Here is a 107,267-nt window from a genome sequence, read left to right as displayed (position 1 = left end):
TGGAACTACCATAGGCTACAGCAATTCCACTTCTGGGCATTTGCCTCAAACAGTTGAAAGCAGGAACTTGAAGACTTGTCTGGACCCCCATGACCACAGAAGTGTTATTCACAAGAACCACAGGAGGAATCATCCCAAGTGTCCACTGACCAACGAGTAGATAAACCTAATGGGGTGTATTCATCCAAGGGGATGCTATTCAGCCTTCAAAAGCAAGGAACTTCTCACAAATGTGCTATGGCATGAATGAGCCTTAAGGACATCAGGCTAGGTGAAATAAGCCAGGGCAAAAGGACAAATGATGTCTGATTCCACTCACAGGAGGGCCCAGTTACAGGGAGAACAGTGGTTGCCAAGGGCTGCGGGGAGGGGGATAGAAAGCCAGTGTTTCAAGGAGAGGGGCAGTGTTCACTTTGGGATGAGGGTGAGGGATGGTGGTTCTAGAGAGGAATGGTGGTGGATGTTACACAAAATGTGAATGTGTTTAATGCCCCAGAACCCTACACTAAAAACGTTAGAACGGTCAATTTTACAGGGTCTATTTTGTTGTTGCTGTTGTTTAGTCACTGAGTCATGTCCAACTCTTTTGCAACCCAAGGGACTGTAGCTTGCCAGACTCCTCTGTCCATGGGATTTCCCAGGCAAGAATTCTGGAGTAGGGTGCCATTTCCTTCTCCAGGGGATCTTTCTGACTCAGGGATTGGCTCCCACATGGGCAGGTGGATTCTTCACCTATAAGCCACCTGGGAAGCCCCAGTATATATTTACCGGGGTTTAAAACAAGAGGTAATAAACAGAAAGTCACAGTCAGATATCATAGCTGGGACAGGAAGCACATGACTTCTGAGAGGGGAATTCAGTCAAAAACCAGGCAACACTCGTTGAACCAGCAGCAGCCCAGGGAACAAGAGCTGCTGGAAGCTGGACCCCGGCCACCCTCTTTCCCCATCACGGCAGCACCCATTTGCTGGTACAGGTAAGGTGATGCTCCCTGCTTCCCTCTTGGCAGAGTGGAAAGGGCTTGGGATAGATTGTCAATCAACACTTGAGTTCTTGTTCTTGCCCTTCCCCAGGCTTCACCCACCCATTCCAGGCCCCCCCATGAGCACAGGGGCTGATATGCAGCAGAATTTCCTTCAACTGGTCAGTCGTTGCATGAGGAGCTCAGCCAGCCATCTCTCTGAGTCCAACAGCCTATTGCTTTGTGGTTATTTCCTGGTTTTGTCCTTTCTCTTCCTCCCCTGCTCTGTCAACCACACAACTGGCTTAGAAACCTGGGACTGTCTTCCTGCCATGGCCCACGTGGGTCCAGGTCATCTGGACTGAGCTCAGAGCTGATGCTTAGGGGACAAGTATAGTCCCCAGCCTCTTGGGGTCACATCCAAGGTTCCTGATGAATCCCATTCAATGAAGTCCTACCTGGTTAGAAGGGACTTTCCTATCCTGCGGTTCATAGTCTCAAGGAGCCTCTTCTTTCTAGATATGTGGGAATTTCTCTTTTCTCTTTGTATTCTTTTGTGAAATTTACTATGTGACACATAATGAACACATCTATGTAACATGCATATGCATTGCACGGTAAGATAAGATAATGATCAGCCCTGAACCCAACACTCAACCCAAAGACGAACTACCACTAAACTTTCCATCTACCTACTGTGCTATCACCTCCCACCCAGACATAAATAACCAGCCTCCCAAAGTCTGTTTCAATTGTTCTCTTGATTCTTTTAATTTAGTGCTTTATCACATCCATTTATTTTCATTTTATGAAATAGTTATATAACATATTCTATGTGCCAGCTACTGTTTCGAATACTTTTAAATATTGTCATATAATTAGTTTAATCCACACACCATTCCCATAAGGAACGTGCTATGGTTAATCCCATTTTACAGAAGAGAAAACTGAGGCACACAGAGATAAAGTGACTTGCTCAGGGTCACGCAGAAACCAGGTCTTCTGGTTCTTAGTACAAAAATTTCTCTAGGGCATATATCTAAGGGTGGAATTGTTGGTTATAGGATATAACGCTATTCAGCATTAGAAGATAATGCCTGATTATTTCTCAGAGAACCAAAATACACTCTCACCAGCAATAAACGAATTCCTTGACCCACAGCCTGTCCAACAATTGGTCTTGTCGACTTTTTTAACTTCTGGTAGGCTGCAGTCCATGGGGTCACTAGGAGTTGAACACGGCTCAGCGACTTCACTTTCACTTTTCACTTTTATGCACTGGAGAAGGAAATGGCAACCCACTCCAGTGTTCTTGCCTGGAGAATCCCAGGGACAGGGGAGCCTGGTGAGCTGCCGTCTATGGGGTCGCACTGAGTCGGACTCGACTGAAGCGACTTAGCAGCAGCAGCAGCAGCAATCTAGTAGATATAAAGTGGTTCCTCATTGTGGTTTTAATTTCCCTGGCTCTTATTGAATTAAAGCATCTTTTCATTAGTTGAGACATTTTGTTTTCTTTGAAATGTTCATCATGTCTTTAATATATTCAAAATGATCAGTTATTTATTCCAGCATTAGTGATCTTGAGGTTTTGCTTTAGGAATCTTTCCTTGCCCCAAGGACATAAAAATACTGTCCTATATTTTCTCATGGGCTTCCCCAGCGGCTCAGCAGTAAAGAATCTTCCTGCAATGGCAAGAGCCGCTGCAGGAGCCGAGGGTTTGACCCCTGGATCAGAAAAGTCTCCTGAAGTAGGAAATGGCAACCCACTCCAGTATTCTTGCCTGGGAAATCCCATGGACAGAGGAGCCTGGTGGTCTACAGTCCACGGGGTCACAGAGTTGGACACTGTTTAGCAACTAAACATATTTTCTTATAAAAGTTTTTCAAGTGTTCTTTTACACATGAGTCTTTAAATTAGATAGAATTGATCTCTTCATTCCACGTGAGGTAGGGATATGTTTCCCATCTTTTTCCTCCGCATAGTTAGCCACTTGATCCAGCTTCATTCACCTATATCCCTTCTCCCCCGCAGTGATCTCCAGGGCTGGTTTCGTCAGATGTGTGAGTTTCATGCGTCTATTTCTAGGTACTTTATGCTGTTCCACTGGTTAATCCGTCGACATCTATACTAATATCATATTTTATAGTAAGTCTTAAAACTAGCAGCAAATTCCCTCATTTTATTTTTCTTTAGGAGTGTCTTGGTCCTTTTGTTCTTTCCATAATAAGTTTCAGAATCATCTTTTTGTACCATGATGCCCTTATTAGGATCCATTGGAATGTCATTAAATCTATGGGAAGAGGATTGTCCTCATTATAGTATTGAACCTCTTAGTCATGAACATGGGCTGGTTCTACATTTATTTAAACTGTACTTAATGTTTTTCAATAGTGTTTTATAACTTTCTTACTATAGGTCTTATGTACATTTTGCTATCTTTTTGTTTCTGTGTATATATATATATATAATTTCTATCTTTTTGCTACTATACATAGGGTGCTTTTTAAATTACTTTTTTCCCCTGGAAACTCCATGCAGCATGCAGAACTTCCCTGACCAAGGATCAAACCTGTGGCCCCTGCAGTAAAAGTGCAGAGTCTTAACCACTGGACGATCAGGAAAGTCCTAAATTACAGTTTTGTATATTACTGTTATACACAAAAGCAATTTCTTTTTGGATATTGGTTTTTGGATATTTCTTCTGGGATATTGGATATTGGATTTTCTTGTGAAAATCTCTTATTCTGAATCATTCATCCGATTGATCATTCATTCGGATTTTCTACCTAGGCAACCACATAATATGAAAATACTGATGGTTTTACTCTTTTCCCACGCCTAGGCCTTTAATTTCTTTTTCTTGTCATACTATATTGTCTAGGACCTGTGGGAAAATGTTACATAGAAGCAGAGATAGTTGTCATCCTTTTCTGGTTCTGGATTTTAAAGGAAATGTCCTAAAATTTCCTCATCAAAGAAAATAATACATATGTAAAATAAATAATAGTACATATGAAAACTTTCTCTGATTTTCCTTTATCACATTAAGGACATTTCCATCTAGCCTGCTGAGAGCTTTTGTCATGAAAGAATGTTGAATGTCATCATTTTTTTTTCCCTAGATCTATTAAGATGATCATATGGTTTTTTCTTCTTAAAACTATAATGTAAGTTTTTAGTATGGGCTCCTTCAAAAGCAGAGCTTGCAACAAGGACTACAGTTCAGGTAGATTATTTAATTATTGAAGCCAGGAAGCAGGAAATAAGGAACAGGAAGACTGGGGCAGGGAAGGAGAGAAAGCCAATAGAAGATGCATAACTGATGCTGCAGGTGTAAGCAAAGGGAGTTCAAGTCTGTCGGGACCTCTGATAGGTCTACAGGATGCTGGCCTGATTGCCTATCCAAAGGAACGAAGCTGGAGCTGTATTTGCCACTTCTTGGCCTCTTGTTGGTTGAGGATTTCATGTTTAGGGAACTTGACACTCCTAGGCTTCTGGGAAACACTAGCCGGTAGCTAAGTGACTCTTAAAGCATTGGAGAAGCCTGAGAAAAAAAAGCAAAAAGAAGCATGGTATAAACCTGAGGTGGGACCCTGGAGCATAAGATCAGTCTAAGCTTGCAGGAAATTATCCACTGCAAATGCAGCTGATTTTAGAGAAGAGCATAAGCAACGTGACATAGAGCACCAAAGTTTACTATTACCCACAATAATAAATGACATTCATAGCTTTCTCTTCTATTGTTCGACCAACTTTTCATAGCTAAGCCTAACTTGGATATGATGTCTAATATTTTTAATACATTGCTAGGTTTGTATTTTTCTTATTTTTCATTTATATTCATGAGTGAATATAAAATATAAATATAAAAATATGTATAATATAAATATAATATATAAAGTATAATATAAATTAAAATATAATGTAAAATATAAAATTATAATTTTATAATTTAATTTTAATTTTTCTGTTTCATCCTAATTTGTCTCATTTTGGTATTTAGGTTAAACTGGCCTCATAGAAAGAGAGCATGTTCCTGCTATTTCCATTCTCAGAAAGAGCTTTTGTAAAATTAGAATTATCCCTACTTAAACCTCTGTAACACTGTCTAGATTTGATGTTTTCTTTGTGGGAAGATTTCAAATTATGAATGTACTTTTTTTAATAGTTGTGGAACTATCCAGGCTTTTTATTTCTTCTTCAATCAAGTTAGGTAAGTTCTACTTTTTCTAAGATTTGGTCTACTCGGTTTCATATTTCTTGGCATAAATGATTTATAGTCTTTTAATTTTTAACTTTATTGAAGTGTAATTGATTTACAACATTGTATTAATTAAATGTTCGATTATGGTAAAATACACATAACATAAATTTCACCACTTAACCATTTTTGAACATATATTTGGTTGTCTTATATTCACATTGTTTCACAGTGGATCTTGAAACATTTTTAGCTTGTGAAACTGAAACTCTATACCCATTAAATAAATTTTTAGATTGGCCTATAATGTACAATATTATGTAAGCTTCAGATGTTCTACACAGTGGTTTGGTATTTGCATACATTTTGAAATTATCGCCACAGTAAGTCTAGTATCCACCTCTCTCCATACAGAGTTATCAAAATATTATTTGACCATATTCCTTATGCTGTATTACATACCTGTGGTTTATTTTATAACTGGTGCTTTGTACCTCTTAATCCCATTCATCTATTTTGGAGCCCCTTAGCCTCCAGCAACCACCCATTCGTTCTCTGTATTTAGGAGCCTGGTTTTGGTTTTGTTTGTTTTGTTTTCCAGATTCCACATATACGTGAGGTCATATTTGGTAATTCTCTTTGTCTGATCCATTGTTATTCATTAGTATAACGCCCTCTAGGTCCATCTGAGTTGTTGAAAATGGCAAGATTTCATTCTTTATGGCTGAATAATATTCCGTTGTGTAGATATACAACCACATCTTTATCTATGCATCCATTGATGAACACTTAATTTGCTTCCACATGTTGGCTATCGGAAATGAGGCCACAGTGAACATTTGTGGGCACATATGTCTTCGAATTAGTGCTTTTGTTTTCTTCAGACGAATACCCAGAAGTAAAATTGCTGGATCATACGGCAGTTCTATTTTTAATTTTTTGAGGCACCTCCATACTTTTTTCCACAGCAGTTGTACCAATTTACGATCCCACCAACAGTACAAAAGTGTCCCCTTTTCTCCACACCCTTGCCAATGCTTTTCATTTGTTCTGTCTTTGATGATAACCGTTCTGACAGTGGTGGGTGATATCTCAATGTGGTTTTGATTTGCCATTTCCCTGATGATTAATGATGTTGATCATCTTTTCACATTTGCTTCATTATTCATAATAGAGAGATGTTGTATTAAAATTTCTTGCTATGATGATGGTTTTAGCTCTTTGTTGTTCCTTCAAACTAAGCGCTTACAAGTTTAGAACTCTTATAATTTCCAGATGAACTGATCCTTTAATCTAGGTACCCCTCTGTCCCTAATAAATATGTTTGTCTTAAAATTCCCTTTTGCTTGATACGAACAGACCTTTCCTGGTTTTATTTTGGTTAGCTTTGCTGGTGTATCTTTTACCATTCGACTTTCAACCATTCCACACTCTTATTCATTAGATGTGCCTCATAAAAAATGTAGATCCAAGTTTGGTGTTTAAATATTTTAAAAATGTAAGCTGAGATGAGAATTTAGGAATGATTGAGCAAATTACTCCCTATAAACCCAGCTAAAAACTGAGTTTAAAAGCCTGCATTTTCTTTCTTTTTGGCCATGCAATGCGCATATGGAATGTTAATTCCTAGGGGATCAAAGACTAGGGCTCCAAGGTTCACCCTCAGAAGCGAAGAGTCTTAACAACTGGACACCAGGGAAACCCTAAAAGGAAAATCCTAAAAGCCTGCATTTCAACAACATCCACAGTTGGCAAGAATCCTGACCCAGAAGGCTGCCCTCCAAGGCGGTGTGTTTGAGCTATTTTTCTGTTGTTGTTCTGTCTCTAAGTCATGACGACTCTTTTCAAACCCATGGACTGTAATATACCAGTCTCCTCTGTCCTCCACTATCTCCATTTAAAAAAAAAACAAAAAACAGTTTTAGGTTTACAGCAAAACTTAGAGGAAGTAGAGACTTGCCACATACCTCCTGTCCCCACACATGCACAGCCTCTCCTGTTACCAACATCCCCCAGCAGAGTGGTCCATTTCTCATAACTGATGAACCTGCATTGACACGTCATTATCACCCAAAGACCATTGTTGACATCACGGTTCAGTCTTGGTGTGTACATTCTGTGGGTTTGGGCACGTGTGTGCTGACACATATGCACCATTGTAGTAGCAAACAGAGCGGCTTCTCCGTCCTAAAGTCCTCTCTGCTCTTTCAGTCCATGTCTCCCTCCCTTTAATCCCTGGCAACCTCCAATTCTCCAACCAACCACTCCTCATTCCGAAATTCTCACCTCAGTTCCATCACCTAATATCTTTGTGATTTATTAATTCACCTGAGCCCTGAACTTCCTCAGATGCACAATCAAAATTGGCAGATTTGGTGTGATAATGAGACAACGTATTAAAACCTAAACCTAGTCCCTAACAAAGAGTAGGCATCAGGAAATGCTAGTTTTCTTTTCCTTCCTCCTTATCTTGGTAACATGAAATCACATTTAGCTAAGAAAAGAGACAGGAAAGTGCCTGGGGACCCTGTGCGTCACCAGAAATCTAAGGGGGAGGGGGCCAGAGGAAGGAGGAGAATGTCCAGCTTTCGCCTCCCAAACCCTCTTTCCAACTGGGAAACTCCCTCCTAGGTTGACCCCAATAATGAGTCCTGTGGGATTCGGGGCTCCCCAGATTTGGGGCTTGTAGCGTTGACTGTCCTGTGTCCACACACATCACACACACATGAGCCCCGGGTGCCCGCCCCACCCCTGATGGCAGTGTGCCCGCCCCACCCCTGATGGCAGCGTGCCAGGAGGACCAGGCTATGTCCCACCTATCAGCTGACTCCTGGCTTCCTCTGCCCAGTTTCTTATAGGCCTGTGGCCCTGGGAGCTGGCCTTCCATGTGGCTTCCCCAAGACCACTCAGATAATGAGAGGAAATACGGTACAGCTTACAGAAGGCTGGGGGTTCCGGACTGCCGATACAGGTCACCCCTTCCTGACCAGTGCCCTTCACGTCTCTCCAGGCAGTCCTCAGCTGTTCCCTGCAAACCTGTGGACGCCACCCGAGATGTCCCCTTTTGGTGGCTGGGGAACGCTCGCAGCCTTTCTTGCCCCGCTCTGCTGCCGAGGTGAGCCTGGGGGTCCAGACTGGGTGTGTGCCAGCCAGCGGGTATGTCACCTGTACCCCTGGTATCGTGCGGAGAAGGGGGTCCTGGTCCTGAAGTCGCTAGGGCTTTGAGCACAGCGGCCACCCGCCACGGGTGTGGGCTGCTGTGTGAGCCTGGCTTCCCCATGACCCCATGACCCCATGACCCCAGGGCAGTAGGTTGGGGTCCTGGCCTTCACACACTGGGTTGAACGGGCCCCATAACTTCAGGATGTGTGGATGTGGCAGGTCATGGAGACTGATGAGGAAATGAAGGGAGGCTGAGGCTCGAGGGAAGGTGAGGGCACATCCCAGCTGGTCTTCAGAGGTGGCCCCGTGGACAGCAGAGGTCAGTGGAGGGCACTGTCTTCTGCTGACCACCAAAGTGCAAATGAAGCCCCTTCTGGGGAGTCCAGGGGACGGTGAAGGAGAATGCCTCCATATACTCAGTGCTCTGTTTTGGAAAACCTGCCAGGTGTTTTCATGGCAACCATGCAGGAAAGGGCTTACTAACCCATTTGACAGATGGACAAACTGAGGCTCAGAAAGAGAAAGCACTTTGCCCAAGGCCACAGAGCTGGCAAACTCGGGATTCAAATGCAGCTCTCTCTCTCTCTCCCTGCAGAGCCTCTCTCTTGCCCCAGCTGAGGGCTAGGTGGGGCGTGCGGGTGTGGCGGGAAAACAGGGCACAGTACAGGCCCAGCTGGCCGAGATCAGTTCAGATTCCTCACCTTCTTCCTCGCTGGGCTCTGACCCCCCTGGTCTCCTCTCTGCCCAGGGTCTCAGTGCTGGTGGTTTTCTGCCCTCAGCAGACACCTGCCAGCCAAGTCCCCCCATCTCCTTCATCCTTAGCTCAAATGTCACCGTTTCCATGGAACCTGTGCTGAGCACAGTATTAACATGGCAGCTGCACCCCATTCCCTATTTCCTTTCCCAGGTACTTCACACCAACTGAAAACAGGTTAGTTTCCTTGTTTGTTACTCTGTGTCCCTTGCGGCAGTGTGAGCTCCACTAGGGGAAGCCTTGGTCTTCTTCCGTCTCTGATGGCTCCCCAGAGCCTAGAATGGTGCCTGCCACACAGCCGGTGCTCTACAAGGATTTGCAGGAGAGAGTGAAGGAGTACAGGAGGAGCTGAACTCATGGACACAGGGCCTGAGAGGACACGATCCACTTCCATTTCAGGGAGGCCTTCAGAGAGGAAGGGTCATTTGGGCTGGGGGCCAAGTTTGAATACAATCTTCTTGGGGATAGAAGATGTGCCTGATGAAGACTCACCAGGAGGTGAGAAGCTAGAAGAAGAGCAGTCAGGGGCAGGGAGACAGCTAGAGGGCAGCCCCCTTGGTCTAGATCACAGGCAATAATGTCTGCACAAGGAGAGAGGAGCAGAAGGGACCCCTTGATCAGAGTGCCCACCATGGGCAGCTCCTCCAGGCAGGGCAGCAGGGCTGTCTGCTGAGCAGAGTTTTCTGGTTTCCAGGTTCTGGTGAGGAGCAGTTCGAGGTACCCATGGAGCCAAAGCACCTGTTGGTGGGGTCTGGAGAGTTTCAGGTGATTAATTTTACTGCCAGTTGTACAGACCCCAAGAAACTTGTTCTGGAGACAGCCCTACACAAGACTTTCCTGGAGGGCCAGGCTCAGTGGAAGTTGTTCAAGGTCATCAGCATCTCCGAGAACATGGAGCTCATGTGCAGTTTCATTTGCGGCGGCAAGGAGGAGATGAAAGTTTTCAACATCACCGTGTTCTGTGAGTGTCGCCCACGGGGCCCTGCTCCCCGAGGCCGGAGCCTGTGTCTGCAAACCCACAACGAGCTGCTCTGTCACTGCTCCTGGGCACTCTCCTATGGCCTGCACCTCCCTGGGCTCCTAGATCCAGGCCACAGTCTCAGAATCTTCTCAAACCCTCCCCTGGCCTCCTTGAACCCTGCCAGCAACCAGGATTTTGAGATTTGCTCAGAGGCAGACAATCCAAGCAAGGTTTAGACAAATCTAAAAGTCATTTCCACAGTTTCCTCTCACTGGGGAGCACCCCCATCACCAGAATACCCTGCATCCCATGACAAGCAGCAGGGACCCCATCAGGAGGGCTGGCACAACCATTTCACCTCCTGGAGAGAAGGTTGTGGTCTTATCTTCCCCTGAGGGCCCTTTCCAAATGTGTAACCATCACACACACACACACACCTGCCCATGGGCCACAGAGACCGTGGAGAGACGGGGTTTCTCTCAGAAGCTCGGCACTTAGGGTATCTCTCAGAACTCTCATCAGTGGACAAATGAGGAGAAAGATGTCCTAAATCTACCACATTATCCTGGGGTAATGGAGGCTAGGTATTCTAGTTCAAAAATGAACCCAGGGAGATGTCCTGGTGGTCCTGTGGCGAAGACTACGTACTCCCAATACACGGTACACGGGGTTGATCCCTGGTCAGAGAACTAGATCCCACATACCACAGCTAAGACCTGGAACAACAAAAGAAATAAATCTTGGGTTTAAAAAAAAAAAAACACAGGAACTCAGGGAACCATGGAGTTTAATAGTAAGGGATAGCGATAGTTTTAAACCTGATCCTGAAAACCAAGGCAGCTCTGACTCTTGCCTCCGCCCCTGAAGACCCTCACAATTCATGGCCCCATTCCAGTGAGTACTCCCTTCTAAGTCTCTCTCAACAAAACCATCCAACTGTTTCATTTTTGAAATTTCTATTGAATTTATGGAGAGGAAAGAGACACAGCCAAAACTTTTATCTTTCTAGTTGACTGAACTGATTCGGAACCTTTTCTTTGGAGACACCAGGGCACCTCCTTTCTTGTCCGTTGCAGAAGTCATCAGGTCCCTGAAACTACCACCCAGGACATCGTTCACCCTGAACTGCTTCCTCCGTCCAGCCCCAGCCCACTTCCTGAGAACACCGTGGTCACGGGGGATGGTCTGGGCTGGGTGGGGCCTGCCCGAGCTGCACCCCCATCCTGAGCAGACCTCCCTTCCGCCTTCCTGCAGACCCTCCAAAGCAAGTGCTGCTGACGCTGTCGCACACCTCAGTGGCCGTAGGGACACTGTTCACCATCGAGTGCAGGGTCCCCGCCGTGGCACCCCTCGAAGGCCTCACTGTCACCCTGCTCCGTGGTACTGAGATCTTGTACAATCACACCTTTGTGGGGACACCACCCTTCCCCCAAGATGCCGTGGTCACCCACAACACCACAGCTCACAGGGAAGACGGCCACCATAACTTCTCGTGCGAGGCCCAGATGGACCTGCGCTCTCGTGGCGGTGGCCTTGTCCACAGAGTCTCAGATCCCCAGAGGCTTGAAGTCAAAGGTGAGGGGGAGCCCACAGATCAGGAGGGGGGACATTCGCTTTCAGCCCTTCAGGAGAAGAAAACGCCTTCGCCCCACTCTCTGCCAGCTCAGGGGAGGCACTCGGGGAAACAGCACTTGATCCCTGGGGTTACCCGGAGCTCCTGGCGAGTTCCTAGCTTGGACCCTGACTAGTTGCTTGGTCATGAGTGAGCTGGGTGACCTTAACCAAGTCAAGCTCATCTCTCTGGCCTTGACCCCTCTCTGCAATGATAAATTTGACCTGACTGACTCCTAAGGTCCCCTCGAGTTCTGCTTCTGTGACCCTAGATGTCAAGATCCTCTTTGTCTTCAGAGAGTTTGGCCGAAGCTCCCTCATCTCTGCCCAGGGAGGGGCTTGGCCTGGACCACGCCACAGCGCAGACCATGAGGTCTGGCAGCGCATGGCAAGGGGACCATCTGAGTCCATCTGCCCTCACGGCCTCACAGAGGCCGGCTGGTGGCTCGGACCCCGTCCTTCTTCCCTCCAGTGATAACACCATTTGCCACTCATCCCTGCAATACAGAGTGACAGCAGGCTGCCCAAGGGTGGGTGGGTGGGTGACGGGTAGACAGCTGCCCCTCTGGAGCCTGGCACCTGGGACCGGAGGACTTCTGTGACCTCTTCCCCTTCTGTCCCCAGAGCCCGTGCCCAGCAACCAGATGGTGATCATGGCGATCGTGATAGTGCTGCTGCTCTTGTTCTGGTTCAAATAACGGCGGAGAAGTAACTCCTGAGTGCAAGCCGCTTAGACGAGGCTGAGACGGAGCCACCGGGCACAGCCTATGTGAGCAGCTTGGCCACTGTCATGCGGCCACTGGAACTCACTGTGGCTCCTTAGGATGCAGTCCAGGCCTGGCTGAGGGACCATGTGAAGCAGCCTGAATACAATTACCTGGACTTAAGCCCGTGCCTTCGTGTCGCCTCCTGGGAATGGCCAGGAGGGGGAGCCACCAGGCCTGGCTGAACTGTCTCTAAAAGTCTCCTCAGCCTCCCTCCACCCTCTCTTTCAGAGGCCTTCCTGAGCCCCAGCAAACCCAGGCCCTGGTGTGCCCCCAGGACGACCCGCCCAGGCACCAGGCACCCAGCCTCATGGGACCCTGAGTGACTCCCTGAGGGAGGGTGGGAGACCCGCCCTGGCCCAGGGGGGGCAGAGAGACACTCTGTTCCCACGTGGCCCTCCAGGACACGGCTCTGACTTCTCTCTCCTGCCAACAGAGCCAGCATCCAGGGGTGCGTGTGGGGGCCCCAGTGGCTTGGCTCCGGGATCCTCCCGCCAGGCCTCCCCCGCCACTCTGGGCCTTCTGAGAGCCATGGAAACGAAAGCCGTCCTCGCCTCTTACCTCCAGTTCTGTTATTGGGCCAAATGGAGACCCCGCAGCCCTGGTCATCCAGAGAGAGGGGAAGGGGAGGAGGTCGAGGGAGGGCTCCATCTCCTAGGCCTCTGCCAGCTGGGGCAGCGATCAATGGGACAGAGTTGGCCTTTTATGTGGCTTTTGGGGTCTGGACGGTGTAAGGTATAGTTTGGGCCGAGGCAGAAAGAGGAACGACAATCTCAACAGAAATAGGTTACCTTTATTCAGGCAAGGAGGGGCGACAGCCGGCCTAACAACCAGGCTGATGCGGAGAGGGATCAGGGAGTCTCCATATTTGTGGGGAGGCTTGTGGTAGCGATAAGGGAAAGGTCACTCAGGCAGGATGTTTTGGTTATTTTTTATTTGAGCTGGCATTTGTGGCTGGGCAGGGGGTGATAAGTCTTCCGGGCAGATGTAGGGGGTGAAAGGTTTCTGGACAAGGGGTGATTAAGTCTTCTGGGCAGGAGTAGGGGGTGGAAGGTTTCTGGACAAGGGGTGATAAGTCCCAGAAAGATGCTGGCCTGGCCTCAGCCTCCTGCATCTCCTGGTCTCCATGGCAGGTGGACTCTTCACCAGGGCCTGGTTGTGGATGGGAGGGGAAAGGGTTGCCAGGTGTCTTGGTCACGAGAGAGACAGGGGCTCCATACAGTCATTTGTCTTGTCTTTCCTAAGCCAGGACTTTCAGTGGCAGGTGCTGAGGGGCAGGCCTGTGAGAGCAAAACCTCTGCTTGTGGGTGAGCCCAGCTGGCTGCCTAGCACCAGCTCTGAAACTCTGCCTCTTGGTACAAAGCTACTCTGCCAGGGGAGGGTTTTTTAAATTGTTAGGTGAAGTGGCAGATGTGAAAAGATCTCAGAACACAATCGTTCTTAGTTGTAAGTAGAAAAGTTTGGTGGTTGGGGATTCGTATACAGGGAAGACCCTGCTCCCTGATGTTGACAAGCCTCCTGCAGGGGTTCAGAGGGTGATTCATCCCGGATCTGTCTCATTCATCCAAGGCTCCCAGGAGCACAGAAGCCACACATCAAAAAAAAAAAAAAAAAAAAAAAAGAGTGCAGAGGGAATTTCCTGCTGGTCCAGTGATGAGTAGCAGTTTCGCTGCTGTGACCCGAGCTTACTTCCTGGTTGAGGAACTAAGATCCCCACCAGGGAGTCTTCAGCTTGTGTGGCCTCCACTGTCTTGGTCCCTTGAATGCATGCCTGCATGCTCAGTCACGTCTGACTATTTGGGACCCCATGCACTATACCCCGCCAGACTCCTCTGTCCTTGGGATTTCCCAGAAAGAACACTGGAGTGGGGTGTCATTTCATTCTCCAGGGGATCTTCCTGACTCAGGAATCAGCTCCACATTGGCAGGCGGATCCTTAAACAATGAGCCACCTGGGAAGCCCCGGTATATATTTACCGGGGCTTAAAACAAGAGGTAATAAACAGAAAGTGATGTTAGTGTGAGGTCAGAGCTGAGACAGGAAGCACGTGACTTCTGAGAAGGGAAATCAGTCAAAAACCAGGCAACACTTGTTGAACCAGCAGCAGCCCAGGGAACAACAGCTGCTGGAAGCTGGACCTCAGCCACCCTGTTTACCCATCACGGCATCACCCGTTTGCTGATACAGGTAAGGTGATGCTCCCTGCTTCCCTCTTGGAAGAGTGGAAAGGGCTTGGGATAGATTGTCAATCAACACTTGAGTTCTTGTTCTTTCTCTCCCTCTCTCCCCATAAGCCCAGGGGCTGCAGTTGCTACAAAATTTCCTCCGGCTCCTTGGTCGTTGCATGAGGAGCTCAGCCAGCCATCTCTCGAGTCCAACAGCCTATTGCTTTGTGGTTATTTTCTCTTTTTGTCCTTTCTCTTCCTCTCCTGCTCTGTCAACCACACAAGAACTGCTGTGACCCCAGCTTAATTCCTGGTTGAGGAACTAAGATCCCCAACCAGGGGATCTTCAGCTTGTGTGGCCTATTGTTCTGTGGTTATATCCTGTTTTTGTCCTTTCTCTTCCTCCCCTGCTCTGTCAACCACACAACCCTCTTAGAAGCCTGGGGCTGCCTTCCCACCATGGCCCACGTGGGTCCAGGTCATCTGGACTGAGCTCAGAGCTGATGCTTAGGGGACAAGTATAGTCCCCAGCCTCTTGGGGTCACACCCAAGGTTCCTGATGAATCCCATTCAATGAAGTCCTACCTGGTTAGAAGGGACTTTCCTATCCTGTGGCTCATAGTCTCAAGGAGCCTCTTCTTTCTAGATATGTGGGAATTTCTCTTTTCCCTTTGTATTCTTTTGTGAAATTTACTATGTGACACATAATGAACACATCTATGTAACATGCATGTGCATTGCACAGTAAGATAATGTAACAATCAGCCCTGAACCCAACACTCAACCCAAGGACGAACTACCACTAAACTTTCCATCTACCTACTGTGCTACTCACCTCCCACCCAGACATAAATAACCACCCTCCCAAAGTCTGTTTTATTGTTCTCTTGATTCTTTCTTTAATTTAGTGCTTTATCACATATGCAGTTTAGTGCTTTATCACTTATGCATTTATTTTCATTTGATGTAATAGTTCTATAACATATACTGTGTGCCAGCTACTGTTTTGAATACTTGTTAATATTGTCATTTAATTAGTTTAATCCACACACCATTCCCATAAGGAATGTGTTATGGTTAATCCCATTTTACAGAAGAGAAAACTGAGGCACACAGAGATTAAAGCGACATGCCCAGGGTCATACAGATAGTAAGAAGGGGACAGGTCTTCTGGTTCTTAGTGCAAGAGTTTCTCTAGGGCATATATCTAAGGGTGGAATTGTGGGTTATAGGGAATGGCACTATTCAGCATTAGAAGATAATGCCTCATTATTTCTCAGAGAACCAAAATACACTCTCACCAGCAATATACGAGTTCCTATTGACCCACAGCCTCTCCAACAATTGGTCTTGACTTTCTTAACTTCTGCCAATCTAGTAGATATAAAGTGGTTCCTCATTGTGGTTTTAATTTCTTACTGAGTAAAAGCATCATTAGTTGAGACATTTTGTTTTCTTTGAAATGTTCATCATGTCTTTAATATACTCAAAATTCTCAGTTGTTTTTTCTAGCAGTGGTGATCTTGAGGTCTCACTTAGGAAATCCTCCCTTTCCCCAAGGACATAAACATACTCTCCTATATTTTTTTATGGATTTCCCTGGTGGCTCAGCAGGTAAAGAATTTGCCTGCAACACAGGAGCCACTGCAGGAGCCAAGGGCTTGACCCCTGGGTCAGGAAGATCTCCTGAAGTAGGAAATGGCAACCCACTCCAGTATTCTTGCCTGGGAAATCCCATGGACAGTGGAGCCTGGCAGTCTACAGCCCACTGGGTCACAGAGTTGGACACGACTGAGTGACTAAGTATATATTTTCTTATAAAAGTTTTTAAAGTGTTCTTTTACATGTAAATCTTTAAATTAGATAGAATTGATTTCTTCATTCCAGGTGAGGAATGAAGGGATACATCCCTCCCAATGAAGGGAGCAATGTAGGGATACGTTTCCCATCCTTTTTCTCCACATAGTTGACCAGTTGATCAAGCATCATTCATTTTTATCTCCTTCTCCACCCAGTGATCTCCAGGGCCATGTTTGTCAGGTGTGAGTTTCACACAAGACTATTTCTGGGCACTTTACTGTTCCACTGGTTAATTTGCCTACATCTACACTAAAATTATATTTTATAGTAAGTCTTCATATCTAGTAAGGCAAATCCCCTCATTTTATTCTTCTTTAGGGGTGTCTTGGTCCTTTTGTTCTTTCCATAATAAGGTTTAGAATCATCTTTTGTTTTCCATGAAATCCCTTATTTGGATCCATTGAAATTGCATTAAATCTGTAGGAAGAAAATTGTCCTCATTATAATATTGAATCCCTTAGTCACGAACATGGGTGGGTTCTACATCTATTTAAATTGTGTTCAATGTCTTTCAATTGTGTTTTAGAACTTTCTGACTTTAAGTCTTATATTCTGCCATCTTTTTGTTTCTGTATATGTATCACTTCTATCTTTTTGCTGCTGTAATATAGTGTGCTTTTAAAATTCCTTTTCTTTCCTGGATGCTCTGTGCAACATGCAGAACTTCCCTGACCAGGGATCAAACCTGTGGCCCCTGGAGTGTAAGTGCAGAGTCTTAACCCCTGGACCACCAGGGAAGTCCTAAATTACATTTTTGTATGTTCCTGTTCTATACAAAAGCAATTTCTTTTTGGATATTGATCTTACAGCTAGCTGTCTTGCTAGAATCTCTGATTATTTTGAATCATTCATTTGAATGTTCTATCTAGGCAACCACATCATATGAAAAAACTGATGATTTTGCTCTTTTCCCATCCCTAGTCCTTTAATTTCTTTTTCTTGTCTTACTATATTGTCTAGGACATCTGGTAAAATGTTAACATAGAAGCAAAGATAGTGGGCATCCTTGTTTGGGTCCAGATTTTAAAGGAATTACTCTGAAGATGTACTCATTAAAAAGATAATACAGATGTTAAAAAAATAATAGTACACATGCAAACTTTTTCTAAGTTTCCTTTATCATGTTAAGGATATTTCCTTCTAGTCTGCTAAGAGGTTTTATCATGAAAGAATATTGAATGTCATCATTTTTTTTCTAGATCTGTTAAGATGATCATATTTTTTTCTTCTTAAATCTGTAACATAAGATTTTAGTTTGGACTCCTTCAGAGTAGAGCCTGCAACAAGGACTTCAGTTCAGGTAGATTACTGAATTATTGAGGCCAGGAAGTAGGGAGTGAAGGAGTAAGACTGAACCAGGGGAGAGAAAGCCAATAGAAGATGCATAACTGATGTTGCAGGTGTAAGCAAAGGGAGTTCAAGCCTTTCAGAATCTCTGATAGGTCTACAGGATGCTGGCTAGAACTGCCTCCCCAAAAGAAAGAGGCTGGACCATGTTTCTCCTAGCTCTTGGCCTCTCCTTGGTTGAGGGTTTCATGTTAGGGAACTTGACACTCCTAGGCTTCTAAGAAACACTAACAGGTATCTAAGTGACTCCTAAAGCATTGAAGAAGACCCTGAGGCAAAAAAGCAAAAAGGAAACATGGTATAAACTTGAGGTGGGGTCATGGAACATAAGGTGAGTCTCAGGTTGCAGGAAATTTTCTGCTGTAAATACAGAGGATTTCAGAGCAGGGCAGAAGTATCGTGACATAAAGCACCAAAGTTTACTATTCCCGACAATAATAAATGACATTTGCAGCTTTCTCTTCTATCGTGCGACCAGCTTTTCATAGCTAAGCCTAACTTGGATATGATGTCTAATATTTTTAACACATGGCTAGATTTGGTCTGTTTGTGTTTTTATTTTGCATTTGTATTCACGAGTGACACTGGCTTCTAATTTTTCTATTTCATCCTATTCTTGTCTCATTTTGGCATTAAGGTTCCATTGGCCTCTTAGACAGCGTGTTCCTGCTATTTTCATTCTCAGAGAGAGTTTTTGTAAGATTAAAATTATCCCTACTTAAACTTCTGTAATGCTATCTAGACTTGATATTTCCTTTGTGGGGAGATTTCAAATTATGGATGTAATTTCTATAATAGTTGGACAACTGTTCCAGCTTTTTATTTCTTCTTCAATCAAGTTAGGTACTTTTTGCGTGTCCACAAAGAGTCGGACACGACTGAGCGACTGAACTGAACTGACTTTTTCTAAGACTTATTCTACTTGGTTTCATATTTCTTGGCATAAATGATTTATAAGTTTTTAATTTTTGTAAGTTTTGAATTTTTAAGCTTATTGAAGATTTGCAATGTTGTGTAAATTAAATTTTCATTTATGGTAAAATACACCTAACACAAAATACACCACATAACTCTTTTTAAATGTACATTTGGTTGGGTTACATTCACATTGTTTCACGATGGATCTCAAAACTTTTTTATCTCACAAAACTGAAAGTCTATACCCATTAAACAAACAACTCACCATTTCCCCCTGCCCCCAGGCCCTGGCAACCACTGTTCTGCTTTCTGTTTCTATGAATCTATAGTCTTCTTCTTTTGTGAATTGCAAGATACATTACTTTATATTTTTAGACTGGCTTATAATATACAGTATTATGTAACCTTCAGGTGTTCTACACAGGGGTTTGGTATTTGCCTACATTATGCAATTATCACCACAACAAGTCTAGTGTCCACCTGCTTCCATACAAAGTTATTCCAGTATTACTGACCATATTCCTCATGCTGTGTTACATCCCTGTGGCTTACTCTGTAATTGGTGCTTTGCCCCTCTTAATCCCATTCATCTATTTTGGACCCTGCTCGGCCCCTTGCCTCCAGCAACCACCCCTTTATTCTCTATATGTAGGATCCTGGTTTTGGTTTTGTCTGTTTTGTTTTTCAGATTCTGCATATGTGTGAGATCACATGGTGTTTGTCTTTCTCTGTCTGAGTCAGTGCACTTGGCATAATACCCTCTAGGTCTGTCCGTGTTGTCGAAAATGGCAAGATTTCATCCTTTATGGCTGAATAATATTCCGTTGTGTATTATACCAAACCCATCTTTACTCATGCATCTATGGATGAACATTCAGGAGGCTTTCACATGTTGCTACTGGAAATGATGCCACAGTGGACAGTGGTGCACATGTATGTCGTCGAATTAGTGCTTTTGTTTTTTTCAGGAGGATACCCAGAAGTGAAATTGCTGGATCATAGGGCAGTTCTATTTCTAATTTTTGAGGCACCTCTACACATTTCTCCACAGCATTTGCACCAATTTACAATCCCACCAGGAGGACACGAGGGCTCCCCTTTCTCCACACCCTTGCCAATGTTTTTATTTGTTGTCTTTGATGTTAACCATTCTGACAGTGGTGGGGTGATGTCTCATTGTGGCTTTGATGTGCCTTTCCCTCCTGATGAATGATGTTGAGCATCTTTTCATGTTTGCTTCATTATTCATAATAGAGATATGTTGTATTAAAATTTCTTGCTATGATGATGGTTTTATCTCTTTGTTGTTCCTTCAAGCTAAGTGTTTACAAGTTTACAACAATTATAATTTCTGTATGAATTGACCATTTAATCTAGGTACTCATTGTATCCCTAATAAATATTTTTTGTCTTAAAATTCCTTCTTCTTTGATATGAATAGACCTTTCCCGGCTTTTCTTTTGGTTAGCTTTTGCCTGGTATATCTTTTTTCATTCCACCATTCCACACTCTTACTCATTAGATGTGTCTCATAAACAATGTAGAACTGGGTTTTGTGTTTAAATATCTTTTAAAGTGTAATCTGAGGAACGTCCCTGGTGGTCCAGTGGCTAAGACTTCCAGCTCCAATGCATGGGGCCTGGGTTCCATCCCTGGTCAGGGAACTAGATCCCGCATGCCAGAACTAAGACTTGGTGCAGCCAAGTAAATACATATTTTACAAATGTAATTTGAGATAAACATTTAGAAATGACCGAGTAAATGACTTCCTCTAAACCTGCTAAAAATTGAGTTTAAAAACCTGAAGTTTCTTTATTTTTGGCTATGCCATGCACATATGGAACACCCATATGGAATGTTAGTTCCCCAGACCAGGGATCAAACACTTGGAAGCAGAGTCTTAACAACTGGAACGCCAGGGAAGTCATAAAAGCCTGCATTTGCAACAACCATCCATGGCTGACAAGCATCCTGACCCAGAAGGCTGCCCTCCAGGGTGGTGTGTTTGAGCTATTTTTCTGTCGTTGTTCCGTCTCTAAGTCGTGTCGACTCTTTCAACCCCATGGACTGTAACACACCAGCTCCTCTGTCCTCTACTACCCCCATTTTTTTAGTAGACTTCTTTTTAGAAGAGCAGTTTTAGGCTTAGAGCAAAACTTAGGGGAAGTAGAGACTTGCCACATACCTCCTGTCCCCACACATGCACAGCCTCTCCTGTTACCAACATCCCCACCAGAGTGGTCCATTTCTCATGACTGATGAGCCTGCATTGACACGTCATTATCACCCAAAGATCATAGTTGACATTACAGTTCAGTCTTGGTGTGTACATTCTGTGGGTTTGGGCAAGTGTGTTCTGACACATATGCACCATTGTAGTAGCAAACAGAGCAGCTTCTCTGTCCTAAAGTCCTCTCTGCTCTTTCAGTCCATGTCTCACTCCCTTTAATCTTGGCAACCACCAATTCTCCAACCAAACACTCCTCATTCCTAAATTCTCACCACAGTTCCATCACCTAATATCGTTGTGATTTAGGCAAGTTATTAATTCACCTGAGCCCTGAACTTCCTCAGATGCACAATCAACATTGCTAGATTTGGTGTGATAATGAGACGATATATTAAAACCTTAAATTAGTCCCTAACAGAGAATTGGCATCAGTGAAATGTTGGTTTCCTTTTCCTTCCTCCTTGAATTAGTAACGTGAAATCACATTTAGCTAAGAAAACAGACAAGAAAGTGCCTGGGGACCGTGTGCATCACCAGAAATCTAAAAGGGGAGGGGCAGAGGACAGGGGAGAATGTCCAGCTATTGCCTCCCAAACCTTCTTTCCAACTTGGAAAGTCCCTCCCTTGTTGACACCAAAAAAGTGTCCTGTGGGATTCAGGGCTCTCCAGATTTGGGGCTTGTAGCGGTAAATGCCCCGTGTGCACACACATCACACACACATGAGCCCCGTGTGCCCGCCTCACCCCTGATGGCAGCGTGCCAGGAGGACTAGGTATGTCCCGCTTATCAGCTGACTCCTGGCTTCCTCTGCCCAGCTTCTTGCAGACCTGTGGCCCTGGGAGCTGGCCTTCCATATGGCCTCCCCGACCACTCAGATAATGAGAGGAAATACAGTCATCAGCTTCCAGAAGGCTGGGGGTTCAGGACTGCAACTGCAAGTCCTCCCCGCTGCCTGCCTGACCGGAGCCCTTCACCTCTCTGCAGGCAGTCCTCAGCTGTTCCCTGTGAGCCTGCGGACGCCACCCAAGATGTCCCCTTTTGGTGGCTGGGGAATGCTCGCAGCCTTTCTCGCCCTGCTCTGCTGCCGAGGTGAGCCTGGGGGTCCAGACTGGGTGTGTTCCCGCCAGAGGTTAGGGCACCTGTTCCCCTGGTGCTGTGTGGAGAAGGGGGTCCTGGTCCAGAAGTCGCTGAGGCTTTGAGCACAGCGGCTGCCCACCACGGGTGCGGGGTGCTATGCAAGCCTGGTTTCCCCATGACTCCATGACCCAGGGTAGCAGATGGGGGACCTGGCCTTCACACTTTGGGTTGAACAGGCCCCATAACTTCAGGGTGTGTGGATGTGGCAGGTCGTGGAGACTGATGGGAGACCAAGGAGGCTGGGGCTCAAGGGAAAGTGAGGGCACGTCCCAGCGGGTCTTCACAGGTGGCCCAGTGGACAGCAGAGGTCATTGGAGGGCATCGTCTTCTGCTGACTATCAACGTGCAAACAAAGCCCCTTCTGGGTGGCCCAGGGGATGGGGAAGGAGAATGCCTCCAGGTGCGAGCACTCTGTTTTTGAAAACCTGTCAGGTGCCTTCATGACGACCATGCAGGAAAGGGATTACTAGCCCATTTGACAGATGGAGAAACTGAGGCTCAGAAAAGGAAAGCACTTTGCCCAAGGCCACAGAGCTGGCAAACTCGGGATTCAAAGGCAGCTCTCTCTCTCCCTAGAGAACCTTTCTCTTTCCCCAGCTGAGGGCTAGATGTGGGCGTGTGGGTGTGGTGGGAACCCAGGACAGAGCACAGGCCCCGCTGGCTGAGATCAGTTCCTATTCTTGGCCTTCTTCCTCACTGGGCTCCAGCCATCCTGTTGTCTTCTCCACCAGGGTCTTGGCTCTGCTGGTTTTCTGCCCTCTGCAGACACTGGCAGCCAAGCTCCCCCCATTTCCTTCCTCCTTTCCTCAAATGTCACTGTTTCCATGAAACCTGTCCTGAGCACAGTATTTAACGCAGCAGCCCCACCCGACTCCCTATTTCCTGTCTGGGGCTCTACCCACCAATTGACAGGCTGGCTAGTTCGCTTGTTGGTTACTCTGTGTCCTTCGCAGCAGCGGGAGCTCCACAAGGGCAACTTTTGAATTTCTTTGGTCTCTGATGGCTCCCCAGAGCCTAGAACAGTGCTTGCTACACAGCTAGTATTCTATAAGGGTTTGCAGAAGAGAGGGAAGGAGTGAGGGAGGAGCTGAACTCATGGACATGGGGCCTGAGGGGACTCGATCCACCTCCAGGTCAGGGAGGCCTTCAGAGGAGGGATCATTTCGGCTGGGGGGCGAGTTGGAATATAATCTCAATGGGGATAGAAGATGTGCATGAGGAAGACTCACCTGGAGGGGACAAGCTGGAAGAGCAGTCAGGGGCAGGGAGACAGCTAGGGAGCATCCCCCTTGGTCTAGACCAGAGGCAGTAATGTCTGAACAGAGGGAGGAGCAGAAGGGACCCATTGATGAGACTGTGCATCGTGGGCAGCCCCGCCAGGCAGGGCAGCAGGCGTGTCTGCTGAGCAGTGTTTTGTGTCCTTCCAGGGTCTGGTGAGAAGGCGTTCGAGGGCCCAAAGCACCTGATGGTGGGGTCTGGAGAGTTTCAAGTGATTAATTGCACTGCCAGTTGTACGGACCCCAAGAAACTTGTTCTAGAGACACACCTAAACAAGACTCTCCTGGAGAGCCAGGCTCAGTGGAAGCTGTTCCAGGTCTACAACATCTCCAAGGATGAGCAGCTCCTGTGCAGTTTCACCTGCGCCGGCAAGCAGGAGACGAAAGTTTTCAACATCACCGTGTTCTGTGAGTGTCGCCCACGGGGCCCTGCTCCCCGAGGCCAGAGCCTGTGTCTGCAAACCCACAATGAGCTGCTCTGTCACTGCTCCTGGGCACTCTCCTATGGCCTGCACCTCCATGTGCTTCTGGATCCAGGCACAGGCTCAGAATCTGCTCACACCCTCCCCTGGCCTCCTCGAACCCTGCCAGCAACTGGGATTTTGAGATTTGCTCAGAAGCAGACAATCCAAGCAGGTTTAGACAAACCTAAAAGTCGTTTCCCTCTGTCTCCTCCCAGCTGGGGAGCACCCCCATCACCAGAACACCCCACATGCCCTGACAAGCAACAGGGACTGCATCAGGAGGGCTGGCACACTCTCCAGTAACCCATTCACCTCCTGGAGAGAAGGTCGTGGTCTTATCTTCCCCTGAGGGCCCTTTCCAAATGTGTGACCATCACACACACACACCTGTCCATGGGTCACAGAGACCATGGAGAGACCAAGGTTCTCCTGGAAGCTCGGCACCCAGGGTATCGCTCAGAACTGTCATCAGTGGACAAATGAGGAGAAAGATGTCCTAAATCTACCACATTATCCTGGGGTTATGGGGGCTAAGTATTCCAGTTCAAAATGAACCCAGGGAGATGTCTTGGTTGTCCACTGGCTAAGACTATGCACTCCCAATGGAGGGGACCCGGGTTTGGTCCCTGGTCAGGGAACTAGATCCCACATACCACAGTTAAGACCTGGCACAACCAAAGAAATAACTCTTGGATTTTAAGAAAAAAAAAAAAGGAAACTCAGGGAACCCTGGAGTTTAATATCTAAGGGATAGCAATAGTTTTAAACCTGATCCTGCAAACCAAGGGAGCTCTGACTCTTGCCTCCGCCCCTGAACACCCTCACAATTCATGGCCCCATTCCAGTGAGTACTCCCTTCCAAGTCTCCCTCAACAAAACCATCCAGCTGTTTCATTTTTGAAATTTCTATTGAGTTTATGGAGAGGAAAGAGACACAGCCAAAACTTTTATCTTTCTAGTTGACTGAACTGATTCTGAACCTTTTCTTTGGAGACACCAGGGCACCTCCTTTCTTGTCCATTGCAGAAGTCTTCATGTCCCTGAAACTACCACCCAGGACATCGTTCACCCTGAACTGCTTCCTCTGTCCAGCCCCAGCCCACTTCCTGAGAACACCGTGGTCACAGGGGATGGTCTGGGCTGGGTGGGGCCTGCCCGAGCTGCACCCCCATCCTGAGCAGACCTCCCTTCTGCTTTCCTGCAGACCCTCCAAAGCAAGTGCTGCTGACGCTGTCGCACACCTCAGTGGCCGTAGGGACACTGTTCACCATCGAGTGCAGGGTCCCCGCCGTGGCACCCCTCCAAGGCCTCACTGTCACCCTGCTCCGTGGTACTGAGATCTTGTACAATCAGACCTTTGAGGAGACAGCACCCTTCCCCCAAGATGCCGTGGTCACCCACCACACCACAGCTCACAGGGAAGACGGCCACCATAACTTCTCGTGCGAGGCCTGGATGGACCTGCGCTCTCGTGGCGGTGGCCTTGTCCACAGAGTCTCAGATCCCCAGAGGCTTGAAGTCAAAGGTGAGGGGGAGCCCACGGATCAGGAGGGGGGACATTTGGTTTCAGCCCTTCAGGGGAAGAAAACGCCTTCGCCCCACTCTCTGCCAGCTCACAGGAGGCACTCGGGGAAACGGCACTTGATCCCTGGGGTTACCCGGAGCTCCTGGCGAGTTCCTAGCTTGGACCCTGACTAGTTGCTTGGTCATGAGTGAGCTGGGTGACCTTAACCAAGTCAAGCTCATCTCTCTGGCCTTGACCCCTCTCTGCAATGATTAATTTGACCTGACTGACCCCTAAGGTCCCCTGGAGTTCTGCTTCTGTGACCCTAGATGGCCAGGATCCTCTTTGTCTTCAGAGAGTTTGGCCGAAGCTCCCTCATCTCTGCCCAGGGAGGGGCTTGGCCTGGACCACGCCACAGCGCAGACCATGAGGTCTGGCAGCGCATGGCAAGGGGACCATCTGAGTCCATCTGCCCTCAGGGTCTCACAGAGGCCGGCTGGTGGCCCGGACCCCGTCCTCCTTCCCTCCAGTGATAACACCATTTGCCACTCATCCCTGCAATGCAGAGTGACAGCAGGCTGCCCAGGGGTGGGTGGGTGGGTGACGGGTAGACAGCTGCCCCTCTGGAGCCTGGCACCTGGGACCGGAGGACTTCTGTGACCTCTACCCCTTCTCTCCCCAGAGCCCGTGCCCAGCAACCAGATGGTGACCATCATCACCATTGTGATAATGCTGCTGATCTTGTTTGTGACATTCGTCCTCCTGTGCAGGCACCGACTGCGGACAAGTAACACCTGAGTGCAAGCCGCTTAGAAGAGGCTGAGACGGAGCCACCAGGCACAGCCCCTATGAGCAGCGTGGCCACTGTCATGGCGGCCGCTGGAACTCAGTGTGGCTCCTTAGGCTGCGGTCCAGGCCTGGCTGAGGGACCATGTGAAGCAGCCTGAATACAAACACCTGGACTTAACCCCATGCCTTCGTGTCGCCCCCTGGGAATGGCCAGGAGGGGGAGCCACCAGGCCTGGCTGAACTTCTGTCTCCAAATGTCTCCTCAGCCTCCCTCCAGCCCTCTCCTTCAGAGGCCTTCCTGAGCCCCAGCAAACCCAGGCCCTGGTGTGCCCCCAGGCTGACCTGCCCGGGCACCAGGCACCCATTTTATGGGACCCTGAGTGACTCCTCCTGAGGGAGGGTGGGGAGACCCGCCCTGGCCCAGGGGGGCAGAGAGACACTCCGTTCCCACGTGGCCCTCCAGGACACGGCTCTGACTTCTCTCTTCTGCCAACAGAGCCAGCATCCAGGGGTGAGTGTGGGGGCCCCAGTGGCTTGGCTCCGGGATCCTCCCGCCAGGCCTCCCCCGCCACTCTGGGCCTTCTGAGAGCCATGGAAATGAAAGCTGTCCTCACCTCTTACCTCCAGTTCTGTTATTGGGCCAAATGGAGACCCCGCAGCCCTGGTCATCCAGAGAGAGGGGAAGGGGAGGAGGTCGACGGAGGGCTCCATCTCCCAGGCCTCTGCCAGCCGGGGCAGCGATCAATGGGACAGGGTTGGGGTTTCACGTGGCTTCTGGGGCCTGGACAGGGCTCAAAGGGGCTCTCACCTGGATCAGAGATCAGGTCCCCAGGGCTGCTGTCTGTCCTCATTATGGGCTCTCAGCATCGTAGTAGTCTGGGGGGAGAAGCATCCTCAGTGGGCCCCAAGGGCGAGTTAAGGGGACAGACCCGCTGTCTGTAATGATGACAATACGACATGCCCCCCACCTCAGGGCACATGGCCCTCCCAGCCTTCAGATCCACCCCTTGGCCTGGGCCCTGCTGACCACCCACCTGGTCCCTACCTGAAGCTGGAGGTACATCTGCACCCACAGTTCCCGTGGCACTGGGCGGTGGAGGTGGGGGCACCGCTCTCCTTAGATGGGGAAGGGAAAAGAAACCCCCCATCAAAGTTCTCAGAGTGGCCTCTGCAATTTGACCCACAAGTCTCCCCACCCCACCCACAGATCCTGGCCAGTTCTTCCACTCCCGGACCAAAGCCTTGGCAGCACCCAGACCCCCAGCCTCACTTACACCCCCCTTTTTCCAGGCGCAGGAGGGTGATGCTGAATCTCAGCTGAATCCTGCACACGGGGCTGGTGTAGGGGAGGGGAAAGGAGAGGGCCTGGCCAGGGGAGCAGGGGCCCCAGGGCAGGCATGGTGCAGGGCAGGTAGTGGTGGTGGAAAACCAGAGGCCCCTCCTCCTGGGGTTCCGTCTCCTCCTGGTGTTGAACCTCCAGGGAGACCTGGGGATTGTGCAAGATGGGAGGGGAGACAATACAGCGTCAGATTCTCCCTGCCCCTGGTCCTCCATTCCTCTGAATTATTTCTTCAGATACACAGCTCAAAACGGCTCCTGTTTTTTGAGCATTTAAGACAAGCAAGCAAAGCACTTTGGAGACATTTATTCCTTATTCTGCAGGTGGGAAAACTGAGGCTCACAGGTTAAGCAGCTTTTCTAAGGTTACCCAGCTCCTAAGTAGCCAAGCAGGGACTGGAGGGACCCAAATATGGCTCCAGAGCTGGGCCCAGGAGTCCCCCTGGCCTCACCCTCTTACCGATCCAGGGTCACTGGACTCTTTAATAGACAAGGGATAGGCTACCCACTCTAGTATTCTTGGGCTTCCCTAGTGGCTCAGCTGGTAAAGAATCCGCCTGCAATGTGGGAGACTTGGATTCGATCCCTGGGTTGGGAAGATCCCCTGGAGAAGGGAACAGCTACCCACTCCAGTATTCTGGCCTGGAGAATTCCATGGACCATATAGTCCATGGGGTCACAAAGAGTCGGATACAACTCTTTAATCAATAGATTTTAATAAGCCAGCCAAGGAATTCAGGCTGATGATTCACTGGGCCTCAAGCCGCACCAGAGAGTGAGAACGAGAGTCGTCGGGTGCCCAAGCTCTGGGCTGATGGGTGGGTTGGGCTGGAGGGGTGGCTTAGGTGGTCCGCCCACTCTCTTGGTGGTGCCGTGTGCAGGGATCATGCGCAGTCCCCTAGTTTTGCTCCCTGAAGCTCAGAAACGGCAGTTGATTTGTGACCTTTTTGTAGCTTATTGTTCATAAGTGCCCCAGCTGCGCATGCGTGCAGTTATTTTTAGTTTCTTTGTTTCCCATTGATGGTTAGTCCAGGTGCAAGCACTTCTGTAAAGACTTCCGGGTCCCAGCCCATCTCAAGCCCCAGTCCCTGATCCACTTATGCCCCTGTTGAGGTGGCGTGCTCATCCCAGGGCCATCCCCACCTCCAGGGCCGGCAGGGGAGGGGTGAAGGGATGGGATGGCAGCAGCTCCTCAGGGTCTCCCTCTGCCTCTGACCAGCCCCTTCTTGAACCTCCTCTCTGCTCCCTCCAAGCTGACTGGCATCCTCTCTCCACCCAGCTGTCACTCCTGCAGACCTCTCAGGGTGCCTATCGTCTGCTAAATAAGGCTCCTCCTTAGAGCTCCTCCCATGTACCCCCCCCCGACACACACACACACACAAGTACACAAGGTTTCCTCCATTCTGTCTCTGCCTTTGTCACTGTTCACCTAGATGGTGGACTGTACACCCCTCACCTCCTTCAAGCATCAGAATCCTACCTGGCTTTTTTTTTTTCTTTTTGGCCCCACAAGAAGCTTCTGGGATCTTAGTTCCCTGACCAGGGATTGAACCCCGGGTTCTCCAGCAGCGGAAGCTCGTAGTCCTAACACTGGACCACCAAGGAATTCCTCTGCTGCTGCTGCTGCTGCTAAGTCGCTTCAGTAGTGTCTGACTCTGTACGACCCAGTAGACAGCAGCCCACCAGGCTCCCCCATCCCTGGGATTCTCCAGGTCCTCTACCTGGCTCTTAAGGACTGGTTCTAAGGCCACGTGCTCTTCTGAGGAACCCCAACCAGGTGGCCCTCACAATTTGTACCAGTCACAGCCAAAGTTGCTTTGTATTCATAGTCATTCATTTCTTCAGTCACTTGTTCAACAAAAGCAATTGAGCCCCTAGTAATTTATCAGGTACCCTATAGTCCCAGGGTACAGTGGAGCCTCTCTGTCTTTGGGAGTCCAAAGGGTGATGCACTGGCAGGGGATCTTTGAACACAAGACCTGAGTGGTCTGGATTTTGGGACCCCCTACCTCGACTCCATGGAGGATGGCACGGCTATCTGGCACATAATAGATGCCAAACAGAGAAGCCACATAGATGTGGGCTGACTTTGGCTCCTCTGTTGCCTGATTTTCTTTTTTTCTCTCAAGATAGAGGGAACCCCAAATGTTTGCCCGCCTCTGTCCCTGCAGGTGGGCAGCTCTGGCAGTCTACCCCCACTCCCAGGCAACGCACCTGTGGGTTAGTCCAGGAAAGCCCCTGGTTGAGCACCGCTGCCACCTGGCCACTCAGAAAGAGCTGGTTCATCTGAACGTTCTGTAGCATCATCAGCTCCAGCAGGTCTAGGGGACCGGAGTTCAGCAGGCCCCCGCCAGCCCTTCCCCTGCCCTTGCTGGCGACGCCAGGGTCATTTCCCCAGCGTCCTGCCCCGGGAGTGGATGGGTCGGGTGGCGGGCGCCCAGAGAATGTGGCGGGCAGAGCAGGGTACAAAATGGAGAACTCCCGGAGTCTCACCTTCCTTCACGCGGCCTGGCTGCGGGGATGTAGGTGGGATGGTCCACGGGAGGGGCTGCAGAATGGTCACCCAGGGCTGGGGGGGAAGGGGGCTCAGTCAGGCAGGCGGGGAAGGGATGGGGAGCCCCTAAACCTGGAGGAGCTTCTCCCCTCTGCGCCCCCACGGCCTCCCAGTTCTCTGTCAAGTCTCTTCCTCTCTGGCCGGGGCCTCTCTCCTCACCACCCCTCCAGGGTTTCAAACCTCCAGGAATATTTCCCCAACTCAGCCCCTGACCCTCGCCTGCCCACAAGGCCGTCCAGATAAAGGCAGGCTCCGCTCCCTGACTCAGCCCTCACCATCGGGGCTGCAGTCTGTGCTGGGGGTTGACTCCAGCTCCCTCCAATTCCTGAGGCCATGGCCAGCTGCAGCGATCACGGTTACCTTGACGACACTGGAGGACGCCAAAGTCTCCTCCCACGCATGCGCAGGTCCTGCCTGCGCTACTCTGGTGCCCGGGGCTTTCGCCCTAAGTCCCCGCCTCCTGCTCGGCTGTCTCCAACTTTACGGAGGAGAAGTTCCCAGGGATTCTCACCCCACAGCTCCGGAGGCCGGACTCTCTCCCAGATGTCCATATCCAAACCCCTGCGCTGGGGCTCTCTAGACATCGCGTCTCATCCTACGCTGTATCTCACACCCTTGGGCATCCCCAGCACCAGGCCTGGGGAGCCGGGGCAGGGTTGGGGGGTGGTGTGTGTTGAATGAATAAATGAGTGACTGGGGAGGCCCACCCCACCTCAGACACTTGGTTTTCGGGGCCGGAGCCCAATTGACTAGGATGATGAGTTGCTGCTGCTGCTGCTAAGTCGCTTCAGTCGTGTCCGACTCTGTGCGACCCCATAGATGGCAGCCCACCAGGCTCCCCTGTCCCTGGGATTCTCAAGGCAAGAACACTGGAGTGGGTTGCCATTTCCTTCTCCAATACATGAGAGTGAAAAGTGAAAGTGAAGTCGCTCAGTCGTGTCCGACTCTTAGTGACCCCATGGACTGTAGCCTGCCAGGCTCCTCCATCCATGGGATTTTCCAGGCAAGAGTACTGGAGTAGGGTGCCATTGCCTTCTCCGAGGATAATGAGTTAGGAGTAGAGAATTATACAGCAGCAGGCTTGGGGGCGAGGGGCAGGTGAGTAAGGAAGGCAGGGGGTTTGCTCCACATCTCTTGCTCTGAGGCTCAGCGGTAGAGAATCCTCCTGCAGTGCAGAAGACGGAGGAGACAAGGGTTTGATCCCTGGGTTGGGAAGATGCCCTGGAGAAGGGCATGGCAACCCACTCCAGTATTCTTGCCTGGACAATCCCATGGACAGAGGAGCCTGGCAGGCTGCCGTCCATGGGGGTTGCAAAGAGTCAGACATGACTGAGCAGAGACACACACTCTGAATCAGAGGGCCGGCCTACAGGCTAAGAGAGGCTTCTGGAGCAGACCATGGAAGGAAACACCGACCAAGTTCGCGGAAAAGGCTGGTTCCTGTTTGCTCCCTGGTCCCTGGTCAAGGTGAGCCACTTCTCCAAAGTGGAGAGTTGGGAGTTTAACATCAGTGCCCTCATTATTGTCCCTTATCTTTTAAAAATTACCAAAGCATGCATTCTTTCGACAGGAAGTTATCAAGGTCTTCTTTGCTTAAGAACAGGTGAAGGGAGAGATCTATTTCGGCAGCTGTGACCATCCTAAGATAGGCCCTGAGCAGCAGTCGAAGAAAATCCAGACAGGAAGCTGGGATTAGCACCCTGGAGCTGCCCTTCCCCCACCCTCCACTTCTGTTCTGTTCTCCTTCCCAGCAGTCCTGGTGTCTAGAACCAGAAAGGCCATTCGCACCTCCTCGTCAGTAAACCTTCTCCCTGTCTCTGGGAGATGGGGTACTGTGGGCAGTGCGTTAGCTGTCCCCAGGGGTCTTCTGGCTTCAACAGCCGTGACCAAGCTGAGATGGGGCACTGTGGTCCCAGGCCCACCCTCATTCCAGGTAGAAAGAGGGAACCAAGCCTTGTGCCCAGGAGGTGCCTGTGTGTGCTCCTTCTGAGCACCCTAGGCACAGCGGCATATCCTTGCTGGTTCCAGCATTGTCGGGAAGTGAAAAACGAGGGCACAGAGTAACCTATGCAAAGCCTTCTATGAGAAAGGATCATGAAAAAGAGAGGACTCAGTCGCTGAAGGATGGAGTTTTGGAGGAAGTTGAGACCCTTAGAATGGGGCCAATGGATGGGACAGGGCAGCCCAGGCTGGGGACACAGCCAGAGGAAAGGCATAGATGCAGGAACGGACAGGACCTAGAAAGATCCAGTGGCTCAAACTGCCTGGCGGGGCGAGGGGAGCTGGATGGAGGGACGTTCCAGGCAGACCCAGGTCAGACTCCATGGCCAAGTTATAGAAGGGAGGCTTTGCCATATGGGTAATGGGAAATTCTTGGTGGGTTTTCCAGGAGAGAAATAAGTGGATGACGTGTACATAGCTATGTTTTAGGAAGATTTATCTTGTTTGTCGTATCTTTGTTTATGTCAACCAGAATTTGAAAGAATAGATGTCTGATGGGATGTGTCTTCCCAGTGGAATACTTGTTCCACCACTGACAATTTTGGTACAAAATATATCTAATTGATGTGGAACAATGTCCAACAGAGTCAAGCAAGGCAATCAGAAAGCAGCGTGAGATCTTATTAAAAAAAAAATTATATGTATAAATGTGTGTGTGTGTGTGTGTGGAGAGAGAACAAAAGAGAAAGAAAGAAGAAGGGGGGGTGCCGGGGGGGGCATTATAGAGAAGCTGTCAGGGCGGCCCACCCCTGCCAGGCTCCCCACTTCTCCACCCCTTCACAGTGCCTCCTGGGATCGCCCTCCAAATGAACTACTTGCTCCCAAGTCCTTGTTTCAGGCTCTGCTTTGTGGGGAATTCAAACACCAGTCTCACCCCTTTTCCATGTCTTCTGCCCAGGCTGCTGCTAACTCTGGGGGAAATCTATTTTTGTAGCTCTCTGATGATTTTGTGTCCTATGATGAGAAATACCAAAGTAGACACTGAAGAACATTCGTCTGGGAATATAAAGGTCCGTGGATTAAACTGAGGCAAAGCTGGAGGCAGGGAGGCCAGGAAGGAAGCCTCCTTCCTTCCCTGTAAAGGAAGCCCAGGACAGGCTGGAGGGGGCTGTGGAAAAGAGGCTGGAAGAGTGATCATTTTGGTACCTCACATGTAAGATTGTATGTTAACCTTACGTGAGACTGCTTGTATTTTGGAAGACAGGGCTGAGTCAAACCATCTGGTTCTGGTATCCAATTAGAGTTCATTGTCAAAGGAAACTGAAGCCCTTGCCCTTTGAATAATGGGAAAACCACACACTTATCTGGCAGCGCTATGATGTGCAACAACGGAGTTGACTTCCTGGCTCTTCACCCTGCCTACTATGATTTTGTCTGGGGTGTTGAACATTCTACACAATCCCTTTCCTTTTCTTCTCAGTGGGGACTCTTATTTACACCTTCAGTTTTGTGTTGTTTTGTTTTTAAATGTTCCAGGACAATATGTACCAAAAGTCTCTATTCCTGGCAATAAGCTAGACATGGAAAAAAGATTCCTACTCAAATGTGTCCATTGCAGTGTTATTTTTAAGAGCTGAAAGTTGAACGTTACCCAATATCCAGTAATAGGGAAGTGGTCATGTAAATGGAGGCAATTCACTCCGGAAAAGTGTGCAGCCATTAAAAACCTTGGGATGGGAAAACGTGGCTCCCTCCTCTCTTCCTCAGATGGAAATGGAGAGACAAGGGTCCTTTTAAGAATTCAAGCGGAGGGACTATCCTGGTGGTCCAGTGGTTAAGGATCCACTTGCCAATGCAGGGGACATGGGCTCAATCCCTGTTCGGGGAACTAAGATCCGACACAGCACTGAGCAACTGAGCCCGTGGGCCCTAACTACAGAGGCACACAGCCAAATAATTAATTAATAATAATTAAAAAAAGAATTTAACTGGAAATGTCCGTGTTTCTTTTCAGTACAGGTGAGGAGGTGGCACGCCGAGAGAGACTGACCTAGTGGCAGGCTCTTTTGGGAGGGCCCAGTTCCTAAAGAGGCACAAGTTGGAAGGAATTAGAATATGACGGTTGAAGGAGAGGTGTTAAATACCAGTTTGCAGAATTACAAGACTAATGGATTTGTGGACAGAAGTCTTGAAATTGTAACAGTAAAGAAATTCCATTTTTCCTCTTAGAGGCTCCAACTTTGTTATTTCTACAAATTGTGGTTATCCTTGTGAGATGTGTGTATGTGTGTGTGTGTGGTGGGCGGGGAGGGGGGAGGTTATCCAAAAGGCCCCTGGTGGTACTTTGGAGACTTATAAACATGTAGATCAGGCTTCCCGGGTGGTGCTAGCGGTTAAGAGCCCACCTGCCAATGCAGGAGACATAAGAGACAAGGGTTTGATTCCTGGATCAGGAAGAGCTGTTGGAGGAGGGCACAGCAACCCACTCCAGTATTCTTGCCTGGAGAATCCCCATGGACAGAGGAGCCTGGAGGGCTACAGTCCATGGGGTCGCAGAGTCGGACATGACTGAAGTGACTTAGCACACACACAGCACGCATACATAGATCACATCGGTGGGGTTGGGATGCTGTGTGCTGGGGACACAGTTTCAAGGTCTCACCCCACCAGAAGACAGCTATGATATGGAGTCCAGAAGCCTCCCCTTCTGGGCTCCCTGGAATTGGGGTGCCCCCAACCATGGGGGAGCACTTGCCAAACTCCCAGGAAGTCACCCTTGACTGAATGATTCAGGGAAGAAATTGACTTCTCAGGCCAAGGGACGGGAGATGGGACAGGATGTGCCGGGGCCAATTCCTGTGGGTGAGGATGAGATTTCCTGAAAGGGGATTCTAGTGTGCAGAATTCTTTGGCTTGTGGGCAACTGAAATTCAACCTAAACCAGTTTAAATAAAAGGAACATTTTGGGGCTCATGTGATACAGGACAGTGATGGAGTTGGTTCATAGTGTAACTGACTCAGGTGTCTTCAGGTTCCTCTAATCCACCCTCTTTGTCCCCCCCATCTGTATGGTGTCCCCCCCTTCCTATAAATAGACTCTTTCACTTCTGACAGACATACCCTGGGCACCTTCAGAGGTGCTTCAGTTACTCTAGACAAACTTAGAGAATCCCAGGGAGAGAGAGAAGAGCTTTCTTTTGTATTGATACATATAAATCCCCAGGAAGGACTATCACTGGCTCTTGCTGTTGTTCACTCAGCTGTGTCCGACTCTTTGCGATCCCATGGACTGCAGCACGCCAGGCTTCCCTGTCCTTCACCATCTCCCAGAGCTTGCTCACCACCATTGAGTCGGTGATGCCATCCAACCATCTTGTTCTCTGTTATCTCCTTTTCCTCCTGCCCTCAACCTGTCTTAGCATCAGGGTCTTTTCCAATGAGTCAGCTCTTCTCATCAGGTGGCCAAAGTACTGGAGCTTCAGCTTCAGCATCAGTCCTTTCAATGAATATTCAGGGTTGATTTCCTTTAGGATTGACTGGTTTGATCTCCTTGCAGTCCAAAGGACTGTCAAGAGTCTTCTCCAACACTACAGTTCGAAAACATCAATTCTTCGGCGCTCAGCCTTCTTTACGGTCCAACTCACACATCCCTACATGACTACTGGAAAAACCATAGCTTTAACTATATGGACCTTTGATTGACCCTATCGAGTCACATATCCAGCTTTTGGACCAACCACTGTGGCCAAGAGGATTGGCCAGCCCTAGGTGACAATGTCCATCTCTGTGGCCAGGGCAAGGTGGCTGTCCTGTAATCAGCAGCTCAGCCAGAATCACATATTTGGAGTAGGGAAGGAGCAGTTCCCCAAAGAAAGGAAGAATATTGTTATCAATAGAGAGGTATGCATTCCCCTAGGGCTGTGGAAAAAAGTCATATTTAACACACAGCTTTTGTTTTCCCATGAGCCCCATCCCTAATCCAAATGGAACCTTGTGCAAATCAGAAAAATTAGCCCCTTCCTCGAGATGTTTTGCCACCATCTGCTAGAAAACTGTCATCTTAAATATTCTAATCTATAATGACTATAGATGTGATTGGTTCCCAGAATTGTGCAGTGCACAACCCATACAACCGAATGCATACAACCCTGCCGCCTTATGTACTATAATTCCCTTAATAACTTCAATTCCTCGTTAAAGAAAGTCTGACTCCATAGAGCTTTGGGCAGTGGCAAGGCAGAGACCTAAAGGGCAGAGCCATAATTGGGAATGACAGCTGCCTCCCACCACCTCCCCTTCAGTGCCCACGGACAGGGAGCAGTGTGCTATCAAGGGAACACTGACCAGGAATTCCAGATGGTGGCCAGCAGCAAAGCAAATTGGAGCTGCATCAGGACTGGGAGTGATGAGAGAAACCCCTGAGGAGCAGTTTCAGGGAGACAACTTGCGAAGGATGTGAGATAAATCTCATGTTTTCTCTGAATGCCAGAAGAAGCAAAGAAGAAGTCGGGACCAGCAGACGCTGGACTACATTAGCAATACAACCACATGGAAAATGGTTGTTAGGTCAGTGAGCAAAGCAGGATAAAGAACCTTGCAGTGAAAACACCAAGACTTCCACCCTCTGAGGGTGTGAATGACTCACTGGGAGGAGATGTTCGAAGTCTGGGCAGAGCAGGAAGTTCTCAGACCACAGCCAGGCCTGGCCCCCAGGGAGGGGCTGGACTATGCTGAAGCTGGAACCACGGAGAGCCCCTGGGAGGAGAGGCGCCATGGGGCCAGCCCCCTAGACCGAGGGTGACAGCTCCCCAGGCTTCCCTATGCCCCTTGCAAAGGTCACTCTGGCCTGGTCTCAGCTTAGACAGAGCTCTGGCTGCCAGAAAAGTCAGTGGGAGTGAGGGGTATGGGAGAATGGGGGACGTTTTGGGGGACAGTTACTCTGGATTCACTCAGAGATTCTCTTGTTTGCCCCCGGGGCAGGAGCTAATGAGCAACAAGAAATGGGTCATTTCTAGACACCTCCACTAGAGGTCACCACAGCCCCAGAGTGGAAGTGGGGGAGGGGGGCTAAACTACCCTCGTCCCTCCCCTCCCCAACTTCCGAGGGACAGATGTCTAGTCAGTGGGGTGGGGGAGTGTTGGTAGAGACATGACCCTCAAGACTGCTGTGTGGCCCAGCTAAACAGCTGTGTTGGGGGGAGGAGTTCATGGGCGTGAGATGTGGGTGTGGGCATACAGACAGACATACACTTGATAAAAACCTAGTGACCAGGGACTTGCCTGGTGGCCCAGGGGCAAAATGCTCTGCACATTGGGAAATGCAAGGCGCCCAGGTTCGATCCCTGGCCAGGAAACTAGACCCCACATGCCACAGCTGAGATCCTGTGCAATCAAATAAATAAAGTCAATATTTTTTAAAAAATATAATGACCATAGGTACATATAGGTGGCCCTATGTACATGGGAATGGAAGCATGTTATGTGGGCACAGACAAACACCCGGATATAAATAACATGCCTGAAATGCCCAAATGCATGGGCATGACAGTGGTGTGTGTACACACTTGATACAACTGTAGTGTCTGGGATATGCAACATCTGTGCTCACCTGGGCAGGAGAGTGCATGTGGCTGCATGCGTGTAATAATACACATTTGTGCACAAGCCTGCTGTGAGTGTGGGAGCATGTCTATGTGAGTAGCAGGTATGCATTTGAATAAGTGTGACACGCAGTGCAAGCATTTGTGACTGTGTGAAGGGTATAGTTTACATGTCCGGCTGAGCATGTATGAGTGTGACAGCGGGCAGCGGGGAACGCAGCCGTGAGTGTGTAGAGTGTGCCAGCCAGTGTGTGCCCTGGGAGTGCTTCTGGGAACGAGTGTGAAAGGAGAGTCCTGTGTGAGAATGAGCCTGTGGCCTCAGACGCATGCCCCAGTGGGCGTGTGTGCGTGCGTGTGTGTGAGAGAGAGTGGACGAACGTGTTGAGTGTGTCACGCTCCGGGTCAGCGGCCCCCCAGCCCAGGCAGTCCCAAGCCGAGCCCCGGGCACCCGTGAGGCAAGCGCGGCCCAGGCTCCCACCTGAAGATTGGCCGGGTCCTCAGGTTTCACTCATGACCCTGTGACATCAGCGGCAGCAGCTGTCCCCGCCGGCCGGCCCCCCGGCCAAGTCCCCCAGAGTCCCAGCCCCAGCCCGAGGTGGGCACGCCGCTCCAGGCTCGTCTGCTCCCGTCCAACAGTGAGTACCGCGCCCCCGCCCTGAGCCCCGCTGGGCCGGGCACCCCGAGGGCAGGCCACCCCAGGGGCCTGGAGCCCTGGCCCCCAGCCCAGCCTGGCTCCGAGGAAGTCACCACTTTGCTCCGGGCACCACTGTCCTCCTGCCCACGCCGGGCCCCGCTCCGCGGCCACCCTGCCTGAGGTCCTTGTGCCATGACCCTGGCCGGATCCCTGTGCTTGCCTCTCCCCGTCGGCCTGTGCCCCTGTCTGGCCAGCCGGCCCTGCCCTCAGCCAGGGTCGTCGTCCTGATCACAGACGGCCCAGGCGCTAAGGCTCGGCTCTGGACGGGATGACCCAAGGGACAGAGACAGGACTGCGTTTCTCAGGGGAGGAGGGTGGAGGGCCCAGAGCAGTGACTCGGCTCGGCCTGATCGCAGTGGCCCAGAAGGCAGGGCTGGCGGCGGGGAGGAGAGCGGGAGGCCGGCTGGGGGGTGGCGGCGGCTCCTTTGCTCTGCTGGAACAGGAATCTGCGAGATGCCAGCAGAGGACACATCTCGGGCTGAGAGGCCGGCCAGGCTCTGCCCACTGCCCCTGCCTCTCCCTGCCCAGGGGCACACTGGGGCTCCTCTCCTGGAGAAACCGAGGAGGAGGTGGGCAGAGGAGCAGCTCCTCTTAGTGGAGGGGGTGTGGGGACAGGGAGCCAGAAAGTCCAGGGTGAGGGCATCCCACATGGGGCCGCCGCACTGAAGGGTCTCTGGGGGACTCAGAAGGAGACTAGAGCTGGGGTGAGGGGGCTGGAGGTCGGGGGGGCAGGGGTGTGGTGCCAGGGCAGAGCACAGCCCCCCGCCTTCGCTGGCAGAGCTGGGCACCCAGGACCCTGGGAGGGAGCGTGGGCAGGGGCTGGCCGAGAAGGCCTGACGGTCTGAGCAGAGATGGGAGAAGGTGTTTTTGGAAGCTCATGGAGCTGAAGGGAGGTTTGTTTTGTGTGTGTTGGAGGAGTTTGCTCAAAAGATTGAAGATGCCGCATCTAGAAGGCCTGGGGAGGGGGGTGGGATGGGAGGCTTCCAAGAATGTACTGGTAGGGGCAGGGGGGCCTGAGCCCCTTCCCACTGCGCCCCGTTAAGTACTGTGTCCCAATGCCCCTCACCCTGCTCAGGGCATGGGGTCAGGGTAGGGGGCCAGGTCCTGATGAGAGCTTGTGACACCCCCCTGTGGGGAGATGGCTTTCCAGGTGGAGACTAGACAGGTCCGCCTCCGATTTATACTGCCCGCTGCAGGCGTCTGCCCCAGAGCCCAGGAAGGCTAGAGCCCAGGGGAGCCTTGACATGATGTAATTGTTGCTCAGTCTTGTCCGACTCTTTGCGACCACATGGACTGTAGCCCACCAGGTTCCTCTGTCCATGGGATTCTCCAGGCAAGAATACTAGAATAGGTGGCGACGCCTTCCTCCAGGGGCTCTTCCCAACCCAGGGATCAAACCTGCGTCTCCTCTATCTCCTACATCGGAGGCAGGTACTTTACCGCTGAGCCACCTGGGAAGGCTTGAAGGCCATTTAATTCGGCCCCTAAAGATGAGCCAGCTCGGGGAGGGCAGCTAGAGACCAGTTTCCGTGTCTGTCTAGTCTGGAGAGGGGAGGAGGCTGACAGAAGTTGGGGCGGAACCAGAGGTGAGCGTTGTTGTCTCTCGTCTGCGGTGGCAGTGACTGAACCCAGGTGTGCAGAGCTGGGGTTGGGGGCAGGTGTCAGAGGGCTGGTTCTCCCAGAACCCTCCAGCTTCTTCCAGGGACATCCCTAGTCCCCTGCTCATGGCCAGTGGTGTGGATGATTATAGCCACTGCACTAGGATTTGGAGCCACGCTCCCTGTGTGGGATGATGCAGAGGCCCAGACATAACCCAAGGCCCACCCCCATCTTCATGCCTGGCAGCTCTCAGGGGATGGGAGGGGTTTACGGAAGGTACTTAAGGGTCCTTCCTAGGTGGTCCCATCCCTGCCTGGCTTCCTTGTCATTTTTGCATCGGGACCCGCATAGGGTGGAGGCTCAGGACTCAGGGTCGCCTGCAGCTCTAGACTGGCCTGAGTGTCAAAGTCTGCCAAGCCAGCTTCCCTGCCCTGACCCACCCAGGCCCAAAGGAGGAGAAGCCCTGAAGCTGATGCTGAAGGCATTGAACTCCTGGCCAGATGCTGGAGGTGATCCTGACAAAGTCCCTGCCTTTGGGGGCAACTCTGTCCACCAGAACAGAGAAAAGCGTGGGTGATGGCAGGAAGGGGCAGGTTTAGAGAAGGCTCCCAGGGGAGGCAAGGCAGAGAGGAGAGAAGGGATTGGACCCTCCAGACCAGAGTGGGAAGGCTCACTCTCTCCAGGTGATAGGAGAGATGCACAGAAGGGACATGAAAGATCTGAGCCCAGGGGCCTCAGGGAGCAGGTAGAGAGAAGGCGGGGGAGGAGGAGGGAGCGTCAGCAGCCCCAGTCCACATTACACAGACCTCTGTCCCTCGAGTCCTCTTAGAGGGAAGGCTCAGGTTCAGAGGGCCCTGTCACTTACCTGGGACACACGGCTTGTGAGGGGCCAGGGTTCTGTCCACAGTAGCCACGGCCCCTACTCCCTGGGGCAGAGCTCTCCCCCGAGACCCTGGGGGCAGTGGGTCCCCGGTTGCATCCCTAGGGGTCCCCAACTCTGCGGAGGCAGGAACAGGCCCGGACTCCCCACGGTGCCATTGGAAGGCGTTCATGGGGCTGGGGAATCCCAGGGTCTCTCCGCCTCCACCACCCCAGCCCCAGGCCTTTCATGTACTCTGGCCCCCATTCTGCCTCGTCAGCACAGCTATTTTTATTCCCTGCAGTTTTCAGTCAACAGCCCTTGTGTGTGTGTGTGGCGGGAGGGGCGGCAGGGCATGGGACAGCCAGAGGAGTGGGAGGGGCTCAAGGAGCCCACTGGGCAGTGGGGATGGCAGGGGAGCCGTGGTGCCCCTCAAAGGGCAGGCTGCCCCCTGCCCCCTGCAGGCCTCCCTGCCCTCTGCTGGGAGGCCTAGCAGAAATGCACAGTGCAAAACCCACAAGAGTCACCAGACCCCGCTCTGTTTTTGAACTGGTTTGTGAAACCAGGTGCCAGCCCCTCCTCCACCCCCCCAGGGGCTAGAAGGTCATGGCCCAGTTTAGACACTGGGGTGATGATATACCTTAGTGGTTCAGAGCCAGGGTCTCTTCCGAGAGCCCCAGGGGTCAGGTTTCCAGCCCCAATTTACTACATAAATAACACCTGGCAACTTCCTTATCCTCTCTGTGCCTCCGTTTCCTCATCTGCCAAATGGAATAATAACAATAGGATCATGTCAGGATTACATGAGCTCACTGCATGTGAAATGCCCAGCATAGTGCTTGGCAAGTATATAAGTGTTAACCAGGAATTCATAATTGCGCTTGTTATCAGGTTATGACTCTGAAATAAATGTCTCGTTGTTGGAGGGCTGGGAGTAACAGAAGGGGAGAAGAAGCTATAAGTTGGGGGTGCCTGGTAGGAAGCATTAGACCCCGTCCAGCTCTGGGTACCCTACATACCTGGGAGGAGGTGGGTTTTTTCCTACCAAGAGAGGCTTTTATCATACCGACAGCAGAGCTCCCCTGATGAGAGTATGTGGTTTACAGGTATTGCCTTAAGCGCTGTGAGAGTAAAGGACAAAGCCGAGCTTCCCCCTACCCCAGCCTCCCATTTTAGTAAGAGCTGCAGGTGACTCTTATCTTTTTTGAGGCTTGTTAAGTTCTTGATTGGCCTAATTTGGGAGAAGGATCTTCCACAGGGTCACTGGTGAGAAAACATCCCTGGAGCAGTTTCTGGGGTTGAACCAAATTCTCTGAGTGGCGAAGCCAAGCTGATAAAGGGGCGGGACACCCCTTGGGGGTTTAGGTTATAGGCTCAGGTTCTGCGGGCTGCTCTTCCAAGCTCCTCATCCAATTCCCTGAGCCCAGCAGGGACCTAGAGCCCATGTGTGGGGTGAAAAGGGTCAAAGCCCATGCTACCCAGATGGTTAGGGGTTGATGGAGGGAAGCGGGGCCAGATTGGCCCTGGAACTCTCCAGGCTCAGAATCAGTTTCGAACCATCCTCTTCTCACCCTCTGGGTAGACCTAAGGCAGGAAAAAGGCCTGGCAGCCATGGTCTGGGAGTGCGGAGAGTGCGTGGCAGAGAGAAGAACAGAGGCTGGCAGCTCCAGGGGCTGACCTAGGTGGGAGCCTGCAGGGTGAGGGGAGGCAGCCCTGTGTGCAGGGGTGAGTCTGCCTGAGGATGGGCAAGGTGACTGTGGATATGTGTGTAGATGAGGCTGTGCACACACAATTTGGAGGGGGACCATCCATGGAGCCCCCATCACCATACTTGGGAGCACCTTTGAGAGAGCTAGCAGAGGGCAGGAAGCCCCAGGCTTGGATGGAACTAATTAGCCTCCCCACCCCTTGGAGCAGCTGGGAAATGACTCATAGAAGCAACGAGGGAGTGAGCAAGTGTGTGTGTGTGTGTGTGTGTGTGTGTGTGTGTTGGGTGTGTTGGGTGTGTTTGTGTAGGAGCAAGCTGGCTGCTGAGGAAGTTGGGAGGGTATTTTAGAGTTGATTGGTGCAAATGAAAAACCAGACCTTGACAAAGGCTCTTTACCAAACTACAGGTGGGGGCCCTTAATCCCCACCACTCCCAACTCCCAACTCGAGGCCCCGGGAAGCCTGAGCCTGGGGCCTGCCAGGGCTTGCCAGACACCCACCCGAGCCCACGCCTTTCAGGGGCTTGGCCCGAGGACTCTGGTCTGTCCTTTGAAGAGGACAGACAGGTGAGGCTTAGGCCAGCCCAGGGGGAAACTGGAGGGGACTGCAACCTGGGCATGCCCCAGGCTGGGGGAGGGCAGCCGGCTGAGCACCATCCCCCACTGGGCGAGCCAGAGGGACGCTGTGTTTGTGGTAGCAGGCACGTGGATTTGGCCCCTCCGAGAGCCACATTCGAATCCTGGCTGCACCACTCAGTCGCTGGGATGATGAATGCGAAGCACTTGAAACAGGGCCTGGCATGCGTTAAACACCAAATGAACATACGGATGGCTGCTCTCGATCAAGAAATAATTCTCAGTGCTAGATTTCTAATTTTAAAAAATAGATATACAACAAGCAACAAAGCTTTACTGTCTAGCACAGGGAACTATAGTCAATATCTTGTAAAAACCTATAACGGAAAATAATCTGGGAAATGATAGGTGTATATTATAACTGAATCACCCTGCTGGGCATCTGAAACACTAAGTCAACTATACTTCAGTGAAATATATTGGGCCTCCATCTCTCAGGCCCACACATGTCAGGATGACAGGTGAATGTACTGAGGTTTGAGGGTCAGAGGAACCAACCCACTCCCACTCCTAATAGAATCTTCCCCGAGCTGATGCTGATGAGGCCTGGAATTTACACCTTGAGATAAGATCAATTCCTTTGATTTAAGGCTCAGTCATAGGAGAGGAGGGGCTTCCCTCATATACAGGAGACCCTGGTTTGATTCCTGGGTTGGGAAGATCCGCTGGAGAAGGGATAGGCTACCCACTGCAGTATTCTTGGGCTTCCCTTTTGGCTCAGCTAGTAAAGAACCCGCCTGCAATGCTGGAGCCCTGGGTTTGATCCCTGGGTTGGGAAGGTCCCCTGGAGAAGGGAAAGACGACCCTCTCCAGAATTTGGCCTGGAGAATTCCATGGACTTCATGGGGTCGCAAAGAGTCAGACACAATTGAGCGACTTTCACTTCACTTGGGAGGGAAAACCCATTCCTGGGAACCCATCTCGAGGCAAACAGTAAGTGGAAAATAAATGTGGCCACACTACGATCATTCTTTCCCCATAGGCAGGACAAATCATCAGGCTGGTTAAATCAAAGGGAGGCTTATTTCAACCCAGTGAGCCCCAACTGGAAAGTGTCATCAGCGTTAGCTCACTCCTTGTCCAGGGTAATCCCTCCCCATCCCCCCACCGTGTGACCCTGAAGGTTTCCAGAACTCTCATAGCTCCTGAGTATCCAGAGGTTTCTGCATTAGGCTCCAGGCTGCCCTCTAAGACCTCTTGGAGCAGATTTCCTCCACAGAGGGTGTCAGACCAGAGGGGAGGGCCATCTGGAGTGACTTCCTCCAGGCCCCTGGCCTGCCAAGGCTGAGGCTCTAAGTGCTGGCAGAGAAACAACACAGCTACCCCCTTCCCATCCCTACCCCCAGCCTGCCCCAGCTGAGAAAAAGCTATGATTTGAGATTTACAACTAGGGGGACGGGAAGTAGGGATCCATTTTGCATTCTTGGTGCTGGGCCACAGCAGAAATGCAGGAATTTGGGAAGTAGGCCACCAGGATGCCCGGTGCTGTCTTTGGCCAGGACAGAGAAAGTTTGATCTGTTTCAGCCTCCCAGAAAGTCCTGAGTCTGAGCCCTCACTGCAGGTGAAGCTTGAGGACTGGCTGCAGCTCTGGGTAATTTTGGAGAAGGCAATGGCAACCCACTGCAATACTCTTGCCTGGAAAATCCCATGGGCGGAGGAGCCTGGTAGGCTACAGTCCACGGGTTGTGAAGAGTCGGACACGACTTAGCGACTTCACTTTCACTTTTCACTTTCATGCCTTGGAGAAGAAAATGGCAACCCACTCCAGTGTTCTTGCCTGGAGAATCCCAGGGACGGGGGAGCCTGGTGGGCTGCCATCTATGGGGTCGCACAGAGTTGGATACGACTGAAGTGACTTAGCAGCAGCAACAGCAGCAGCTGGGTAATTTTGCTCTCAATCCAGAGAGAAACAGCCTGAGCCTGGACTGCGGCTTTACTAGAGATGAAGGGCATGTTTGGTTGGCAAGAAAGATGGTGACTGAGCAAGGCCAGCAAGTCATCCACCATCTCTGCATCCTGGGAAATGTGCCCTAGAGTGAACGGGAAGGCTGTGAGGGGCAGGTCTCATCCATTCTCAGTCTTCCAGAGGTTTCCCACAGCAACTGTTACCAAGCTGGCAGGGCATGGCTGAGGCTCCTTGAGGGGTTTCAGGCCAATTCAGTGCATCGAGGTGGTTTGAAGGACCCTCAATGGAAGCTTGGTGTCCCAAGAGAGAAGGTTCTAGAATCATATAGTGGCAGGAAGTGGGGATGTCTGTCATGAATTTTGTTTGGCCAGTAATTTGGGACAATTAGGATCATAGGCACTCAACTGTGAGGGATTGGTCTTGAACTGAGTGGGGAGAATCAAGATTTTACAGAAGATTGCAGGTCAAGAGGTGCAATGAATGAGGGGCACTTAAGTGGAGGTAGATGGAAAATCCTACACCGAATTTGGGCTTCCCAGGTGGCTGAGTGGTAAAGAATCCTCCTGCCAATGCAGGAGACATGGGTTCAATCCCTGGGTCAGGAAGATCGCTTGGAGAAGGAAATTGCAACCCATTCCAGTATTCTTGCCTGGGAAATCGCATGGACAGACGAGCCTGGTGGCCCTACAGTCCATGGGGTCACAAAAGAGTCGGATGTGACTTAGTGACTGAATAACACCACCTGAATTTATATTAACCTTACATCCTGAAACTCTGCTATAATCATTGTTAGTTCCAAGAGGGGTTTGTTTGTTTGTTTTTGGCCGATTCTTTTGGGTTTTGTACAAAGACAATCATGTCATCTGTTAACAAAGACAATTTTATTTCTTCCTTCCTGATCAGTGTAACTTTCATTTCCTTTTCTTGTCTTATTGCATTAGCTAGAACTTCAGTATGATATTGAAAAGGAGTGGAGAGAGGTGACATCCTTGCTTTGTTCCTGATCTTAGTAGGAAAAGTTCCAGTTTCTCACCATTAAGTACTATGTCAGCTGTAGGATTTTTTAGGAAAATGTTCTCTATCAGGTTGAGGAAGTTCTCTTCTATTCCTAGTTTGCTGAAAGCATTTATCATGAATGGGTGTTGGATTTTGTCAAATTCATTTTCTATATTCATTGATATGACCATCAGATCAGATCAGTCGCCCAGTCATGTCCGACTCTTTGCGACCCCATGAATCGCAGCACGCCAGGCCTCCCTGTCCATCAGCAACTCCCAGAGTTCACTCAGACTCACTCACGTCCATCGAGTCAGTGATGCCATCCAGCCATCTCATCCTCCGTCGTCCCCCTCTCCTCTTGCCCCCAATCCCTCCCAGCATCAGAGTCTTTTCCAATGAGTCAACTCTTCGCATGAGGTGGCTAAAGTACTGGAGTTTCAGCTTTAGCATCATTCCTTTCAAAGAAATCCCAGGGCTGATCTCCTTCAGAATGGACTGGTTGGATCTCCTTGCAGTCCAAGGGACTCTCAAGAGTCTTCTCCAACCACCACAGTTCAAAAGCATCAATTTTTCGGCGCTCAGCCTTCTTCACAGTCCAACTCTCACATCCGTACATGACCACAGGAAAAACCATAGCCTTGACTAGACGGACCTTTGTTGGCAAAGTAAAGGATTTTTATTCAGCCTGTTGATATGACAGATTAACATTAATTGATTTTCGGAACTTTCCTGTGCTAATTTTCTTAGACACTGTGCTCCCAATGCAGGCAGCCCAGTTCCATCCCTGGTCAGGGAACTAGAACCCACATGCCACAACTAAAAAAAAAAAAAAGATCTGGCATTCTGCAACTAAAACCCAGCAGAGCCAAATGAATAAATAATTATAAAAATTAACTGATTTTCTAGTGTTGAATCTGTGCTGCATACCTGGGGTAAATCCCCTTTGGTTGTAGAGTATAGTCCTTTTTATATGCTGTTGGATTTGATTTGCTAATATTTTGTTGAGCTCCACTTGGATTTAAAAGAGAAAAGTCAGTTGCATAATTACAGGATGGTGAAACTCTGATATGGCCACAGTTCATGATGAAAACTCCGGGGGTGTCTGTAAACTCCCCTTGTAGGTGGGCTGCTGCAAATGTAAATGCCATCTTGGGATGAATGAACACAATGGGTGGCCAGGCCAAGGAGAAAAGGCCTGTCTCTTTGCGGTCAGACTATATCTGGAATTGGGTGTTCCGATCTGGCAGCCCCACAGAGGGAGACAATGCCGGGCTGGACCCGCCCCAGAGAAGAGCTGCCTCACCCTCCAGCGTCCTCCCCCTCGGCTCCCTGCCCAGGGACAGCTGGCCCTAACCTGGCTCCCTGACTCCGGACCCTTCCTTTCACACCCCTTGCCTCCAGATTTCCAAAACTTTAACTCCGACTTCCGCCGAAACTTCCGTTTTGACACAGTTTCCGACGGAGCTTCTCACTTCCTAACTGAGTTCTGGTGCCCACGGAACAGGGTTTTAGTCTTGGCTGAGCCTTTCATTTATCATTCTCTAAAATTATCTTATTTGCTTCCCTATTTATTATCTGCCTTCTCCCTCGGGAATGCAAGCTCAGTGAGGACAGGGACTTCGCCACTCCTGTATCCCTGACTCCCCAAACAGAGCCCCACATAGAGTGGATGCTTAGGAAATGTTTGTTAAAGGAATAAATGTGTGGTCTGGGGAGTAGGGAGTTACTGCTCCTTTCAACGCCTGTTTCCCCATCTGCAGAATAAGGGAGTTGGACTCCATGTTTCTGGTCCTTGCAAATCTAACATTCTTAAATTCAGTGGTGGGGGTGGGGGGAGAGTGGAGGGGAGGGGCACTGCCTGATGGTCCAGTGGCTAAGACTCCACACTCCCAATGCAGGGGACACAGGTTCGATCCCTGGTCAGGGAACTAGATCCCACATGCTGCAACTAAAGCAGCAACAAAGATCAGAGAGGCCGAGTGCTGCAACTAAGACCTGGCACAGCCAAAAAAAAAAATTAAAATAAATATTAAAAATTTTCCCATGAGAAGAGGTTCCTCCAGGCCCTCAAACACCCCATCTCTGAGGCCAGAGACTGATCCTGTGGCTGGTGGAAGGAGGATTTGAGGTGTCACATGGCTCCCTTTACTCCAGGCTGGACTTGAGGGGCCATGTGGTGATCTGCCTGCAAGACACCCAACCCACTGACATGGGACATTATCAGTGCTTGTCCCTGCCAGAAAGTCGCCGTGCATACACCCCAGATGTCTTTTCATTCTCCGCTGGGGCCACTGCAAACAGCACAGCTTGTCATTCTGTTCTAGACACACTCTTAGGATGAGTAGGGGCCACCTACACACTGGCCAATGTAAGCAACCCAGCACCCCTGGGAGGGCTTTCCAAACCAGGGAGATGATGTCCAGACTCCCAGATGTGGTCTTCAAGGCCCTGGCCTAGCTGCCCAGCCCACTTCCCCAAGGCCCATAAACAGAGATTCCCTGGTGGCTCAATGGTAAAGAATCCCCCAGTCAATGCAGGAGACGTGGGTTCAATCCCTGCTCCAGGAAGATCCCACATGCCACGAGGCAACTAAGCCCATGCTCCCACGACTACTGAACCTGTGCTCCAGAGCCCAGGAGCCGCGACTACTGAGCCCGTGAGCTACAACTACTGAAGCCCACATGCCCTAGAGCCCATGTTCCACCACAAGAGAAGCCACCGCAACGAGAAGCCTGCTCACTGCAACTAGAAAGTAGGCCCCACTCAACAGCTAGAGAAAAGCCCACACGGCAACAAAGACCCAGTGCAAACAGAAATAAATAATTTTTTTAAAGCCCATAAACAGATTCCAAACCCTCCCAAGACTGACACAGGATAGCTCCCTAGGTCCTGCTTCTGCATTTGCTCTGGCTGTCCCTTCTTCCTAGAGTGTCCTTCCCTTTCACTTGCCTGCACCCATAACTCCCTCATCCTTTGTGACTCAACTGAAAAGGCACATCTTTCCTTTCCCTGGTCTGGAAGTCCCCACTCAGCCACCCGAACTCCCGTAGCACAGTCAATTCCCTTCTTTATTTATTTATCTTTATTGGAATATAATTGCTTTATAATATTGTGTTAGTTTCTGCTCCCTTCTTTAGGGCGGACATCTCTGTCTCCTCATATCATAGCTTCTGTGCCCTTGTCTCCCCAGCTATCAACTCTCGGAAGGCAGGATGCATAGCTGGTGCATCTTTATGTCCTACTCAGGGCTAGCTCAGCTTCTGACTTAGGAACAGAATGAATGGATGGACGGGTGGGTAGACGGATGGATGAAACCTTTCAGAATCCATCTTATTCCAAGAAAGATCTATATCCAAGCCTCATCCACTCACTGAGTGTCTGCCAAGTGCCCAGGCCTGGGACCAGCCGTGGTGATCTGGACAGAGTTCCTGCTCTCTCGGCATTTTGGTCTGGTGAAGGAGATAAACAAAGAAATTAGGCCAATAAACAAGTGATTAAGAATTATGATAAATAATGTCAAGGAAAATACATCATCATGTATTTGGAAAGTACAAGGACTAGGACAGAGAGATGAGGAGGAGAAGTCCTCTTGGAGAAGGGACATTAGAGGCTTGATGGGAAAGTGAGCAGGAAGAGCCATGTGAAGAGATAGGAGACAAGAGCTCCAGAGAGAGCAAAGATCCAAAGGCAGACATGAGTTCAGTGGTCAAGAAGCTGGAAGGAGGCCGGAAGGACTGGGGCAGAGTCAGCAGGGAGAATAGATCAGCAGACAAAGGTGAAGAGGTATAGACAGAGGCTGGATCACCAGGGCCTTGGAGGCCACCAAAAGAAGTTTAGGTTTTATTCTAAGCACAATAGGACATTACTGGAGAAATTTAAGCAGGAGAAACAATATGATTAGTTTCTTATTTTTAAAACAGTACCCACTGAGACCTCCCGTGATCCACTGGCTAAGATCTTATGTTCTCAAGGCAGGGGCCCAGATTTGATTTCTGGTCAGGGAGCTAGATCCCACAGGCCACCACTAATGATCCTGCCACAACGAAGATAGAAGATCCTGCGTGCCGCAACTAAGACCTGGCACAGATAAATAAATAAAATATTTTTTTTAATGTTTACATAAACCAGCACCCACTGCTTCTTTACTAGACTGGTTTGGAGAGGGCAGGGGCAAAAGCAGGCAGCTATTGCAAGAAAATGTTGTGATACGGACCGGGGTGGGTGAGGGGAAACAGAAGTTGTGTGTTTTGGAGATGTTATTAATAGAACTTTGGACAGGCCGAATATAGAGATGAGGGAGAAGAAGAATTCACAAAGACGTCTCAGCTTTTGATTTGAGCAAATTTGAGGCTTGGATGGATGGTGGTACCATCTCCTGGGTTGAGGAAGAGGGTGAAAAAGACAGTGACCTTGAGAAACCTAACCTTGCGGTTGATATCAGAAATGTGGGCGGTCTTGGGTGGACTGTGTCCTGAAGCTTAATAGTTGCCTGTAACCCCTTTCGGGAGTGAAACCTCTTCTCCATAGTGGCTGTACCAGTTTACATTCCCACCAATAGTGTAGTAGGGTACCTTTTTCTCCACACCCTCTCCAGAATTATTTATCTAGACTTTTTAGCAATGTTGAATACTTCTTCATGTGCATTTTGGTCATCTGTATATCTTCTTTGGAGAAATGTCTATTTAGATCTTCTGCCCATTTTTTATTGGATTATCTGTTTGAGAATATATTTCTGTTATCTTTTTATTTTATATTGGAGTATAGTTGATGTGGGGCTTCCCTGATGGCTCAGTGGTAAAGAATCCGCCTGCCAATACAGGAGATGAGGGGTCGATCCCTGGGTCAGAGGATCTGCTGGAGAAGGAAATGGCAACCCACTCCAGGATTCTTCCCTGGGAAATCCCATGGACAGAGGAGCCTGGCAAGCTATAGTCCATGGAGTTGCAGAAAGTGTCAGACAGGACTTAGGGTCTACACAGCAACAACACACTTGATTTACAATGTTATGTTAGTTTCGGGTGTACAGCAAAGTGGTTCAGTTATACATATACATGTATCTCTTCTTTTTCAAATTCTTTTCCCATTAGGTTGTTACATATTATTGAGCAGAGTTGTCTGTGCTATAAGCAGGTCCCTGGGCAAATGTTTCATTCCAGATGCTATTGGTTGCTTGCCTATTATTATCCACATAGTGGGGTCCAGTAGCCAGTTGAGTATTTCAGTCTAGAGTTCAGAGGAGAGAGTTACCATACTCCTATAACACAATCTACAGTCATAGGAATGATGCCATCCAGACCCAGACAGAGCCCTGGGGCGAGGAAGAGGGACAAACACAAAGGTCATTGAGAAGGAACAGCCAGAGAGGCAGGAAGTCAAGCATGGGTGAGCTGTCATGGAGGCTGAGCGGGTAGAGCCTGCCCAGAAGCGGGCCACGGCCAACTGGGTTGAATGTTTCTAAGAGGTTGAGGGAGGTGAAGACAGAAACGTGTGCAGCAGACTTGGCAGCATCGAGACTGCTAGTGACTTGACAAAAGCCACTTCCGTGGAGTGTGGGAGGTGACACACGCCAGGTTGGAGTGTTTTGGAGAGGGAATAAAAGGTAAGGAAGTAAAGACAGCTGGTGTAGACACTTTCCAAGAAGTTTGTCCATGAAGAGAGGCAGAAAAATAGAGCGAGAGTGAAGGGAGGTGAGAGTTCCCTTGGGGTCCGCAGCTAAGACTCTGTACTCCCAATGCAGGGGACCTGGGTTGGTTCCATCCCTGGTTAGGGAATTAGATCTCACATGCCATGTCTCTAAGATCCTGCATGCCACAACTTAAAAAAAAAAAAAAAATTCCATCTGCCACAACGAAGATCGAAGATCCTTGTGCCTCAGCTAAGATCCGGTGCAGCCAGATAAATCAATAAAAATAAAACATCTCTTTAAAAAGAAGGAAGGGAGGCGTGGAGACAGGAGGGTGCTTTCTGTCACCGCTACCATTATTTTGAAGATGGGAAAGCCTGGTCACTGAGAGGGAGGGGCTGGTGGTGGGAGAAGGAGAAGATACATAAAGGAGGAGGCCCTTTGGAAGACAAGTGGAATGAGGGGCCCAAGCTGAAGTGGAAGTCCTGGTCTTGCCTCTTCTGTTGGTAGGATGGAGGAGGAAGAGGCGGGCAGTGAGGCTAGGTCCATTGGTTTGACTGTGTGTCATGGATCCTGTGTGTGAAGACTGAGACCAAGTCATCAGCTGGGAGCACTGTGGAGAGGATGGGGAGGGGACAGTTGGAGGAAAGAAGAGAAAGCACGAAATAGTTCTCAAAAAGAAGAAAAGTGAGACTCACAGGGAAACCTATACTTGGAGTGTGGCACTCAGGGAAAACCTGGGCTTATAATCACAAAGGCAATGGGAACCCAGCCAGGTCCTGCCTTGGCAGCAGTAGCACCCAGCAGCTCAGGGCCCTGACTCCGGCAGAGCATAGCTGGGCTACCAGGTAGATGAAGGTTCCCGCTGGTGAGGGGCGGAGAGAAGGCTGTACTTAAGGGTATTTGCTTTTCTTTCTTTCTTTTAAAAACTGGACTGCCAGGGAAGCCCCCAAGGGAATATTTTTTACTATTATAGTGTAAGCATTTTATTGTTCAGTCGCTAAGTCATGTCCAACTCTTTGCAACCCCATGGATTGCAGTGCACCAGGCTTCCCTGTCCTTCACTATCTCCTGGTTTGCTCAAACTCATGTCCATTGAGGCAATGATGGCGTCCAACCATCTTGTCCTCTGTTGCCCCCTTCTCCTCCTGCCCTCAATCTTTTCCAATGAGTCAGCTCTTCGCATCAAGTGGCCAAAGTATTTGAGTTTCAGCTTCAGCATCAGTTCTTCCAATGCATATTCAGGGTTGATTTCCTTTAGGATTGACTGGTTTGATCTCCTTGCCATCCAAGGGACTCTCAAAAGTCTTCTCCAAAGCCACAATTCAAAAGCATTTTATTATAAAGGATAATAAAGGGTAAAAATGAAGAGCCAGATAAAAAGGTACACAGAGAGAAGTCTGGAAGGATTCCAAGCATAGACTCTTTGGTTCCCCAACAGTATTTTCAAGGAGGGATTATGATGGCTCTTGTAACTGAGGCTGGAAGAGGGAGGTGAAGTCTGAGGGGCTGATGGAGAGGGAGGAATCTCAGGGTCAAGGGCAGAAAACAAGGAGAAGCTCAAGGATTACACAACCCGGCACTTGAGCTGAGTAGTAGGAGGTGGGGGAGGGGAGTGCTCAAAGCAGCCATATCAGAGGAGATCCAGTTTCTGTTCATGATTTTAGTTCAGAGTGGGCTCAAAGGAGAAATAACTCAGGTGGAAGAGCCCTCTCATTCATTCATTCATTTGATAAACTCTTCTTCAGCATCAGGCACACAGGTGATCCAAAGGAGAAATCCACTCAGCCAGGGTCACCAGGGAAGGTGTCCTGGAGGTGGTGGTTCATGTGTAGGTTGAGCCTGGAAGGACAAATTAAAGCTTTCCAGGGTGACAAAAACAAGGAGTGCTTCAGGAGGCACGGGCTTCAGTGAAAATTTGTGTGGCCCATTTGTGAAAATGGAAGTAACATGGCTAGAGGGTGGGTGCCTGTAGAGAAGGGCTGGGTGGCGAGGCAGGAATCGGGTCATGGAGGGCCTGGGAGCCACATGGAGGAATGCAGACGCACTTTTTAAATAAACTTTTTATTATGCATTGGGGTCTAGCCGATTAACAATGTTATGATAGTTTCAGGAGAACAGCAAAGGGACTCAGCCATACATGTACATGTATCCATTGTTCCCCAAACTCCCGTTCCATGCAGGCTGCCACGTAACATTAAGCAGAGTTCCCTGTGCTTTATAGCAGGCCCTTGTTGGTTATGGACGCATTATTAATCCAGCGAAGGGTTAAGCAGAGGGTGACCTGAACAGATTTATGACTTTAGAAATGGGGGTAGAGACTTCCCTGGTGGTCCATGGTTAAGACTCCACTCTCCCAATGCAGGGGGCCGGGGTTCGATCCCTGGTCAGGGAACTAGATCCCACATGCCACAGCTAAAGATCCCTCACACTGCAACTAAGACCCAGTGCAGCCAAATAAATAAAAATAATTTTTTTAAAAAGAAATGGGGATGGTGGATTGGAGGAGAGCCAGGTGGGAGGCAGGGAGGCAGATGGGAGGCTGTTTGAATGCAGCAGGTGAGGGGTGATGAAGCACCTCCTGCAGGATGGAGAGACAGGTGGGTGCTGGAGGCAGCCTCGGCGAGGTTGGGAACTGACCAGATGTGCCACTGGGATGATTTTGGCCATCACCAACCAAAACTGTTGCCTCCACTGGCCTAGCCAAGGAGGGCATCCACCCACTCATATAACACAGCAACCAGATGCTAAGTGGCTCCAGGGCTGGTGAAGAGGGGAGGAGGAAGCAGGGAATTTAGGACCAAGTGCAAATTCCAAAGGGAGGGATGAGGAGTCCACTGGGGGCCAGCTAGGGGCCAGCAGGAGGAAGTGCCAGGCTAGCTGTGCCAGCTGTGGGTCCGGTACCAATGTGCCAGGCACCAGTTCAGGGTGACCCCAAGCCCTGGTCTCTGAGGATTCTGGTAGGGGAGACAGACACCCATCACACAAGCAGAGCATGAGTCACCATTGACCTAAGAGCTGTGAAGGCTACACAAGAAGAGGAGCCATGACTTGACCTGTCTTGGGGCCACTGCAGAGAGTGTGAACAGAAACCATGAAAGGAGGGGGATGGTGATTGTTCCCAGAGCAGAGGAGAAGGGCACAGGGAGAGGTGCCTGCTGTGAAAAACAAAACCAAAAACAGGGCTGCAGACCAGGCCTTGGAGAAGCAGCATCTTCCAGGGGCAGGAAGAAAGAGCTCACAGAGCAGATGTAGAGAGAGCAGCCTGATGGGGAGGCCTCACTCCTCTCAAGAACAAAGGCTATGGGGACTTCCCTGCTGGTCCAGTGGCTAAGGCTCAGCACTCCCAGTGCAGGGGGCCTAGGTTCGATCCCTGGTCAGGGCTTCCCAGGTGGCTCCATGGTGAAGAATCCACCTGCCAATGCAGGAGACGTAGGAGACATGGGTTCGATCCCTGGGTCAGGAAGAGCCCCTGAAGGAGGAAATGGCGATCCACTCCAATATTCTTGCCTGGAGAATCCTATGGACAGAGGAGCCTGGCAGGCTACAGTCCATAGGGTTGCAATGAGTCAGATATGACTGAGCAACTGAGCATGCACGCATGGGAAACTAGATCCCACATGCCACAAGTAAAGACTGTGCATGCCACACAAACAAATATTTCAAAAGACCAGGCAAAAATAAATTAATATTTAAAAAGAAGGAGAGGCTATGGCCGGGAGATGCTTGAGGGAGGGTCAGCTGTGCAGAGACCACCAGGTCTGACTGCTGGGGGCTCTGATGACTCTGGCCAGCAGTTTCCACCGGTGCTGGGGCCCCGGTTGGACAGTTTGTCTCTGGTTTTCTGTCATCCCACTTTGATGTTGTTGTTCAGTCTCTCGGTTGTGTCTGACTCTTTGTGACCCCATGAACTGCAGCACACCAGGCTTCCCTGTCCTTCACTGTCTCCTGGAGTTTGCTCAAACTCATGTCCATTGAGTTGGTGCCCATCCAACCATCTCATCCTCTGTCATCCCCTTCTCCTCCTGCCCTCAACCTTTTCCAGCATCAGGGTCTTTTCCAATGAGTCGGCTCTTCCCTTCAGGTGGCCAAAGTACTGGAGCTTCAGCTTCAGCATCAGTCCTTCCAATGAATATTCAGGGTTGATTCCCTTTAGGATTGATTGGTTTGATCTCCTTCACTTCGGCTCCTGTAAAGGAGGGAGGGGGCAGCATCAGGCCAGAGAATTGTGCCAAGTGGGGCCCATGAACCGGGAGGGTGCTCATTGGCCATGGTCTCTTCAGGGCCATCTGGCAGGTCAATGTCTTCTGTTCGGACAGTGAGACCAGTGATGGGGATGAAGGAGAGAAGGTGTGTGGCAAGTGGTGGGTACAATTGTGGGGTCAGTGTGAGGAGGGGTTTCAAGCTGGGTGTGCGCACTTCTGTGTGTGCACAAGTGCACACGTGCGTGTCCGTGCACACACACTCCCACGCACACGACAGGGCCGATGAGCAGCTGAGGGATGGGGCGGGCAGGAATGAGCAAAGTCATCCCCGTGGAAACACGACTCCCCGGGTGATGGGAGGGAGCAGCTGGGCAGTCAGGCAGGGGGGTGTGGCCTGCTCTGCCCAATGGTTCCGGCCGCTCCCCGGGCCGCCCTCCCCACCTGTTGACCAAGCCTGAGGAAGTGCCCGCACTGGCCTGGGCACTGCTCAGGCGTCTGGGCCCACTGTGACAGAGCTGCCCTCCGGTGTAGCCCTGGGTATCTTTGGGGCTTCTGTCCATGGGGGCCTTGGGAAGGCTGTGTGTGACCAGGTGGCTGGGGTGTCCCTGCGTCCGTCTCCCCAGGGCCTTTGCCATAAGTTCCACAAAGAACAGGCTCAAGAAGGCTTTGGGCGAGGAGAGGGGTAGTAGCAACCAAGGGACTGGCCAGAAGACACAGTGTGTTGCTCTTATGGGCCTCCAAGCCTCCTAGTAGGCGCCCCTCTATCCGCCCGGTTCATACAGGGACCACCAGCCAAAAGCAGTCCCTGGGAGCTCCAGTCCTGCCCCCACCATTGAAACTGTCTGTCTCTTTCTCCCCAGGACCTTACCCGTGTGTCCTGCTCTTCCATGTTAACACCTGCAGGCTCTCCTGACATGGCCCCACACACACACCTTGCATTTTCTTGCTCCAGTTCTCCCTCCCTGCCCATAGGTTAGATCCCATGGGTCGTGGAGGAGGAAGCTATTGGGACTATCCCCAGAGCCTGGGAATCTTCCTTCTTCCCGCTCCCCATCCAGCATCACACCTCCCCAAAGCTCAGGTCAAGGCGCTACATGTTCACACATCTTCCTTGTCTTCTCCCTCCAGGCAAGATATGGTGAATAGTGGCAGGTACACGCACTCTCCTCCTTCATGCCCCAGGCAGACATCACTAATCAATCCCAGCAGTCTCCTTGCACCGAGTCTGTCTCCAGCCCACATGGTCTTTGCCCACATCTCCAAGCAGCCAAGAGCAGCTGGTCCACATCAGCCCTCAAGATGAAATCCGTTTGCCATTCCTGCTTTAGGCTGACCCCGCCGGGGCCCTCACCTCGGCCCATCCTCTGGGTCTGCCCTCATATCCGATTCCTTTCTGTTTCACTGCAGGGTCGAGGTCACAGGGCTATAGCCAGCTGTGGTTTTCTCTGTTCCCCGTAGGCCGAAGCCACACAGTTCCCAGAACTCGGGCCCAGGAGGCAGTTGAAGGCACGGGGGCGTTGGCCACAAGTCCCCAAGGGAGAAGAGGACCTGGTTGGTTTTCTGTCAGTGCAGAGGGGAGCCAACCCCCTGCTGGGGCGAGTGTGGTGCAGGGCTCGGGGGGTGATGCTCTGTGTCCAGCATTTGTGCAATAGCAGCACCCGCAGGCACACCCTCCAGTTCCGACAGCGCCAACCTGCCCGCCCTGGCCCCAGGGCAGGCGGGAGGTGAGTAGCGGGACCGCAGGCCCAGGGCGGGGTGGCTGCCCAGCACCCCGGGGGCTGCACGCTACAGCTGCCCCAGCTGCCCGCTGCCCTGCTGGCCCCTGAGCCCAGGATGCGAAGATGGCCAAGGCGTCTCTGCCCACGGTGGTGCCTCTGGGCCCCGAGAGCCTACGCCCCTTCACCCGGGAGTCCCTGGCAGCCATAGAGCGCCGGGTGTTGGAGGAGGAGGCCCGGCAGTTGCGGAACAAGCAGATGGAGATCGAGGAAACCGAGCAGAAGCCGCGCAGCGACATGGAGGCTGGCAAGAACCTGCCGCTCATCTACGGGGACCCCCCGCCGGAGCTCATTGGTATCCCCCTGGAGGATCTGGATCCCTACTACAGCGACAAGAAGGTCCGCGCCGGGGAGGCCTCCCTCCACCTGTCTGTCTCTGATCCATCCGTCTGCCTGTCCCAGGCCTCACAGCTCTCTCCCTGCCGCAGACCTTCATCGTGCTCAACAAGGGCAAGTCCATCTTCCGCTTCTCAGCCACTCCTGCTCTCTACATCCTGAGCCCCTTCAGCATCGTCAGACGCTGCGCTATCAAGGTGCTCATCCACTCATATCCTGGAGGAGTGGGGCGAGCGCAGGGGCGGGGAAAGGCAGGCAGGGGTCAGGGATGGGCAAGAACGGGGCGCTCTGGGTGAGGAGGCCCTCTGTCCTCCTCTCCTCCCCACCTGCTCCCTCACTTTCCTTGACCCTCCCCCCAACGCTGTTCAGCATGTTCATTATGATCACCATCCTGACCAACTGCGTGTTCATGACCATGAGCGACCCGCCTTCCTGGTCCAAGCACGTGGAGTAAGTGCCCCGCCCCCACTTCCCCTGGTTCCCCAGTGTCTCCGCTGGGAAGATGCCCCAAATGACCATTGCTCTGTGTTCCAGGGGGACAAACACTGTCCCTGTCACTCCATCAGCGCCCTAAGTCCCCAGAGTGGCACACATCGCCACTCTCAACGATGTCCTCAGCCCCCCGGGCCCTCCCTCCCAGGAGGCCCGCCTCTGCCACCCACATCCTGGCCCAGGTGTGACACGCCTGGCCCTGGCCTGCCCTCTCCCTGCCAGGTACACCTTCACAGGGATCTACACCTTCGAGTCCCTCATCAAGATCCTGGCCCGAGGCTTCTGCATCGATGACTTCACATTCCTCCGGGATCCCTGGAACTGGCTGGACTTCAGCGTCATCATGATGGCGTGAGCAGGGGTCCCCGGGGGGTGTCGGGAGGCTGATGCGAGGGAAAGGAGGGGGCCAGCCCTTGGAGAGGGCAGCTGAGTGGGCTGGGTGACCCTCTGAGGCTGGGCTGCAGGGCTGTGGTCTGGCGTGCAGACAGTGGGCTGCACCTTTCCAGGAGCTGTCACTCTCCGGGTCTGACTTGGAAGATGTCCATCCGGGTGCCCCTCCACACAGTACATACGACCTGGGCCCCCAGGCCCCCACCCACTGGGAGAACTGGGCTGCCCTTGCCACTCCCCCACGCCTCAGCAAAGCCCCTGCAGTGTCTTTCCCACCTCTTGGGCCCCAGTAGGAGCCTGTGGTCCCTGACCTGTCCCCTTGCATCTCCACAGTAACTCCAAATACAAGGATTCCTTGGGAATCCTCGTTCTGGGGCTCGTTCTGCGCCATTACCCACCCCTTGGCTCTGACACAGCCCTTGCCCCCAACCCCCACCCAGGTACCTGACGGAATTTGTGGACTTGGGCAACATCTCAGCGCTGAGAACCTTCCGGGTGCTGCGGGCCCTGAAAACCATCACGGTCATCCCAGGTACAGGGGAGGAGCAGGGACCCTTTGCCTGGGCCAGCTGGCCTGCCCCCTCACCCATGTCTGGAACGGTGCACTCAAGTTCTGGGAGCCTGACCCAGGGTCATAACCGTCCCAGGTGGCGTAGCACCCACATCAAAGCCTGGACACAGAGTTGGGGGGTCCAGTGTGTCTACAGGGAGAAGAAGAGGCCCCAAGTGGGAGGATGGGCTTTGAGAGGCAGCATAGCAAAGTGGTTAGAGCACAGACTCTGGAGCCAGACTGCCTGGGTTCAAGTCCCATCTCTACCACTTCCTGACTTTGACCTTGGTTAAACGGCTACCCTGTCTGCTTCAGTTTCCATATCTGTAAACTGGGAATAATGACAGTACTGCTCACTCAGTTATTATGAGAATTCAAAGCCTTGATAGCAATAAGGTGCTTCAAGCCATGCCTGGCACTGGGAGGTCATGGTGGTTTAATCCCTAAGTCGTGTCCGACTCTTGGCAACCCCATGGACTCTAGCTCACCAGGCTTCTCTGTTCATGGGATTCTCCAGGCAAGAACACCGGAGTGGGTTACCATCTCCTTCTCCAGGGGATCTTCCCCACCCAGGGATCGAACCTGAGTCCCCTGCATTGCAGGGAATTCTTTACCAACTGAGCTACCAGGGAAGCCCTGGCATAGGGTTCATGTTTTAAATAAAATAAACAGACTGGGTAGAGCAGAGCACTCCAGCTGAGACACAGAGGGACTCAGTGATGGAAAGTCCACACCCTGAGAGCTCAACAGTGAACCCACCACATACCCACTGAGCCATGAGGCCAAGGCAGTTCCAAAGTAATGCATCGAGAAAAGCATGAAATAAATAGAATCTGGATCATCCAGACCCTCAAAAAACCATGTGAAGAAACTGGAGAAGGTTCATTAAAGGAGAGAAGTGTAGTCACTCAGTCATGTCCAACTTTTTGCAACTCCATGGACTGTAGCCAGCCAGGCTCATCTGTCCATGGAATTCTCTAGGCAAGAATACTGGAGTGGGTTGCCATTTCCTTCTCCAAAAGGAGAGAAAGATGATCTGAAAGGCATGGAGAACAGGCTTTGGGAGACAGGGAAGGTGTCTTAATGCTAGGAAGTACCTTAGTTTTCTCTAGTCCAAAGCCCTTGTGAATTGCAGTAGAGGAAGGAGGGACCCCCCAGAGAGAAGGCAACACGGCATGTTAGCCACTGAGTCGAGGCCACAATACCTGCCCTCACTGCACACTTCTGCATCCTCAGAGCCCGTAGGGCTTTTATGATGAAGCTGCTGAGCATCTGTCTTCATACCAGGATAAGAAAAGGAAATAAATATTGAAGTGAGAGACACCCTGATTAGGCCCAAGGAAGAAGTTATGGTTCTTCCATAAATGATGGAATCTAAGCCTGAAATTCTATACAATCATGCTATGCCTTTGCTGGTTCAGAGGGGCAGAATGTGATGATATTGCAAAGTCAGCCTAGAGCTTCTCAGAGTGAACCCTGCTGTTCCTTGGGTGTTAACAGGCTAAAAGAGAAAGGGTTCTGTGTCAAATAAGGTGAAACGTGGTATTAAAAAGTTTTTGTTTCTGCAGAACTTTTCCCAGCCTCTGGTAGGATAATCTACATAAGGACCCTCCAGAAGGGTATCACAGGGTTGGTTGTTGTTGTTGTTGAATCGCTAAGTGGTGTCTGACTCTTTTCGACCCTATGGACTGTATGTAGCCTACCAGGCTCCTCTATCCATGGGATTCTCTGAGCAAGAATACTGGAGTGGCTGCTATGCCCTCCTCAAGGGGATCTTTCTGACCCAGGGATCAAACCCACATCTCGTTCATTGGCAGGCAGATTTTTTATCACTGAGCAACTATGGAAGTGCTACAGAGTTCAGCCTTCCAAAAACACGATTGAGCCCCTTTCATGAAGGGCGCAGCTTGTGAGATTAGTGTTCTGTGAACACTTTGGGAGTCCTGACTTAGTGACATTTATTAAGTTACACTGTGTGCCTGAATGTTGTTGCTCTCCTGTGTTAGGCAACACCTGTGGAGTCTTCATAGTCCATTCTTCTAGTGGCTGAGATTTGGTGGCCATTGGAAGGCTCAAGACGGAGATTGTAGTCAGAGATAGATGGGGCTGATTTGGGAAGGCTTCAGGGAAGTAGCGCCGTAAGTAAGCCAAGGCTGGAAGGAGATGGAGCAGGCAGAGGCTCGGAGGGGCTGAGTCAGTGAGTCACCCCCTGCCACACTCTCCCGCTCTCTGTGATCAGGGCTGAAGACCATCGTGGGGGCCCTGATCCAGTCGGTAAAAAAACTCTCGGACGTGATGATCCTCACTGTCTTCTGCCTGAGCGTCTTTGCCCTGGTGGGGCTGCAGCTCTTCATGGGAAACCTGCGGCAGAAGTGTGTGCGCTGGCCCCCGCCCTTCAATGACACCAACTCCACGTGGTATGGCAACGACACGTGGTATGGCAACGACACCTGGGGCGGCAATGACACCTGGGGCGGCAACGACACCTGGGGCGGCCAGGAGAGCTGGGCCGGCAACTATACCTTTGACTGGGATGCCTACATCAGTGATGAAGGTAAGAAGGGAGGGTGGGAGGCCAGTGGGGTCTTTCCTAGCCCCATTGGCAGCCCTTGTGTGAGACAAAGAACATGAGGAAGGGGCTTCCCGGGTGGTCCAGTGGCTAAGACTCCATGCTCCCAACGCAGCGGGGCCCGGATTTGATCCCTGGGTGGGGGAACTAGATCCCACGTGCCCCAACTAAGTTCTCATGCTGCAACTAAAAATCCAGCATGCTGCAATGAAGGTCCCATGTGCTAAGACCCCACGTGGCCAAATACATAAATAATTAAAAAAAAAAAAAAAAAAAAGATCATGGGGAAGACCTGAGTGTAAATCCATCACATAACAGCTCGGGCAACCTCTGACAAATTGCTTCATCTTCCTGACTCTCAGAATCTTTACCTATAAAATAAAGACCACAATGCTTCTCTCAAGTTTCCCTGGTGGCTCAGTGGTTAAGAATCTACCTGCTAATGCAGGAAACCTGGGTTTGATCCCTGGTTGGAAAGACCCCTGGAGAAGGAAATGACAATCTGCTCTAGTATTCTTGCCTGCGAAATCCCATGGACAGAGGAGCCCGGCGGGCTACAATCTATGGGGTTGCAAAAGAGTCGAACCCAACTTGGCAACTAAACAACAACAGCTACCCTCTCAAAGGGTTTACAGCAAACAAGGGTAACAGCAAACACCAAATTGTTTGGAAAATCCTAAAGCTTTGGCTAGGAAAAGCAACAATCCCGATGTGCGGGCTCCTTGTTCTCCTTCATCGTCCTGGCAGGGCCAGCAGCAGGCACCCACATCCCGTTCACATACCCAGACTTCACAGGCGCACACACACAAGAGAGCGTTCTCATGAAGCCACTCCTAGTCCACACGGAGCCTCCTGGCAGCTTAGAAAATGGACATGGAGTCGCCAGCTTAGAAATGCCACCTTCTTCAACTTGGCATCCTGGATTCTAGCCCCCCACTCACTCCTCCACTGGGGGTCCCGCTCAGGTATGTGGTAGCCCCAGGCACACGCATACATGTCCCCCCATCTCCCTCTGTACCCCCACTATACCCCCCACAAGGCACTGCGCTGACAGTAAAATGTATCTACCCAGAGAGCTTAGGACTTGGAGCTGCCCTTACAGGAGAAGGAAGAAAACAGATAGCTAATGAGAACATGCTGTATCACTCAGGTGAAAGTGAAAGTCGCTCAGTCGTGTCTGAGTCTTTGTGACCCCGTGGACTAAACAGTTCATGGAATTCTCCAGGCCAGAATACTGGAGTGGGTAGCCTTTCCCTTCTCCAGGGGATCTTCCCAACCCAGGGATCGAACCTAGGTCTCCCAAATTGCAGGCAGGTTTTTTACCAGCTTAGCTATCAGGGAAGCCCATATAGCACAGGGAATGCTACTTAATGCACTGTGGTGACCTGAATGGGAAAGAAGTCCAAAAGGGACTCCATGTATATATGGAGTATGTATGTGGCAATGGATATGTATGCGTGTGTGTGTGTGGCTGATTCATTTTGCTGTACAGTGGAAGCTAACACAACTAAAGCAACTATACTCCAGTAAAAATTAATTTTTTTAAAAAAAGGAGAGGGAAGGGGCGCCCCCAAGAGCATCCATGTGGCGGTGCCCGTGGTCCACACAGATGTGTCCACGGGTGTGCAGTGGGCACTCTGCCCACAGTGTCCATGCGCTCACATGCTCCCTTTGTGACCTCTGACTCCCACAGGGAACTTCTATTTCCTGGAGGGCTCCAATGACGCCCTGCTCTGTGGGAACAGCAGCGATGCTGGGTGAGTGACACCCGGGAGGGTTGAGGGGTGAATGGGAAACAGTGGCCCCAGGGTTGCCAGAAGATGGGGGATGACTGGGGATGAGAACCTGGGGTGGATGGAGGTGTAAAGACAACTCGTGAGCATGCACGCGTTTTCAGGATGCAGACAAGACTAAAGGAGGATGTTTTTTTTTTCTCGGAGTGCCCCCCACGTGGCCCCTAGTTGGAGCTCTCCTTTCCCCCTAAAACCAGTCTCCATCCTGTCCGCAGGCATTGCCCTGAAGGTTATGAGTGCATCAAGGCCGGGCGGAACCCCAACTACGGCTACACCAGCTACGACACCTTCAGCTGGGCCTTCCTGGCTCTCTTCCGCCTCATGACACAGGACTATTGGGAGAACCTCTTCCAGCTGGTACAGCAGCCCCCTGCCCTGCCCTGCCCCTCAGCCCCACAGCCCTACCTCCCTCCATCTCCACGGCCTCCTCGGGGCTTGGTAGGACCCTTACCAAAGCCATCCCTTCCATGGGACTCCCCTCAGTGGCCCTATATGTGGGTTCTTGGCACCTCTGGCATTCGGTTCCTGCCCAGATCTGAGCCCCAGCCTTTTCTTCCTTTTCCTCATTTGCTTAGGAGCTGAGATCTGAGCTGAGCACAGACTCCCAGGCCTCCTTACAGTAACCAGTAGGGCTGCTTAGACACCAGTTCTGCCCATAATTATTTACCTTCCACAGTTTGCAGGTGGGCAGGTTGAGTCTGGAGAACAATGCCTTCCAGTCCTTGGTGATGCTTCTAACATCGACAATGTTAATACTAATAGTAATAGGACTTCCCTGGTGTCCAGTGGTTAAGAATCTGCCTGCTATGTGCACCTGTGGCTGATTCATGTTGACGTATGGCAGAAATCAACATAATATTGTAAAGCAATTATCCTTCAATGAAAAATAAATAAAAATTTTAAAGTAAAAGAAAAAAGCCACAACTAAGACCTGGCACAGCCAAATAAATAAATATTCAAAAAAAGAAGAAGGTGAGTCTGCCTGCCCATGCAGGGGACATGGGTTTGATCCCTGGTCCGGGAAGATTCCACAAGCCATGGGGCAACCAAGCCCATGCACCGTGACCACTGACCCCATGCTCTAGAGCCCACACTCTGAGACAAGAGAAGCCACCACGACAAGAAGCCTGTGCCCTACAGCGAGAGTAACCCCAGCTCTTCGCAACTAGAGAAAGCCAGTGTGCAGCAACAAAGACCCAGCACCGCCAAAAATAAATAAATAACTGTAATGATAATAACAATAATCGCTTCTGTTTGCTGAGCTCTTACTAGATGCCAGGCATCATGGGGACACTAGGATTCAAGCTGATCCCAAAGCCCACATTCACCAATTTTTATCCTGGATCTCTGATCTCAAGATACCTGGCCAGGGTCCTCAGGGCTCTCTGAGTCGGGAGCCCAGGAAGGTCTGGGTCCCAAGTTCATATTTTGAAATGCCCCAGAATGTGGTTTAACCTGTCAAGGGTGGCCATAGAAGAAGATAGAAAGCTGTCTCTACTTGCAGATAACATAATTATTTATGTGCGTGCATGCTAAGTCACTTCCATCGTGTCCGACTTTTTGCCACCCCATGGGCTGTAGCCCTCCAGGATCCTCTGTCCATGGGATTCTCCAAGCAAGAATACTCGAGTGAGTTGCCATTTCCTCCTCTAGGGGATCTTCCTGACTCAGGGATCGAACCCACATCTCTTATGTCTCCTGCATTGGCAGGCAGGTTCTTTACCACTGGTGCCACCTGGGAAGCCATACATCCCTTGCCTCAAAAGCCCTCAAACTTCCAGGCTCTGTGAGGGATCCTTCCTGTCTGCCTCTCTGGGCAATGGTTGTATGGAGGGGCGCCCTGGGTGAAAGCAGGCAGGGTACCACGTGACACTTCCTCCCCCTCCCCCACTCCCAGACCCTTCGAGCAGCCGGCAAGACCTACATGATCTTTTTCGTGGTCATCATTTTCCTGGGCTCCTTCTACCTCATCAACCTGATCCTGGCTGTGGTAGCCATGGCCTACGCTGAGCAGAACGAGGCCACCCTGGCCGAGGATCAGGAGAAAGAAAAGGAGTTTCAGCAGATGCTGGAGAAATTCAAAAAACAGCAGGAGGAGGTGGAGAAGGTCTGGACTTGGGGAGGTGGGGGGAGGGGAAGATCCAGGGGTCTCCCTGTCCCTCAGCCCGGGTACCCTGGGCATGCTGAGGGGCACGGGGAGGTGCGGGATGAGGGCTGCGAGACAGGGGATGGGGAGCAGAAGGCTCAGGCTGGAGGTTTGGTGGGGTGGGAGGCTCCCAGGCAGTGGAAAGAGTATTTCGTAGCTCAGTGCCTCAGTTTCCCCATATATAACCAGGAATCTGGAGTAGTTAAACCTGAAGTAGCCTTCCAGATCAAATACCTATGATTTTATGATTTTTTATGGGCAGTGTCTGGGTCCAGGCTGAGGGAAAGGTGGGTGTTGATGAGGCCCCAGGGAGCAGCTGTGCATTCACCCATCCACCTCATGAAGTGCAGGGTCAGTTAAGGCTTCAGAGAAGGAAGGGTCTTCAGGGATGAGGGTCCTCAGTCACTTTGGTCCCTATCCTGTCATCCCCCCACCAACCACCCCTATTGCAGTAGACTGGGTGCAGGCCAAAAAGAGAGGTCCCCAGCCTGAAGGACTCAGGAGGAAGCTCTGAGAGTCCATCCCCATGGCTTGGCGATGGACTTATGTCCATTACCCTTGCTGGTCCACAGGCCAAGGCCGCCCAGGCTCTGGAAGGTGGGGAGGTGGACGGGGACCCAGCACACAGCAAAGACTGCAACGGCAGCCTGGACACATCGGCGGGGGAGAAGGGGCCTCCGAGGCCAAGCTGCGGCACAGACAGCGGTATTTCCGATGCCATGGAAGGTGAGTGCCCAGCATCCCCAGACCCATCCTGCCCACCCTGCCCATCGGGCCACTCGGGCTCCCGGGGTGGGGGCAGGGAGGGCCTGGCTGGGCCCAGCTTCAGGACAGTAACTTAATATTGGCATCGAAGAAATGGCCGTGATAAATATAGTCCTGGCTTAACCTGGCCCGATTCTGGCCACAAGGCCAGGCTGCGGCGGGAACTGGGGGCTTCCGGGCGGCCTTGTGGGCTGCCAAGGCAACGGGAAAGGACAGGATAAGAATACTAACCAGGAAGGCCCAATGTTCCGGAAACTGGAGATCCTGTTCCACAAATACCTTCTGGGTAAAAGCTAAAGGTCAAAGTCAAACTCTGCCCAGATAGAGCCACAGACCCCCCAAAAAACCCCATGCTGCCCCCCAGGCCTCAGGAGACTAGGTAACAAGGATAGGTGGGTAGACATACACATGGATGGATGGTTGGAAGGATGGACAGATAGTGAGTGGGTAGGTGGGTGGATGGATGGGTGAGCAGATGGATGAGTGAGTGGATGGATGGGTGAGTGGATGGATGGGTGAGTGGATGGATGCATGGGTGAATGGATGGACAGATGGTTTGATGGATGGGTGGGTGGGCTGAAAGATTAATGAACGGGAAGAGACACAGGTGTGTGGATGGATGAGAGGGAGGGAGGAGGAGGAGGAAATAATGCAGGAAAGAAAGATGCAGGGAAATCTGACATCAGAAGGATTGGGTCCCCTCCCCAGGTGTCTTGCCTTTTGGCAGGAAGGACTTGAAGGACTTTGCAAACCTCTATCCCAGCTGACCTTGCCTGAAGGGCATCCAGGTGTCTGTGCCCTGACAGAGAACACCCCAGGGGATGCTGGGCAGAGCCAGCCAAGGAGATCACTCAACACTGCCCTTGCTGGGACCACTGTGGGAAGTTTGGGACCTCAGACACAATTTGAGGCACCTGCGGTAACACCTGGGTTGGGAGTGCGGGTGTTACTGTCAGAACCTGCAGCCTTTGGGAGATCCGGTTTACTAATTGCTGGATGGGGGAGACACTCAGCTGTCCCCTCCCTGGAGTGTCCCATTCAGGCCTTCAAACCCACATGTCTATGGGACAGCCCCTGACTCCAGTTCCCTTTCCTCATCTATGACATGGGGGCACTAATATTATTACCTCATACTTTTTTCGTGGATTAAATGAGATCACGCCCTGGCTGAGAACTCCCATGGGCACCAGAGGCCTGGAAGACCTGGAGGAGATATAGCATATCCATGGGCCTGACAGAGCCCCAGGGGTTTAGAACTGGAGGGGCAGGAACAGGGCATGTTTCCAGGAAGCTTACCCTGGTGGGGAAGGACTGGCAGGATCCGGTCTGGAGGAGCCGGCGGCAGTGTGAGGCAGAGCCCCCAGGGAGGACTCGGTGTGCTCCTCAGAGGCTCTGGCCAGCAACAGTTGGAACTGAGACCCAGCCTTCTGCAGTGGCCTCCTGCCTCTCCCTGAGGCCCTCGGGCCCCTCCCTAGCCGGGATCGCAGCCCTGGGCCATAGGTAGTGGATGGAAGTCACCCTATGACATAGGGGGATTTTGTGCTGAAAAGGTGGAGCTGAAGTAGAGCACTGGGAGAAGTGACCTGGGGTAAGGCTTCTGAGGGCATGGCTCTTTATGGGGCTGCCCTGGTGGCTCAGACAGTAAAGAAGCTGCCTGCGATGCAGGGTTGTGATCCCTGGGTCGGGAAAATCCCCTGGAGAAGGAAATGGCAACCCACTCCAGTATTCTTGCCTGGGAAATCCCATGGACAGAGGAGCCTGGCCGGCTACAGTCCATGGACTCTCAAAGAGTCAGATACTACTGAGAAACTCCGGGAGTTGGTGATGGACAGGGAGGCCTGGCCTGCTGCAATTCATGGAGTCGCAAAGAGTCGGACACGACTGAGTGACCGAACTGAACTGAACTGAACACCTTCAGTTTCAAGGGACTGGTCACTGGGGGCGCGGAGCACTGAGGGTGGGGCCATGTGGGAGGGGTCTAGGGGTGGGTTTTGAGGGTGACCCACTGAGAGGCGGGGCTTGGGGTGGGCATCCCTGAGAGGGCGGGGCTTGAGGTGTGGCGCTCTGAGGGGCGGGGCTTGGAAGGTGGGCTCAAAGTTGGAGGTGGAGGAAGGAGCAGGTGAGGGGGCGGATCCTCATCTGCCGTCTGTTTTCAGAGCTGGAAGAGGCCCACCAGAAGTGCCCACCATGGTGGTACAAATGTTCCCATAAAGTGCTCATATGGAACTGCTGCACCCCGTGGGTGAAGTTCAAGAAGATCGTCCACCTGATCGTCATGGACCCCTTCGTGGACCTGGGCATCACCATCTGCATCGTGCTCAACACCCTCTTCATGGCCATGGAGCATTACCCAATGACAGAGCACTTTGACAGTGTGCTCAACGTGGGCAACCTGGTACGGAGCGGGCACGGGGGAGGTGGTCCTTGCTGGGCAGGACAGGGGAACGGCCAGGGGACAAGGGAGAGGTGGTCCTTGCTGGGCAGGACAGGGGAGCGGCCAGGGGACAAGGGAGAGGTGGTCCTTGCTGGGCAGGACAGGGGAGGGGCCAGGGGACAAGGGAGAGGTGGTCCTTGCTGGGCAGGACAGGGGAGGGGAGGGGCCTAGGGGACAAGGGAGAGGTGGTCCTTGCTGGGCAGGACAGGGGAGGGGACAGGGGACAAGGGAGAGGTGGTCCTTGCTGGGCAGGACAGGGGAGCGGCCAGGGGACAAGGGAGAGGTGGTCCTTGCTGGGCAGGACAGGGGAGCGGCCAGGGGACAAGGGAGAGGTGGTCCTTACTGGGCAGGACAGGGGAGCGGCCAGGGGACAAGGGAGAGGTGGTCCTTACTGGGCAGGACAGGGGAGCGGCCAGGGGACAAGGGAGAGGTGGTCCTTACTGGGCAGGACAGGGGAGGGGCCACAGGGCCCACGGGCTGTGTGGAAGTGAGGGGCGCGATTAAGGGCATAAAGAGACAGGCTGGGGTTATTTTCCTAGCATATGGGAATACAGGGACATGAGTTGATGTACCAGGGGAGGTACATGGGGTGATCCGTGGAATTTGGGTTTCGGGGTATTTGGGGGCAGAGAGAGTGGGGATGAAGTACTGGCTTCTTAAGATCAGGAGTTCTGGAGTCCAGGTCATGCCCTGGAGGCAGAGATGGGGGAGTGGGAGCTTGGGGGTGGGGAGTGAAGTGCTGGATGGCAAGTCTCTCCACTTTCAGAGGTTGTTGTGGGCCCCTGGAGAAGGGCACGGCAACCCACTCCAGTGTTCTTGACTGGAGAATCCCATGGACAGCGGAGCTTGGTGGGTTATGGTCCACAGGGTTGCAAAGAGTCGGCCATGACTGAAGTGACTTAGCCCAGGGGCCTAAGAGAGACCAAGGGACCCAGAAGATAGGGTGTAGAGCCATGGGCACCCAGGCCCAGGAGGCCCCAGCTCACCCTGAAGGCCCCAGGGCATCATTCCCCAGCCCTGAGGCCCCCTGCCCGCTCCATTTCTCCAGCAGGACCAGGCCAGCTCCCCTCTCAGCCCTTTCTGCTCCACTATTGTTGACACACACTGATCCGCCTGCTTATCCCTGCCCATTAGGAGCATTATCACCTCGTTGCCAGCCCCGGTGGAGCCTGACAAAGGGAAAAAGCCTCTGCCTCCTCCTCCAGCCCGGCCCCACCCTTCCCGATTCCCTTCTCAATCTGTCCAGGGTGGCCAATGGGCTAGATGCTCCCCCCATCCTGAGGGTGAGGGGAGCCTAGGGAGAGTTAAGATGTGGGACCTGGAGCAAGATGAGGCTGGGGTGGGCAGCATGGGAATCAGACCCTGGACTCCCCAGCCCACGAGGCACCCACATCTACACCATGGAGATGCCCGAGGCAGCTATGGCCAGGCTGGGCTGGAGGGGCAAGGGCGGGCTTGGGACTCGCCCGTGCAGCTGCTGGGGTGTGTGTGATGGGCCCAGCCCGCTGCCTGCCCACCCCCTGCCCACACTCTGCTGCTGTCTGGGCACCTGCTATGGTTAGGGACAGCTCCTGGGCGGGGCTCAGCATGTGCCTGGGCAGGCTGTGGACCCGGGGCAGCTGGTGCCTGGCAGGAGGGCGGGGGCCATGCCCAGGGAGCTTTTAGGGGCTCTGAAGCCCTCAGACAAGTCCAGGATTGTGGGGGATCAGCTCTGGTTTTCACTGATCCTGAACTTCACCTCCTGTCTGACCCCCCATCACCCCAGATTTCCGAATCCATCAAGATTTTCTGGGTCCTGGGACCACCCCCTGCCCCACCCCCGCCAACTAGGGTAGAGAGGCTGTAGAGTGTAGAGACAGGAAACTGAACTAAGCACCCCAAGACCTGGGTTTGAGACCTGACCTCATATGGACAGCGTGATTGAGAGCTTGTTGCTGACTTCTCGGAGCCTCAATCTTCTCTGGGATGGACGTGGTGATCATCCCTCCCAGCTTCGTGGAGATCAGGATACTGATGAGGCCATAACATGAAACACAGAATGCTCTACGAGTGTCAAATATTATTATGAGTGGGTTGAGACCCCAGGAAGTCAAGTGACAGGCCCACAGTCACAAGGCCAGGAAGAGATGGGCCCCGGTCTCTGAGCAGTACCCACTCTGCCCGGTGGCATGGCTGTTCAGCTCCTCATTCATTCACACACACCTGTGGGCCATGGGTACACATGTACCATGCCCGCCCCCTTGGGGCTCTGTCACCCTCTCTTCTGGCCTCGAGGGCTCTGCCCGGAGGTTGAAGAGTGGGGTGGGAGACTCTGGAGGCCCTGTGCCCCTGAGGCTTTGCACACCCCACCCCCCGCAGGTCTTCACAGGCATCTTCACAGCTGAGATGGTGCTGAAGCTCATTGCCATGGACCCCTACGAGTACTTCCAGCAGGGCTGGAACATCTTCGACAGTATCATCGTCACCCTCAGCCTGGTGGAGCTGGGCCTGGCCAATGTGCAGGGGCTGTCGGTGCTCCGCTCCTTCCGTCTGGTACATGAGGCCCCGGGACCCGGGCTGAGGGAGGGTGGGGTGTGGATGCTTGGAGGACACAAGCAGAAACCCCCAAGAAGTCAGAGGACTGGAAAGGAGGCCCCTCTGCCCTCATGTGCACCCCTCTGCCTCTCAGAAGCTTTCTCACTGGCAAAAGGGAGAAAGATGCCCTCCTCCTTATCACACAGGGCTGCTGGTAGACCAGAATGACAGCCCAGGAGCTGCCATTTGGACTTGACTGCTAGGTGAACTTGGGGGGACAGTGGGGTGGGGACTTCAGCCCATATTGCAGGCCTGAAAACTGAGGCTCAGGAAGTTCATCAGTAGTGGGATTAGGACTCTGAATTAGCATCCTTTTCACCACCTCGTAGGGACCTTTCATGCACCCACAAAAATGTAGAGAAAGTAAGATATGCCTCTGTGTACCTTTCACCTGGCTCCAACGGCCATCAACATCCTGTAGTTATTGTTTTATCTGTCCCCCCACTTTTTGTGGGGGAGTATCTTAAAGCAAATCCTGAGATTTTATTTCGCTTGTAAATGTTTTAGCTTTTATATGTAAGAGATGAGGACTCTTTCTTTTGATCATGTGAAGAGGATGAGGTGGTAGGATGCGAGCATTCCCGTTTAACAGAGAGGTAAACTGAGGCCCCATATCCCTCAGAGGGTAGGAGCTGGAGCCATTCAAAAGAGTTCTTTCTGGGAAACCCCTGGTGGTCCAGTGGGTAGGACTCTGCACTCTCAGTGCTGAGGGTCTGGGTTCAATCCCTGGGGTCCCTGGGTCTCACCAACCCCTGCATTCCCCCTGCCCGGCAGCTGAGGGTCTTCAAGCTGGCCAAGTCATGGCCGACGCTGAACATGCTTATCAAGATCATCGGCAACTCGGTGGGGGCACTGGGCAACCTGACGCTGGTGCTGGCCATCATTGTGTTCATCTTCGCCGTGGTGGGCATGCAGCTGTTTGGCAAGAGCTACAAGGAGTGCGTGTGCAAGATCGCCGCGGACTGCAACCTGCCCCGCTGGCACATGCATGACTTCTTCCACTCCTTTCTCATCGTCTTCCGCATCCTGTGCGGGGAGTGGATCGAGACCATGTGGGACTGCATGGAGGTGGCCGGCCAGGCCATGTGCCTCACTGTCTTCCTCATGGTCATGGTCATCGGCAACCTGGTGGTGAGTGCGTCTGACTGGGTGGCTCCCGTACCCTTGCCCAGAAAATCCAAGTGTCCCAGGCATGTCCGTGCCTTTGTTGTTTACTTGCTAAATTGTGTCTGACGCTTTTGTGACCCTATGGACTGTAGCCCACCAGGTTCCTCTGTTTGTGGGATTTCCCAGACAAGAATACTGAAGTGGGTTGCTATTTCCTTGTCTAGGGGATCTTCCTGACGCAGGGATCAAAACCTGCCTTGGTAGGTGGGTTTTTTACCACTGAGCCACCAGGGAAGCCCATCCATGCCTTTATTTCCCTTAAATCGGACTGTTGAAGGGTTCTTTTCCTATGAAACTGTGTTATGTAAAATCGCTGACACGTGATTGTTTTATTCCTCCCCTGACCCTAGATGGCAGTTTTGTATGGTTTAACCCAGTGGCTCTCAAATTTTAACCTGCTTCAAAACTCTTGTGAGTTTCTCAAAACCTAGATTCCCAGTCCCAGCCCCCCAGAGTCAGGCGAGGCAGCTCTGAGCCAGGCCCCAAACCTGCATTTCTAATGAGCTCTGGGTGATGTCCTGTGCAAGTAGTTGAGACCTAGTGTTTTGGGGAAAGTAACATGATAACCGGAGTCAGACTGGCCTGTGCTCCAGTCCCAGCTCCTTCGCCATCTGTGTGACCTTGAGCGAATCACTGCTCTCTGGTCAGCTGGGTTCTCTAACTCCACATGGGAGAAACATGGTAGACTCCTCAGGGCAGCAGTGCCTAACCTTTTTGGCACCAGGGACCGGTTTCATGGAAGACAATTCTTCCACGGACTGGCGTGGGGTGGGGGATGGTTTGGGGGTGATTTAAGCACACTGCCGTTATTGTGCATTGTATTTCTGGTGGTTCAGTTGGTAACAAATCCACCTTCAGTGCAGGAGACACAGGTTCGATCCCTGGGTCAGGAAGATGCCCTGGAGAAGGGAATGGCTACCCACTCCAGTATCCTTGCCTGGAGAATTCCATGGACAGAGGAGCCTGGCGGGCTACAGTCTATGGGGTCACAAAAGAGTCGGACACGACTGAGTCACTAACACTTAACACTGTATTTCTATTATTATTATTACATCAGCTCCACCTCAGGTCATCAGGCATTATATGCCAGAGCTTGGGGGCCCCTGCCTCAGCCGGTGGCCGGGGGGAGTGACCGTGATGGAAGAAGGCACAGTGTGGGTGGGTACCAGGAACTCCTGGCCCTTTTGTTCTCCTCCCCTCTCACCCTCTGCTCCTGGGAATCAGGCCCCGGGCGTTGGGAGGATGTGGAGATGGCCTGAACTGCATCTGTCCTGCCACTTTCTGGGTGGGGCGCTGGAGGAGGCAAGGGGGGTGCAGGGGCCCAGGAGAAATGGGATGTGAGGTCGTGGTCCAGCTGACCAGAGTTTCAGCAGCCGGGCGGAGGGAGGCGTCTCTCCTCACCCCGTCGACCCTGCTCCTCGGGGCGGGGTCACCCCTGCCAGGAGAGCTGTGCCCGGCTGCCCCGAGCGGGGGCGATGCTACCCCGGGCAACAGCGGGTGGGAAGACGCACGTCCCCACGTTCCGCAAAGGCCGGTGGAATCCTTGAGCTGCTCCGTCAGCACTTCTCAGATAACGCTGAGCTCCGCTGCGGGCAGAGGCGGACCGGCGGCCGGGGGCGTCACCGCAACTGAGGAGGGGACGGTGGGATGGGGTCCCGACAGCCAGACAGCAGAACCCAGGCTGACTGCTCCAAGGAGGGGGTCTTAGGGAGCGGGGAGAGTAAAGGGAACACCTCAGCAGGACTTTGGGGCAGGGTTCGTGATGGCGGGGTTGCAGGCTCTGAATAGATGTTTGTGAGGGCAAGTTTAAGCGGCCTGGGAGTGACTGTAAGGGTCGCAGTGGTTTCTGTGTACATGTGAACTCAAAACCATTTTAGGCCCCTACTTGCCGCTTTCTGACTGGGAAACTTTGAGCAAGTTATTTACACTCTCTCTGGCCTCAGTTTTTCTCATCTGGAAAATGGGGATGAGGCGGGTAGTGACTACTCTGCTGGTGGTCGGAAGGATTAAACCGACCTAAGTGCTCAGCAAAGCGCTTGGCCCACGAGGCCAGGGGAGCTCAAAGGTTACAGGCATTCAGGGAGCAGTGGCAGATTCCACACCTGCCGTCAACCGGCGCCACATGCCAGGCGCTGGGCTCCTGCCACGTGCCGGTTCCTGCGCCAGGGCTTTACGTGTATTATCCCTACTGCTCCTGACAACCCCATGAGGCAGGTAATGTTGGCTCTGTGCTCCCAGGAGGCACAGCCCAGAACCACGCGAGTGTGAAACTGAGCCTGGACTAGAAACTGAGTCTGCGTACTTTCAACAGCAAGAGCATCAATATCATCATTAGTGATACTAACGATGAGTTAGCATCAGGGTACCAGTGGTGACAGCCGACCTCTGTTCATGCTCATACAGCATTCGGAGCATTTCCGGATATTATTCTCTCTCTTTTTAAAAATTGTATTTATTTATTTATTTTTGGCTTTGCTGGCTCTTCATCACTCTGAGGGCTTTTCTCTAGTTACGGCGAGCAGGGGCTACTCTTCGTCGCAGCGTGTGAGCTTCTCATTGCAGAGGCTTCTCTTGTTGCAGAGCTCAGGCTGTAGGACACTCAGGCTTCGATAGCTGTGGCACATAGGCTCAGGAGTTGCAGCTCCCGGGCTTTAGAGCCTGGGCTCAATAGTTGTGGTGCATGGGCTTAGTCCCTCTGAGGCATATGGGATCTTCCCGGATCAGGGATTGAACCCATGTCTCCTGCACTGAGAGGTGGATTCTTTTCCACTGAGCCACCAGGGTGGTCCCCGGGTATTGATCTCTTAATGCTCACCAGCCTCCATGTGGTGTGTGCTGGATTCTGTTTTTTTTTAATATTAAAATATTTAATAATATTTAACTTTAATTGTCTGTGTCGGGCCCCAGTTGCGGCACACAGGATCTTTCATCTTCCTTGAGGCATGCGTGATCTGTGGCATGGGAACTCTTAGTTGCATCATGATCATGTGGGACCTAGTTCCCTGACCAAGGATCGAACCCAGACCCCTTGAATTGGGAGCTCGGAGTCTTAACCGTTAGACCACCAGGGAGGCCCCAGGGATGTGCTGTCTTATCTCTATTTTATAGACAAGAAAGCAGAGGCTCAGGGGGGTTCCTTAGTAACCTGTGCAGGATTTGAACCCAAGGAGTCAGGTCTCAGAATCCAGAACCACTGCACGGCACTGCCTCTGTATGTGCCCCCACGCCTCCCATCACACACACACACACACACACACACACCCTGACACCCTTCTCAGGCCCAGCTCTGCAGCTCTCCCACTTTGCTCAAAGGGAGCAGAGTGGCCTGGGGAGGCGCGCTGCCAGCTCCTTGGGCACTAGCCCCGCCTACCACCCTCCCAGGCCTCATGGAAGCAAGTGTCTGCCAGAGGGCATGGGGCACCCTGCCAGGGAGGGTGGGGACCCAGGCCCCCAGCGTCCATGGCACTCAGGTACTTCCTTGGGGGTGAAGAAGAGGAAATGACCAGGTCATAGGGAACCCTCCCGTCAGAGCCCACTCCTGGGGAACCTAATGTCCATCCCCCTTCCCTAATTTAACCCACCCCCCCATGCCTTGCCTGGGGCAGCTATTTCTGTCCCAGGCAGGAGCCGTGTGCAAACCCTGGTGACCCAGAGAGCAGCTAATTCCCATCTCAGATGTGTTTCTGGCAACTGGACACCTCCCCCCAGAGAGGGAAAGACAGACCAGTACATTGTGGTGGGGGGGCAAAGGCAGGACAGTAGCCAAAAGGCATGGTGATGGGCGAATCCCCCAGCACATTGCCCCAGAGAGAGAAGATGAACAATACATAATAGATACATATATATTTTTTAATTTTTCTGCTCCAGTTCATATTTATTTATTTTTAATTGGAGGATAATTGCTCCTCCAATATTGCATTGGTTTCTTCCATATGACAATGTGAATCAGCTTTAAGTATATCTATATCCCCTCCCTCTCGAACCTCCCTGCTTATAATTATTTTAAAGATATGTCAACATGATAGTTAAGACAATGACAAAAAGACCTTAGAGGACACTGGTGAAAGCCAGACAGATTCACATGTACGGTCCTCCCCTGGTCACTCAGGGAATTGGTTCCAAAACCCCCTGTGTGTTAGTTGCTCAGTCGTGTTGACCCCCTGGACTGTAGCCCACCAGGCTCCTCTGTCCATGGAATTCTCCAGGCAAGAATACTGGGGTGGGTAGCCATTCCCTTCTGCAGGAGATCTTCCCAACTCAGGGATCAAACCTGGCTCTCCTGCATTGCAGGCAGATTCTTTTTCGTCTTGGGGGCTTCTCTAAGCCCTCAAGACCCCTTGCAGATACCCAAATCTGGGGATACTCAAATCCGATAGAAAACGGCATAGTGCAGTTGACCCTACTTCTTTCGTGTCCAGTCGCACACTCAGCCCCACCCTGAGGCCCCCAGAGTAAGACCTGCCTCTGGTTGACAGGAGCCGGGACCTCCCCCTCCTCAGGCTGCACCGTCCTCCTCTGTCCTGGGAGGTGGGTTGATGGAAGACGGGGCCACTGCACTGCACAGCTTCTGGGGTGGCCATTCACACTGTAGTCTAAATAAATGATGTCCTCCAAAGTTGTGCAGGGCTTTCCAGGTAGCATCAGTGGTAAAGAATCCACCTGCCAATGCAGGAGATGCAAGAGACTTGGGTTTGATCTCTAGGTCAGGAATATCCCCTGGAGTAGGAAATGGCAGCCCACTCCAGTATTTTTGCATGGGCAATCCCATGGATAAAGGAGCCTGGCGGGCTACAGTCCATGGGGTTGCAAAGAGTTGGATATGACTGAGCGCACACACACACAAAGTTGTGCAATGACAGGAAACCTGGATTCTGGTTCTGGATGTGCTGTGTGTCTTTAGGCAAGTCACTCCACCTCTCTGGGAGAACTCAGGCTCCTCATTCATGAAATGCAGAGCTGGCCTCAGAGTTCATCGCACTCCTCCCACTACCGTGTAAAACCTTCTATTACTGCACACATAACAGCCCACACGTTTTGAGTGCCTACTGTGCACTCTAGTTGTATCAACCTTTCAATCCTCACAACAACAACGTGAGGAGGTAGGTACTGGAATCATCGCCATTGTACAAATAAGGAAACCGAGGCACGGGGCAGCGATAGGACTTGCCTCTGGACACACAGCTAATCACTTGGGGTTCAAGGCCAAGCGGCATGGTTTCAAAGCCTGTGAACCCCAGTCTCTACTTTGTGCAAACCCACCGCGTTGTAATTGTCTGATCAAATGTCTGTCTCTAGGCTGGGAGCAAACTGAGGCCAGTCATTCCTGCACACAGTGGGAGAGGCTCAGTAAATATCCGCCAAAAAATAAAGCTGAGGGAGGTAGACCAGTAGCCTCTTACGTCCCTTTCAGTGGGGATAAGAAATGAGTGTCAGTAGAGCAGGGAACCCCGGGAGAAGGAAAGGGAGCGAGCCGAGGTAGATCAGACGTCCTTCCACAGCAACCGGGGATGTACGTCTGAGTCCTGGGAACTCCAGGTGGCACTAGTGGTAAAGAATCCACATGCCAATGTAGGAGACGCAGGAGACATAGGTTCAATCCCTGGGTCAGGAAGATCTCCTGGAGGAGGAAATGGCAACCCAGTCCAGTCCAGCATTCTTGCCTGGAGAATCAGGCTGGCTACAGTCCATGGGGTTGAAAAGAGTCAGACACAACTGAGGACACAGGAGCACGTACCAGGAGCCCGTGGACTATTAGAAGTCCCACTTACAAGACAAGAGAAGGCTCAAAATAGGCTCCCAATGAGTCCCCGAAGCTTGGAGACGGGAGCCCTAGTTTTTGATCTGCATCCTCTAGCAGTGGAAGTGGAGGACAGAGTCGTGGAAGAGTCCCTGTCCCCCGGTGGGCCTCCTCAAACCCTGCCTCCGCCTTGGTCAGCAGAGTCCTCTCCTGCCCAAGCCTCAGTCTCCTTATCTGTAAAGTGGGCACGACTGTAGCACTTCTCAGCTCCAAGAGCAGTTTTGAGGGTTCTGTTAGGTGCTGCTGCTGCTGTTTAGTCACTCAGTCGTGTCCAACCATTTGCAACCCCAAGGACTGAAGCCCCCTGCTCCTCTGTCCGTGGAATTCTCCAGACAAGAATACTGGAGTGGGTAGCCATTCCCTTCTCCAGGGGATCTTCCCAACCCAGGGATCAAACCCAGGTCTACTGCATTGCAGGCAGATTCTTTACCATCTGAGCTACCAGGGAAGCCCTCTCTTAGATGATGCTCCTCTTTAATGCCCACCAAGAGGTAGGTCTGACTTGGAGGCCCGAGGACCCTCATGTGGACTGAAGGGGGCACCCTCGGGGCCCCGCAGCTAAGCTCAGGCTCCCCCTCACCTCCTGCTCTCCAGGTCTTGAACCTGTTCTTGGCCCTGCTGCTCAGCTCCTTCAGTGCCGACAGCCTGGCGGCCTCGGACGAGGATGGCGAGATGAACAACCTGCAGATTGCCATCGCTCGCATCACGTGGGGCATCGGCTTCGCCAAAGCCTTCCTCGTGGGGCTGCTGCATGGCAAGGTACTGAGCCCCAAGGTTATCATGCTCAGCCTTGGAAGCATCGGCGAGGATGGGGAGGCCGGAGAGGCTCCAGAAAGTGCCCCCGAGGATGAGAAGAAGGAGCCTCCGCCCGAGGAGGATGGCAAGGACCTCAAGAAGGACAACCACATCCTGAACCACGTGGGCCTGGCTGACGGCCCTCCCCCCAGCATCGAGTTGGATCACCTCAACTTCATCAACAACCCCTACCTGACCATCCACGTGCCCATCGCCTCCGAGGAGTCTGACCTGGAGATGCCCACAGAGGAGGAAACTGACACCTTCTCTGAGCCTGAGGATGTCAAGGTAAGCCCATAGCAAGGTCCAGATTCAGGGCTCGGGAGTCAGACAGAGACGACTCTACATTTGTGTATGACCTTGAACATGGCACAAAGCCTCTCCAAGCCTCAGTTTCTCCATCTGTAAGGTGGGGTAATGGTACCTACCTTGTGGTGTTACTGTGAGCATTAGATGAGATGCTGTGTGCAGAGCAACTCTGTGAATGGTGACATATAAATACCATTATTATGACCCGCTCCACTTGTCTGAACACCCCAGGCCTTTCCCTGCACTCCTGCCCTGCAGCTCCTCCTGGGTCCCCTCTCACCAGCAGGTGGCGCTGTGAGATAGCATATTCTCACCTGAGAAGCCTGAATCCAGGGCTGGAACCCAAGGGGCCTCTCTTAACCCTGCCCTGGGGTTAAGAAGCCGCTACCAAGTTCTTGCTATTATCGTCTGTTTCTGTGTAGACGCCCCCTGGTGGTGGTGGGGACCCGGTCCCAACTTCCCAGCGTGGGTCAGAGTGCCAGGTCTGGGCTGGAGACACTGAGGAGAGGGGGTCAGGGATCCAGTGGGGTGGAGCCGAAGAAATGGAAAGCTGGGCCCCAGCCTCAGCTGGAGCCCTGATGCCCACCGCCTCCCCCTGCCTCTCCCCTGTAAGGGTTGGGGAGGCCCTGGCGGTTGCCCCCAGAAGCTCAGGTTGAGCCCCTCACCCACCCTCCAGCTCCATCAGGGGAAGGATCAGCACATAAGCTAGGGCAGGGCCCCCTGACCACCCCCACCCTGGCAGCGTGGGCCCAGCAGGCACCAGAGCCTGAATAAACTTTGCCCTGAAAGCTCTTGACTCCTTATTCCCCCCAAATACGTGGCATACTAAGTTACCAGGGAGCCGAGCGCCTGCCAAGCTATAAATACCCCTGGAAACGTGGCACCAACCTCGGTATGAGGAGTGGGGGTGGAGAAGGGCCGGATAGCAGCCGGGCCAAGGTGCTGGGGACTCTGGAGGGGGCGGGCACAGCTCCCGAGGGGCGGTGAGAAGTGGGGGGCATAGGCAGGGCCAGTGGCTCAGCGGGCATCCTGCCCGACCTAATGCCCCGTGCCTCAGTTTCCCTTTCTGTCAACTGGGCACCAGGCCCTCCCTTTCTGGCCACCATTCTGACAGCTGCCCCCGCCACCATCCCATGACCCTCTCCATTTTCCTTTTCAGGGGCCTCACCCCAGCCATAAAGGGGGCCCCTTGAGGAGTGGAGGCTGGGCCAGGAGGAGGTGAGGGAGGTCTGGCCAGGCTGGAGTACCAGCCCCCTACCCCCACTCTTTCTGAATTCCCCCATCCTTCCTGGATTCCTCAGCTGAACAGAGCGTAAGAGGGCTCGGACCTTGCTCCATCCTGACCCCTTCCCTTCTAGCCAGCATCTCTGAGCCTCTTCAAATCCAAGTGCCCTGAGGATAGGGCCAAGGCCTGGGTCCTTCTGCACAGACCCCAGTGCTGGCTCCACAATCCAGGGCTGAATGAATGAATGAGTCTGTGAATGAATGAGTCTGCTCCACCCCCCACCCCCGCTTCCCCTTCTCCCTTCTGGGCCCTCCCCTCGGGGCTCCCATCTGGACCCCCTCTGCCCCACGTGACCCTGTGGCCTCCGCAGAAGCCGCTGCAGCCCCTGGATGGGAACTCCTCCGTCTGCAGCACTGCTGACTACAAGCCCCCCGAGGACGACCCCGAGGAACAGGCCGAGGAGAACCCTGATGGGGAGCAGCCTGAGGAGTGCTTCACCGAGGGTGAGGGCCAGCCCGCCGGGGTGCCTCCCCCAGCCCGGCAGACCCCGGAAGCGGCAGGCCAGGCTAGGGCCCGAGGAGAGCCTCAGCCTCAGCTCACCGTCTCCTTGGGGACGGCCTGGGGACAGGCGAGTCACCAAAAGCAGCAGGGCCTTCTTCCTCCATGGTGCCCTGCCCTTCCGCACCTGGGAGAATGCGACCCCAGGAAGGGGTGTCAGAGCAGATGCTTCTGAGCCCCTGCCCCCTCTGCCCCCTGCCGTGTGTGCCGTGGGTGACAGTCCCAGCAGCCCACAGGCTGCTGCACAGAATCCCCATAGAGCCCTGAGTATGGCCGGCACGAAGCAGGCGCTCAGCACTGGCTTCTCTAAGGCTGTCCTTCTCAGCTTTGTCTTCCAGAAAGAGGCCTGCCTGGCCCTTCTGGAACATTCTTTGCCCAGAGAGTTTGGGTTGTGCAGAGTGGAGGCTGCCTGGGGGACGTGGGGGAGGATGGGGACAGCTGAAAGCCGTGGAACCTGCGTGGGTGGCCCGCACCCCTGTTCTCTGGCGTGTCTCTGCATGCAGTCAGGGTGGGGAGGGGGCATATCCTGGAAAGGGGAGGGGGGGAAACGGGCTGACCGTGACGGGTGCCCCTGCCGCCCTCCCTCCCTAGCCTGCGTGCAGCGCTTTCCCTTCCTCTACGTGGACATCTCCCAGGGTCGAGGGAAGAAGTGGTGGACCCTCCGCAGGGCCTGCTTCAAGATCGTCGAGCACAACTGGTTTGAGACCTTCATTGTCTTCATGATCCTGCTCAGCAGTGGGGCCTTGGTAGGCGCCGCCCTGAGGGCCGGGCATGGGCAGGGGCAGGGGCCAGGCTGGAAGCAGGCTGTCCCAGGGCTCCCTCCTTTCCGCACCATGGGAGGGACACTTGCTGGACAGGCCCGAACCCAGAGAGAGAGCCCTGAAGAACTCACCAGTGCTTCCAGGGTGTGTGGCAGACTGTGCTCATTTTCACAAAGAGGCAGATGGGCTCTGACCCTGTGTGCCTCCCTGGCTGACAGGTCCCGACCAGGGAGCAGGTGGGAAGGGAATATGGGGTGGGGGGGCCAGCCTGTGTCACAGCAAACCCCCTGCAGGTTAGTGAACATTCCTATCATTAGGTCTGGGGAAGGGGAGCTGAGGGGCTTCCCCCCTCCAGGAACTCCCCCGCTCACCCCCACGATGGGTGCGGGGAGTCTGCCCCCGCATCTAACCCCAGTGCCAGACCCCTGGGAACCAGCAGCTGTAGGGACGTGGCTGCTGCCCCAGCCTCCGGGCCCTGGCCACCCGCCTGCTGGTGCCCCCAGGCCTTCGAGGACATCCACATTGAGCAGCGGCGAGTCATCCGCACCATCCTGGAGTACGCCGACAAGGTCTTCACCTACATCTTCATCCTGGAGATGCTACTCAAGTGGGTGGCCTACGGCTTCAAGGTGTACTTCACCAATGCCTGGTGCTGGCTCGACTTCCTCATCGTGGACGTGAGTCCGCCCCACTCCCGCCCAGCCCCGCCGCCAGCTCCAGAGGCCCTCCTTGGGACCAAGGCCCCGCACTCCCTGACCACCTGCCCTCCCGTTTGCAGGTCTCCATCATCAGCCTGGTGGCCAACTGGCTGGGCTACTCGGAGCTGGGACCCATCAAATCCCTGCGGACGCTGCGGGCCCTGCGCCCCCTGAGGGCACTGTCTCGATTCGAGGGCATGAGGGTGGGTGTCGAGGGGGACTGTGAGTAGGGCTAAGGATTGGGGGAGCAGCCACAGCTTGGAAGGGGGCTGGGGGCATGTCTGTACTCTGGCCACCACCGGGAGTCAAGGTTTGGGGGTCCCCCAGGCAACTGATGGCAAAAGGAGAAGCAGGTGGCAGAGGATGAGATGGTTAGATAGCATCACTGACTCAATGGACATGAATTTGAGCAAACTCCGGGAGGACAGACGAGCCTGGTGGGCTACCGTGCATGCGGTTGCAAAGAGTCGGATACGACTGAGTGACTGAGCGACAACAACAACAACAAAAGGCACCCCCACACACCAGCCCAGGTGCCGGTTCCTGCCCGCAGCCCCCTCCTTCACTCCTCTCTGCCACCACTAGGGGGCAGCAGAGGCCGCAGCCACTCCCAGGAGGGGCCTGAGGGCACCCAGGCAGGAGAGGAAGGAAAGGTCTGTGGGTTTATAGGTGACTCTCCCCAGCCTCAGACTGGGGCCCCCCAGGGCTCCGAGCCTGCCCATCCTTCCCTCAGGCCGCTAAGGGCGGAAGTGACAGGTAAATACAGGGTTCAGGCAAGACCAAGGGGACTTCCCCGGCTAAGGCTGGAAGTAGGGGTTCTGTTAAGAGCAAGGCCTACTCTGGCGGGGACAGACTTCCATGAAGCAGATGATTGCAGATCAGCAGGGCACTCAGCCTGGGGTCTCCCATACAAGAGCCCGGCCCAGCCAGGGACCCCTCCCCACTGGGGGAAAATGACCTGGCCATGGCCACACAGCTGGTTGATGCCCCAGCCAGGAATAGAATTGCCCTGGGCATCACCGGGCTTACACCACTCACTTTGTCTGGAGGTCATGAAACCACTTCTCCTTGAAAACAGATTAATTCTCAGATTCAGCTCAGCCGGAAACAATGAGGTTGGCCTGTGTGGCCAGGGCTGGCTGGGCACAGAGCTCCAGTCCCCAAGGTTCCTGCTGCTTCACAGGCTCCGTTCTTTTCTGGGTCTTTGTCTCTAATCCTGTGAGCAGATGAGCCGGGGGCCAGGTCACGGGGACTGAGTTTCCTATGGGGGCCGAGGAAAGAGTGTTTGTCTCCTGCCTGGTGACCCATGGCCGGGCTGCTTCCAGAGAAGCCCAGCTCCCCACCCTGGGCTGTTGGCTCCAGCGAAGCAGAGAGCCCTCTTCAGCCAGCAGGCCGGCAACCCCCTACCCCTGCTCCCTGCTCCCACCATCCCCCACCCCCACAAAAAGCCCAGTAGACTTCTCCTGCAGGCCTGGGTTCATTCAGATCAGCCCTCCTCCAGGAAGCCTTCCCTGCCTGGTCCCTTGGTTGGTGTGGGTGGGGAGTCCTCTCCCAGAGGAGTCTGGGTGATGCCCCCTACCCTGCTGCCTGGGAGGGGATCTGGCTGTGACTCCCTCCTCCCCACCCCCGGCCCCCAGGTGGTGGTGAATGCCCTCCTGGGAGCCATCCCCTCCATCATGAACGTGCTGCTCGTCTGCCTCATCTTCTGGCTCATCTTCAGCATCATGGGCGTCAACCTGTTTGCCGGCAAGTTCTACTACTGCATCAACACCACCACCTCCGAGAGATTCGACATCACCGAGGTCAACAACAAGTCCGAGTGCGAGAGCCTGATGCACACGGGCCAGGTCCGCTGGCTCAACGTCAAGGTCAACTACGACAACGTGGGCCTCGGCTACCTCTCGCTCTTGCAGGTGGTGAGTGTGACATGCGGCCCCTGCATGAGGCAGGGGTGGAGACGCCCCTGGGAATCTCACTGGGACTGAGCCCACGGCCACTCCTCGTTAGGGAACCTCCCACCTGCCTCCAGGGCTGGAGGACCCAGAGGTCGTGTCCATACCTGTCTGTATTTTGATGGTCTGTACTTGATGCCTGCCCAGTGGGACTCGGAGCAGGCAGCTTCTGGGGTGGGCAGGGAGGGAAACTCATGGATGGTGGAAGCAGCTAGCAGCCCCTCCCCTCACACCCAACCACACTCTCGCAGGCCACCTTCAAGGGCTGGATGGACATCATGTATGCTGCCGTGGACTCCCGGGAGGTGAGTGGGGGTCCCCGAAATGTGGGCTGGTGAGTGAGCCAGGGGAGAGGACTCAGATCCATCCCCACCCCACGCCGCCTCCTCAGGAGCCCCCGAGACCCCACTGCCTACAGGGGTGGGTGGGCCCACAGTGGGACAGGGAGCAGGCAGCGTGTGCCCCCAGCCCACCCCGCATACCCGCCCCTGTCCTGTGACTGCTGCAGAAGGAAGAGCAGCCGCAGTATGAGGTGAACCTCTACATGTACCTCTATTTCGTCATCTTCATCATCTTCGGCTCCTTCTTCACCCTCAACCTCTTCATTGGCGTCATCATCGACAACTTCAACCAGCAGAAGAAGAAGATGAGTATCTAGCCCGCCTTCCCCCCTGGGTTCTCCCTGCGCTGGGCTCCCTCCTCACACCCGCTTTGTCCACTCCTCCTTTCGTATGTTCACAAACACTGTCCGCGCACCCGATCGAGGCAGAGCCTGGGTTCCGATCCCACCAGGTGACCTTGAACTAGTGACGGGGCCAGTGTGAACCTTGGTTTCCTTCTGTACAAAATGAGGCTCATGCTGCCTGCTTTGCCGGCTCATTCTGAGGACCCAGTGAAATACTGATGGAAGGTGGCCCAAAATGGGCCATGAGGGCTGTGCTGGCCCCTTCCCTCTGTCTGTTACCTGCCCCCCTTTCTCTGGACCCTTCCGTCCCCCTTCCCTGCCTCCTTCAACCCCCATCTCTGGCCCTCTAAGCAGGTCTCCTTCCCTCTTCCCACCAGGCCCCCCTGCTGGGATGGGGGAGGGCTTTACACAGATGTTTGAGGTAGGGAAGTCCTGGAAGCTGAGAAGGGGGACTCTCCAACCTTACGGGCCCCATCCCATTGTACTTTGGAGGGAAAGACATCTTCATGACAGAGGAACAGAAGAAATACTATAACGCCATGAAGAAGCTTGGCTCCAAGAAGCCTCAGAAGCCAATTCCCCGGCCCCAGGTACCAGCCCTCTGGGCCCCTCCCGCTACAGCCCATATAAGGCTCCTGCCCAAGGGGGCCCTGTGCGGGGGATGCAGAAGGCAGGCTGCTCTCTGCCCACCAGGCTGTGTCCCTGGTGTGAGGCTGGGGCCCCCTGCAGGAAGGTTGTGCCCACCTGCTGGGAGGGGCACCTCTCCATAACGCCACACTTCATGTGCAAGCAAGAGCAGCCTGACAAACTCCAGTCACTGGTTTACCCCTTGCCTAACCCGCCCAGTGCCCCCAGCGTCCATTCAGCTCCTTAGCTGGTGGCCTCTGGGGGCAAGGGCCCCTGGAGAGGGGAGGAAGAGGATGTCCAGACAGCTCCCCCAGTGAGCAGCCACTTCGGGAGAAGGAGGAGGGGTTGCTGAGGGCCCTTAACTCGGGAAGAAGTTCCCAGAGAGAGGAAGGAGGCCCACAGACCCCACAGAGTGGCCCGTCTCCATGGGTCTCCCCGCCTCCCGAGGCCCCGGCCCTGACGCCTTCGTTCTCTCTCTCTCGCCTCCCCACCCCCACACTCCTGTGTCGTGTCCTCTCGCCTCTCCTGCCGGTGCGTGTCCTGCTCTGACCGCCGCCCACACCCCCACCCCTGCTGCAGAACAAGGTCCAGGGCATGGTGTACGACCTGGTGACCAAGCAGGCGTTCGACATCACCATCATGATCCTCATTTGCCTCAACATGGTCACCATGATGGTGGAGACGGACGACCAGAGCCAGCTCAAGGTGGACATCCTGTACAACATCAACATGGTCTTCATCATCATCTTCACGGGCGAGTGCGTGCTCAAGATGCTGGCCCTGCGCCAGTACTACTTCACCGTCGGCTGGAATATCTTCGACTTTGTGGTCGTCATCCTGTCCATTGTGGGTGAGCAGGGCCGGGCTGGGCTGAGTCGTTCGGGAAGGCCCGGGGTCGCCCTCCTCATGTCCACACGCACACCTGCTCATGCACTTGGTATGCTTTTACACACACACAGACACACACACACATGCATTTGCACCCGGTGTCTACACTAAATGCACAGAAGCACAGACGGTGGGTTCCCAGGCAGCCTGTTACCTGTGCATACACGAGTACAGCTCCAGAAGCATTCACCTGACCTGAAGATGCACGTTCAGGTCCCAATGTGCTTTGGTAAAGACATAAGAAGATGGTTCCAGGACTTTCCTGGTGGCCCTGTGGCTAAGACTCTGCACTCCTGATGCAGGGGCCCCAGGTTCGATCCCTGGTCAGGGAACTAGATCCCACATGCCACAACTAAAGATCCCACATGTTGCAACGAAGACCCATCACAGCCGAATAAATAAACTAAAAAAAGAAGATGGATCTAGCAGCCTTACGCACAGGAGAGGTGTGTGTAATTATGACAGTAACTAGCTGTCATTTATCCATCACTTACAGTTGGCCTGAACTAGGCCATGCACTTCACAGTATTAGCTGTGTAATTAGTAACTGTTCCTAACAAATGTCCTGAGACTGGGACTGTTGTCATCTCCATCTTACAGATGAGGAAACTGAGTCACAAACCAGGTAGGCGACATGCCCATCATCACACACCCAGAGCTGTTCTCCCCCTCACTCTCATCCATGGCATCTGTGAACAGCCTTGGCAATGGGCCTTACCCACCCCCCCATCCACTTTGGCACATCCCACCTCCACTGGGCTGCGTCAGGGCAGAGATGGAGCCCAGGACCCCAAGAGCCCTGGGAGAGTCTAATGGGTCAGGGCACTCAGGCTGTGCACTGAGCGATGAATTTCTACTGCTCCTTCCTGGGGTAGACGAGCCCAGCACTGCATGCCCCAAGGAGCTGCACCTTCCCCCTGCTCCCCGACCCTGCCGCCCACCCCCAGGGCAGCAGTGCTTCCTCGAGGCTTCCTCCCTTGCAGGCCTGGCGCTCTCCGACCTGATCCAGAAATACTTCGTGTCACCCACGCTGTTCCGTGTGATCCGCCTGGCGAGGATCGGGCGGGTCCTGCGGCTGATCCGCGGGGCCAAGGGCATCCGGACGCTGCTCTTCGCGCTCATGATGTCGCTGCCCGCCCTCTTCAACATCGGCCTCCTCCTCTTCCTGGTCATGTTCATCTACTCCATCTTCGGCATGTCCAACTTCGCCTACGTCAAGAAGGAGTCGGGCATCGACGACATGTTTAACTTTGAGACCTTTGGCAACAGCATCATCTGCCTCTTCGAGATCACCACGTCGGCCGGCTGGGATGGGCTCCTCAACCCCATCCTCAACAGCGGGCCCCCTGACTGTGACCCCAACCTGGAGAACCCGGGCACCAGCATCCGGGGCGACTGTGGCAACCCCTCCATCGGCATCTGCTTCTTCTGCAGCTACATCATCATTTCCTTCCTCATCGTGGTCAACATGTACATCGCCATCATCCTGGAGAACTTCAACGTGGCCACGGAGGAGAGCAGCGAGCCTCTTGGGGAGGATGACTTTGAGATGTTCTACGAGACATGGGAGAAGTTCGACCCCGACGCCACGCAGTTCATCGACTACAGCCGCCTCTCCGACTTCGTGGACACCCTGCAGGAGCCGCTGAGGATCGCCAAGCCCAACAAGATCAAGCTCATCACGATGGACCTGCCCATGGTGCCGGGGGACAAGATCCACTGCCTGGACATCCTCTTTGCCCTGACCAAAGAGGTCCTGGGTGACTCCGGGGAGATGGACGCCCTCAAGGAGACCATGGAGGAGAAGTTCATGGCCGCCAACCCCTCCAAGGTCTCCTATGAGCCCATCACCACCACCCTCAAGAGGAAGCACGAAGAAGTGTGCGCCATCAAGATCCAGAGGGCCTACCGCCGGCATCTGCTGCAGCGCTCCATGAAGCAGGCCTCTTACATGTACCGCCACAACCATGACGGCGGCAGGGACGGGGCCCCCGAGAAGGAGGGGCTGATCGCTGACACCATGAGCAAGATGTACGGCCCCGACAACGGGAACAGCGGTGTGCCGAGCAAAGAGGAGGAGAGGGGCTCCACGGGGGACCCCGGACCTGCCATGGGGCTCAGGCCCATCAGCCCCTCTGACGCACCCCTCCCTCCCGCCCCACCCCTGGGGCAGACGGTGCGCCCAGGGGTCAAAGAGTCTCTCGTCTAGCAAGTGGTGGTGAGGTGGCACAGCCCCGAAGCACCCCCTTGGTGCCTGCCGCTGAGGGAGCTAGGGCTGTGCGTCCGGGACTGACCCAGCTCCCTGGTGGGGACAGGCTTTGTCCATGCTGGGCTGTCACCCAGGCCATGGAAGGGGGGAATTGTACCTGAAGTCTCCACTCTGGGCTGAGGCCACTGCCTCCGCGATATTCACATTCAAGTTGCTCTCACCTCCTCGTGGGCCCTGCTGCCCTCCTCACAGCCCCGGGGGAGGTCAGAACATCAGAGTCTCTGCTCCCCACTTGGGAGGAGCCGGCCTGTGATGGAGGGATTGGCTGCCCTCCTGCCCCCAGAGTCTTAAGGGCTACTGACCTCTCTGCAGGCAGTGGCTCAGGCCTCCAGCTCCCTCTGGGACAAGGAAGTCTTCACCTCAGTGGGAGCAGACCTGAGCCCAGGGCCTGCCACCCTGTCCAGCCTCTGGGATGCGGCTCACCCTGCCTGCTCAGGAATTCTCAGAAGGAAAACATCCCTGGTTCAGAAATGGCTCCATATACCCGGTGGTGGGTGGGTGGTGGGGAGGCCACTGGATGCTGAGACATTGGGTGGGTTGTGGCCCCTGAATCCTTTCCCGGTTCATCCATTGCCCAGGCCCTCCGGCTCCCTGGCTGGCCCCTGGGAGAAGAGCAGAAGGGAAGATTCCCCTTGGGAATTATCTTTTTCTAGAAAGCACGATGGGGTGGGTAGCAGGGGTTGGATCCCACCAGTGTATTACTACACTGGGGGCTTCCTTGAACTGAGCACCCAGATCTCGGGTGGGGTCGGGGACCCTGGGGCTTGGGAAGAAGATTCCCGTCTTCCTCCTCCATCCACCACTTGGGCTCCTGGCAGCCTCCCTAGCCCCAGGGTCCCCTCCTCACCCCCCGCCACACCCTTCTCTTCCTCTTGCATCATCCTTCCCCCCCTCCTCAAAGTGGTCCTAAGAATGTTCTAGCTGAGCTCACGTTCGAGATTTCAACACTGAGGTGGGAACTGCTCACCTGGCTCAGGCCCAAGCGTCCAACTTCTGGCCACTGGAAGCTGTGCGATGCTTCTGTTGGCACCACCGATCTGGGCTCTCGTGAATAGACAGAGGCCGAGCTTGGAGGAGGGGGTGAGACACCAGCTCGGGGTCACTGGATTTACTCACCTGTGTGTGTGTGCGTGTGCGTCTGTGAACCACTGTGTCCCATAGAACCTGCATATGCATCTGTCTATGTGTATATCTGTGTGTGTGTGTGTCAGCGTGCCCTGGAGTGCTTAACCAGTGGGTATGCGTGTGTCTTCTCTGTCGGCCAGTCCGTGGAAGTGTCCTTGTGCTGTGAGTGTGTATGTGAGTGTGAACACACGTGGTAAGGTTTGCACACTGAGCCCCCCACCCCACCCCCACTGCACTTAGTTCCTCTTCTTTTTCTTCTTGTTTCTCGTGAACAGTTTGATTAAAACTCAGGAAGCAGCAAAACCTCCAAACAACATGTGTGTGTGTGTTTGCTTGTGTGCACGCCCACAGGCCGGAGCCTTCCTTTCTGTCTGCCCCACTCTGCCCGGACATTTCTTTCTTTCATGGCCGTGAGGGCACCCTTCTGCCTTCTCTGCTTCTCTTCCTCACACCCACTGCCCAGCCCCGCTCCCTGGCCCCGCCTGGGTCCTCTCTGGAAGGAGGCCCCTGCTTCTTCCATCTCTTCCTGCAGCAGTTCCGGCTCTTTCTTCAGAAGTTCCTCCAGGGGTCAGCCTCTTCTCTGACCAGCACCCTGCCCGTGTCCTTTCCTTCCTCCTCCTTGGGGCCGGATGAGTGTGGCCCCAGAGCCTCAGCCTCTGTTGGACTGAACTCTCTCCACTGGGCCGGGTACAGAGCCAGCGTGGCTGAATAGGGTCCAGGCCTCCTCCCCCTGCAGACCCACAGCCATTGCACCTCGTCCGGGTGGGAACAGGCCCAAGCCAGGCCAGCAGAAGGCTCCTTTGTACAGTTCTTATAATAAACCTCCCGGTGCCTCGGACGAGTACGCTTTTTCCTTCTGTGCCTCTGTGTGCGGACGTGGACGGGAGCTGAGGGCAACAAGAAGGGCTAGGGGGATTGGAAACAAGTGGAGAAGCCTTGGGGAGCTGCCAGGTATTGGGGAGGGCAGGATAAGGAGGGCCCCAGCTCCCTCCTCTGGCTTAGTCTGGCTGGAACCCAGCCTCCTCAAGAGGCCAGATGAGGTCAGGAGTCGTTCCCTCACCCCTGCCCGCCCCACTAACAGGCAGCACCCACACTACCCCTCCCTGCCCACAACAGTACCCAGGAAATAGGCGTTGGGACCTGTGTGCCCAGACCCTCCTCTCTGGAAGCCCCCATCACTTTTCTGCCTCACCCATGGCCTGTGGGTCCACGGTGTGGCCCTTCCCTTTCCTGAGGCCCAATCCCCTCTAGGATGCTGCCTCTGACCCCAGAGGACCCAGCATCCCATGGACCTATGACAAAGAGAAATATGTAGTGAGCTCAGGCCACAATCCCAGTGAGTGAAATATAAGTTTAGATTTAATTTTGCTTTCCGACAGCCAGGGCTGTATTCCTCTAAACTAGTAAATATTTAGTCCCTTTCAAGATTTCTGTATCCCCACTCCCCTTTTCCTGAGTCCTGAGGTTACATGGCTCCCCTGGCGGCTGGGGAGGGGCACCCACAGGCCACCCCAACCTCCCTCAGCCGTGTCCTCCAGCCCCTTCCCACCCTGCGGATGTCTTTGCCTGTGGGGGTGGGGTGCCAGCAGGGTTTCTGAGCCCACATGGGGGTGCTGAACCCCTTCTCAGAGGTGGGGAAAGCTCCTTCTCACTTTTTACTTTAAGTTTCTCCAAACCTCGGTTGGGGCTCTCTCTGTCCTCAAGGACAGGAGAGCTTGAGAGTGCCCTGATCTATGTTGCCCCTGAGCCTTGAATGGTGAAAGAAAAAGGTAAGATCCTGGGTGATAAACATAACCGAGGTTCCTATTCAGAACCATGTGCTTCCCCCAGATATCAATGCTACTCACCGCCTCCTGAGGGTGGACTGTGCTTCCACCTATGTCACCATGCACTTCAGATACAGGAGGCCCTTCAAGGCTCACGACTGCCCTGCAAAGGACAGGTGGCTCAGTGGTAAAGAATCCACCTGCTAATGTAGGAGACGCAGGTTCGATCCCTGGGTCAGGAAGATCCCCTTGAGGAGGAAATGGCAACCCCTCTCCGATATTCTTGCCTGGGAAATCCCATGGACAGAGAAGCATGGCAGATTACAGTCCAGGGGCCCTCAAAGAGTCCAACACAACTAAGCCCCTGAGCACACACAAAGAAGGTTTTATTACAGTTATTTGTATTTTGCCTAAAGGAGGAAACTTGGTCCCTGAGAGGTTAAGAATGGGTGTTGCTTAACTGGGGTGCTGTTGGCAGGTAAGGCAGGAAAAATCTGCCCCTCCCACTGCTGTGTCTTCACTGCCCCTGGCCCAGGAACGCCAGTGGCATCCACTAGTCATTTGACCATGGCCACAGCCCTGGAGGGGGCTTCCCTTATAGCTCAGTCAGTAAAGAGTCTGCCTGAAATGCAGGAGACCCGGGTTCAATTCCCGGGTCAGGAAGATCTCCTGGAGAAGGAAATGGCAACCCACTCCAGTATTCTTGCCTGGAGAATCCCATGGCCAGAGGAACGTGGCGGGCTATAGTACATGGGGTCGCAAAGAATCAGACACGACTTAGCAACTAAACCACCATGGCCCTGGAAGGGCTTCCCTGATAGCTCAGACGGTAAAGAATCCAGCTGCAATACAGGAGAGCTGGGTTCGCCTCAATCCCTCGGCCCTGGAGCACTTCCAGAGCTGTCAGTGTAGGGCAGGACCACCGTTTGTTGAGAATCGCCAGGTAACTGGGGGAGGCTTCCTGGCTGGTGTACTGCAGAGTTAGGGGTCAAACCAGCATTCTCTTTTTTGTTTTCAGATACATGTTCTGTGACTTGGCTTGGTTTCTCTTATCTATTTATTTTGGGCTGTGCTGGGTCTTCGTTGCTGTGCAAGAGCTTTCTCTAGTTGTGGCAAGCAGGGGGTACTCCTCGTCACAGGTCATAGGCTTCTCATTGCAGCAGCTCCTCTTGTTGCAGAGCCCGGGCTCTAGGCGTGCGCGCTCAGTAACTACTCAAGCCGGCATCCTTCTGAGCCCGCCCGCCCTGGTCACAAGGGGCCGAGCAGAGTTAGTGAGGAAGGAAGGGCTAGGGGAGGGGCAGAGGTCATTCTTTCCAAGCTGAGGCTCTGCCCTCCCCCCACTTCCCGGGGATCCTGGGGGTCCCTGCCCTCTTGCTTTCCCTAACCCTGAGCTCCTTGTCTATTCTCCCTATACCCTCATCTCTTGTTCTGATGCTGCCTTCCTGGAAAGGTGGGGTGGGAGCTGCCAGATGTCGGGGTGTACGGCCCAGGGCAGCTGGGGGCAGAGGCGGAGGTGGGCTTACGAGGCCTCCTGTTCCAGGAAAGAAAAAGCGTCACAAGCCTCGGAAGGAGCTCGGTGCTGTTGTCACTGCGGACAGAACAGCACGGCCCCACCTGTGACAAATAACCCTGCAGACGGTGGGGCCCCCACCCCTTCCTGAAAATAGATCCCTGCCTGGCATGAATGGGAATGAGGTCCAAAGGACACATCTGCATTGCTGCCCACAGGAGATGCAGACATGTGTGTATGTTTGGAGGGTACCCACTGCGTCCCCAACCTCCATGGCCCCCCAAAGGCACCCTGGGCTGCAGACCAGCTCCCAAACAGCCTCACACCCTACAACTCGGCAGTACACCCCAGTTGGCAGCTACATGCACACACACACACACACACACACGGGTGCACCCCAACCTTTCTCCACCTTTCTCCCAAATTTGGGGGCCACCAGCCCCAAAGCTAACCAAGTCCTCCATCACCAGGAGGTGTTTGGCTAAAGGAAGAGACCCCTGGATTTCCCTCCATTCCTCTGGGGGAGTCTCCAACCACCCCCACCAGCACCAGGGGCCTGTGGTCCCCATGCTGACCTCAGCTGATGTTTATATTCCTGGGCTGTTTGTTCTGTGAACGGAACATCTGACACCTTTTCAGAGAAATGTTTTTCTCTTTGTTCGGAACATCTGGAACCAGCAAGAACATCTGGGACTGCCGGGAACAGCTGTTTCTCGGATGGAACCTGAACTCCCCTGTCCCCACTTCCCATAGCTCCAGCCCCAACCTGTGCTCCTCGGGTTGGGGGTGGGGTGCCACTGTACCAGGTGAGGCCTATGCCCAGGACTTAGGGGGCCAGCACCCAGACCTCTGCCTTCTTCACCAGCAACCCTGGCCTGGGTGGTGGGTCCATGTCTCCCAGATGCCAGCAGCACAGGCTGCTTGAAAACTAGCGGGTGGTGAAGAGAGTGAGATGTGGGCAGAGGACACAGGATTCAGCATCTTCTTTCCCTTCCTGGGGGGTGAAGGAAGAGACAGAGCAAGGGGCCAAGAGAGAATAAAGAAGGTGCCATAATACGTAAAACTCAAGAACTCAGCTGTGGGGCTGAGGGATGCGCCTGCCATGGGCAGCTGTGCAAGTTATGCACTGCACAAGGGCACCTCCCCCCCAAGACCCCAAGGGATGAGGGCTGTGTCTGATCCAGGGCCAGGGCACATAGTTCAGCTTAGACAAGCTCCTAGACTCTGTGGTTCCATCCACTGCTCTGCTGACAGATGAGAAAAAGCCAGAGAGACTTTCTGTTTCAGAACTTGCAGGCTCCCCCAGACCAGCCTCTTGTCTTCCACTCCAGACCCCTGGAGCTGTGGGTAACACTTCTGTGCCCTGAGAGTCCGGCTGATTGCTAAGTGGTGGGTTTTCAGTAAGCCATCAACACCTAAGTCCGCCATCTTTGGCAGCTCCCAGCAAACTCTCCCACCAAGTGAGCGAGGAGAGGCCTCTCGCCAGAGCTGGGACCAAATCTTCTCCCAAGTGGCTGCCGCTCTTGGCCTGTTCTTGCTCAAGAGCCTCTGTGGCTCCCTTCCTACACAAGGTCAAGCCTCCATCAACTGCCAACATGGCCACCTGCACTCTAGCCAAGAGGCTGGGCTCTGGGTCCATAGCTGTCCCCCCAGCACTCCTACCCCGTCCTTCCTGGATGTGTAAGTTGAAGGGTATAAGTTGGTCTGGGGTGGAAGGGCTGTGCCCACATCCATCCACAGGACCCGTGTGGATTCAGTTAAGTGCCTGGGACTCCAGACTGCGAGGCCGACGGGCCCCAGGACGTGATCTTGGGGGTTGGGATGGGGCCTCAGGGGTCCCTGCCTCCCAGGGGCATCTGTCACGGACCCCAGGGGCATCCGTCACAGACCCCAGCTGCAGTGCCCAAGCCGGGGTGACCCTTGGGTCTTAGCGGCACAGCTGACAAGAGAGCCTGCCCTCCCCCAGGGTCCCCAGAGAGCTGGTGCCTCCCCTGGGTCCCAATTTGCATGGCAGGAAGGGGCCTGGTGGGGAAGAGGCGGGGAGGAGGCAGACTGCAGCCCAGGCAGTTACACGTTTTCCCCCAGGAGCCTCCGTTGTCACGGGCTTGGGGCTGGAGACAGGGTGAGCATGGCAGGGTCGGCGTTGATTCCCGGGCTCAACAACTGGCTGGTGCTGGGGCTGCTGCTCCTTTCAGGTACTGCTCGAGGGGCCCAGAGGCCCCCTGGTTTCGCTCTTTCCACTGCTGCTGTCTCCTGCTCTTGCCTCCTCCGCCTTCCGTCTCTCACTTTTGCTGCCTCCTGTCTCCCTCTGACAGCCCTGGGGACCGGGTCTGTGGGAATCAGCCAGGCTGAGGGGCTGGTGGGCTCTGGAGTCTGCAGCCCCCAGCCCTTCTCCAGCCCGGAGGGTGTCGGGCTGAGCTGGGGGAGAGGTGCTGGTGGCTCTGACCTCGGAGAAGAGCTAGGCCGGGGAGGAAGAAAGGAGAGAGGGTCGTTCACCCCCAGGCGCTACAGGGCCCTGGGTGGGGGAAGCGGTGGAGAGGCCGCCCCGCACCAGACCTGGGACAGGCCTGCTCCCCACTTGGTGCTCTGGTCTGGAAGGCGGTAGAGCCTTCCAGGCGGGACTTCTTCCCTCTCATCCAAGAGCCCACTCAAAGGCCGAGGGCAGAAGCAGGGCTGGGAATCAGATCCTCTGGTGACCCCACCCCGCTCTAGACTCTCCAGGGCAGGGATCTTGGAGCTGATGTCCTGCGGGGAGGAAGTGGGTCTGGGAATGCAGGGGCGGGGCAGCCAACTCGGAAGGACCAGCCCCGCCCACTTCCTCCCACCCAGCAGGTGAGAAGGTGCTGGCGGACAAAACAGATGACCTGCTCCGGGATCCCAAAGGTCAGCAACTTCCCCTGAACCTTCTGGGAGCATGTATGTCTGTGTCCAACGTGGGGGTCCCTGTCCGCAAGCTGCCCTATGGTCGTCCCGGCGCCCTGGCCCCCTTGGGTTCTCCCCACCCATCCCCAGGCCTCCTGAGGGTCTGTCTCCCTCTGTAAGACCTGGCTCTAAAGTTCCTCCAACCCCTACTTCTCCAGCGTCACCCACGTCAAACATGAGTCCCAAAGATCAGGGAGGAGGGGATCCCACTGGGTATGTAGGCCTGGGCTGTCTGGCTGGGGAGTTGGGCTTAGCCCCAGCAGGAGCCTGCAACCTTGGGGGCCCCCAACAGGCTGCAGGGTCTTAGGGGTTCCTAGGGCACCCCTGACTGGGGACCAAGCAGGAGGGAGGTCTCCTGGGGCAGATGGGTGGTGGGGAGTGTGGCAAGCTGAGAAAGGCATAGGAATAAAAAGAGGAACAGGACCACGCAGAAGGGGTGACAAGGGAGACATGGGCAGGAGATTGATGCGGGAGCCTTGATTGCCAGGCTGAGGATTTGCGGGGTCACCCTGAGGACTGGGGGCTGGTGTGGACAGGGAGAGGGGAGAACACCAGGCCAGGTTAGAGGCTGTCCTGGGGGCCCTCTGGCCTCAGAAGGTGAGGCCTGCATCAGGGGCATGGAAAGGCGTTGGAAGTTTCCAGGCCCTTCTAAAGGAAAATCAAATGGGGAGAGTGGGCCATTAGGAAGGGGCGGGGTCCGGCGGTGTGGCCCGCAGCTCCTCACATGGCTCAGTTCCCCTACACCTCTGCCTCATGACTGTCCCACACTCTGAGAAGCAAGGGCAAGCCAGGAGACCAAGCCAGGGGTCAGCGCTGCCCGGGACAGGGGCCATGGTTGCGGGGGTGGCGGACCATGGTCGGCCGGCGGTCCAGAATGCAAGGAGCAGGATTTTGACCCTAGCCCTGACACCCACAGGAAACACTTGTTCCCGGATCTGGCAGCACCCACGTTTCGTGGCCAAGAAACGGGGCTCCACAGTGGAGATCAGGTGCCACGTGGAGGATGATGGTCTCGTGAGCTGGTTCCGGAAGCCGAAGCCGGACTCAGAGCCCAAGACACTTCACGCGGAGCAGGGCCGCATCCTCCAGTCCCATAACAACTCTGAGGCCGTTCTCACCATCCGAAGCGTCCAGTTTCAGGACAATGGCATCTACTTCTGCAAGCAGGAGTGTGCCAAGGGGACCCAGAGGACAGAGCACGGCTGTGGCACTGAGCTCCGGGTCATGGGTGTGTGTGGGGCCCACCCCTCCACCCCGCTACCCCCCACCAGCCAGGGAGAGCATGGGGTGCTCCTGGAGCCCCACCAACACCCACCCCACCCCACCCCACCCCAGCCCTCCACCAGTAGGAGGGAGGGTCACACCGTGTTGGGTGGCTGTGACCCCGGGCACCTGGGAGAGCCGCGGAGAAGCAGGTCCTGAGGGGTCCGGGCCCAAAGCAGGGACAGGTCCCACCAAGCCTCACCACGTCCACCCACCTCCTCCCAGGGTTCAGCACCTTGGCCCAGCTGAAGCGGCGGAACACACTGAAAGATGGCATCATCATGATCCAGACCTTGCTTATCATTCTGTTCATCATTGTGCCCATCTTCCTGCTGCTGGACAAGGTGACCGTGGGGGCCGGCCAGACACCGGCAGGGTCTCTGTCTCCCCAGCCCCAGAGCCCACCCACTGACTCACCCATTCAAACACTCCCTTATTCATCAGCTGTTCTCACAGAGTGCCCCTCAACCCTGACCCTTGACCCTTGACCCTTCACCCAAGACCAATCTCCCTGGCCCTCCCCAGCCTGGCCCAGCAGTGGATGGGGTGGGGGAAGCTAACACTCTGCTCTCCATCCCTCCCCCGCCAGGATGACAGCAAGGCCGGGATGGAGGAAGATCACACCTATGAGGTAAGGGGCAAGGTGGACCCCCCCATACTCCTGGAAGCTCCGAGGGCCGAGGGGGGCAGTCAGAGGCACCATCGGCGTGAGGCCAGGGGAGTGTTCAAGGCCTGAGCTCCGTTTCATCTCTCCAGGGCCTGGATATTGACCAGACGGCCACTTATGAAGACATAGTGACTCTGCGGACAGGGGAGGTGAAGTGGTCGGTGGGTGAGCACCCAGGCCAGGAGTGAGGGGCTGGCCCTCCCCATGCTCCTGGGCACAGCCCGCTGGGCCCTCAGTGACTGCTTCAGAGACGTCCCCCACTTTTCCCTGGACCCCCGTCAGCCTCCAAAGCAGGCCTGCCAGACCCACCTGCCCCTCCAGCCCTTGGTCCCCATCTCTCACGGAAGGGACTGGCATAGAAGGGCTGCAGGGCAGTGATTAGGAGCAAGGGGGTCCTCGGGGGTTAGACTGGACCCCGCCTTCTGGGGGTCCTATGTGGGGGATCCATGGCCCTGTGAAGGCCAGGGAAGGCAGAGACTTGTCTGGAACCTGCAAGTGGACTCAGAGCAGCCTGGCTTCTCTGGAGAGCCGGGGCAGGGTCACAGCCTACCCCAAGTGGCCGCAGATGGGCCACAAGAGCTTCGTCCCTCTCCCGTTCTCTCCTGCTCTCTCCCGCCCTGCCCCACCCCAGGGGGCTGCTGGCCTTGAGCCCTTTCCCCCGTGGAATAAACAGTGTGTCTTGAGAAAACACACACAGGCTTGTGACGTCTGTGGTTCTGGAGTTGATAAGGGTACCTGTTTGGACACAAACGTTTGGGCACCCATCGGCCTGGGGGCGGGGAGGTCTGCTCAGCTCATGTCCGGCTCTCTCTGGAGGCCCAGTTGGGACCTGTGGTTGTGTCTGCTTTCTTTCCCCGCTCTGACTCTGGCGGGACCCTGAACAGCAGAGAAGGTCTGACTGGACTGGTCCTTCTTCTTGGTGGGGATGCCCGCGTCCTGCCTCCTCTCCAGCTGACAAGCAGTGCTTGAGTTCTGCAGGACTCGAGCGTCTCAGCCCTAGAGGAGCCACCCTCCCCTACCCACCCCAGTCCTCTTGTCCTTCAAAGTCCTCCACCTACAGGAAGCCTTCCCAAAACACCCCAGCCCCTATCTGGTCCCTGTTTGGACGCTGTCCTCCACAGCTCTGGTGTAGCTACAACTTTGCATTGCCCGTCTTGGCCTTGTTCTCCAGTTAAACTAGAAGGTCCCTGAGGGCAGGGCTTCCCCTGCCTCTACTCTACCCTCCTGTCCTCCACCAAGCCTGGAAATTGTATATACATTTTTTCTTACGAACTTTGACTTTAACTTTTCACAGTCAAAAATTGTTCTTTGTCATTCAATAAATGTATAGGTATGGATATGATTTTGGTCAAACATTAAACTATGAGATGCTGGAGATATATTTTTTTTCTTTTATTTTTTTTCATTTGACCCAGAGCTATGCAAGAGAGATTCCCAAATCAAGAGGCCTTGTGGTGGGGAAGCCTGGGGATTCTTAGTCAGATAACCCCTTCAGACTTTCTGCATAAAATCAGAAGCAAAACAATCCCCAGCCCGCCTGCTGCGGGAGTGACTGGGAGCAGCTCAGGGCTAGGACCTGAAGTTCAGTGCACCTCTGTGTGCAGAGCCGGACTGAGCTCCACTTCCTGTTGACCTTGGGGGGACCATGCTCTGGATTTGCCACTTTCATTCTGGATTCAGGTGGGAGAAACCCCTGCCCTCAGGGAGCTGCCAGTCTAATTGGAGAATCAAGGTCAGCATAGGGAGGGATGAGTCAGAGCAGCTCCAGCTGGAATTGCAGGTGAGGCAGGCAGGTGGCCAAGGACCCCACACCTGGGGTAAAGGTCCATCTCTGCTTTGATCAGCGGTGACCACACTGAGCCAGGCCGGGGCTGGGCCTGGCCGGGCCTCCTCCCTCCCTGGTCTCTGGGCTGCCAGAGGAAACGCACTTGTTTTGGCATCTGCCTCCACTGAACTGGAGCTCTTCCTCTCCTGCTGCTTTGCATAGTGGGGCTAATTCTGTCCTCGACCTCCACCAGGGACCCTGGGCAGCCGGCTGGGGGTGGGATGGAGTCTTCACTTCTCCCCCCAGGCAGGGTCTCCCCCTGCTTGGGGCTGCCCTCAGTCTAGGGAGGCCTTGGCTTTTTTTGACAATTAAATATTTTTGAATAACTGTTTTCCTAATGCTTTGAGGCACTGTTGACAGAGAGTCATCTGAGCAGGGAGGCCTGCCTTGTCCACCAGACACCCCCAAAGGGCACTGATTTCGTGGTTTCGATGTAGAAGCCCTCGATGGCCTGTTCTTCTGTTTTAGAGGCTTTTACACTGTGGGTGTCTGCGTGTCTGTCGTGTGGGGCCCTGGCCCCCAGAACTGACAGGCAGTGGAAACAAAGCTGAGTGATGCTGGTGGAAGTGATAATTATCTCAGATCTCAGTTGCTTTTTCTACAAAATGGGAATCATAAGACTTCTCCAAAGGAAAGGAGTTGAACCAGATGCTGGTTTTTAGAAAATTATCCTACAGTTAAGTTTTCTTGTCATGAGTTTCAGCACATGTACAGATTTGAATAACCACCACCACATCCAAAATACAAAACATGAATCAGATTCTCTCACTGGGTCCCCCAGATTTTTATATATGGAGCATCTCTTCACTGCCAATAAGATTTTATGGAGCACCTCCGTATTCGTTTATATGATCTTTCCCCAGCATAACCCTGGAAGGGGACAGCTTCATCCCCACTTTACAAAAGAGGAAATCGAGGCCCAGGGAGATGATTACCATAATTGGCCACAAGTCACACACAGACCTTCAGACTCCAAGTGTGGCATTCTTTCCACTACATCACAGCTGCCTCCCCTGAAGGACTTTGTAGCTCGGAGGCTTTGAGCCAGAGGAGGAGGAGGAGGGCCATCAGGAGAGAACCCTGGGACAGCTTTGTCCTGGGGAACCATCTCCAAATGTGTCCCCTTGTTCATGAGTCCCGAAGGCCCCGCTCCTTCCTAAGAGGCCCAGATGTGGGGCTGCTCCTCAGCCTTCCTCCTCCCAGAATGCAGCCCGAGGCCCCCTTGGTGGGCACATGCCCCGCTGCCCACTGGGGGAATCCAGCCCAGTCCCTCGGGGGCCTGGTGGAAGCACAAGCTGGTTCCTCCTCCGTTTTAGCTTGACTTCCGGCCCCCCTGTCTGCAGGTGCTGCTAGGTCAGGGGCGCTCTGGCCAGAGGGTTTGGGTGTTTTTCCAGCAGAATCAGAGATGAGAGAAAAACAAAACTCGGAAAGCTGAGGCTGTCTGGGTGTCCGTGGACAACCCCCAGCAGGGGTGCAGCCTTGCTGGGTCTTCTGTGAAAGGCCTCAGAGGCCATTCAGCCCCAGGGGAGTGGGGGTGGGGGGCTCGGGACTCCTGCGCCGTTGTGCCCTGCTCTCCGCAGGCAGCCTCAGCAGCTGGATTCAGAGTCCACACAACTGCGAAGTTTCTGGATTTGGCTCTGCTCTCCACACTGCTGCACCCGGGCACGGCATCCTCGGGAACCGCTATTGACTCAGATACAAACAAAAACCAAAACCAACCCTGCCCGTCCGTCGGGGAGACCTCGCCGGCCCTCTCCCAGCCCGAGCTTTTACTTGGAAACTTAGGTGACTCCACAGAGAACACAAAACAGCAAGCCTGAAACCCTGAATTCAGAGTGTAGTTTGTTAAAACACATTTATACAGATCATAATGTACTTTTCAAACAATAATAATAAAAGACATTGTTCTGTTCAGCCCTAAGATCACTTTCTCACGTGGCAGGAGTGGGCGGCCAGACGCCTCGTGAGGTCCTGTTTGGGGCTCAGGCTCTGTGAGCTGTGGGTCTACTGAACATCTGTGTGCTTGCCCTCAGCATATGCATGCCACCCCGTCCCCTTTTTACATTTGAATTTGCTCGGGTGCGTATTGCTGTGTGTTGCAAGATCCCACGTTATCATTTTTTCCACACTTGTTATGCGAAGTTCATTCTACAGACACAGCATGACCTGCCTGGCCATTCCTGGCCGGGGGGATATTTGAGTTTCTTTCCTTGACACTGTCCTTCCATCCACTCAATGCACTCGGTGGATGCTTGTTGAGTTTCCTGGGCCTGGGAATATGGTTCCAGCTGCCAAGTCCCTCCCCTCTCCCCAGAGCTAGACTCTCGCTTCTTAGCTCTTTCTTTCGTGGTAGTTTTCACAATGTGAAATTTCTGGATACATGTTACTGTTAGGTATTTATTTGTTTGCTATTATCTCTCTTTCCCATAGACTGTAAACTCCAGCAGAGAAAAGGTGGTGTCCTTTGTTTATCTAGGTCTGCCCATCTGCCTGGTACATGGATGCCTGGCACATGGAAGGCCCGGCAACTGCTTATTTAATTGGTTAATGTACGAATAAGAGAATGAGTGAATGAATGAAGGGGTGAAGGGCATGAGCCCAGCCTCAAAGAGCTTACCTTCCCCTGTGCGGGTAAGATGTTCACAAACAACCACAGAATAAGGTAGAAGGAGACAGAGGTTATTTCCAGTTGACAGCACCAATCAGGAAAGCACCTCAGACTTCCCACAGCTGCTGGACACACCCCGGTACTTACTACTTCATTCTCAATGGGCTTGTCCCCCTGGGGAGTCATCCCCAAGGTGAAATTACCCAGTAGGTCCAGTGATGTCGGTTGTTTTGCTCTTCTAGATTGTTCAGAGATCCTCACCCACTGTAAACAACACCCCCCGTCAGCTCACAGGGGTGCCTGCCCTCATCCTCCCCACCCCCACTCCAGAGCCCTCCTGGGCCCTTCCTCCATGCTTGAATCCTCTGGCAAACCCAAGGGTCCGATGAGATGAAGGAAGTGAAAATGTGATGTACACTGAAACGTGCAACACAAATGTGAAGGATGATGTGACTTGGTTCATTAAATCGGGCTGCATCAGGTTGTTTTTCTCTGCTGCTTGTTTTGGTACCTGTACCTGCGGATCTCATTCTGGGCTGAAGCTCCTTGAACATCTTCTTTTTCTTTTTGGCCATGCCACACAGCGTGTGGGATCTTCCTTGGCCAGGGATCAAACCCATGTCCCCTGCAATGGAAACAGGGAGTTTTAACCACTGGGTCACAAAGAGTCGGACATGACTGAACGACTGAACTGAACCGAACCGAACCACTGGATTGCCAGGGAAGTCCTATTGAACATTTTCTGAATGGGGACTTGAGCCCACCCTGCCAGCTCTGTGCTAAGGATAGTTCTGTTCATGCCCAGCAGCCCTACCATCTTTCCTAGGTGAGGCTTCTAAAGAGCTTGGCACCATGAAAGACTGGGACCTTGGGCTGCTATCACTTAGGAGCTGAGAGACTCCAGGAAAACTACTTATCTCTGAGCCTGAGTATCCTTGTATGAAGGATATATCCTCATACAATCCTCCCCACATCACTCAGTACAGCGCCTGGTACATGGAAAGTGCTCAGAAATGTTGGCCTTACGCATGTCCCCTGGAGAAGCCTTTGAGAATCCCCACATAACATTCTTAAAGACGTTGACCCAATGAGCTGTGATCCACTCAGCCGTCAGACTTGTGCTGGAGTCAAAGAAGAAGTGGTGCATATCCTGGGGGCAATCCCAGCCTCTGGATTCAAGGAAGGCAGAACAGAGCTAGAGATGGGAAGCATGGACCTCAAGTGACAAGAGGAAAGTGGAGAGAGCTGCCTGCAGTCCCTTTGCGACTCTCTCGAAGGCCAGGGCAAGTATGACTCTAAATAATGAGATGGCCCCAAGCCAAGTGGACTTGAACCTTGGAGGGGTTCTTGAAACCTGAAAGAGGCCACTTTCAGATCAAGAGTGGACTTTCCTGGCGGTTCAGACAGAAAGAATCTGCCTGCAGTGCAAGAGACCCAGATTTGATCCCTGGGTTGGGAAGATCCCCTGGAGGAGGAAATGGCAACCCACTCCAGTATTCTTGCCTGGAGAATTCCACAGACAGAGGAGCCTGGTGGGCTACAGTCCATGGGGATGCAAAGAGTCAGAGTAACACTCAGATCAAGAGTAAATCTGTGAGTATCCACGATGAGAACCCCAGAGACGATCGAATCTGAAAATATGAAGGGCTACCAAACACGCTGAAATTCATGGATTCCAAGATGATGGGGGAATTCATCTCTAACCCTATGGGCCTGGCCCTGGAGATGCTGATCACAGCCTCTGCCCACCAGCCACCATGCAGAGGCCACTGCCCGGCAGTCTCTGAAACCGGAGAAGCTGGGGGTCTGGCCCCAGGTCATGCCCCAAGAAAGGGTGAATGACTCCCTAGCATGGGCAGGAAAATCCCAAGTCTAATTCAAAGTTTATCTTCTACTAGTAATGACTTGCGGAGAAGGCAATGGCACCCCACTCCAGTACTCTTGCCTGGAAAATCCTATGGATGGAGGAGCCTGCTAGGCTGCAGTCCATAGGGTTGCAAAGAGTCAGACATGACTGAGTGACTTCACTTGGACTTTTCAGTTTCATGCATTGGAGAAGGAAATGGCAAGCCACTCCAGTATTCTTGCCTGGAGAATCCCAGGGATGGGGGAGCCTGGTGGGCTGCCGTCTATGGGGTCACACAGGGTCGGACACGACTGAAGCAACTTAGCAGCAGCAATGACTTGTGTGTGTGTCTTCATTACGAAAGATCCTGAAAAAGACTTTATAGAGAAGAGGATCACCAGTATCCACCCCTACACCTTCCAGTTCTGAGAAAGGTGTATCCCAGGGGCCCCCAGGATCCTGTGGGCCAACCAGAAGTGGGCTGGTAAGAGGAGATACTCGCCTACTCTGACTGGTCCCACCTGTTCTTGGCAGTCCCCTGCCTGGAGTCACCACTCCTCACATGTGCCCACCTTGTGTGGCTCTCGAGCAATCCTCAACTCGGGCTCCTGTACCCTCACTCGTAGGGAAGGCCTGAGGCTTCTCCTGTGGTCCACGGCTCACATACTGGTCCCCCCTGTATTAGCTAGAAGCCCGTCATGGGCGCTTCCACCTCAGTGCTGCTCCCCCCGGGTGACACAGAAGGAAGAAGTGGCAGAAGAGGTAAGTGCTGTGTGGGGCTCGGAGACCCTCCCCCACTTTCTCCCCGGCTCCTCCCCTTTGGTGGCACCAGAAGTAGAGGAAAGGGGCGTCCTCTCCTTTCCTGTGGGCTCCCAGGTGGCACAGAGGTAAAGAAGCCACCTGCCAATGCAGGAGACGTGGGTTCGCTCCTTGTGTCGGGAAGATCCCCTGGAATGGGAAATGGCAACCCACTCCAGTATTCTTGCCTGGGAAATCCCATGGACAGAGGAGAGTGCGCAGGCTACAGTCCATAGCGTTAGAAAGAGTCAGACATGACTGAGTGACTGAGCACATACTTTTCCTGTGGCCCTACCTTCATCAGAGCCAGTTTCTTTCTGTCTTTAAGTAAATTTCTTTTATTTATTTGGCTGCACGGCGTCTTCATTGCGGCTTGCAGAATCCTTAGTTGCAGCATGTGGGATTGAGTTCCCCAACCAAGGACTGAACCCAGGACCCCTGCGTTGGGAGCATGGAGTCTTAGCCACTGGACCACCACGGAAGTCCCAGAGACTGTTTCTTTCATGACACTCCCCTCTGGTCCTCCTACAGTTGAGCCTGGGACAGTTTCCACAGGTCCCAGTGCCCTTGGTAGCAGATAAAGAATCAGGGGCATGGTTGGGTGATGGTTCACGAGTGACGGGGAAAAAAGAGAGCTCTGTCTTCTGGTCTTAAAAGGGGGAGGTGACAACATGCAAGCCCTCAAGTTCTGGACCACAAGGGTGTAACTTTTCAATGCTGGTTGGCAACACCATCACCAACCACCTCTAAAAAGGTTTGCTTCCTTCTTGCTTTCCCACAGGGTCAAGTGCTAAATGTATTTAGACTCAGGGGGTGGAAGGTTTAAATGGAGGGGAATATGTTCTTTCCTGCTCTTATCCTTGGGGACAATTCAATGCTGGTGACTTCTGGATGCTGAAATAGCCCCAACTCTGGGCACCAAGAGGTGGGAAGTTTGTAGTTCTAGCCTTCCTAACTCAGGCCTTGCCTTGCTGTGTGGTCTCTGCCACACATCCCGTGTCTCTGGGCTGGTCTCACCTGGAAAATGACAAGCTCTGAAGGGAGGACCAAATGAGGCAGAAACTCTTGTGACTAGAGGCAGGATCCTTGTGATCAGGAAGCTAAAAACACAGAGTGGCGCCCACTCAGTCTGCTTTGAAGAAAGGACCTGGAGTGCTGCAACATGAGAAGAGTAAGCATTTGGAGATTTGCTGTCTTGGTTGAAGCAGCTCTTGTAAGTATGCCTCTTTGAGCCTCAGTCTCCCCGTCTGTAAAATGGGGTGATAACCATACCTCCTTCACAAGATGGTCCTGAAGGTCTAATGTAGGGCTGCATGGGCATGCTTTTCACAGCCTGATAAGCTCTATACAGATACTAAACGGAGGAGGAGAAAGCCTGGGAGGAGACTACAATGACTAGAGAGAGCCATTTTTCCGGGATGCTATGCTCCAGTGCTGGGGGTGGGACTCAAGCCTTCAAGGGCTCTTCCAGCTGAGAGTCTCTGACGGTAACAGGGCTACGGGAGCAAGCACTTGTGGTCAGTCTCTGTTCCTGGGATTTCTGCGGCACATCCGAGGAGTAGGGGCAATGCCTCAAGTGTCCGTCCTTTGCCCCCACACACCTGCCAGAGAGG

General features: G+C 53.1%; 5 protein-coding genes across 10 annotated transcripts; 4 read left to right on the top strand and 1 right to left on the bottom strand.

Annotated features, from left to right (window-relative positions):
- The first annotated feature begins 818 nt into the window (after positions 1–818).
- On the top strand, positions 819–13,499 carry LOC102282124 (intercellular adhesion molecule 2-like). Of its 2 annotated transcripts, XM_070390081.1 has the most exons (7): positions 823–976; positions 5,131–5,175; positions 6,794–6,951; positions 8,174–8,278; positions 9,774–10,040; positions 11,295–11,615; positions 12,276–13,499. In XM_070390081.1, the coding sequence occupies exons 4-7, from the start codon at positions 8,218–8,220 to the stop codon at positions 12,347–12,349; spliced, it is 723 nt and encodes a 240-aa protein (XP_070246182.1). In that variant the 5' UTR covers positions 823–976; positions 5,131–5,175; positions 6,794–6,951; positions 8,174–8,217; the 3' UTR covers positions 12,350–13,499. The 2 variants fall into 2 exon arrangements, with proteins under 2 accessions (XP_070246183.1, XP_070246182.1); XM_070390082.1 differs by lacking the exons at positions 5,131–5,175; positions 6,794–6,951 and having other exon boundaries at positions 819–976.
- Positions 13,500–13,684: 185 nt separating this feature from the next.
- On the top strand, positions 13,685–26,728 carry LOC102281854 (intercellular adhesion molecule 2-like). 3 transcript variants are annotated; one of them, XM_070390077.1, is made up of 5 exons: positions 13,693–14,603; positions 21,922–22,026; positions 23,502–23,759; positions 25,020–25,340; positions 26,002–26,728. In XM_070390077.1, exons 2-5 carry the CDS (start codon positions 21,966–21,968, stop codon positions 26,115–26,117), a joined length of 756 nt encoding a protein of 251 aa, XP_070246178.1. In that variant the 5' UTR covers positions 13,693–14,603; positions 21,922–21,965; the 3' UTR covers positions 26,118–26,728. The 3 variants fall into 3 exon arrangements, with proteins under 3 accessions (XP_070246180.1, XP_070246178.1, XP_070246179.1); XM_070390078.1 differs by having other exon boundaries at positions 13,697–14,603; positions 26,090–26,728; XM_070390079.1 differs by lacking the exon at positions 21,922–22,026 and having other exon boundaries at positions 13,685–14,603.
- Positions 26,729–26,931: 203 nt separating this feature from the next.
- PRR29 (proline rich 29) lies at positions 26,932–30,983 on the bottom strand. Its single transcript, XM_005911118.2, has 6 exons — positions 30,276–30,983; positions 29,940–30,015; positions 29,661–29,767; positions 27,383–27,594; positions 27,154–27,224; positions 26,932–26,984 (listed from the first exon to the last, which is right to left on the bottom strand). The coding sequence occupies exons 1-6, from the start codon at positions 30,333–30,335 to the stop codon at positions 26,959–26,961; spliced, it is 552 nt and encodes a 183-aa protein (XP_005911180.1). The 5' UTR covers positions 30,336–30,983; the 3' UTR covers positions 26,932–26,958.
- A 6,906-nt stretch (positions 30,984–37,889) lies between these two features.
- Positions 37,890–91,287, top strand: SCN4A (sodium voltage-gated channel alpha subunit 4). 2 transcript variants are annotated; one of them, XM_070390076.1, is made up of 25 exons: positions 37,890–38,176; positions 57,228–57,883; positions 57,973–58,091; positions 58,241–58,330; positions 58,595–58,723; positions 59,203–59,294; positions 61,552–61,866; positions 63,575–63,638; positions 63,890–64,031; positions 65,572–65,781; positions 66,393–66,546; positions 68,742–68,980; positions 71,378–71,551; positions 72,368–72,724; positions 79,152–79,640; positions 81,260–81,389; positions 82,036–82,190; positions 82,709–82,882; positions 82,984–83,106; positions 84,541–84,819; positions 85,107–85,160; positions 85,364–85,501; positions 86,026–86,130; positions 86,747–87,017; positions 88,039–91,287. In XM_070390076.1, exons 2-25 carry the CDS (start codon positions 57,611–57,613, stop codon positions 89,262–89,264), a joined length of 5,502 nt encoding a protein of 1,833 aa, XP_070246177.1. In that variant the 5' UTR covers positions 37,890–38,176; positions 57,228–57,610; the 3' UTR covers positions 89,265–91,287. The 2 variants fall into 2 exon arrangements, with proteins under 2 accessions (XP_070246177.1, XP_005911156.2); XM_005911094.3 differs by having other exon boundaries at positions 37,891–38,176; positions 81,257–81,389.
- Positions 91,288–95,793: 4,506 nt separating this feature from the next.
- On the top strand, positions 95,794–99,907 carry CD79B (CD79b molecule). Of its 2 annotated transcripts, none has more exons than XM_005911096.3 (6): positions 95,794–95,920; positions 96,558–96,608; positions 97,564–97,875; positions 98,136–98,254; positions 98,500–98,541; positions 98,667–99,907. In XM_005911096.3, the coding sequence occupies exons 1-6, from the start codon at positions 95,854–95,856 to the stop codon at positions 98,763–98,765; spliced, it is 690 nt and encodes a 229-aa protein (XP_005911158.1). In that variant the 5' UTR covers positions 95,794–95,853; the 3' UTR covers positions 98,766–99,907. The 2 variants fall into 2 exon arrangements, with proteins under 2 accessions (XP_005911158.1, XP_005911157.1); XM_005911095.3 differs by having other exon boundaries at positions 96,555–96,608.
- Positions 99,908–107,267: the final 7,360 nt, after the last annotated feature.

Source organism: Bos mutus, chromosome 19 (assembly GCF_027580195.1).
Source record: "Bos mutus isolate GX-2022 chromosome 19, NWIPB_WYAK_1.1, whole genome shotgun sequence".
Classification (NCBI taxonomy): Eukaryota; Metazoa; Chordata; class Mammalia; order Artiodactyla; family Bovidae; genus Bos; species Bos mutus.
The sequence above is the reverse complement of the archived record's forward strand: the minus strand, read 5'-3'. Positions and strand labels throughout refer to the sequence as shown.

Bases quoted from the DNA above. Each gene is read 5' to 3' on its own strand.
- SCN4A (XM_005911094.3), top strand. From the start codon at position 57,611: ATGGCCAAGGCGTCTCTGCCCACGGTGGTGCCTCTGGGCCCCGAGAGC. The intron at 66,547-68,741 runs GTGAGTGCCCAG...GTCTGTTTTCAG, and splicing joins TATTTCCGATGCCATGGAAG to AGCTGGAAGAGGCCCACCAG. The intron at 79,641-81,256 runs GTAAGCCCATAG...TGGCCTCCGCAG, and splicing joins CTGAGCCTGAGGATGTCAAG to AAGCCGCTGCAGCCCCTGGA.
- LOC102282124 (XM_070390082.1), top strand. From the start codon at position 8,218: ATGTCCCCTTTTGGTGGCTGGGGAACGCTCGCAGCCTTTCTTGCCCCG. The intron at 10,041-11,294 runs GTGAGTGTCGCC...GCCTTCCTGCAG, and splicing joins TTTCAACATCACCGTGTTCT to ACCCTCCAAAGCAAGTGCTG. The intron at 11,616-12,275 runs GTGAGGGGGAGC...TTCTGTCCCCAG, and splicing joins CCAGAGGCTTGAAGTCAAAG to AGCCCGTGCCCAGCAACCAG.
- CD79B (XM_005911095.3), top strand. From the start codon at position 95,854: ATGGCAGGGTCGGCGTTGATTCCCGGGCTCAACAACTGGCTGGTGCTG. The intron at 96,609-97,563 runs GTCAGCAACTTC...TGACACCCACAG, and splicing joins CCTGCTCCGGGATCCCAAAG to GAAACACTTGTTCCCGGATC. The intron at 98,255-98,499 runs GTGACCGTGGGG...CTCCCCCGCCAG, and splicing joins TCTTCCTGCTGCTGGACAAG to GATGACAGCAAGGCCGGGAT.
- PRR29 (XM_005911118.2), bottom strand. From the start codon at position 30,335: ATGGCCTCAGGAATTGGAGGGAGCTGGAGTCAACCCCCAGCACAGACT. The intron at 30,016-30,275 runs GTGAGGGCTGAG...CTTCCCCCCCAG, and splicing joins CACAGACTGCAGCCCCGATG to CCCTGGGTGACCATTCTGCA. The intron at 29,768-29,939 runs GTGAGACTCCGG...CCGGTCCCCTAG, and splicing joins GCCAGGCCGCGTGAAGGAAG to ACCTGCTGGAGCTGATGATG.
- LOC102281854 (XM_070390077.1), top strand. From the start codon at position 21,966: ATGTCCCCTTTTGGTGGCTGGGGAATGCTCGCAGCCTTTCTCGCCCTG. The intron at 22,027-23,501 runs GTGAGCCTGGGG...GTGTCCTTCCAG, and splicing joins CGCCCTGCTCTGCTGCCGAG to GGTCTGGTGAGAAGGCGTTC. The intron at 23,760-25,019 runs GTGAGTGTCGCC...GCTTTCCTGCAG, and splicing joins TTTCAACATCACCGTGTTCT to ACCCTCCAAAGCAAGTGCTG.